The sequence below is a fragment of the Sus scrofa genome, chromosome 2 (assembly GCF_000003025.6).
Source record: "Sus scrofa isolate TJ Tabasco breed Duroc chromosome 2, Sscrofa11.1, whole genome shotgun sequence".
Classification (NCBI taxonomy): Eukaryota; Metazoa; Chordata; class Mammalia; order Artiodactyla; family Suidae; genus Sus; species Sus scrofa.
This window is the reverse complement of record NC_010444.4, coordinates 125,971,900-126,116,078: the sequence shown is the minus strand read 5'-3', so window position 1 is coordinate 126,116,078 and position 144,179 is coordinate 125,971,900. Positions and strand designations below refer to the sequence as shown.

The 144,179-nt window shown below is 40.1% G+C and overlaps 1 long non-coding RNA gene across 1 annotated transcript; it reads right to left on the bottom strand.

Moving 5' to 3' along the window:
- On the bottom strand, positions 41,370-139,750 carry LOC110259455. Its single transcript, XR_002341868.1, has 4 exons — positions 139,267-139,750; positions 134,534-134,634; positions 68,998-69,122; positions 41,370-41,555 (listed from the first exon to the last, which is right to left on the bottom strand). It is a non-coding gene; the product is annotated as an uncharacterized LOC110259455 (long non-coding RNA).

Below are 144,179 nucleotides of genomic sequence, written 5' to 3'. Positions count from 1 at the left end.
AAGTCATCTTTTCTAAGTGCTCTCATTAGCACTTAACATCTGTTACAGCAAAAGATTTTATCTTTCTATAGACTCATCACTATTCGATGACACAAATAAAGTGCAGAAGAACTGTCACTTGCCTGAGGTAATTCAGTGCTAGAGATAAATCTAAAAAGTATGTTTCAGTGTTAAAAGCAAGGCATGAATGTGGATCAAGGAAAGAATGTAAAAAGAAGACACGGTGTTATAATTCACTTCAGTTCACAATCAGTGATGTGAAAAACTGATCATTAATCTTGTGTCCAAAGTTTCAGTTTTTGACATAAACCATATATCTCCCCAAGTCACTAAGAAAACAGGATCATGTAATAATTTGTACCCAAGATATTTTTTACACAAAATTAAGAATAAGCATGTCTTAGTAAAATCGTCTGTGTTTTCCTTCCATATAAAATAGAAACCATTGGTCTAATTCTTTGTCTGCAATTAGAATTTGAATCCAGTTATTATTAACTTTCACTGGGATGGAGAGTTAGGAAGCAAATCTGGCCAGACACTTGTGACTGGACAAAATTATAGCTATTTGAATGTAAACTTAGCAGAATGGCTGTTACTATTAGGGGACTGGGACCAGTAGGGCTGAGGCTAAGGTGAAGCAAGGAAGGCACCCAGAGTACAAAGCTGAAGTGCCCTCAGTTGACCCTGATAGACCCTGTCTCCTTAAGTTTTGCAGCCCTTCCCTCAGTCCCAGCTCTGGAGAGAAAGATCAGCTCTATGAGCTAAGTGTACTCTATATTCTGAAGATTGACTGCACATCAGCGATCTGAAAACTAAGGCAATGCACAGCATTGGAAATTGTCATTAATTAGTCCACATTATCCTGTATTTTATGTTAAATTTCCCTTTCCACCATGTAAATAGGTCTCTGGTTAAATGAATTAAATTAATAAGAAAAATAAAATAGTCCTTTCTGGGGAGCATTAATGCAGAACCAATGGTAGCAACAACAAAAAACTGACTGTCTGCCATAGCTATTTAAACTTTCTCCCAGAGAAGTTTTTTGCTAGCATTTTCCTACTGGCCACATATTGTGGATAGAGAGCAAGTTGATTTCAAGTCACACTGTTGTAGGTAGAAGCCTTACCTATTTAATCTACTTTATAAATTCTCACTGTAAGAATATAAGCAAGTCAGTTGCTTAGGAAAGAATCTTTTAAGTGATTGCAAATTTCTTCTTTAAGATCATGCAGTGCTGGGAGAGGAATTGATCAAAGATCTCCTCAATATCTTTCCAATGGTCTAAGATGGAATAAGTCAGAGATGGATTATCTCAGAGTGAAAAGTTGATGGAAAACCTTTGAAGCTGTTTAGAAGGTGGAAAGATGTTTTCTTGAAAATGGCTGATTTTGCACTCACCCATAGCAGTATGCCAGAGCTACACTGGCACAAATGACTTACATCCATAAATTCTCTTTCATCAGCACAAGTGCCACAACTGTCCCTGAAGTACAGAGGTACAGACCCCAGTTTATAGATACTCTCAGCATTTTCCTTTCCTTTCTGATTCTTCTTTTTGGGGGGATATGCTTAGCCTTCAACCAAGGATTGTCTCCTTTTCTTCAGAGAAGCAAAGATGTTTGCCATGTATATATATATATTTACATGACTGTACCTGTGGCATATATAAGATCCCAGGCCAGGGAGCTGCAGCTGTGGCCTATGCCACAGCCACAGCAACATTGGATCCGAGCTGCATCATCATCAACCTATGTCTCAGCTTGTGACAATGCTGGATCCTTAACCCACTGAGTGAGGCCAGGAAACAAACCTACATCCTCACAGAGACAATGTTGGGTCCTTAACCCTCTAAGCCAGAATGGAAACTCTATCTATCTATCTATCTATCTATCTATCTATCTATCTATCTATCTATATCTGTGTATATATACTTTTGAACAAAGTAATAATATGTATATATTATATATGTATCTTATAAATAAATATAAAATAATATATAATAAAAGTATATATACTTTTGAACTAAGCCTCAGTTAAGTTAGAATAGCTCTCTCTGATCATACTTTCTTAAAATAAATAATAAATTGGTAATTGCAAACATTTAAGGCAACTTACTTGAGTATCAGTTTGCTACTTTTCTTTTCATTAAGTTGACAAAGAAAGATGTTCTGCTTCCTACAAGCCACAAATAACTATGAATCTATATGTTTCAGCAAGCCCCAGGCAAATTACAAGTGCTGTAACTACATATAAGCAAACTGTTTCAATGTCAAAGGTTCAATAGCAGGGGGAGGCAATGTGCTGATGACAGCAATGATTCAAATTTCCAAGTATGCTTGCCATCTCTTCTCTGCAGACAGATTTCTTCTGAGCCACCAGTGGAAGCTTCCTAGGGAGAAGCGGCTTTATTCCCTCATGGCAAACAGGAGGAGGACGCTGTGAGGAAGCCGATGCCACCTGGCAGCAATGGTCGCACAGACTGCTGGAGAGGCACAGATTGGAACCCAAGCTTCATCAGAGGGCAGCTGTGACAGCGGCATTTTTCAAAAATGTATTGCAAAGTTCACAGAAGGGGTCTTTCAAATAATTGGAAAATCTCCTTGGATTTCATAGACTTTTAAGAGCAAAAACATCTAATTTGGAAATCAAAGCACTACTTGCTTATTTAATGAATCTGAGGGTAGATAAGAACTTAGGGCCACAGTGTTTTAAAATATCTGCCATTGATTGTGCTGTTTTCACATTTAATATTATAATCAGTTTTCTTTAGAAAAAAACAAAGCCAAAACAAAAACTGGCATTTGGGCACTCACCACTAAAAGAAAAGAATTTAAGAATGTAAGTTTTTCTTGCCTTTTTTTTTTTTTTGCCATGCTCACATCACATGGAAGTTCCTGGGCCACGATTGAACCTGTACCACAGCAGTGACCTGAGCCACAGCAATGACAACCCTGGATCCTTAGCTGCTAGGCCACTGGGGAACTCCCCCAAGGTCAGCTTTCTTAAACTCCTTAGAATCTGAGCAGCCAATCTGAGTATTCCTCTTGTGCTTACCATGATATTAGCAAAGAAAAGGGTAGTTTTAGTGAAAGAAGTATCTCTTTGGGGATCTCACATGAAAATCTGAGAAATACCCTTCTTCCCTGTTAACTTCTTTATCTATTCTCTTCCAGAGATGATTTCTGTACCTGGGTTGATCTATAGCTGAGAAGGATCAGTGGGGATGGCTCTTCTGGCCACAGACAGAATCACAGGTGTAGCAGAAATTTTGAGAAGCATTCACTTTTGATTTCAATCCCATGTAAATTCACATTCATGATGAACGAGAACCATGGGCTCTGTGGCTTATTAGGGGTAAGAACATCTACTTCTTGGCCTCAGTGATTCTGTTCTTGCCACAGGTGGTCTAAGTTTTGTGGAACCTGAAGTTCACACAATTTGGGAGGCCTCCTTTGAACAAAATACTAAGGAATTAGAAATAAAAAAAATTAAGTCCAGGACCTTGAGATCCTAAAGCTTCAGCTTCACTAGCTGCATGGTAAGTCCCCCTCAGGGTCTCACATGAATGTCCAAGGCCCCCTTCGGATGTCAATGCAAGCGGGCTGGATTGCATTTTCATGTTATTGAGAGTGTGGACAGGGTTTTGTCTGCATGCAATTCCTAAGGGTGTCTGGAGGGCAGACTGGCTTCATCACAGGTAAGATCTAAAGCTAGTGGAGTCAACTTTTCTGGAAACGGGGGGTAGCTGGTTAAATAAGAAGAGATGAATGACCAGGCTTTTACCTCTTTCCACAGAGTTTCTGCCAAATGCATTTTCTTAAAGTTTGTGAAGATGAAGAAACAAATAGTTCTCAAATCACACTTGACTCTTTTTAAAAATCAGCTACATGACCACTTGCTTTATCTTTTTCAGTGTTCTAATGAGCCACTCCCATCCAAAGGGCAATTCCTACTTTTAGCTACAAGGCTGTGAACTGAGTTTGAGGCAGATGGTTAAACCTGATCACTACAGGTTGACAGCCTATCTATATATTACTCCAATGGCCACTGCAAAGTAGTACCATCCCCACACAAGCACTAGCAAAAGCCCAGCATCACCCAAGAGCTTCCATCTCCCCATGGATAATGACAACAAGTCCATTTAGGGACTGACATACTCAGACACTGTCTTAATCAATTCAAAAATCACTGTACTTAAGGTTTTCAGCTAGAGTTGACTCATAGTTCAAAAGTGGTAGAAGTAGTTCCCAGAACTGGTAGATACAGAGTATATTAAAATTCAGCCAGGATGGGGTCAGTACCAGGGCATTATGAAGAGGAAAAAAGAGTTCTAGTCACCAGCATTTAACTGGTTCCCTTGATAGCTCAAGGGAATCTATTGGTTCTGTGTTTTTAGTTCTTTCTCCCACATTTCCTGCCTCTGTGTCTTTCTACGGGGCTCTTTTACACAAATCTCTCTTAATCTCTTACTCTCACTTATGAAATAAATACACAATAAAATACATGAGTGAATATTCCTTTTTCTTTAACATGTTTTCCTAGAAGAATAAAAACCCCACAAGGATTGTATCACTGCTCTGAACATTACTCACCAAGTACTGTATTTTAGCACTTTACAGTAGAAATGATCAATACCAATTGGCTAGATTCAAAAATAGGCTCTGCGCCATATGGATGGGAAGGGAATATAAATTAACACTCATACTTTATAGAACACTGTCAGGAATGAGTTCTGGCTGATGTCAGATGTTGGCCAATGTTGAGATTATCCAGCAATCTGCTAATACTAACCAGCCCTGGAACAGTACAGGGAACAAAGCTGTACTTGGCCTCAATGAAAGGCCAGGAAGAGAAAAGCAGGGCAGGGTCACTCGAAACCTGTAGGATGCCTCTTACCTCACAGAACTGTTATGAGGATTAATTGAGCTTATCTACATGACTGCCTTTTATAAACTATAAACCCTTACTTAAAATTTAGACATTATAATTGTCTGAGGCTGGGACGTGTTGAAAAGCTTCCTCATGTTCTCTCATGATGGGAAGAACTGTCCTTAAACTTGAATTCCATTACGATACTGATTTCCTCAAACCCATGCTGACTTGCCTATGGACAGGATCAATGAGGAAACTTCTGCTGTGGGTGGTGGGTGACTCTGGATGATGAATAAGATGCAAGGTAGATTTAGCGGTGAGCTTTACAATGTGCTTGGATGTGGATCTCACATATGGATCACACATGACTAATTCTTTGATCCAGTTCAAGTAGATATTAAGGGCTCAGGACAGATTTTTTATTACCACAGGGCTAAGCATATGGTGGGGGTACAGTTATATCTGTTAAACAAATGACTACACATCTGTAGTCTGGCCCATCCTACTTTACAAGCAGGGAGTAGTCACAAAAAAAAGTCTAAATAATTAAAAATTAAAATAATTTCTCTAAAAGACAGATTTCTCCCCAGTGAAAGGCTGTCATAAGATCCTTAGCTTGGTTGTAGTAAAGAAGATTGAAAGAGCCTTTTTCCTGTTATCCATCCATCCATCCAATCTTCCATCCATTACTCAATAAATACTTATTGAACAACTGCTACATCCCGGACTCTCAGCTCTATTCAAGAGATACAAAGATGAATGAGATATTCCTACCCTTTGTTACTCTCACAGAGTACCTAAGGTACTATTACCACCATTATGATGAAACAGTGGAAAGAGAACACACAGGTTACTATGGAAGCACAGAGTAAGCAGGCCTTATACTGTGCCAAACTCTGTAAGTGTTGGGAGCTGAAGTCTAATGCAATACACACACCCAACAGGGCAGTTAATCAACAATGGTGTCACATATGATGGGACGTATGGCTTTGGATGTGAGCTCTATGGAAAAGAAGAAATACAATTAAGTCATACAGGTATACAGGCACACACGCTCTGTGAAAAAGGGTGGGGGCAAAATCAGAGATCGACAAGGAGAGAGTAAGCATTTCAGATTCATTCACTTCCTTTAAATCAGTGGTTGGACAGTAGAGCTAGAGAGTAATTTTCTACTCCCTTCGCACTACTATAGGATCTCCCATTAAAAGGATCTTAAATTTTACTGAATATCCTGGTCTACCTCTAAATGGGCATATAAAGTCTCTCACGTGGTAGGCATTTCAATGTTCATACCACACAGCCTTACTCAGTCCCTAGACTTAGTATCTACCAGCAGTCTCAAAAGCACTGAGCAAGTAAGGGGTGCGCATGGTGGGAGGTGGTTGGATGGATGGTTCAGGATTATTTTTTAAACCACAGGTGGTAAACTTTGGAGTCTTAAAATCAACTTAATAAAAACCAGTAACATCAAATAGAACAAAATAAAAGTGGTGTACAGTACATGTTGTAAATCTATTCTATTCTATTCTATTTTATTCTATTCTATTCTATTCTGTTCTATTCTTCTCTATTCTATTCTTCTCTATTCTATTCTATTCTATTCTATTCTATTCTATTCTATTCTATTCTATTCTATTCTTCTCTATTCTCTTCTCTTCTCTTCATTTCTATTCTGCTTTTTAGGGCTGCAGGTGTAGAATATGGAAGTTCCCAGGCTAGGAGTCGAATCAGACCTGTAGCTGCTGGCCTGCACCACAGCCACAGCAATGTAGGATCCAAGCCATGTCTGTGGCCTACACCACAGCTCACAGCAATCCCGGATCCTGAACCCGCTCACTGAGGCCAGGGATCAAACCCACATCCTCATGGATACTAGTCCGATTCGTTCCTGCTGAGCCGTGACGGGAACCCCTAAATATAATTTTATGTGTGTGAAATTTTTGTTTCGGTTTTAGGACTGTGTATATGTATGTATTGGATTGTGAGGTAAAATATTTCTTACTGAATTATTGATCAAGATAAATACAAATAGAAAGAGCCCTGTATTGATTTTCCTTGAAGCTCCCAGAGCAGTTCTGGGGCTTCATTCTGCCTGCTGTCTGGACTCCGGGTCTGACCATGCCAAAATCATGCCTCCACTGCCGCTGCAGGCTGTAGGCTGAGAATCATGACAGTAGGAAAACTGAGCTGGGTGTCATGTGACTGGGTCACTATGCAGACATGCTAATCACAATATTGTGAACCCTTGAGAATCACATTTAGAAACGGTACAATGTTGAAAGGGAATAGGGTGGTCACTGTTTGTGGAATTACATTTTAATCAGGGACTGAATTGTGTGCAGTGTCAAACACAGTAGTTTTGCTGGCTTCTCCTTTGCCATCTTGTGGTGGGACAGGATGAGTTCAAGAGCCAGGCTTCCAGCTGCACAGAAGGGCCTCCAGAGTCCTTCAGCAGCAAAGCTCCCTCAGAGCCCACTTACGCATGTGGCCCACACTCTCCATCCCAGCCACTCCCAGCTTGGGTGTCTTTAGGTTACTGCACTGGACTGCAGTGATGCTCTTAGGAGGTGAGCTGATGTGAAGCCAAACAGGGTGATGATGTGCCCACTCCTTGCTCAACACTTTAAGTTCAAAGGATTGGGTTCACCGGGAGGACCAAACCAACAAAACCTCTTTGTGTTCTAGCTCAGCTCTTACCGCTGTGTGCTTCTCAGACCGCTTTGTTGTTGTTAGAAATCATGATGAATGATCATATCCTGGTAGACAAGACATGAGGGAATGGAGAGTATAAAAGAAAGAAGATAACGTTTGTTTCTAACCTCCTGCTCCCCAAGAGTTTTTTGCTCTGGAGGTAGAAATCCTTTAGCGCAGCACCCTCCGCTCATATGTCGTAGTAACTGATATTCCACAGACTTTGAGAGGCCCTCAGACTCTCTCTCATGCTTATGCTTTTCTGTACTACATCATGCAAGCACCGCAAACCTGCTTTAATGAAATAAAACTTGACAGACCTAAATGAGGGTCCTGTCTCATCCTCTTTCTTCCACCCTCTTCCAAGGCACCCCCTCCACAGCACCCTGAACGATTACATTACTCAAAAATGCTGAGTTGAGCTGGAGTAGTTCAAATGTGAGGCCTCTGCAGAAATGATGGAAATACGAGATGCTATGAAGCAGAAATAGAACACTTTGTGAGTGCTTTGTGGGGGGGAGTTTCCTTTTATAGCTATGAATGCAGTTCATGCACTCTGGTGGGCTTCTAGACCTGGCCTGCGAGGTTCCTCCCTCAAGGCAATGCCTCTGTCCCATGTGATTTCATCTGCCTAGCACAGTGTCTGACACTTAATCACTATTTGATGAATGAATGTCTCGTCGCCTCCAATGGTAAAAAATATTTTGATTACACAAAGTCTGTTAAGGTAGACATTATTACAACCTAAATAGGCCACCATGTAATGAGAAGATTAGCAAGCTCTTGAATAGCCTCACTTTGGATTCATCTCAGGAGTAACACATATTTGAATGTGCATTGTTGGGATGTAATTTGCTCTTTTTTCCCCATTTATAAAAGAACATAGTTTTTCGAGATACAGCAAATGATATGGGACAAAGAAAACAAAGGATCTGGCCAAAGAGGTGAAGCTTTAATTTCTTAAAAATTGTGTGTGTGTGTGTGTGTGTGTGTGTGAAAGAGTGAAAAAAAAATTGCAAATGGCTGAAAGGAGAGATACATAAGGAGACAGACAATGTCTCATTTACATCAAGCTGTGAGACCAGATATTTGTTATTGAATCCAGGGAATGAGAGCGCAGCTCTTGTTTATTTACATTTTGTTCACAGTTTGAAAGACAGCCCGAGAGGTAAAATAAAATGAGAGTGCCTCAAATGCCTTCTAAATTTCCCCTTAAATTGAATTTCTTGTTTTATCAGGGAACAATACTTGCACTGATGTTAGCCAGACAGCTAAAAGGTCAACAAGTTCCCTTGGTTGCCTTTTGTCAAGGGTTTTTGACTTGTCTGTGAATAAAGATCTCCCAGGAGGAAGGCAGACCTGCATTTCCTGTCATCTGGAAGACAGCAATGAATTTGAAAATGTTACAAAAAGCATAAGGGACTACAGGCACACCTTCAGACCCACCGCGGATGCCAATCGTTGTGCGTGTAAACATGTAGACAGAAATGTTTTGGATTTGTTCTGTCAACTTTTGGTTGTGAAACAAATGTTCCACCGCAGCCCACCTTGAATACGGAATGAACCCAAGGGTTTTTTGTTGTTGTTGTTGTAACCGCCTCACATCTGATCTGAAGATAGCAGATCACTCTCTGTTCACTCACAATGCAAGAAGCTTGTTCTGTTTCAAGACGTGGAGGAGGGCATTTCAACGAGCAAAGCCCCATTTTCCTGATCACGTTTCTGTTACTCGAACCTCCTCAGATGTTCTTCATCTATTTTTTTAAGGGTCTGAAATTTCTGTATGTTTGGTAACAGCTAAATCTTAACTATTAGCAGCTAGACAAAAATAATTTCCGCTGTTAATCACTTTTTGAAAGAAATGAATTGTTTTTCTCCAAAACATCCCTAGTGGGAAATATTTTACTTCTATCTTTCTTTATGGAAGGGAAAGGGACTTTTTAAACTCCTTTTTAAGCTGGCAATTGATTGTTATCTGGAAACATCATCCAAAGGAGAAGAGGCTTGATCAGTCCTGCAATTTCCTTTAGGCTCTTGAGAAAGCACACAGTTCACTTCCTACATTAATTCCAGTGGGATCACAAATGGATTAAAGAGAATTTAAATTCCTTACTTCAAATGTTACTGATCAAAACATGATTATACATTTATTAGACAAACATTTATGGGGTGACTTCACAGGCAAGAAGTTGAACCAGCTGCTTTAGGGAATAATAGTAATTTCTCCATTTTATCGAAATTTATCACTTCTTGATATTATATTGTTTCTAATAGCCCTTTATAATTTTTCCTTAATAAAATTTTAAGTTAAAATAGCATTAGAGTTACAAAAAATTGTGAAGATAGTACATAGAATTGCCATAATATCTCATGCCCCATTTTCTCTATTACTAACATCTTACAGCATTATGGTATTTTGTAACAAGTAATGAACCAATATTGACACACTATTATTAACTAAACTCCATAGTTTATTTAGATTTCATTAGTTTGTCCCTAATGACTTTTTATCTGCTCTAGGATCTCATCCAGGTATTTCATTATCTTTAATTGTCATTTTCTCCTTTCTTAGACTTTCCCAGTTTTTGGTGACCTTGACTGTTCTGAGGAATACTGGCCAGTATCTTGTAGAATATGCTCCACTTAGAATTTTCTAATGTTTTCTTGTGGTTAAACCGGGGTTTTGTGTTTAGGGGAGGAAGATTAGAAAAGTGAAGTGCCATTCTCATCACATAATATCAGGTATATACTTATTGAAATTTTATCTTATTTTTAATTAAAGTATAGTTGGTTTACGATGTTGTGCCAATTTCTGCTGTACAACAAAGTGACCCAGTTATACTTGTATATACAGTCCCTTTCTTATATTATCTTCCTTCATGGTCCAAGAGACTGGATGTAGTATGCAACGTACTTATAATTTTAAAAATATTTTTAGGATCTGCAATAATATCTCTCTTTTCATTCTTGATATTGATTATTTCTTTAATTTTTTTCTTGCTAGCTTTGATAGGATTTTTTTCAAATTTTTTTCTTTGCTTTCGAAGGACTGGCTTTGAGGATTCCCTCTATTGTTTGTTTGTTTCCTTGTTTTGGGGTTTAATTTCCTCTTCCTTTTCTAATTTCTTGAAATGAATTCTTAGCTATTTGATTGTTACCTTTTCTTTTCTGATATTTTCAGTATTCTAAAGTAAAGGCTACAAATTTCTCTCCAAGCAATGTGTTGCTTGCATCTACATATTTTGATATGTAGTATTTTATTACCATTCATTAAAAAAATATCATCTGGAGTTCCCCTCATGGCTCAGTGATAATGAACCTGACTAGTATCCATGAGGACATGGGTTCAATCCCTGGTTTCGCTCATTGGGTCAAGGATACCCTGTTGCTGTGAGCTACAGTGTAGGTAGAAGACAGGGGTGGTGTTACTGTGGCTGTGGCATAAGCTGGCAGTTACAGTTCCGATTCCATGCCTAGCCTGGGAATTTCCATATGCTGTTGGTGCGCCCCCCCCCCCAAAAAAAGGCAAAAAAATATCTACTTTTCCTTTTTGACTCCGTGGTAATTTAGAAGTCATTTATCTTATTATTGAAAAGTATGAGGATTTCCTAGTTTGCGTGTTTTTGGCTATAAGTTTCTACCTTAATACTGCTGTATTCACTCAACATATTCTATAAGATTTAAATACTTTGAAACTATTGAGAGTTGTTTAATGGGCTAGGATGCTGTCAAAATTGGTACATGTTCCACGTACATTTGTTGAGAATGGGGAACTCTTTATCAGTTATCTGCTTTACATGGACTGTGTACCATTCCTGTTTTGCCTGCTGCTGTTGTTCAAACTGTAGCTTTGTCCCTGAGCCCACAAGCCACAGTCTCCACTAGGGTCCTCTTCCCAGCTTGTACCCTCCGTAGGCCTCCACAGTGTCAGTTAAAAATCACTGGGTTCTCTTTTCATTTCTATCACATTCGATTTCCCTTTTTTTCCAAACTCAGATGTTTATGAAAAAAATGTGGAATTTCTCTGTTCTTTTGGTGGAGAAGCTTCTTTGCTGCATTGCCACCAACTTTACCTCCTGCTCCGTCCCTAAACATATGGTCCTGTATGCAAATGTTGATTTAGGCTGAATTCTGAATTTTGGGGGTCAGCCTGAATGAGGTCTCACTATACATATAAATGGAATGATTGCCATCTCTCCTGAAATGCTTGGGTACTAGCAAATGTTAATGTCAGCATTTCAAAAATGGACTACAGACACTCATCAGAAGAAAGAAACTTCTCCTGTCAAAAAGAAAAACAGAAAAAAGAGTTTGGGACCTTTCAGGAGGCAGGTAAACATGAAATGAAGAACCACCACCTCCAATGGGAACTTGGATGGGAAGTGGGAATTTGATTCATTTCATGTCAATGAACGTGAGGGAAAATGCAAAAGGATCCTTAAAGTCAACACGTTTCTAAATTGACAGCTGACAGTTTGAAATGGAGCTGGGTCCCTTTTAAGTTGGCAAAGGTTCTTCTTTCATATATACCAGAAAGGTATACCTCCCTGAGGAAAGGGAAAATATGTAATAAAGGAAGCTGAAAAGGACAGGTGCTTAAACATTTCAAAGTAATAGTCTGCACTTCGGCAGTGATAACAGCACAATTATTCCAAAAGGACTTCATCCATAGTGTGCTAAGGGCTTTACCTGCACTATCTTACTCATTTCTCACAGTAACCCTAAGGTTCTTAGGATTTAGGATGTTAAGGAGTTCCCATCATGGTGCAGCAGAAATGAATCTGACTAGCAACCATGAGGTTGAAGGTTCAATCCCTGGCCTCGATCAGTGGGTTAAGAATCTGGCTTTGCTGTGAGCTGTGGTTTAGGTCACCGATGTGGCTCAGATCCTGTGTTGTTATTGTAGGCCAGCAGCTACAGTTCCTATTCAACCCCTAGCCTGGGAACCTCCTTATGTGGCAGGTATGGCCCTAAAAAGCAAAAAAAAAAAAAAAAAAAAAAAAAAAAAAAAAAAAGGGATGTTAAATGGGAAACATACAACTGAAACTATTGAGAGTTGTTTAATGGGCTAGGATGCTGTCAAAATTGGTACATGTTCCACATACATTTGTTGAGAATGGGGAACTCTTTATCAGTTATCTGCTTTACATAAAAAGTGCTGCCTTTCTGAGGAGGGTATAGAAGGAAAGGGAGATTGAAACTTGGGGAGAGCTGAGCTAGGACTCCTAGTTTCACTTCAAAGAGGAAGGGTGGAGATTGCCTTTCACTTCAGTCCTTGGTGGCTGAAGCCTGTGGAGAGTTCAGTGTGTCCTTAGGAGTTGGATGGGCACATTGGAGTGAGGCAGAGACACAAGTTTGAGAAATCTAAGAGCAAAACCTGTGCCTAGTGCCTGAGGGGGCAGGGAGATGGGACCTGGGCACACTCCCACCAATGGTGGGCAGCAAGAAGGCCTGAGCCCTTTTAGGCAACAGATGCATACCAGGTAGAAAGCAAGCTGGACTAAAGCTCCTTTACATCTTGTTTAAGAAGACTGCCTGGAAAAGCAATGAGATCACTAGAGTCTGACCAGGTGGGACTGAGGCCGAGCACAGATGGAGGAAAATGCACTCCCTGCCATGCAGGAGCACAGCAGGAGGCTCTCCATGGGGACCTCAGAAGAAGACATGAAAGTGCTCAAGAGAGTAAGTCATCTTTAAGTATGTGCTGGGCAGACATTCAGAACACATGAAGCTACTGCAGAACGGTACAGTCAGGAAAGAACTTTTGTCCCCCCTTTCCTATCTCTCCTTCCCCCTAACTATGTTGGAGTCAAAAAATTCAATGTACGCTAAGATGGGGACAGATCAAATAGGGTAGGTCAAACAGTAAGAAAAAGCCCGTGTCCTTCTAAGTATACTAAGGGGAATTTACAGAAGTCTAGACTCCATAACTGCATGCAAGTCACTGAGAAGGGACTGTTTCTTCATGGTGCAAACATCTACTCAAGTGTCCTACCTCCTTTCTATCCCATGCTCATCATTCCATGATAGGATTGTACAGTTAGGCTGGAATGCAAACAGTTTCTTCTGGAATCAAGGTGGAAATTCTGGTCTATGGAGCTCATTTGAACCACTCCTTCATTCCTAGGCTCCTGGAGCCCTTGGCCTGGACTCCTTGTTTACCTAGATGCACAGAATATCCAATTCAGCAAATATTTATGGTTGTCTACCATGTGTCAGACAATGGGGACCAATGGATGAATAAGGCAGTTTCTGAACTCAAGGAGCTTACAATATAACAGGAGAGGCAGATGTTCATGCAGAGCAGTGTCATAAGAGCAAACAGGGGAAGATAAAATTTGAAGGATAGGGGAGAATAAGGGTCACTCTATGAGGAAAGCTTGAGTCAATCCTCTTCTGCTGTAGCTTTAAGGATGAGAGAGAATTGCGTGATGTAGGGACTTTGGAGGAGAGCTGTGCTATGTGTGTGGTCACAGGACACAGAGCCATCAAGGCATCAAATATCTGAATCTGGCTGGAGCCCCGGGTGCTAGGGTGGAAATGGTGGGATGGCAGGAACAGATCCCACTTCAACCATGTTTTAAACTTCTCATTATAGATGCTGTAAAGCTATGATTACAAGGTTTCAAGAAGCATATATTATTTTATCAGATATTTGTTTTAAGAATGTGGCTCTGGTGGTTGTGTGCAGGAAGGAGGATGTGTGGGGACTGACCACTTCACACCAAGGTTCTTTTGATGGTGGGTTGAAGACAGATGGGAAATTCATAGGGTTCATTTTTTCCCTGCCTCCTTCCTAACAGCAGTGGAAGAGCTACAGAAATTAGCCCAGCAATTCCTGATACACTGTTGTATTTCAGGCACAGATCTCTGTATTATTTCTGGAGTTGATCCAGCTCTTCGCCTTAAATTTGGGGAATTATATGAGTGCAAATAACTCCTCATGCAGAGCGTGCTAGATCATGGCTCAAAGATCTTCTGGGAATTCTCCAACAAGATGAATCATGCCAGACACTAGAGTTCCACGGGTCTTGAAATTTTTGAGCATAGATTGATTTGAGAATCCCTTGAAAATTGCATGTGTGTGCATATACACACATAATTTTTCTTATGTTCTGAGGGTTCATAGACCCACTTAAGGCCATCTGTTGATTTCTTACAGACTACGAACCCCAAGTACAGGATACCTACTCTGAAACCGCTCAATAAACTGGAGGTTAAAATCTTGCGTTCGTGGTCAAGTTCAAAAAGGTTCAATTTCTTACTTCATCTAGGAATGTTTACAGTTCATTAGCCGTCTTCTTGTAGCCTAGAGCTGAAAACAGAGCAGGGCTTTATGTCTAGGAGATCTTTGTCAACTACCATCAACTTTAAGCGTGTAAATACTGCCAGCTTGACTGTCTTCCTGCCACCTTGAGTACAGAGCTATAGGGGCAGATGTGAGTCCAGCTGGGGGCTTCCAAGGAAAGACTGTGAACTCTCAAGTGAAGGCTTATCTTCTGTGGCTGAAGTGGCAACAGTAGTCATGATAGATTACTGACGTGCAGCTGAGGTATATATATATATATATATTTTTTCCTATTTGGCAACACCTGCGGGATATGGAAGTTCCTGGGCTAGGAGTCGACTCAGAGGTGCAGCTGAGACCTATGCCATAGCTATGGCTACACCAGATTATTAACCCACTGAGCAAGGTCAGGGATTAAACCCACATCCTCAAAGAGGCATAGTTGGGTCCTTAATCCATGGATCTACCACGGGAACTCCACGAGGGATATTTTATATTTTCTACCAAGGCTGGGCTTGTGGACCATCTTTGTGTAAGGCAAGCCAATATGGTTCCCACATACTTGACTTTCTCGTTTCATTATCACCATTTTTTTATAACCCCAAATAAAAGAGCAATATTGAGATGAAAAGTAGAAAAGAACCTATGTGTAATCTCATATTACTGCCTGCCTGTTATCTGAGACCCATGAGCCACTGGAAACTCTAAGTGTCTTGCTGAGTTACACTGCAACTTAAATTTAAGGTGTATTTTTGGCACAGTAATTGTTTTAGCAAGTATTTTTGACACCTTGGTTTTGGCACTTCAAAATACAATTTATAGACCTTTACAACTTTTCAAAGGTGGCTTTCTCACATGCTAACTCTATAATTCTGGGTGAGAAATCCATATGCAATGAGCTTCTTTAAAGCTCTGCAAAAGACTGATGGTGTGTACACGCGCTTGAGGAAATACCTAGCATTAATACACTACATATTGGTTTTCTTGAGGACAGAGCAAAACTGCATTCTTTAAGCATAAGGTACATATCTCTTCTGCCTCTAAAGATCTACAGAAAGAGAAACTTTTAAAAATAATTCTGCCATTTTGCTAAATAATAATTAAGACAACAAAAAAGAATCTTGCCAGCATGAAACCTTATCTTTGAGGGTGGCTTTATTATACTGAGACTTTAAAAAATAGTGATATTTTGTAACAGGTAGAGACTTTATTTTTATCAAGTCTGGTGCCACATAGGACCAAAGAGAATATGGCTCTCAAAAATGTGGGTTTTAAGAACTGACATGTACTAGTCCTTATCCAGACTATGAGATCCACAGACTTTATCATTTGTTTATTAGTTTATTTATTTTTTCTTCTTTTTTGGCTGCACCCATGGCATATGAAAGTTCCCATGCCAGGGATCGAATCCAAACTGCAGCTTTGATCTACACCACAGCTGCAGCAACATCGGCTCCTTAACCCACTGTGCCATAATGGGAACTCCCTGTTTGTTTTTTTAAGAATGAACTGAAGTCAACTTTCTCAGAGAATGGGAAGACCCCAGTACATAGCCATACTTACTTCCATTCAATAAATGCTGCTTCCTGAGACCCTAAGGCCACTGGTTAGCTGTGTGATGCTTGTAATTGTGATGCACCACAGCCCCATTCCTTTAAGTTTCCATTTTGTAAAGGAATGTTGTTTTGCACTAATCCTTGACATAGAAGCTTATATTTATAAGAACTTTGCCTGGCTAAATCCTAAATCTTGCTTAAAACTCAGTTTCGGCCTGGTTCCTTTGGGAAATCATCTCTGACTGTCTTTGGGACACATTTAATATTTATGTGCAATAAATAAATGTGCAATAAATTCAATGATAGTAAATTCAACAAAAAGGATGATGCAAGATTGAATAAGGTATAGTTCACACTCCAAACTATTAATCCTTTTGATATTTCATCTAGTTTTTCTACTTCTACAAAGCATTCAACACTATTTCTTAATAAAATTGCCATATAATTAGTATAAATCCTCATAATTTTTAAAGAAATTGGAGTGAGCAAGAACATAGCCTTTGAGGACAGACTGCCTGGGTGTAACCCTTGACTCTTCTTATTAAAAGTGCTGTGATCTCAGCCAAATAACTTAAAATCTCTTGTCCTTGGTTTCTTTAATGAAATAACAGCAACAGTGTTTATGTCATAGGTTTGCTGTATTTGATGCAATCATATATATCATTTTGCTTGCCACCAATTAATTTCTCTAATACTTTTGGCTATTTACCATTACTATCATTTTCAAAAGCAACAGAAATTAAAGCAAAAATAAATCAATGGAAGCTAATCAAACTGACAAGATTTTGCACAGCAAAGGAAACCATAAAAAAAAAAAAAGACACCTTAGAGAATGGGAGAAAATAGTTTCAAATGATGCAACTGACACGGGCTTAATCTAGAAAATATACAAACAACTTACACAACTCAACAGTAAAAAAGCCAACAACCCAATGGAAACATGGTCAAAAGACCTGAAAAGACATTTTTCCAAAGAAGATATACAGATGGCCAACAAGCCCATGAAAAAAATGTTCAACATCACTGATTATTAGAGAATGCAAATCAAAACTACGATGAGGTACCACCTCACACCAGTCAGAATGGCCATCATCAATAAGTCCACAAATAACAAATGCTGGAGGGGGTGTGCAGAAAAGGGAACCCTCCTGAACTGGTGGTGGGAATGTAAGTTGGTACAACCACTATGGAAAAGAGTATGGAGGTACCTTATAAAACTATATATAGAACTATCATATGACCCAGCAATCCCACTCTTGGGCATATATTCGGACAAAACTTTCCTTAAAAAAGACACATGCACCTGCATGTTCATTGCAGCACTATTCACAATAGCCAAGACATGGAAGCAACCTAAATGTCCATCTACAGATGAATGGATTAAGATGTGGTATATGTACACAATGGAATACCACTTAACCATAAGAAAGAGGACGATAATGCCATTTGCAGCAACATGGATGGAACTAGAGACTCTCATCCTGAGTGAAGTCAGTCAGAAAGAGAAAGACAAATACCATATGATATCACTTATATCTGGCATCTAATATACGGCACAAATGAACCTTTCTACAGAAAAGAAAATCATGGACTTGGAGAATAGACTTGTGGTTGTGGGGGGGAGGGGGAGTGGGGTGGTTGGGGAGCTTGGGGTTAATAGATGCAGACTATTGCCTTTGGAATGGATTAGCAATGAGATCCTGCTGTATAGCGCTGAGAACCATGTCTAGTCACTTATGATGGAGCATGATAATATGAGAAAAAAGAATGTGTACATGTATGTGTCACTGGGTCACCTTGCTGCACAGTAGAAAATTGACAGATCACTGTTAACTAACTATAATGGAAAAAATAAAAATCATTATAAAAGAGAAAAAAATACCATTAGTATCATTTTCACATTTTCACTATGCAGGCCACTGTGTCCCCTTCTTTTCTCATTGCTCTTTGTGTTTTCCCCTGAATTTAAGGGGACCATCTCATTTAGAAAAGAACTAATTTTTAGGCACAATTATTTTAGCATTTTCAATATACCCGTAGATGACACCAAACAAATGGGCTGCAGAGTGGTAAGTTCTGGTGATGAGTGTCATTGGTGCCTCACTTTGAAGAATGTGAGAACAGCATCTTTTTCTTCCTTTGTGTCCTGAGCCTCAGAGCTTAAAACGGCCTGCCTATCTGGATGTTAGAAAATGCGGGCTGTGGATTAACCACAATGTACCTTTCTTAGCAGGCATGGGGAGGGGAGGGAGAGAATGGTAAAAATGGACTTGGAAGAATTAGTTTCCTCAGTCCTCAGCTTGAAGTAGCAAAGCACTGGAATGGCAGACGTTTTTACAAATGAAAGTACATTTTCAGAAAGAGAGAGAGCTCTGTTTTCTGAAGTTTAAAACAGAGCCCAACTCATTTTACAACTGTTTTTATACCCCCAGGAAGCAGATCCGAGTGGAGACCCAATTTCTCCTGTTCCAGCCACCTATGCTGAGCCTAAGTGTTGTTTGATCTCTGTATGGAGCATAGCTGCTCTTCTGATTGGTTCAGGCAGGATACCTTATTTGCATGAAGAACAGGTTATAGGCGGGAAGTGAGGAATGGGTGACATTCCTGCCCTATCAGGCTGGGTAAGGTGGGGGAAAGGGCATTACCATGAGACATGGCCGGAGGCTTTCAGGTTTAACCTCCTTGAAGGGGACTTGAAGCCTATAACAGACTCACACCCCCAGCATCTGGCAGTACCAGAACGGAGGGAAGAAAATGGAAAGAGGTCGGTGGTAGTCTGGTTAAAGGGAGTAGTTGTGGGGATTCATCATCAGGTGCCTGCAGCCAGGCAAGGAATGTTCCAGGGTGTATATCCCTGTGCCCTTAGCCATTTCCAGGAATGTGCCTAACGAACCAGAGCTGAGAGACTAACCCGCCTTCCTCTCTGGGAACCAAGGGAGGAAAACGTCATCTATCCAGGAACCCCAAAGAATTCAGTTTCTTTGGCCATAGGTAGTAACCAAGAGCAAAACTTCTGCCTCCGGTTGCTTTCTGAGGCCAAAAATTCCACTCAAAATGGTTTGAGCTAAGACAAGAGTCAATCTAGGGGTGATAAGGTTTACACGAAAACTCATTCAGACTTGAAAATAATAGTTTTTACTCATTCTTCACAGGACAGCAAAAATACTACTTATAAAAAATTTACCTCATATTGTATCACCTCCCCACATAAAGCCCTGCAATGGCTTCTCACTGCATTAAGAGTAAAATTCAGTAAGCTCTTGACCCTGGAAAAAAAGGACCTGGGTGAAGTGTCCTTGCCTCTCTATTCAGCCTCAATGTGTACCAATTCCCACTACAGTGTGCTTTTGTTTCCTCAAAGCACCAGCTATTGCTTGCCCCAGGGCCTTGGCACGTGATGCTTCCCAAGGTCTTTGAATGCTGTGTCTGCCTTCAGATTTGTTTGAATAGAACTTTCTTGGAGAGACTTGTGTATCCCAGCTTAAATAATCTACCCTTCTTTCCCTTACTCTTCATTCTGTTCTTTGCATCCTAAAACTTGTCACGATTTATGATCATCTTCTTCTTTATTTATGTATTTTCACCTCCCCCATCCCATCATACACATTAGAATTAAGTTCCAGGAGAGCAAGGATTTTATTATCTCAGTCACTGCTGTCTTCCGTTTCTAGAACATGAATTGCACATAGTAGGTATTCAATAAATATTGGTTGAATAGATGAGTGAATGCATTGTTATGTGGTTTCAAAAAATACCAGGCTCTTAAAATAAGGCAGAGGCATAGAAAAAGCAGAGAATTGGAAGGTCATAAGACTAAAATGCAAAATATGCCATTCATTTTAAGTTTCTCTGGAGTTCCTGTTGTGGCTTAGTGGAAACGAATCTGACTACTACCCATGAGGATGAGGGTTCGATCCCTGGCCTTGCTCAGTAGGTCGGGGATCCAGTGTTGCCTTGAGTTGTGGTGTAGGTTGCAGACGTGGCTTGGATCCCACATTGTTGCTGCTGTGGCATAAGCTGGCAGCTACATCTCCAATTCGACCTCTAGCCTGGGAACCTTCATATGTCATGGGTGCGGCCCAAAAAACCAAAAACCAAACCAAACCAAAACAACAACAACAAAAAAACCCACCAAAAAACCAAACCAAACCAAAACAAAACAAATCATTTTAAGTTTTTCTTAATGCTGACCCTATATATCTTTATCAATCCATGAATGGAAGAGAACTTTTTTGACACTTTGATGAAAAACTCAGGTTCATGGCTCTCTTTTTCTAAATATAGCCTGTTTGCATGCATTATTAATAACAGCAGCACTTACTATGTGCCCAACACTAAGATAAGGGCTATATATGGATTAAATTATATACTTTCACAATAGGCCCATAAGGCAGGAAGTATTATTTTCCCCATTTTACAGATGAGAAAACTGAATTATCGAGAAGTTCAACTATTACTTAAGGTCATAAAGATTAGAAATAGCAGAGCTGAGATTTGAACCCAGAGAATGTGGCTCCAGAATCCATGCTCTTTACGTCTGTGATGTACTAATCTTTGCCACTCTGATGAGACTTCTATTTTAAGAACTCTCAGGCGATATTTATTTGCTACCATTCAGGTACATGGCATCTTCTTCCTAGCTTATTTCTGTAGTCTAATCAGCCATTTGAGCTACCAAACTACTGCTGACGTAATGACATTAAGCCTTTCTCTAATCAAGAATACAGCGTTGCCAAGAATGCTCAAGAATTTTACCAGAGTCCTGATTTTGCAGAAAAGTGTAAAAATGCCCATTTCCCCATGGGTTACAAAATAATAAGGTTTTTTCCCCCTTTGTTATCCTTTCAGTTAGTTATTTCAGCATATCACAGCATTAAAACGCTTCCACAGAAAAGGTCAGTCTTTCTCCGATCAAAACACTTCTTGGCTGTTCTGTTCCCAGAGGTGCACACGGGAACAACAATCAATAAGACAGGCGCTTTGACTTACTTTGAGAAATATCCATTAGGTCAACATATTTTGTCGTGGTTTTACAACCAGTAATTTCTCTCATGATGGCATTTCCTAATCACTGGGTGAAAATAACTACGGTTGCAATAATAGGGCTCCATGAGAATCTTTAGAACCTTTTTCAGAACTTTGACCTTAACATTTTCTTTTCATTTTGACATTTTTTTCATAACGCAACGAAAGCAATTTTCAATGTTTCAGACTAAGTGGTAAAATGTTTTCCGGTATGGTATTACTGGCAAAGTAATTAAGAATTGCCAACTGTATTTCCGGTTTTGTTTTTAAATTTTTAAATGTTTGTAGGTTTCAACTACACATATGATAAAGGGAGATATGATTATTATTATAATTCCTCATGAATTTGAATAGTGACTTTTTCCAGGGTTCAGAACCCTGACTGGATATAACCTCTACAAACTTCCCAACTCACTGAGAAATAGAGTCTAGTACCCTATTTTGAAATAGAAGAAAGTAGCAAAAAGTTTTCAAAAGAGAGCTACTGTGGGAATGTATCAGCACTTAAACTGTAGGACTGCCTTTATGGAAAACCTCCTTAGTCTGTGAGTCTGCATGCAAAGCTCTGTGAGATCCTTTAGGAAGAAAAGGAACACGCTACTGAGTTTCCAAATGGGAATACATACAATTGCATTTGATTTTTTTTTTTTTTTTTTTTTTGTCTTTTTGCCATTTCTTGGGCTGCTCCCACGGCATATGGAGGTTCCCAGGCTAGGGGTCTAATCGGAGCTGTAGCTGCCAGCCTACACCAGAGCCACAGCAACGCAGGATCCGAGCCACGTCTGCAACCTACACCCCAGATCACAGCAACGCTGGATCGTTAACCCACTGAGCAAGGGCAGGGATCGAACCCGCAACCTCATGGTTCCTAGTCGGATTCGTTAACCACTGCACCACGATGGGAACTCCTGCATTTGATATTTTATGCACGACAATTTGAGAAAGTTCCTGGAGGCTTTATCAAGTACATGTGACCCTTAGAGGTTCATTCATGAGCTATAGCTATGATAGATGTGACAAAGGCCCATAAATAACTCAGACAAATTTAAAGCAAGACATGCAGATAAACTCTGAAGCAGTATTATTGTGAATCCGAATGACATCAATTTGTGTCTCTCCATTGTCAGGTGCTCAGAAATTCTCTCTCAGGACAAAGTCTATGTTATATGTGGTTTGATCTGAAGTCCACTGAGATTCTAAGTAAGATTGTTTTTTTAAATGGGATTTTTAAAATCATGTGAATATTTCGAACACACAAAAGAATGTATGTATATGTATATATATATAAATATAAATCATGAGACGTAGTAATAAAATAATTACTAGCACACCTGCTACTCACCGAAAACCACAATTACTAATACTGTTGTTACTACTAAGGTACTCCTATGGCTACACCATCTTTGAGGTAAATACTATGTTACATTCTGGTTTTGCATGATTTTGAATTTTATACAAAATAATATCATTACACGTATATATGTGTATACATATGTATATATTATACAGTTTCCTGATTTTTTTCATACCCTGTAATGTTGTTACTATGACTATTGTGTGAAGATAGGCTTTATTCAGTTTCATTGCTTTGTGACAATACACTGCGTGAAAATAAAGCAATGTATATATTCCTTTGCCTGTTAGACACCTTGGAGAGTTTTCAGCCAGTGCTGTGAAGGGGATTTTTATACAGTTCTTAGGGGTGCACACAGGCAACAGTGTCTCCAGGGTCTCTATCTGGAGTGGACTTGGGTATAGACCTGAGTCATGCAGAGCTCAAGTGAGAAAAAAGTAATGCCAAATTACTTTATAAGAGCTTGTATCAATACGCCCTCTCCAGCTGGTGACCCATCTTGTCACCTGGGGGGTGGGGATGCTTTGTACATCCTTTGGGGCAACTTCACTTGTACACTTTATTCAGATCCTATGGCTAAAAGAAAAAGTAAAACTTCACCACGTGCTGCTTCCTTAAGTGAGTCAAGGGAGGAGGTCTTTCAGAGAAAAGATATACTGCTGACCTGAGAATAATACAGCATATTACAAAGAAGGTAAAGCGCCCATATGACCAGATGCTGGAGCACACCCTGAGATCCCTTACTTGGCACCTTGAGGTGGGAAAAACAAGCTAAAGTTTTTGAGAAACAAATGGGTGCCCAGGAGAGTGGGGGCGAGGGTGGACATCCATCTCTCACTCTCCTTTCCCAGCCAAGGCTAGGCTGTTAAAGGGGGACAAAAATCACCCTCAAAAATCATGATTGTGGGGAGTTCCCTTCATGGCTCAGCAGTTAATGAACTGCTAGGATCCATGAGGATGCGGGTTTGATCCCTGGCCTCACTCAGTGGGTTTGGGATCTGGCGTTGCCATGAACTGTGGTGTAGGCTGGCAACTGTAGCTCCAATTAGACCCCTAGCCTGGGAACTTCCATACGCCACAGGTGCAACCCTAAAAAGCAAAAACAAAACAAAACACCCCCCAAAAACCATGATTATCCAACATCCCAAGTACCCTACTCAAATAGGTCCAGAACCAAATATTAACTGTGTCTAAGTATCTAACTCATTTTTATAAAATCTTCTTTCCCTAAGCCTAATTGTAGAATTGCATCTTCTCGAGCCAAGAGGCTTATATGCTTAGTCCAGTCAAAACCTATTAGAATAAAGTTGATACCTTGATTGAAATTGAATTCATTTGTGCCCATGTGAAACATGGCAAATAGCAACCCTTAATAAATTTTCCTGTCCTTAACTGAATGAAAATAGGTTTTTATAATTGAATTTCTTTGATGTTTCTCATATTTGCATCCTTGGGAAAATGGAAAGATTTATTATAGGCATGACATGAATTGCCCATCTGTAAAAAATATTTTAATAAGAGAGGTTGCTACAATGACTGGAAAGGATGGAGAGATAAGAATGGGTCTGTCAGCTTTCCTTTATGATGAATTCAATTAAGAAAAGATACAGTGCTGCTTTTACATTAAGATGGTATTGGTGGAGGCAAAAGAAATAAAAGCAAAAATAAACAAATGGGACCTAATCAAAGTTATAAGCTTTTGCACAACAAAGTAAGCCATAATCAAAATGAAAAGACAATCTACAGAAGGGGAGAAAATATTTGCATGATATGACTAACAAGGGCCTAATTTCCAAAACATACAAATAGCTCATGCAGCTCAATATCAAAAAAATTAAACAACTCAATCAAAAAATGGGCAGAAGACCTAAAAAGGCATGCTCCCCAAAAGAAATATAGGCGGCCAACAGGCACATGGAAAGATGCTCAACATTGTTAATTATTAGAGAAGTGCAAATCAAAACTACAATGCGTGGAGATCCCCCTGTGGTGTAGTGGTTAACGAATCTGACTAGGAACCATGAGGTTTAGGGTTCGATCCCTGGCCTTGCTCAGTGGGTTAAGGATCCGGCGTTGTCATGAGCTGTGGTGTAGGTCACAGACGCCGCTCAAATACATGTTGCTGTGGCTCTGGCATAGGCCGCTGGCTACAGCTCCAATTAGACCCCTAGCCTTGGAACCTCCATATGCCGAAGGAGCTGCTCAAGAAAAGGCAAAAAGACAAAAAACAAAAACAAAAACAAAACAAACCAAACAAACAAAACAACTACAATGAGTTATCATTTCACACCAGTCAAAATGGTCATCATCAAAAAGTCTACAAATAATAAATGCTGAAGTGAGTGTAAAGAAAAGGGAACTCTCCTACACTGTTGATAGGAATGTAAAATGTTTCTATGTCAAACACTGTGGAGTTTTCTTAAAAAACTAAAAATAGAGTTACCATATGATCCAGCAATTCTACTCCTGGGCATATATCCAGAAAAGACAAAACCTCTAATTCAAAAAGATATATGCACCCTAATGCTCATACCAGCACTATTTACAAAAGCCAAGACACAGAAGCAACCTAAATAACCAATGACAGATGAATGGATAAAGATGATGTTTAATATATTATATATGTATATATGTATTATATATTATATATATGTATAAAATATGTAGTAATATATATATTACTCAGCTATACAAAGAATGAAATGCCATTTGCAGCAACATGGATGGACCTAGAGACTATGATACTATATTAAGTAAGACACAAAGACAAATACTAGTGAAACAATAGAGGATCCTCAGATAAAGAGCAACTGTGGTCTTTGTTAGGAAATGAAATTATTTCTGTATCTCTTCTGTTAACTGTTATGAATATTACTCATTATTTATTACAAAATAAACAGATATAAATGTGGATGTTTTAAGAGAAATTTAAAGTATTAAAAAAGAAAGACAAATACCATGTGTTATCACTTACATGTGGAATCTGAAAAATGATAAATGAACCTATTTACAAAACGAAAACAGATTCATAGACATAGAAAACTTATTGTTATCAAAGGGGGAAGGGGGAGGGATAAACTTGGATTTGATATTCACAGAAACACACACATAAAAAATAGAGAAACAACAAGGAACTACCATATAACACAGGGAACTATATTCAATATCTTCTAGTAACCTATAACGGAAAAGATTCTGAAAAAAGAATATCTATCTATGCATACATATATACAACCGAATCACTTTGCTGCATATTTGAAACTAACACAACATTGTATATCGATCATACTTCACTTTAAAAAAAAAGATAGTATTGGTGGAAATTTAAATAAATTTAAATAAATCTATAGAAAAGGAGTCAGGTTTTGGACCAAAACATCTGACTCATCAGATTTAGTGGATTTCCCAAGATGTACAAAATCCAGAACTTCCTCACCCCTTTGAACACTTATCAAGAGATTTTATATGCAGTTGAGGACTAAAGTTTTCAGTTGTGAAGTTCCCGTCATGGCTCAGTGGCTAATGAATCCGATTAGGAACCATGGGGTTTCGGGTTCAATCTCTGGCATTGCTCTGCGGGTTGGGGATCTGGCGCTGCCATGAGCTGTGATGTGGGTTGCAGATGTGGCTCGGATCCTGCGTTGCTGTGGCTTTGGCGTAGGCTGGTAGCTGCTGCTCCAATTGGACCCCTGGCCTGGGAACCTCCCCATGCCGAGGGTGTGGCTCTAAAATAAAAAAAATTAAAAAAAAAAAAAAAAAAGAGGACTTGGGTTTGATCTCTGGCCTCACTGAGTAGGTTCAATGATTCAGCTGTCAGCTGTGATGCAGGTCACAGATGTGGCTTGGATCTGGCGTTGCTGTGGCCATGGCATAGGCTGGTGGCTATAGCTCTGATTCGACCCCTAGTCTGGGAACTTCCATATGCCACAGGTGTGGCCCTAAAAAGACAAAAAATAAAAAAATAAAAGTTTCGGTTTTAATTCTAACCCTCATGACTATTTGCCATCTCTCATGTCATTTCTTGTAATGCTTGTACATGGTAGACAATACATATTTGTGAAAATAATAAATGAGTATAATCAACCACCCTACCCTTATTCTGCCACTACCATGATCTATGATGGGAAGTTAAAGAAAAAGACAGAGAGAAAATGTCTGCTGATATTTTACACACAGTCTATTTTGAGGTTTTATAAACCAAACTTAAATGAATCTTATAAGATTATAAGGTTGAAAACAACAAAAATAACAGGTGGCATTTATTTAGTGCCTATATATGCTCTAGTTACTGGGTTGGATACTTCATATGTAATCTTTATAACTGCTCACAATATAAACCTCATTATTTCCATTTTATAGATGAGTAAAGCGAGCCTGGAGAGGAAAATGACAGAGACAGCTATGAAATCCAGATTCACTTCAGCCGTGCTGTACTGTTGCCCATGAAGGACATTAAGAAATCCTTTCTAATATAATGTTTATAATTGAATTTTTAAGGCAGTTCTTGAAAAATTAAAGATACGCTTTTGATTCAAAGCAAACACCGTAATGCATTTCGTAGGTTACATGGAGCTTCCGAAAGTTAAGAAGGTCATCCTGAAATATACAGACATCGGAAACAAACATTGAGTTGTGTTTATTACTAGAAATACAGAGAAAAACTCAGATTACTTAGGGAACTTAGACCACGTACACTATGGCCCTGTGATGCTAAAAACTACAGGGTCTGTAATAGCCACCCCTGAAATATATTTAAATTATTTCATCCATGTCTGCACTGGAATAGAGTTATGCTATCTGGCTGACCACTCCCAGCCATCTGTATGGAGCAGAGATTTTTGTCCACTGCAAGGACAGTAAGCCAGAGAGTAGCTTTCTTTGGTGTAAGGATTCAATGTCCCTCTGCTTCATGAGGTTTTTCTTTATTGAAAATGACACAACAAAATGGCATCCCGCAGTTCTCCTTTCATTACCCACTGTTAACATTCACATCTTTTCTCTTTTTAAAACAAAGTTAATCCCTTATTGGCTTAACCAACTTTTTTTCATGTTGGCTCATCCCAAGACAAGGCTGTTAGGTGTCAGAATATAAGCAGCGAGAGGTTCTGCCACTGTTCAGCTCTCACCAAGGCAAGTTCTCCAGAGATAACTGCTTAACACTGTGATTGCTTTCAGAGATTTAACAGATATAGGCTCTTACCTTTATACAACAGGACCACATACCCCCAAATGCTGGACATGTTAGTACCCTGCTCCCTGCCCCATCCCCTCATTTGGCTCCACGTCTTATATTTGGGGCCAATAAATAGCAAAGTAAAGGACAGATACAGTGTAATTCTATACCACAGCAAAATTTAGCTTGCTCTCTTGAAAATAGTCATACTATTTTGGGATTTTACAGTAAACAAAATTCAGACAGCAGACCAGAGGGGCCATTTATGAGTTATAAAATTGCCTGGGTGAGATAAGGCAACTCATAAATGATTCAGTGAAGTGCACAGGATAAATCTTATTTCTCACACGCACGGGTCCAAGGAAGATTCTGTGATGTTCTTAGGCACCGATAATGTAAGAGAGGAACACACGTCACATTAAGAACCTGACATGGCATTAGAGTGCTATAAAGTGTTCAATTAAACATGGCAACCACAGGACAAATGGTACCCAGGATACAGTTCTTTGTTTGCCTTTAAGAACTTTAATGTGTCTTATTTATGGAGGGCAAAGAACATAAGGATAGTAAAGTGACAGACTCTAACCCATCTGAAAATATTTGTGCTAGTGTCAAGACAAATAATAAATGGGGCTGCCTCAGGATCTTAGCCTTTTCAAAAGATGGACAGAGTTGCATTTGGTGGATTGCACCTTATGGAATTAGAGCCGACTTAAGGAAAACTGCTCCAGCATCTGTCTTCCTTCAAGCAGATTGTCAAGAGAGAAAAGCACTGGGGAGGAGGGGGTCGATGGAGGAATGGAAGGGAAAGAAATGAGAATGGTGGGTGGGGGGGCAGGGAGAGAAGCGAGCAGGGACAGCTTGCATGTTTTAAACCCTCAAGATAAGCTGTCGCTTAGAACCTTGATGGCTCCAGAACTTGACACACGCGTGTGCCCTCTGGGGGCCCTTTCTTGCTGCTCTGCGGGCAGATCGTGGCCACTGAGCTGTGACGCCCAGGCACTTGCCTGACCTGATATAATGGGCAGCTATTTACTGCAAACAAGGTAGATGGAAGAACATAGGCTTAAATGATGCTCTGGTGTAAGCAGGAATCCACTGGGATCCCTTGCAAACCAGTCAATCTTCTGTTGTTTTTTTTTTTTTTTTCCTTTCTCCTCCCCGCACCCCCTTCTAGGTTGGGACTATTTATTTCTTTCCCTCAGGACCAAACCACAGATGCCTGACTCTGAGCAATGCTTGTCTTCCATCCAACCCCCTCAGCCTCCCGCTCAAGATCAATAGAGTGGGTTAAAGAAGCAATTGCATGACAATAAATAAAGAAAACTAAGTTTGGATACTACCACTTTCAACTGACTGTTTTCTTGGCTTATTTTTTACCTGTTACTAAGAAAAAAAAAAAAGAAAAAAAAAAAAGAACAGCCCCAGGAGGCCTCTTGGTTAGGCTGTCAGATCGCTTCAATGAGAAACCCAATCAAACTTGATTTGTGAAGAGTGTCAGAAGCTGTAGTGAATCATGCAAGCTGAAGCCTCCTCATGCGTGTTTCTGAAACTGGTGGATGTTTATTTCTGCAGTGTCTAAGAACACACATTTGCACTCTACATTTTCTGATCAAGGGGAACAGTCAAAACGGGAAGCCTCAGGAAGTGAATGGGAGTTAACGCACCACCTGGGGGACTGGCACAGTTTGCTTCCATCTCCCAGATCTAAGCCCATGGCAGTAGAAGAAATTATCTGAAAAGTCTCTCTTCCATGGCATCTTGCTATTCAAAGAGCCAAAGGGATGTTATTTCTCTTATTGAATTTATTTCCTGTTAAGTGAGGTCAGACAGGCATGTATACACAAAGAAATCTGAGGCTCAGCAATGCTGGGCTAACCTATCGGTCATGAGGTCCACATTTTCGAGCTTCCAAAATTGGTCCATTTCTCACGTGAATTTAAAAAAAGACAAGGCAAATCTTTTCCTTGAACCTTATCAAGATTTAAGGGGCACAAGTAGGCTGAAAACCTGTTAGTTTGGTCTGAGCCCTCTCTCCACCCCAACATGCCTGCCCTTCTGTCTGAATTTCTTTATAAAGTAAGAAGCTCAAACCGAGGGGCTCTGTTCCACACATCTTTGCCAGGAACGGAAGCCAGGTTCCTAGTGGAAACTGATTCTGGTTTTTTTTTTTTTTTTTTTTTCTTAAAGTAAAGCCTACATGAGCTATAGAAGAGATGTTCTTTAGTTTTATTATCGGATTGCAATAGCTGTGCTGAAACTTTACACTATGGGAAGCAGAAGGCCATATGTAGTTTTCAAAAAATTTCACAAAGTAAGAAAAGTCATAACTCTGCCAACTCTCCTATTCATTCTTTTAGATACTTTTTCAAGACTTTCTTGTCACTTGATAATTATTGACGATAAAGTGGAACAAGAGAGAAAACCAACAGATGCTGGAAATCCACAGATAACCTCTACCTTCAATTTTGTTGATCCTTTTTTTTCTTTTTTCTTTTCCTGCTTTTTCAGGCCACACCCATGCACATTGAAATTCCCAGGCTAGGGGTCGAATCCAAGCTGTAGCTGCCAGCCTACACCACAGCCACAGCAACTCAGGATCCAAGCCATGTCTGCAAGATACACCACAGCTCACGGCAACACCAGATCCTTAACTTACTGAGCAAGGCCAGGGATTGAACCCATGTCCTCATGGATACCAGTAAGGTTCGCTACCACTGAGCCACTACGGGAACTTCCTATTGATCTTTTCCAACTCATCTTTCCGCAAAACTATTTAGCAGCAGGGAAATTACTTTGCCTCAGTAGAACCCACCATTCCTTCTCCTGTGGGCATCAGTGCAGTCCAGGGGTAGGGGATTGAATAGGTTTTTCTTTTTTTTCCTTTTGAAAATTTCTCTGTATCTGATTCCTTCCTGTGACCTTCAGCTGAGCTCTTGGAAGGCTGATCATGGCTTTGCACACCATGAGCACAATAGACAATTCTGTTTCTTTTTTCAGGCTGCCAAGAGTGAGCTCATGCTCTGAGCTACGTTCACATTTTCCAATAAATTATTTCCAAGACTCTTCTTCCCATATCTGCTCTGAGAAACTCCACTCTTGGCCGTGAGTGTGTTCTGTCAGTGGACTGGTCAGAGGACATTTTCATAGCTATGGTCCCCCTCTGGAGAAACGGGATAAAGGAGCCGTGTTGGGGCTCCTTTATAGGAAAGGAAGTTGGGGTTTGGTTATCCTCAGCCGGAAGTCAAACATGTGAAACAATAATGTTTTAAATGAGCACTGCATCTCAGTGAGGAACAGTGTATGTGTGGCTTAGAAATGTACAGTGTGGGGCCGTTTTCTTCTCTTCTGACAAAAAAAAAGATCGCCGCATCATTCTTCAACCGTGCCATCCATGAGAATAATATTTGGGACTTATGTACCAACAGTGGGTAGAGTGTGTGTGTACGTGGTGTGGGTGTTTACGGCATTGTGTCTTCACACTGTCTTTGTAATATGTGTGTGTGATTGATTTCATAGACTATACACACGGAAGAGGAAATGAGCAAGGGTTGGCAGGTAGAGTTTGGGGTTTATGGTGCTCTCTGGACGTGCCGTGACATGCAGCATGTATACGAGCTGCTCCCTGCTCACCGCCTTGCATTCTTTTACAAATAGTGTTGATATTTTTTCAACTTGCTGTAAAGTAGGTTTCCTATCTCAGGTGTTACTGACATTTTAAACCAGATAATTCTTCACTGTGGAGGCCTGTCCTGTGTATTGGGGGGCGGGTATTTTAGCAGCACACGTGGCTTGTGCTCACGAGATGCCCTTCCCTTCCCTCCCAAAATGTGACTGTCAGAAGTATCTCCAGACATTGCCAAATATCCCCCAGGGGAGCAAAATCACCCTCACTTGGGAAAACACTGAGATAACGTAATATATGACCTGTATTCAGCAGTCCCTCTTCCCAAGAGATGGGCAAACTGAGTCAGTTTTACAAAGAAGTTCTGAAGCTACCATTTAAGCCAAGGAAGAGCGCTACTCAGATCTCCCTTCCAGAGGGAATGAAAGACAGGCTGAGGCCAGGCTCTCCCCATGCTGCTCTCAGCTAATGACTTACACAGCAGAGGCACTGGAGCTGGGCCATTTCTGCCCAACACGGAATCCCTCAAATGAGCAATATTTATTTGAGCTCCCCATGGCCTGGCTGAGACTTGCTCAGAGTTCCATTGCAATCCGAGGCTGTTTCCACCTAATCCTCCTTCCTTCTGCCTCTTCTTTCCCAGTGTCATGACCTAGAGATCTCACAGTCCAGACCTACTTCTTCTTCCCTCTGTATTTCACAGGCATTTTCCCCAAAAACTTTCTACTTTGGTATTGGATCTACTTCCTGGATTGGCTGACCTGACCAGCTGCCATCATCAAGGTGAAATCTTAGCTTTCTTGCTGTTCCCCAAACATTTCTGCCTTTGCAAAAGCAGTTTCTTCTCACTGAAATAGGCTTTTCACTGTTCTTTGCATAGCGGGTTTCACCGTTCAGGTCTCAAACTAAATGTTACATTCTTACTTTTCTGACATACAACCTGGAACCACCTCCAGGCAATGTCCATCACATCACCCACTTTGATGTCCTTCATAGACTTTTTGGTTGACTTTTTTGGTGTGTATCTGTTTCCTTCCTTTAGAATAAGCTCATCACTGACAGGCACCACGTGTGTTGCTCAACAGTGCATTTCTGGTGCCTACAACAGTACCTGAAAATCAGGAGGAAACCAGACTCCCAAGCTCTGGATCTCAGCCCCCTTCACCTACAAAATTTGTTATGAAATAGTGATTTCAGACTAGTTGGTTCTTCCTGGCTTAGAAGAGATGCCTACCTTGTTTCTTTGCCAAAGATTTAGATTTGGTTGTAAATTAATCATAAACTTACTGAAAATGCAAATTGTTTCACAAGCACTAGGCTAAAGGGATTTATAAAACACAATTCCTGCCAGAACATTCACAGGAATTAAGAATTTATCCAGCAAAACCCCAATGAAACAACAAAAGGCAACCTCAGTTGTGGGCTAGAAAGGGAGTAAGTGGAGAAGGGTATTTGAAGGACAGAGGATGCATCAAGTAAAGAACTGATGGGTAGTTTGGGATTAACATATATGCACTAATGTATGTAAAACGATAACCAACAAGGGTCTACTGTATATCACAGGGAGATATATTCAACACATATATATATGAATACATATATATGTAATTGAGTCACTTTTCTGTACCCTTAAAACTAATACAAGATTGCAAATCAGCTGTACTTCAATAAAAAAAATAAATAAAGGGGGAAAGAAACACTTTGTTCTCTAAAGGTATTAAGAACACAATCCAAGATGGCTCCATGTTACTGCAGTATAATCCCACAACACTGGCAAATTTCCTCATTGTCAAATCATCTGAACCTTTTTCCAAGCTGGAGTTGATGCCGAGTTGGTGCTGTCCAATAACAAGGATTCATTTCACTCGAGACATAAGCAGGGACAGCCGATACGTGGCTATCCAGGCTTCCCGTAGCCACAGAGAGCCCATCCAGCTCCATTCCCCCCGGTTTCTTGCTCTGCTCTAACCACAGCTGGAGTTTTTTAGGAATCTATGCAAGAGGCAGCACCAGCCTTGTGCCATTATTTTGATAGCCTATTACTACTAGCGTGAGCTCTCAAAAATAAAAATAGCAGGTTAGTAAGGAGCAGAGTTTGATGGAGGACAATACACTGAAGAGGTATCTGGATTTTAAAGCTGTTTGTCCCAGGTTGGTGTAGACCCGTCCATGCCACCTGAAGCTCACCTCCTGCCATACTCTGCATGGCTGTGTTTGTCACTTTGGCTGATTGGAGTTCCTAGGACTGTACTGGTCTCTCTTGCCATGTGCAGATGCGTGACTGACTCGTTCCCCTTTCCTCTCTGCCCTCTCTTCCCTTCATGTCAGCAGCTCAGTTTTTTTAGATCTCAACTCAGTCATTACTTACTTCGTGAAGTCTTCCCTGAACTTTCAGATTTATAAACTCTCGTAGTCCCATTTACCTCTCATTCAGAGCGCCTAATATTTCACACTTATTTGGATTTATCATCTGATTAATGCCTGTCTCATATTATTCTCTCATGAATAATCCAGGAAGGCAGAGATGCCATTTTTTTCTCATTGTTACAGCTCCAGTGCAGGTGCTCAATAAATATGTATTGAATGAAGAAGGAAGAGAGGATTTTCTTTGAGAAAGAGCAGGAATTGTCCAGTAACTAGATCTGCTGGAGTTTCTCCTGTATACTTGCCATGACTATCTACTGATGCCTGAAAAATAGGTGAATTTGTTATGGAAAATTGAGTTTCACTCTTTGCTCAGGATGTATTGTGGAAATTCTTCTGTGATGAGGTTAATAAAATGCTTTCTCGAAACACTTGTGGAGCGAAATCAAGTTTGGGCTTTCACCTTCCTTGAACTGTGTGTTGAGCTACTGATTTTTCCTTGGAGTATTTGGGTAATGGACATTTTCCTTCAATCCTTACAGTAGTCCTGCTCTAAATTTCACAGTATTGAATGATGCAATTCAAAATTTAAATGCTTAACAATGGAAACTGTGGACAGTAAGTACTTGATGAACGAACTTCACAAACTAATGAAATTACATGTTTGAGTTCAAGTTTTCCTAGTGTGACTGAAAACACATTTGCCCTGTGAATTTAGGATCAGTACAAAGAATTCAAAGTGATTTACACATTCGATTTGATCCAGAGACTCAAGATGTTATCATACAGTTTCTGGTACCTCAAGTGAACCAGAGACTATATTCGGGCAAGCTTCAGGAGACTTCTGTAGACAAAAAAAAAAAAAAAAAAGGAATCCCTTCCTCTGTACCCTCCCCTTTTGAGAATTCAAGGTCTTCTTTGAATAGCTCCATCCATGAGTAGTCAAAGTCATTTCAGCCCTGGCACTGTCTTGCTAGGCCATGTGGCTTTCTCTAACGCATCATTGCCGCTGTCACTGACTCTGAGAAATGAGCATCCCCAAACCTCCAGCTCCCCTAGCCCGCATCATTTGGCAGCACTGATCCCAGGGTGCCCCAGTGCCGGTGAGCTTCCCTCAGTGTTTTGTCCTGGCACTTGAGCACAGAAGACTTTAAGAAAACTCTTAGAATCATTTGCAGCTCTGAGCAAAAGATTAAAAAACTGGGGGCAGAACCTCCCCCAAGACCACAGGTCGAGGGGAGAAGATGTAAAGTTCAAAGTTGAGAGCTTGTCTTTGAGCAAACACCCATCTCCAGCATGGCCTTGGTACCCTTACAGAGCCCACTAATGCCCTCCCCTGTTAGAGGGCTGCCTTGTTTTGTTCTTCACTCCTTGTACAAACAAGTGCTTATTCTAATAGCAAGATAGAGGCCAACCTTAAAAAAGGGTGTAGTGATCAGTATCCATCATCTTCCAAGTGCCTTGTCACTACATCAATTAATACAATTGAGCAAAAAATGTCATGGGCCCGGTGGAAAAACCTTTTCGCAGCCTTTCAGGGGGAAGTTTACTTGCAGCTTTTTTCCCTTGTATTAGCTCCTGTCATCTACAAAACAACAGAACCCAGTGGTGTCAATTATATTTGATTGACTGAGTAAAGCACACACACAAATAAGCGAAAACAATGGACACAAAAATCTATATATGACTCCCCTTGTCAGAGAGAATGCTTGTCTTCTCCATTTTCATGCGCACGGTGTCCTGCTGCTCCTGGCTTAAATGTTGCCTTCAGCCCCCAAACTATCACCAATTAAGTTAGCAGGGTCTTCAAAGGTGTCAAACGACTCCCTAGGCAATCGGCTCTAACTGCTGTTCAATAAATGAGGTCTAATTTATCAGTTTAACTTCACTTCTAAAAACCTAATGCTTCAGAGTGCTGGGCGCTATTTACCTAGATGGAGGCTTGGCCAGAGCCAGCAGCGTGGGTGAAAGTTATAGCCTGGCTTCTAATGACTGCCCATTTTGTTGGGTGCATATTTTTTTTCCCTGGTCCTAATTTCAACATGCATTTTCCAACTCTGGACTTTCCGGCACTGATCACCTTACGCACACGCACAGGCGAAATCCCTGGGGGCCAACATCAAACCAAGTCTGGACTCTCTTTGGTGCCGACAGTTAATAACGGGGGAGGAGAAGCAGAACCTTTCTCTCTCTTTTCTGTTCTGCCTTTGTGTTGTCATTATGTAGAGACTCACATTTTTAAAAACTCCAGGAGGTTAACTTTGGCAGCCGAACAGGAAATGAACGTATGGGCTCTTGTTCCTAAGTACATTAAACAGGTACAGATTTGGCAAAAGGATTGTTTAAGGAGAAAGTCTTCCGAATAAATGGGCCAGAAATTTTAATTAACAGCTCATGAGTGAAAGTCATTCAAATCCATTGATGAGACAAAGAGAGTGATAATTTAAAGCTCAAACACACTAACTGCACACTAACTACATTAGAATCACTCATATTGAATTATCTTAATATCAAATAAAGACAATGAGCAAGAGAGAGAAAAATATTTCTTGATTGACTTGGACATAGACTTGGAGACTTAATGGGTATATATGTGTATATACATAGTCTTATAATATGGGTTTATTTGCAGAAGAAGGATATAGATAAAATTTGGGCTGAGGTGAATGGGCAATACCAAGTATATATTAAGAAAGTGTTCCTGAGTATATGATGTTTTCATTTTAATGTGAAGACATGGCACTGGGAAGTGTGGGTGAAAGTTATGGCCTAGCTCCTAATAGCAAATAGTCCTAAATTTGCAGCTCTATCTCAGTCAAGGGGGTATCTGGAATTTGGATAAAAATCACATTTGTAAGTAAATCTACATAGTTCTGGAGACTCAACATTTTCCCAGGATCCTAAAATATTTCCGAAAGACACTGCACATGATATGACACTGGGGGCAATATTTTATTATTAATATGTTTTCTCTGGTGCCTCTGTAAGTACATTAACTTTGCCCTGAGGAATCCATTAGCCTGGAGGAAAATTAAAATTTGGTTACAGAAAGAAAGCCTGAAGAAATAACATATGCTTTAGCTCCTGACATGCACAATAGAATTTTATAGTAGGAAGAATAACAATATAAATCAGGCCTAGGAGGGATGATATTTTTCAGATTCCTTTGTTTCCCCTTTAGCATATCAAACCCCCAGAGAACCCAGCTCACAGAGCTCTCTGAGGGGTATAGACACCCCAGGATCTTATGGTAGTACACATAGGAAATGAGGAGATGTTTTCTTCACATCTGTGTGTATGTGTATGTGTATGTGTCTGTCTGTCTGTCTCTCATTAGAGAAAATGTGGGAGAAAAAGAGAATTTGAAAAGAGAAGAGTCTGAGTTCCCTTCCCATGCTTCGGCCAGGCGATGGGAAATTATATGAGATAAAAAGTGTTTACAGGGAGTTCCCATTGTGGCTCAGTGGTAATGAACCCAACTAGTAACCATGAGGACGTGGGTTCGATCCCTGGCCTTGCTCAGTGGGTTAAGGCTCTGGTGTTGCTGTGAGCTGTGGTGTAGGTCGCAGATGCGGCTCGGATTCTGTGTTGCTGTGGCTGTGGTGTAGGCAGGCAGCTGTAGCTCAGATTCAGCCCCTAGCCTGGGAATTTCTATATGCTGCTGGTGAAGCCCTAAAAAAAAGTTAAAATTAAAATTAAAAATTAAAAAAAAAGAGTAAAAAAGTGAGGGAAAGGGGAGAAAATACACAAATTAAACTGGGTGGGGAGGCATGGTCAGCTGAGGATTGAGTCATCTTGAGATTTTTCCTCCAGCTGCCTCATTTTCCAACTTGGGTCTCAAGTTATGTAGACCTATCTGTTCCAACTGCAAAGACTCTCACCACCACGTGCCACCTCCAGTTTCTCTTGCTTTCACTGTCATATTCATGTAGTGTGAGGCCTGGTTACTTTCCATTTAACTTTATGTATGGGAGTCCTTGAGCTTGTTAATTTATTGATATCAGGGATACTTTATTTTACATAAAAGCACAGGCGATGGCATCAAACAGATCTGTGTTTGAAGCTGTACTCTTCTAGGTATTACCTGTGAAACACTGAACCTATTGGTTCACCTGAAAATGGGCATAATATGTAGCCCATAGCGTTGTTTTGAGGAGAGAATTAACTTAGATAATGCATTTAACCCAGGAATGGATACTGTTCCCTGTTCAAAAATATAGGATGGGGAGTTCCCTGGTGGTCTAGTGGTTAGAACTTGGCTCTTTGATTGCTGCAGCTTGGGGTTTGATCCCTGGTTTGCAAACTGAGATCCCACATTAAGCTGCTTCATGCCACAACCAAAAAAAAAAAAAAAGGATTTCTTAAAAAAACAAAACAAACAAACAAACAAAAAACCCGTGATGGCTTCTCCTTCACCCACAGGAAAGAAGTCCCAAAACATTAACCCACGTGGGCTAGGCCCTGCCTACAGCTCCAGCGCCATCTGCCTGCATCTCCTAACAAAACTAAACTCCAAGCTAGACCTTAACATTTCGTAATCAACATCTTTCATAAAACATAAGTAAAAGCAAAGCAAAAAGATTTATGGAGAGGTTAGTTTGACTAAAATCTGGTATTCTGCCTATGAAAGTAGTCACTATCATTATCTTTCCCAGTAAAGCCTTAGGTTGTGTGTCTGTGTGCCTGTCTATACAAAGGTCTAACTTTTAAAGGAGCAAGGAGGGAGAAGGATAAATTAGGAGTCTGGGATTAATGGATACGCACTACCATATATAAAACAGATAACAAAACCAACTGTCTGGTACAGGGAACTATACTCAATATCCTGTAATCACCTATAATGGAAAAGAATCTGAAAAACAGTATATACATAACTGAATCCCTTTGCTGTACAGCCGAAACACAACACTGTAAATCAACTATACTGCAATAAAAAGTTGGGGAGTTCCTGTCGTGGCGCAGTGGTTAACGAATCCGACTAGGAACCATGAGGTTGCGGGTTCGGTCCCTGCCCTTGCTCAGTGGGTTGCCGTGAGCTGTGGTGTAGGTTACAGACGCGGCTCGGATCCTGCATTGCTGTGGCTCTGGTGTAGGCTGGTGGCTACAGCTCCGATTTGACCCCTAGCCTGGGAACCTCCATATGCCTCGGGAGCGGCCCAAGAAATAGCAAAAAAAAAAAAAAAAAAGAAAAAAGACAAAAAAAAGAAAAAAGTTGTTTTAAAAAAAAAAGGATGAGTCAAGTATTTTCTTTCTTAAAAAAAGGAAGGGTGATCTAAGGAAGGGTTAGCAAAGTATGAAATCTATTATATTTGTATGTTTCATCCAGTGGACAATAACATTATTTTTGTAAAGTAACGCTAGCACATAAGATGACTTCCTATTTTATGACGAATTTCTGAAATGTTTTACGTTATCATTTTGAAAAAACTACTTAATTCCAAGCATACTGAACCTGCCATAGGACTCTGAGTATGATATGCTGTCATGCTTTCATCCTTTGCTGTTCTAATCCCTCCAACTCCTCTCCTTTAAGTACCGCTTTTGTGTAATTGCCTCCTCAGGACACAACTGATTCTCCTCCTTGAGAGCGTTCCTGTAGCTCCTAAGTGCTCCATAGACCTCTATCATGTTCCCTTTGTTTACGTGCCTTGCTCTTGAGGTTGTTAAATTCTCTGAGGGCAGAAACAGTGTCTCACTCATCTATATATCTTGAGGACACAGCATCTGGCACAGAGTAGGTTTTTAAAAATGCTGAGTGGGAAATGGACATTTCCCATAGACCAAACAGAACATAGTAAGTTCTCAGTGAATATTTGATTAATAGGCAGATAAACCCTTTCATTAAACTTGAAACTGAGTCGACTATGACTATAAAGTTGTAATCAGACACATTTTCACACCTCTAATTTCAATTTCTTAGTATTTACCCACTATCAGTACTTCGGATGTTTCAAGGATAAGTACTTCACTCCTCCATAGATTAATAGTACTATTTGAGTAAATTCTTAAAGGAAACTTAAATATGGTATTCATTTGGAATTTTGACTTCGTGTCAACATTAATAATTTTTGGTGTTAGAGTTCTCTGTATCCCATATAAAAGTACAATATGACTATTGGTTAGCACTGGACTATGAGCTACAAAGCATGATGACAGAGCTATTATGAAGTTTCATGCCTTTCTTGAATAACTTGAGATGGTATCTTCTATTTCATTAAAGGGAGGGCAGCTCACAGAAAAATCTGAAATAAATGGCTGTCCTCAGAATGTTTTGCACATTTAACAGCATGTTCCTGCTGCAAGGCCAGTGAGGCCCAACTATAAATGATCCTGGTAGAGACAGTCTGGAGGGGTCCCTGTTGGCATATGGAATTTTTGCAGGAAGGCAGCAGGACCCAAAGCAACAGCTCAGCTATAAGGTCAAGCCTCCATCTTTCTTGGTAGAAGAATTGGCCAGGACCGGATGCTAGAGGGACCCAGAACTGGACAGATTTTCAGACAAAGACAGTAGCCCCTGAAGAACATGGCTAGGACTGACTTCTAAAAATCAACTTGGAGGCTATCAAAGATGGAGAAAGAAGGCAGGGCTTCCCAAACTTGAATGTACATATAAATACTGGGGGCATCTTGTTAAAATGCAGATTCTGATTCAGTAATGGGTGGGCCCTGAGATGCTACAATAACCCAGGTGACACCAACACTCCTTTGAGGAGCATCTTGCATGGATTCTGCAGGTTTGGAAAACCTGATTTACTCACTTGCCTTAATTCATAAGGCAAATCAGAAAGTCAGAGAGGGACCGAGAATCCTCAGTAAAACATTCCGTCAGTTCCAGTGCTGCTCGGGGTCCTGGAATCTTTTGCTTGATGGCAAGAGTAGGTGTTGGTGGAAGAATTTGCTGCAGGTTTTTTTCTGTATTTATTTATTTGTTTATTTATTTAATTTATTTATTTTTGCTAGTAGGTTTCTCTCTAGGTGAAGCTTTTTAAACATAGAGATCCTCCTAGATCAGGAATCAGAGATGTAGGGGAGAATAATCACATTTATAGAGTTCCATACACAACTCAGATCATCAACTGGATCGTGCCAGCGAAGCCTGGTCTGAGTGAAGAAGGATGGAGCTGATGCTTTGGCCACTGTGCTGAGAAAGAAAGGTGGGGACAAGAGAGCAAAGGGGAGCTTGCTGCTGTAGCTTTTATCTTGTAATTTTACTTTATGCATGCTGCCCTTTAATGCCTGCAGAAACATTATTAACACTCGGATTTAATTTTGGTTTTAAGATTAATATTTCCTGTTTTAGTTTGCTTAAACCCTATTTGGAGTGAATGTGTGTGTGTGTGTGTGTGTGTGCACGTGGGTGCACACATGGGTGCTACAACCTCACCTGTGCTTGACTTCAGGTCCTTGCAAAAAAGATACCAGAAATTTCTGACTTAGAGCGTAAGTGGGCATTCTGAAAACTTAGAACATACCTCACCAGAACTCCGAAAGAAGAAACCGCTGATCCGAAGAAGTCCAAGCAAAAGCATGATGTGTCTTGTTTGTTTGCTACCTGCTGTTTACTCCCATTTAGTCCAGAGACTGATTTCCTGGGTCATAATTGAGGCCTAATTGAGTGAAGAAAAAAAAAAAAAAGCCCATTACTCTGAGGGAGCAGGTAATGTGAATTGAGGATAAGTCAGGATCCAGGAGGCATTTTCTCCGGACTTCTTCTTATGAAGCTATTACTCAATTTTTCACATTCAAAGACATCCCCTAGACAGAATCAGCAGAGACAGGATACGACGAAGAAAAATGACACTGCAGTTCTCGAAGCAAACAAAACCCAATTCCAAATGCTGCCCATCAGCGCAAGCCATTCATCTTCTCTGTAGTTTCATGTCATCTTATTTTATTTCAATCGAAAATCCACCAGGCAGGGATATACCTTTTGAATGATCTGGATAGCACCGTAGATCCAATTGCTGTTCAGTGCCTCTGAGCTTGGAGACTCTAAATAAAACTGAAGGAAAAGGAAGTTCCAGAAGGGGCTGGTGAATTAGGAGAAATGTCACCAGATGCTTATTGAAGCCAATAGAAATAGTAGAAAAAGAAGGAGAGAAGTTGAATTACTGGAAGATCAAGATATTCAGATTGTTCTTCAAAGATGTGATCTGTTTCAGACATTACATGTTAGTGCTGCAGGTGGAATTCAGTTGAAAACTATTAATAACAAACAGGATATGTAAAATCCATATTTATCAATCAAAGAAACTGAAGAGAACCTCTATTCTGTTTTCTCATCTTTAAGATGATAGCTCTAAGGGTAGTTTCAAGAATTAAGCTAGAGGAGTTCCCATTGTGGTGCAGTGAAAATGAATCTGACCAGTGTCCATGAGGATGCGGGTTTGATCCCCAGCCTTGCTCAGGGGGTGGGCAATCTGGTGTTGGCGTGAGCTGTGGTGTAGGTCACAGACTTGGCTTGGATCCTGTGTTGCTGTGGCTGTGGTGAAGGCTGGCAGCTGTAGCTCCAATTTGACTCCTAGCCTGGGAATGTTCATATGCTGTAGGTGCAGCCCTAAAAAGAAAAAAAAAAAAGAAAAAAGAAAAAAAATGAATTAAGTTAGATATATACAGCATATAGCCTGGTGCCTGGTTCAGAATAGGTGCTTAGTAACTGTTAGCCATTATCAAAGCTATTTAAAAGGATTGACGCCAGAGTTTCTGCCTTTGTGCAGTGGGTTAAGAATCTGACTGTCGTGGCTTAGGTTGCCTTGGAGGTGTGGGTTCGATCCAGGCCTTGCACAGTGGGTTAAAGTATCTAGTATTGCTGCAGCTTAGATTCAATCCCTGACCTAGGAAATTTCATATGCCATGAATGCAGTCATAAAATAAAATAGAAATAAAAGAATTGCCTCAGTGCACAAAAATAATTAACAGAAGATTAGACTATGAACTGGCTCAGTATTACAATGTCTATGCAAAAATTAGATACATTCTTATGTTCCTGGAGGGAGGTAAGCTGTAAATTTGTAGACAGTTAGTTATTCATTCTTAACTCATACTTTGAGCACATGTTATCTCATGAAGTTGCCACTCAAAATTCATTGTCTCCCTAATATAATGCCATGTGAGTGAAATTAGTAAACTAAGACTAAATGAATAGTGAGACAAAAGCAAGGAAAGAAGTAGGTTAAGAGAAGCATTCAGAAAGAGCATCTTACTCAAATATTTCTTAGAGGAGAGAAAGCGTAGACCAGTAAAGTCCTGATAGGAAGAAAGCCTACAGGCGGAGGAATCAGCATGTGGAAAAGGCAGAAGCATGAAATGCACCATGCATTCCAGGAAGCAAAGCAACTGAGCATGGCGAAGGGAAGGCTGCAGTGGGGTAACCCTGCAGAAGTAGGGGCCACGGGATTTCTCAACCAAGTCCAGGCACTCCACACATTTAAATCACAAAATGACAACTTCAGATTTCTATTTTAGTAAGATCACCTGGTGGCTGTACTGAGGATGGATTGGTGGTGTCAGTCTCTGGTACAAGGACCTAACAATTACATATCTGGGGGAGTTCCTGTTGTGGCTCAGGGGAAAGGAATCTAACTAGTATCCATGAGGATGCAGGTTTGACCCCTGGCCTCACTTAGTGGGTTAAGAACATGGCTCAGACCCTGAGCTACTGTGGCTGTGGTATAAGCTGGCAGCTGGAGCTCTGATTCAACCCCTATCCTGGAACATCCAGAAGCCAAAGGTGTGGCCCTGAAAAGATAGACAAACAAACAAACAAAAAACAAAAACATATCTGGGAACTGCTGTGCGTTTTTCTTGTGGCTCAACACAATACAATCAGAATAAAGGTTTCCAGCTTGATTCTTTAGCAATGGATTCTTGATGCTTTATATGGATTCTTTAGCATCCATATAACTGATGTAACTTTAGCTATAGACAACTGCATGATGTCTGGGTGGGAGTTTGGGGAAATTCTTACCCAGCAGCCTCTATTCGTTGAGCAGTAGGCATGAAGGTCATTCACGAAGAGTGAAGCAGGGAGAGTTTGGGTTCTTGTGTCACCGAATTAATCACAGGAGGAAAGTGTGCTATTATCTGTGGTAACATAAAATTACAATTACAGGAGTTCCTGTCGCGGTGCAGGGGAAACGAATCCGACTAGGAACCATCAGGTTGAGGTTGCGGGTTTGACGATCCCTGGCCTCGCTCAGTAGGTTAAGGCTCCAGCGTTGCCATAAGCTGTGGTGTAGATCAAAGACACGGTTCGGATCTGGTGTTGCTATGGCTGTGGCTGTGGCGTAGGCCGGCGGCTACAGCTCCGATTAAACCCTTAGCCTGGGAACCTCCATATGTCGTGGGTGCAGCGCTAAAAAGACAAAAAACCAAAAAACAGGACAAAAAATTATGATTACGGAAGATTTCAGGGACCATGGCGTCAGTGTTATTCTTGGGTCCTCGAACCTTAAGGCTTTTAGGAGCACCGTGGGGGTCTCCCAACTCTGCAGTCTTTACTGCACGACACTGAAAATGCCAAGTGCCCAAGGAACCTGGTCTTTACTTCAGGTTTGAATCATATGAAATTACATATGAAATTACCCTCTTTGACAGATTTTTAACTTTGATGTGGTTCAACTGAATAACATTTTTTATCTATTGACAGAGCTTCAAGTATTTTGAAAACTGAATTTAGAGAAAATTCATACCAGGACAGATAGCTGCAATCTCCTCAGCCAGAAAAGGTGGCGGTTTCTGCGTTTCTAGTGCCCCCCCCCCTTATTCTGAGAGCGCTGAAGCCGTGTCTAACTGACAAACATCCTCTTCCTGACCAAACTCTCATCAGGCTCCTCTGAGCTCTTTTTCAGCTGGGCCTCAATTTTGGACTTCCATGTTCATCTCTGCCTTGTCTACTTTAAAATAATTTTTTTAAATTAAATCATAGTTGATTTACAATGTTGTACCAATTTCTGCTACACAGCAAGGTGACCCAGTCATATATATACACACATGCACATTCTTTTTTCGTATCTTCTGATTGTCCACTTTTAGCAAAAATCCTAAGGTAGTTTAACCAGTCTCACTCTTCAATATCTGATCACCCTGATTCCTGACAGGCCCCCCACCCCACCTGGCTCCCCCTGGGTTGATGTCTGCTATCCCTGGTCTACCTTTAGCAAGAATCCCACTAGGTCAGTTTAGCCAGAATCCCTCCTTGCCTCTGAGTAACTGACCATCTGCTGACTCCCAGCACACCCCTTGACTAGAAATCCACACTTTTCCTTGTATCCAGAGTGGAGCCCAAGCTCTCTGTCCTCCTGCAAGACTCCATTGCAGAAGTCCCTACCCCTATCACGATAGTGCCTCTGAATAAAGCCAGCCTTGCTGTTCTTTAACAAGTATCACGAATAATTTCTCTTTGACAGATGGCTGCAAGGAAAAAGCAACGACCTAGCCTGGCCCGAGACTGTGGCCCTCAGTGAAAATCCTGTGATCCTGGTTAACTGTCCCCTGCCGTTGGCTGTTACTAACGCTTCTCAATTAGCCACGGACTCAAAACCAGCCTCCTGCCTGCCCTTGGCTGGACCCTCTCAGGCCTGTGTGTGAAGCTGTACTTTTTGTCAGAGTCAAGGCCATCCATTCTGCCTCTGATCGCTGTTGCCACAGTTGACCACAAGCCATTCAGGTCATCTGTCGGTTGCCAAGCTCTTGACCTCTCACATGTCTGCCCTTCCTCCCCATGGACCCACATCTCCTCCTCTCCCTCCTAAACCTTCCGAGATGCTCTTGGGGACAACCTCTCAGATCACCCCCTTTCAAGTGGATGGGAAAGCCAGTCAATCAGGATGTACACTGTTTTAAGCAACCACATAGTGGCTATAGTTCCAAGTTGTGTTTCCCATTCCAGCTTTATCCAAAATTATTACAGAATTTCCAGAATTCTAGAATGTTCTAGAATTTCAATTTCAACAATAGAGCAAGGTCTATTTCTGGGTCTGAATCCTCCTCTTGGGGCGGGGTTAAGACTAGCACATCAGTGACTCCAACAAAAACGGCCAGCGTTTTAACATCCCCTTACCTCCTGCCATGTTCTGTCCTAAACCCCCTCAGACTTCATTCCCCATCTTCTTCTACTTAAGTCCATGGTACATCGTTACATTATTAATTCTCTCAAAAACACTCTTGTCCCTTGCATTAAAATATAACTTGATTGAAATAATAAATCTGTTATTATCCAGCGAAGGAAATATTAAATCTAAGAATCCAATTTATCCCTCATTTGAGGGGAAAGATGAAAACTAGGCAATCAGAGACATAAATGGTAGCTGAAAAGTAACTTTTTCTGCCAGAGCCTTGTATTTTTAGATAATATTCTCCATCTTCACACCATCTACTTAGCGACGGGTGGTTTCACAATTTCCTGAGGTATTGCCTTTCACTTAAACACCAAGCCCCACAGCCAAGTCTTACTTTCTTCTTTCCCAGTGGTTTCTCCACTTTCAAAGTAGTCTGTGGCAAAGTCAGGGATCACCTTCCAGAATGATGAGAAAAGTAGGAGCACTACTTAAATTGGTTTGGGGCCCTAAGGTCTCAACGTCTAGAGTTCCTAAAACTCTCTGTGGTTGAAAATTATACACATTGCAAATCATTGCCAAGGTGTCAAATGAAAAATTCTAGGAAATGCAACGATTTCAGGGTACTGTGTAGGTTGTGGGGAAGGGATCTGCTCATATTCTGGCCAAGGACTTTTCTCTAATGCCATCACAAGGCTAGTATGCCTTAAACTGATCCCTTTGAACTATTAGTAAAATACTGGAGTAAAGAATTTGACACAGGGCAGTAACTCTCTGCCCCGCGTTCATACTCTGCCAGCTTTGTATGGAACTGGGCACTCTGGGGCACAATGTAGGACAGGCAAAGCTGAAAGTGGAAGGAGGGTCATCTTTTAGCTTATTCCCCTTCTTGGTCTTACTTCCACTCCACTGTCGGTCCCGGCACAGAGTTTATGTACCTAGAAATCATCTATAGCAGAGAACACTAGCTGTTTATCAAAATTCATGCTCTTCTTTCTCTCCCAACTAGAATCTGCTTCCCACACTATTTTGGAGTTGGGTGTGGCTGTGAGCTCAAGCTCTGCATAATCAGATCAGAGGATACACTCATGCTGTGTCTGGGCCATAGCTTTCTAAGAACTTGTGTTTCCTCTAGACTTTTTCCCTTTCCACTGGCTGGATGGGCTGGATGCCACTGATGGTGAGGCCCTGGAGGAGGGACAGAGCCACAGAAGGGAGTCTGTAAACGACTGTGCACAGAACCCCCATCAACCAGGAGCACGTGGTTGGATTCTTCCATGAACAAGAGATAAACTTTTATCATAATTGTCCTTCCCCATTTTTGTCTCTGTGGCCTAGTTTTACCTGAACTCATTCAGTATATTCACCAGATTCACTTTACTCCTTATGAAGTTTTAACAGATCTCTTATATTTATTCAGGAATATTTTGTCCAGCTTGAAAACAAAAGCACTGGCTTATCTATGTAGGAGAACTTCTCCAGATTCCACTTGCCATTTTAGTGTAGCCATTCACAGTACTCAAGCCGAATTATTTATTCTGTATAACCATGAACATTTTAAAAGCTCAGATTTCACTTTCAGCTTTATATTCCTTGTTTCAAATGTGTTTAGTTGTTTCAGAACAACTATTGCTGAACCTGTTTAGGTTTGTAGTAACCCAATCCTAGAAGGAAAGACATTTGTGTAACCGTGGTACATATTATCTTTTATAGATAGGGTCTCCTCAGCCCAAACCACAGTGTGTGTAAAGCTCTATTTTTTGACAGTTGCCTAATTACCACATTTTGTTTGTATTTGATTCGGTGAGTTTTGAGGGACGAGAGAAGGGAGAAACACAAGAAGTATAAAACCCAAATCATGATCCCTTTTATTCAACTCCAAAGGGCATGGAAACTTATGGCTATAACTTCATGGTAACATTAGATCTTTTTGCTTAGAACATGGGCTAAGCCAATGAATGTGTTACCAACAGCTACATCTGCAAAGCCCTTTAGAGCTTACATGATTTATGGAAACTTCACAATAATGCTGGGATATAGCTGGGAGGGTATTTTGATTCTGGGATTCCATTTGAAGGAACTAAGATACAGAGAAAATAAGTGATGAACCTGAGGAACTCTGACTATAACACAGGTGGCCTGTATCAATATCCTTTGTTTCTTGAGTTATATGATACAGTGATTCTCAGCCTCCAAGTGTGCTGTTCACATTTATGTCCTGGGGCATCATTTTTCCTTACGATGGGGGATCTGTAAGAGTTGATTTCCAAGGTTCCTTCGGTTTATGTGTTTTATGACTACATTCTGCTATCTACTTTCATATAAAAAAGTTTCTAGGCTTCCCTTATGCTGAAGGCAAAGGGTTTTCTCTTCTGCTAATTCTGTCTTCACAATGTTGAACGGGGTTCAAGTTTTATTTACTGAAGAGCCCCTTCTTCATTTCTCTTCACTCAACATTGATTTCATGCCTTTAAATTTTGTTTCAAGCTGTGATTTTCCCCTGGAATCAAGCCAGGAACGAAGTTAATCTCAGCCCATTACGCTACTAATGCTTAGCTTCACCTCAGGATGTTTTCCAAAGTACTTAGAAGTCATTATCCCTTAGAGGACCTAGCAGTTTACTGAGTTTCTACTTTGTTTAAAATTAATGTGACCATATAATTTATTATTTTCACCAGGATACTTTTAGTGGGAAAGGAGTCTCTATTACTAATTATGTTGGGACAACTGGAGTTAACTGGGACCATCCCAATCGAATGGACACATATGTTCACCCAGTTAAAAGGCATCTCTTAGGGGGTCAGGGGGGTGTGCTCTGGCTCTAAAATCTAAGACCGTTTTCTCCCTTGTTATTTTCCACTGTAGCAACCAATTATTTTTTCTCATGTCTTTTATCACAATTTTAAGAACACATTTATCCATGTACTTCAAAATATCGGTATTCCTCACTAGAGTTTTTGTTCCTTAAGGCAGGAACTAATACCAGGCACGGCATTTAACACATAGAAGGTGCTCAACAAATTTTTTTTTTTTTGGTCTTTTTGCCATTTCTTGGGCCGCTCCCTCAGCATATGGAGGTTCCTAGGCTAGGGGTCTAATCAGAGCTGTAGCCGCCAGCCTATGTCAGAGCCACAGCAACTCGGGATCCGAGCCGCATCTGTGACCTACACCACAACTCACGGCAACGCCGGATCCTTAACCCACTGAGCGAGGCCAGGGATCGAACCTGCAACCTCATGGTTCCTAGTCGGATTCGTTAACCACTGCACCACGATGGGAACTCCGGTGCTCAATAAATTTTTGTTAGATGAAGGAATAAACAGATAAGCTTCCTACTCAAGGGCATAATTATTCAAGATCTCAAAGTAAATAAGTTTTTTTTGCAAAGGAGAGAAAATGCTGGAGGTTGGACTCCTTTGGTAGAATTCAGACCTCAACACAGCTGCTTTGTATTTTTGGTGTCTGGAGGAAGTCTCACCATCTTCCTCACCTATGGCACAGGTTTTGTGTTGAGAAAGATTCAAGTTCAGTGGGCTCTCAAAATGAGTTAACAGCAACTGTAAAGCTGTAATGAAAAACATTTTTTTTTTCTCTTCAAGTAGAATAGAGCTAAAGAGCTAAAGAGTAGTTTTCTGGCTGCTCTGGGAGCCCAGGCAGGGGCAGGGCTCTGGGTGCTGAACAAAGGCTTCTGGGAGCATTCATTCCCTCCATATGATCAGTAAAAAAATTCTACCAGATCTATAACCTGGGAAGGTTTTAGAGGATTGATGCATGTGACTCAAACTCAGAAGAGCCCAATTAATGGACTGGACTGCAACTTTAAAACTTACAAAGAAAATGAGGTCAGAAATACCAGAATGCTCATGTGTACTAATCAGCACAATCTCTCCTATGGAGAAATGTGAATTAGTGCCTGGAGATTGCCTAGGAATATAGACTCCAGGTAGGTAGTTGTATGATCTTAAAGTCACTGGAATCCGGCTTGGAGGGCATTGTGTGCTCAGGTCCTCAGGGATGTAAATAACTTCAGGTACTCTAAGGAGCCAGCTTGCAGAAATAGGCTTGCTCCTTCCTGTAAGAGAGTGCAAGTGTTCATCATTTTAATATGTGTGTTTCAACTATTTGTAATAATACACACAATAAACTATTAAGAGTTTTAATATTTAAAATAAGACAGTGGGATCCAAGAAGGAAAAAAAGGGGGGTTCGTGGGAAATAATTAGATGTTTGCATGGAAAATACAGGTCTGTGAAATCCTGTTTGCTCGACAGAGGTGGGTTGTAAATTTAAGCTCCTTCCAGTAGCTAGGATGGAGAAAAAAACAGCGATTCTTTTTCTCCATTTCCTATTTATCATCTCTTCATGCCTGACATATTACCAAATAATGGACTAGTTAAGTAATATCCTGGTTTCAGAGAGTGGATTAGATTGGAAGACTACCTAGTTATTCCAGATACAAATTTACATATCATCTCCCAAGGAAGGTACTTCTACATATGGATGACTTAATTCTTACTTCAATTCAGAGAGTGTTTGTTTCTTAAGATTATTTCTAAACTCTGTAAGATGTGTCCAACTTGGAAGCAGAGCCCTACATACTGAATCTAATAACTCACTTAAAAATAAAAATAATTATGAAGACATAGTGTATTCTTAGGTGGAGTATGATTAACTAAGAGTTCTGATATGTAAACCACAGATTTTTTTTTTTTTTTGGGAAGAAGCAGTTCTGTTCCTCGTCACATATATATCATGGCTTGCTATAGTTAAGGCAATACCCTCATTCATTTCTCTTTTTTTTGCTTTTTAGGGCCGCACCTGTAGCATATGGAGGTTCCCAGGATAGGGGTCATATGGGAGCTGCAGCTACCGGCCTACTCTACAGCCATAGCAACACCAGATCTGAACCACATCTGCAACCTATAGCATAGCTCACGGAAATGACAGATCTTTAATCCACTGAGCAAGGCCAAGGATCAAACCCTCACGGATACCAGTTGGACTCATTTCCACTGAGCGACAAGGGAGCTCCCCTGATTCATTTCTTTTTTGACATGGTGAGAGAGCAAAATTCCTTCCATGATTAGCAAATACCTTATGTTCCTTCTTAAAGTATGATATAGACCAGGAGAAAATATCATTTTACTACGGAGTAGTGGTTCTCAACTGTGGCCCTCCTCCTCTATTCTCTCCCATCTTTCAGCCAGATGAGATGCACTGCTGTGATTTAGGTAGGTGCCATGTTCCACAGATGTACTGGGGTTGTAATTGGGTTGAAAATCACTGTCATGGGGAACACTATTTGGGTAAAGACTGACTGTTTTTTATAATAAAGTCATCTTAGCTTGGCCACTAACTGAGACTTGGTAATGTTTTTGCTCTAGTGAGTTTGCTCTTAGAATCATATTGTGATCTGAACTACGTTTGCAAAGAGAATTGCCAAACATTCACATTTGTCCAAACTTGGATACTGAATTTTAAAACCATATATGTACAGATATAGATAAAGAACCAAAAAAAAAGTCCAGCAGCAAAATGAACTCTATGGCATAAATCTTTGAAAAACATAATAATATGTCATGTAGAAGCTGACATATTGCTGAGTTCCCCAGCCAAGGATGGATAACAATTTTCATAATGTTCAAGGATTGCATTCAATTAGGCATCTGATGTTTCCTTCCCTCATTAGAGATAATCAGTGTCTACAGACTAGATTGATAGATGTTTCTACAGTTTTGGCTTGATGTAGAAAAAACTGGATAAGAATTACAGAAAAATCATGAACAAATTATTTAGCAAAATATTCACAACGAGATTATACTTAAAAATACTTCTTTCTTCCTACTTCACTCCAGGATCTGGTCTTTTTTATGAGAATTTTTGGACTCTAAAACATGCTCATACTGGGGGCAAAATGTAATGCAAAAGATCTTATGTATAAAAAATTTAGCCAATGCACAGGCCTGTACAGATTTTTAAAAGTTGAATGTCCCAATTTAGCAAATGATGACATTACAGCTTGTGAAGGATTCAGCATGAACTTCAAATCTCCAAAACCTAAACTCTAAACTATTCTGTTACTTGGCTACAATAAATGCAGAACATTGTGTGTGTGTGTGTGTGTGTGTGTGTGTATTATCCTAGGATTATGGTTATGGTTTTTGGCTTTTATCAGATTCTCACAGGGTTTGTAACTTTCAGGAGGGTAAGTTTTACTGTTTTTTTTCTGGCCAAATTGGAAATGTGTATATAGCCACAGGGTTAGTACGGTAAGATTAGGACAAATATAATTAAAATTCAGAGGCTTGGCTTACTGGTAATAGAGGAAGATGTTTGTTATGTAAAAAAGGAAAGCATAGCACCAACTTAGAAAATAAAACTTAATGAGAAGTCCTTGGTAACAATTTTATTAAGCCAAATAAGACATTAATGAGTGAGAATTCGTGGCAGAATTTCCAAGACTCAGACTAAAGAATTGTAGGGATTAGTGGGGACTACATATTGGTCAGATATTACAGCATCTCCTGGTTTGGAAAGTTTAAGTTCATGACAATATTTAGCATTATTTTTGTTTTGATTGGGATTTGCATGCACCCTTACTGGCATCTGGATAGATATTAGGAAATTCGGGACCTCAGAAACCTATCAAATTATTTATCTGTTTCAGTCTCATTTGAAATTATTTGAAGCTCCAAAATCTGAAAATATTTATTGGTGTCTAAATTATGTACCACATACAAGGACTAACATTTTCAGAACCATTTCCATAAGCGAAGAGTACTAAGTTTATACTGGTTCCACACATGTAGCATTTGACCTTGCTGATGGAATAACCAGTAAGAATTTGGTGGCAGAGGAACTAGGCCTAGAATATGGAATAACTGTCTTTGGTCATAGACTCGTACTCTCCACCTGTGTTAATTTTAGATGTAAGCAGGATTAATGAGATAGGAGCTAAATGTGATTTGGGTAATAAGTACCAGTGAGATGCTCACATGCTGAGACAGGGAGTGAGTTGAAACTAGAATTCCTAACCTTGGCCCTTGTACTGGTTATCCATCCTCAAGGTAGCCTTGTTCTTGCTCATAGATAAGAAAGGGTTCCGAAGAGAATGATGTGTTATAGTTCAAAACAAAGAACGGCATCATGAAGGGGTCAGCTGATGGCTGATGTCGGGGTACAAACTCCCCTACAGCGATTTGTGGGGAATTTTGATGCTGTATTAATTCATCAGCAAATTCATTTTCTTGCTTTTTCAGTGCTGCACCCATGGAATATCTAAGTTCCCAGGCTAGGGGTCAAATCAGAGCTGTTTTGTTGGCCGACGTCACAGCCACAGCCACACTAGATCCGAGCCACATCTGCAACCTACACCACAGCTCACAGCAATGCCAGATAATTAACCCACTGAGCAAGGCCAGGGATCAAACCTGTGTCCTCATGGATCCCAGTCAGGTTTGTTCGCACCGAGCCATAATGGGAACTCCCAGCAAATCTGTTCTCTTAGCTGGGAACTTCTCTTTTTAGCTCATAAGAATCTGATGTGTTACGTTCTCCTCCCTTACAGGACTTCCCTCTTTAGGGAGGGAAAAGTAGACTTTCAAGGACAGTTTTTTCTAAAAAGGCTAAGAACTGCCATGGAAAATGTGACTCAAGCAAAGGGGGGGAATATATAGATCTGTATAGATCTTGTATAGATCTGTATGTATGTATAACCTGTGTGTGAACTATATGCCTATAAAAATAAGTATAATATTTAAACATATAACTTTTTTCTTTTTAATGATTTTTTCCCATTACATCTGATTTTATCACTGTTCTGTCAATTTTCTACTGTACAACAAGGTGACCCAGTCACACATACACATATACATTCTTTTTTCTCACATTATTATGCCCCATCATAAGTAACTAGATATAGTTCCCAGTGCTACACAGCAGGATCTCATTGCTTATCCATTCCAAAGGCAATAGTTTGCATCTATTAACCCCATATTCCCAGTCCACCCCACTTCCTCCCCCTCCTTTTTGTTAACCACAAGTCTTTTCTCCATGCCCATGATTTTCTTTTCTGTGGAAAGGATCATTTGTGCTGTATATTAGATTCCACATATAAGAGGTACCATATGGTATTTGTCTTTCTCTTTCTGACTGACTTCACTCACGATGAGAGTCTCTAGTTCCATCCATGTTGCTGCAAATGGCATTATTTTGTTGTCTTTTTATGTCTGAGTAGTATTCCATTGTGTATATATACCACATCTTCTTAAATCAATCATCTGTAGATGGACACTTAGGTTGTTTCCATGTCTTGGCTATTGTGAATAGAGCTGCAATGAACATACGGGTGCATGTGTCTTTTTCAAGGAAAGTTTTGTCTGGATTAAATACATAACTTTTAAAATTATATTTTTCATCAAAATAGAAATCAGCTTTTGTTTTCTTTTGTTTTGCTGCCCAGGCAGAAGTTCCAAGGCCAAGGACTGAACCCACGCCACAGCAGTGACAATGACAGATGCTAAACCTGCTGAACCACCAGGGAACTCCTCAAGTCAACTTTTTATTTTTTTTATTTTTTTTAATTTGTTACTGCATTTTGCATCTCTGCTTGCTTAATCCTTAAATCTTTTATTTCTTTGCTCAGTCTTTGCCTCCAGTTTATTTCCAAGATCTGAAATCATGTTTGTTTGTTTGTTTTTAATTTTCTTTTTTGTCTTTTTGTCTTTTCTAGGACTGCACCCGCGACATATGGAGGTTCCCAGGCTAGGGGTCCAATCGGAGCTGTAGCTGCTGGCCCACGCCAGAGCCACAGTAACACAGGATCCAAGCCGTGTCTGCGACCTACACCACAGCTCACGGCAACACCAGATCCTTAACCCAGTGAACGAGGCCATGGATCGAACCTGCACCCTCATCGTTCCTAGTCAGATTTGTTAACCACTGAGCCACAACGGGAACTCCCTCAACTTTTAATTCTAATCTTTTTGAAGGCTTTTTCATTTTACAGGTTTGATTTCAGCATTTCTGAAGGATTTCTTTGTTCCTTATTTACCAAAAAGGTAAGGTTGAAAAAGATATTTAGCCAAATGTCTGCTTTATCAAACTTATTAAAAAATATCTGGATTATTTTTAATAAGCATATTCAAGAGCTACAGATACACAGAGCAATAAACAAACTGAAGGTCTTATCTCCACAATTTTAAGCACACATCCCCTTTTTCTTTGATTCTGGCTGGGGTCACTCCTGCCCCACATTGGTCATTCTGCCTTTTCTCTCTCCCAGCCACAGAGTAGGCTATCAATATGATTTACATGTGAATAAAGAAGCAGGAGCTAAGTATTGTTAAAGAGAAGGCTTTGTATTTTTTAAATACATTGAGTCATGAATCACAAAATTTTGTGTGATTTTTAGAGGATCTATTAAAAAAACGGTACAATGAGTTTGTGTCACTTACACTAGTAAATTTATAGAGTAAAATTAGTGATGATGCAGTAAAATAATCATCACTGTGCTGGAGAGTCTATTAAAGCTAAAATCGCTAAACAGAATTTCCTACTAGAAGCCTGAAAATAAATACAATTTCCTACAAAAACGTGTAGTGCGTTAATATAATTCCATGCCTGAAAGGATAACATAAGATCTGAGTTTAAGGTTACTTTCCATAGTAGATAAAAATTAACTCTTTCTGTTTAAAAAAGGTGGAAAACCCAGAAAGGCTTGTCTTCCTTCTCAGAAAACTAAAAACCAAATTTGTAGTCTCTTTGGTGGCAAAATCTAGAATCTGTTTAGAAATAATTTAAACAGGACCTTCTTCCCACCTGGCTAATGATCGTTAATCTTCACGCTTTTATGGTATTTATTTATAAATAGTTCCAACTTTTGGTCTCACATTCACAAAATAGTTTTTAATGACTAAGCCAATGCTTTCCATTGTTAGAAAATGTCATCCAAAGCTATTCATTAAGTACCATGGTGGCTTGGGAAGTATGGTTTTACATACAGTTTTAACCCAAGCAGAATAACGTACTTGGGGCTTATGCTACCTGTAGTATAGTAACCCTCAATACTGGGAATAAAAACCTCAGACTGGCATTTGTAATACAAAGTCTGCTGTCATACCCACCTGAACTATTGGAAGTTCAGAAGCAACTCAGCAATTAAGAAGGGCTTATGCTTGTTTCCCATGGCTGCTGTAACAAATTACCACAAATCTGATGGCTTAAAATGACACATGTTTACAATTTACAATCTTAGAAGGCAGAAGTCTGAAAGGGGTTTCACTTGCCTAAGATCAAGCCTATAACCCACACTGCCATTCCTTGTGAAGGCTCTGGGGGGAAAATCTGTTCCCTTAACCATTCAGTCTTCCAGAAGCTTCCTGATTCCTTGGCCCATGGCCCTCTTTATCTTCAAAGCCCAGTCTAGCTCCTTCTGACTCAGACTTCCCTGCCTCCGTCTTTCAATCTTAAAGACCCATGAGATTACAGTGAATAATACCTCCATCTCAAAGCCCTTAATTTAATCACACCTACAAAATCCCTTTTGCCAGGTTAGGCAACATTCACAGGTTCCAGGGAGCAGGACATGCACTTTTTTTTTTCTTTTTTCCTTTTCTTTTTTGTCTTTTTAGGGCTGCACCCATAGCATATGGAAATTCCCAGGCTACAGGACAAATCAGAGCTGCAGTTGCCAGCCTACACTACAGGATCTGAGCTGTGTCTGGGACCTACACCACAGGTCATGGCAATGCTGAGCAAGGCCAGGAATTGAACCCACATCCCCATGGAACTCTATTTTTTTTTTTTTTTAAGAGGTGTGGTCATCATTCTGCCTAGCACAGGAGTGTTAACAATATTTTGTTACTTTAACTTTAATTATTGTAATAATATAGAAATACATTTACTTACATAATAGATAAATCTAAATTTCTTCACATTCTCTTCCCATCCAGTCATCTCAGAAGTAACACTGTTGTTCATTTAGTTTATGACCTTTACTATTATTTTTTGTTTTTGCTGTGCCCACATATATTTATATGTAGTTAAAGTATAGTTTGGTTTGTGGTTTTCTTCTTTTTTCTTTTTTTGTCTTTTTGCCATTTCTTGGGCCGCTCCCGTGGCACATGGAGATTCCCAGGCTAGGGGTCCAATCAGAGCCATAGCCGCCAGCATACGCTGCAGCCACAGCAACACAGGATCCAAGCCACATCTGCAACCGACACCACAGCTCACGACAACGCCAGATCCTTAACCCACTGAGCAAGGACAGGGACCGAACCCACAACCTCAGAGTTCCTAGTCGGATTCGTTAACCACTGCACCACGACAGGAACTCCTTTTTCTCTCTTTTTTAACAAAGCCTTTGGGGTTTTAATGTAATTACCTTGGGATTAGAAATGAGTTCCCTTAGTAATATTAATATCTTTACAATATTTAGTATTTCCATCCTAGAACATGGTTTATTGTTTCATTTTTTTCAGGTCTTACTTTAAGGACCTCAGTAAAATTCTACAATTTTTTTTTTTTTTGAGGTCTTTATGGTTTGCTCTATTTTGTATTTTTTGTTGTTGCTGTCATGGTGAATGTAATTATATTTTCCATTGCATTTGGGAGGGGGCACCCTGAGGCATATGGAGTTCCTGGGCCAGGGATCAGATCTGAGCTGCAGTTGAGACCTATGCCACAGCTGTGACAAGTGACCCTTAAGCCACTGTTTTGGACTACAGATCGAACCTGTGTCTCAGTGCCCAGAGGCACCGCCCATCCCATTGTGCCACAGCGGGAACTCCTCTATTGCATTTTTCTAATGAATTATTACTGAATTATAGGAAAGCTATTTTTTTGTTGCATGCATTATTCTAATACCTAGCCACCTTGATGAATTCTGTAGGTTCTAAATGTTATAGATTCATTTTCTTAGTTGTTTTACAGAGTCAATGAATGTATCTAAAAAATGATGAGAATTTCACCATTACCATCCTTTGTGAGAACTGCAGTCTTACACCAATGCATTTAAGGCTATAAATTTACCCTTGGGTTCCATATTGGCTGCATCTAACACGTTTTGATTGTTGTTCAATTCTAAATACTTCAATTCACTTTTTTTAAATTGTGCTAAGAACAAATACCATGAGATCTACCCACAATAATTTTTAAAGTGTACAGTGCAGTACTGTTAACTGTTGTTAACAGAAGATGTTGTACAACAGATTTCTACAACTTATCTTGTATAATGGAAACTTCATACATGTTGAACAGCTACTCCCCAATTCCTCCTTCCTGCAGAACCTGTAAACCACCAATCCACTTTATATTTTGTTAGTTTGACTATTTTAGATCCCCCATATAAATGGAGTCTTGCAGTATTTGTCCTTCTATGAGTGGCTTATTTCACTTAGCATAATATTCTCAAGGTTCATCCATGTCATCATATAAGTTAGGATTTCTTTTCTTGATGGCTGAATGATATTCCATTGTATGTATATATCACACTGTCTTTATACATTAATTTTTTTTCCATTAAAGCTGGTTTACAATTGTCCATTAATTGGTCAATAGACATTTAGATGGTTTCCACATCTTGGCTACTGTGAATAACACTGCAATGAACATGGGAGTGAATACAACTTTTTTGAGATTCTGATTTCAATTTTTGGGGGATAAATACTCCAAAACGGGATTGTTAGATCATATAGTAATTCTATTTTTCATTTTTTGAGGAGCCCTCTGTACTGTTTGCCACAGCAGCTGCCTCATTTTACATTCCCATCAATGATGTACAGATTCCAATTTCTCCACATTCTTGTCAACATTTAACTTTCTTGTGTGTGATAATGGACATCCTACAGGTATGAGATGATTTCTCACTGTGGTTTTGATTTGCATTTCACTGATGATTAGTGACAGTGAGCATTTTTTCACATACCTGTTGGCCATCTGGATGTCTTCTTTCAAGAAATGTCTAAGTTCTTTGCCCATTTTTAATTGGGTTATTTGGTTTGTTTTTCTTTTCTTTTCTTTCTTTTTTTTTTTTTTGCTATTGTGATTTAGGAGTTCCTTATATATTTTGGTTATTAAAATACCCTTATCAAATTAAATCCCCTTATCAAATGCATGTTATAATTATCTCCCACTGCATTGGTTGCCTTTTCACTCTGTTGAAAGCAGAAGCTTTTTAGTTTGCTATACACCTGCTTGTCTATTTTTGCTTTCGTTGCATTCCGTTTTGAATGAGTATCTCTTCCTGTTAAATATTTTACCTTATCTCCATTAGATTTATAATTAATACTTCTAGTGCCTCTGGCGTTCTTAGTCTAGGAACAGGTTGTTTTTTTTTAGGGGTCCTTTTCTGCAGTGACATTGAAACTATCAAAGATGCTGTCACCCGACCATTAATTCCTGTCTCTTGGACCAGGTCATTGTCCTCCACCACTTAGCAGCTACTCCAGACAGGGCATATCTGTAGCATTTTTTCAGCTTTTTTTGCCTCTTCTGGTGAGCCCCATCACAGCCCCTGATTTTAAGGAATAAGCCTAATTTTGAATACACAAAAAACTTTTGGTTGCCAATACCTCATAAGCACTGAACTTCTACCACCTGCTGATTTTGGATTTGAACATGAGCAGACTTGTGCCATCAGCCCAGCTCAGTGCTGTTTCTGGTGTTGGTATTGCTTTTTTTTTTAATTTTTTTTTATTTTCCCACTGTACAGCAAGGGGGTCAGGTTATCCTTACATGTATACATTACAATTACAGTTTTTCCCCCACCCTTTCTTCTGTTGCAACATGAGTATCTAGACATAGTTCTCAATGCCATTCAGCAGGATCTCCTTGTAAATCTATTCTAAGTTGTGTCTGATAAGCCCAAGCTCCCGATCCCTCCCACTCCCTCCCCCTCCCATCAGGCAGCCACAAGTCTCTTCTCCAAGTCCATGATTTTCTTTTCTAAGGAGATGTTCATTTGTGCTGGTGGTATTGCTTTTGAATCTAGCTGGTTTTGTTATTTTTTCTGTTTTATCTATCACTGGGGCAGAGAGATTATATGAAGTTATGGCCTTCTCTCTGCTTCCCTTGGTCAGAGGCTGCTTCTCCTGTGTACCCTAATGGCCTCCCTGCTCACTGTGTCATTGTTATCCTGTATCTTCAGAGGTCCTTGTTTCTTATTGTCAGAAAAAGACCTGCTCCTGGGAGTTCCCATTCTGGCTCAGTGGTAACAAACCTGACTAGTATCCATGAAGATGCAGGTTCAATCCATGGCCCTGCTCAGTGGGTTAAGGATCTGGTGTTGCCATGAACTGTGGTGTAGGTTGCAGACATGGCTCAGATCCTGAATTGCTATGGCTGTGGCTGTGGCTGGCAGCTGCAGCTCTGATTCGACCCCTAGCCTGGGAACTTCCATATGCGGCACGTGCAGCCCTAAAAAGAAAAAAAGAAAAGAAAAAGACCTGCTCCTGCTCTGAAAGGTAGAAGGCTACCTCACCACATCCACCTAAACCTAGCTCTTTATGGTGTTGCAGCATCTTGCTCTTTCTTTTGTTGTTTTGTTTTTGTCTTTTTAGGGCTACACCCATGGAATATGGAAGTTTCCAGGCTAAGGGTCGAAACCGAGCTGCAGCTGCCCACCTACTCCACAGCTCACCGCAAATCCTTAACCCACTGATAAGTCCAGGGATCAAACCCACAACCTCATTGATACTAGTCAGGCTCTTAACTCACTGAGCCACAATGGGAACTCCCTGGGACCTTGCTCTTTCAATTACCCTCTGGTCTTTGAGCTCTCTTTCTCTGCTACTTTCCTTTCTGAATGAAAACGTGCTAAGACCTCCTTTTGACAAGAGAAAACAAACAAACAAAAATGGGGAACAAACAACTCTGCTACTCCCTTGAAGAATAATGGCTCAATATTTCTCATTATGAGAAATATATTACACTCTATCTAATTTTTTTCCTCCCATCTCATTATGCTGCTTGCCATTCGGCTTCCACTTAAAGCTAACTTCCCTCGCAAAAATCATTAATAAATCCTTATAGACCAAACACATGTCCGTTTCTTAGTTTTCATCTTTCTTAACCCCTCTGTAGCATACCAAGGTGCTGCCACCCCTTTCTGCTTATAACCCATCCCTACTTCTGTATGTCTTTCCCCAGCGTTCTTGGCTCCCCCCTTACTCATTCTCTATCTACATTTTCCCCTTGGAATCTTCAGTTTCTGCCATTTTTACCTTTTTCACAGATGACCTGAAAAATGTGCTTGTAAGTAAACATGTCACATCTTTTCAGAGGCAGCAAGTTGTGTGAGAAAAATAACTTGGAACCAGGTAGAGCTTACTTCTGCCACTGAGTAATATTCTCACTGAAAATGTGGCTAACAGTACATGTTGGCTTATTGCCACAATTAAATGAGATAACATGTACAGAGTAAAGGCACTGAACTGGAGCTCACAATATTAATTCCTTTTTCTCTTCTTCCTTATAGAAAGAGGCATTTATTTACCTTAAATGAATTCAATAAGCACAAAAATATCCAGTTCTATATTTCATATACACTATCTCTATCTAGCACTTCTTTTGTTTTTGTTGTTTTTCCTTTTTATGGCTGCACCTGCGGCATATGGAAGTGCCCAGGCTAGGGGTTGAATTGGAGCTGTAGCTGAGGCTTATGTTACAACCACAGCAACACCAGATCTGAGCTGCATCTGTGACCTACGTGCAGCTTGTGGTAACGCCAGACCCTTAACCCATGAGCAAGGCTAGGGATCAAACCTGCATCCTCACAAAAACAGTGTCGGGTCCTTAAGCCACTGAGCCACAACAGGAACTCCTAGAAGTACTTTTTACTCTCTGGTGAGACATCTCTAACTAGGCGCCCTAAAAGTACCTCAAGTTCAATGTCCCAAAAATTTACCTTGTGTGTATGTTTTGCTTTGGTTTTAAGCAGTGTAATCACTTTTTCCAAGCTAAATCTCATGCTTCACCCTCTCCTTATGAACTGGTTGGACTAGGGTAGGAATTCTCATCCAGTTTCAACAAGTCTTACTCTCATGCTCTTGGTTGCTCTCAGGAGTGGCAAATGCTTTGAGTTCTGGCATAGTCAATGTTCCCCTTTGTTCGCCTATGCCATTACACCTGCTATTGCTTTTTGCCTTGAAAGAGCTGCTAAAATCATACCCAACCTGCAAGACCCACCTCAGCTGATACCCCTTGGATTGAACTTCCCCCAGTGACTGCAGTCATGTGGGCTCTCCAGCCATGCCTCCAGCAGCCTGTTAATATACAGCCTAAGGGCACTGGAGACTCTGCTTTGTACTATGGTCATTAGTGTTTACATCTCATTTTCTATCCTATGTAATTTCCCTGAAGACAAAAAGTTTTAAAGTTTAAAACTCATTGGACTCTTCTCATGCAAAGCATTTGACAGAGAGGATGCTCAAGAAAACATTTGTATAATAAGTTTATATACATTGCTGATAGCTTTGAAATTCCTTAAAATCCTCAAGGCAATTGTGAGCATCATACTTGTAATAACAGTCTTAACTTCCTACTTATTATAGCTGGAAGTAGACATGTATGTAAATATATACATGTATGTATATAAATATACATACATATGTGCAGTTGATGCTTGAACAACACAGGTTTGAACCGCATGGGTCCACTAATACAGGGATATTTTTCCAAGAGCAAATAGTAAGTACTACATGATACCCTGATGGTAGAATGTGTGGACACAGAAGGCTGACTGCCAAGCTTTATGCAGGTTTTCAACTGCATGACGTGTGAGTGTTTCTAACCCCTGCATTGTTCAAGGGTCGGCTATCTAAGTACATATACAGATATATGAAAACATCTGAAAAATATCAGAAAATACACACATTTCAGAATTATTTATCTATAACAAGTTCACAATTAGAATTATCTTTAAAAGAGAAATGTCAACCTAAAAATTGGGGGTAAAAAAACCCCAAAACAATATCCTACCATCACAGGATAATCAACAAATGTCCCCATTCTTGTTTAGGTAGCCAGTTGGATCATATGTTCAAGGGTCTGTTGATGGTGTTTTTGTTTTGGTGAATCGCCAGTGCCAGATCCTATATTCAGAAGCATAGTTACAGTCCTAATTACCAAGAGTGTTACTAATTCTTTCATAAGAACTCCTAGTTTATGGTATTCTGACTCTGTGTTCCCAGAGCTTTCTTCAGAGAAAAAGCTTAGTGGCTTATTAACTACTTACCTATTTGAGAAAATCACTTTCAGCAATATATTTGATTACACCTCTTACCTTAAGAATCATTTTGCTTTTTTAAAAATACAATCAATGTTGAGCTGCTTTTAATGCACAACCCATCCTTATTTTAGCATAATGTAATGAAAATAACTTAACTTGCCACCAAAAAATACTGTTTTAGGGAAAGTGAGGTGTTCATTTTTGATTCTCTTATTCCCTCTCCTCCCCCAATATATACATGAAAATAAGTTCCAAGTGGTTGCCTGAATCCCCAAAGTCTCCCAGAAAAAAAAAAAAAAATGAAATCTTCTTTTCCCAGACCACAGTGTAGTGAAATAAATTAGTATAATGATTTATGTTTACTGTTTTAGTCAATTCTGATAGAGATTATACAGACAAAATGACAAACTGCCTTAGTGGTAAACTTAAATCATGTCAGCCAATCTTTAGTTTTTCCTTACCCTAATTGCTCCTCCTGTTCATTTATCTTCCCAAGCAATCTCAGGAAGAAATACTAGTTCAATCAGTGCATGTGCAAACCACCCGAGATAAAAAAGTTTAGTCTAATTTGTCTCGCTAAATTGTAATGCCTCTAGCAAACAAATCTTGCTTTGAAACGAGACTAAAGAAATCTGAATAATTATGGTGCAAAATGCTCTCTTTTTGCATTTTGAAAGATATCATTTATATACAGGTTGCTGTCTCTCCACTCCTACCTCTATACTTCTTTCCTTATTGTCTTTGAAAGCATGCCTTATTTCCAGATTAGAACCAAGGATTGTATGCAAGAGCTTTGCTCAACCAGTTCAGGACTTGCTCAATATAAAAATAAAATATAGACTTAAAAAAAAATCTGGTAGTGTTCTAAACTGAAAAAGGCTAGGTTGAAAAGTCATTTTTATAAGGATAATAAAGAGATACCAGTTTAAAGTGGAGATAAAAACCTCTGGTCACAGGAAGAAGACTTTAAAGCATGGAAGCTTTTAGGAGATGAGAACAGGGTTATGAATGTGTGTTCTGTGTTTCAAGAGCAAAACTATATATTGGGCTTATTAGGTGCCAACAAATGGGCTACATCACTCTTCATTCGAGGGGACTAGGGAATCCAGGGAAACTGACTTCGTCTCTTTCTGTTTTTATTGAAGAGTCAAAAAATATCTTCTCCATGTGGGAAAACACATCCAACCAGGGTTTTGCTCCACTCACAGAATAAGCCTGACTTCTCCAAGTTCTCTCTGGATCTCTCAGTGAGAAGACTGAATCAGAGCTGTTAAGTGCTGCCAAAGACAAGCTGGGTGGCCTTGCTAACAATAGTGGGGTCGAAATTGATAGCCTACAGTGGCCTGCACACACAAAATGAGGAAGAAGTCTCTAAAGCCCTGGAGGGCGTGTGGAAGTCACAGCATCAACTTGCTATCCCCACCCCCGCCCACTTGCCAAGTTCCAGGTGTGCCTCCTTAGGAGCTTCAGGTGAGAGTCACTCTTCCGGCCAAGCTCTGCAGCATACCCAACTCAGCAAGATGGGTTTCCATGCTTGTCATAAACTGTTAGGACAAAGGATCTTAGACGCCATCTATACTTTTATTTTGGCCACACCCATGACATGAGGAAGTTCCCACGCCCCATCGGTAAACAGAGCCACAGCAGTGACAACTCCAGATCCTTAACCCCCTGAGCCACCAGGGAACTCCTTAGATGCCATCTATAAAATGAAGGCATTGGATGTAATGAGACTCTGGCCTAGAAAAGATTGGGGACTTTCTTAAGGTCATATGGGAAATAAGGTAGAGAGTTGGGACTGAAATTGGGGTACTGCCAAACCAGGAGGACTGACCCTAGACTCTCTAAACCTACCCTAAGGAGAGAACAAGAACAAAGTAAGCCTGTGAAGCACATTTAAAGAAAGAAAAGGCTTGAAATATTACAGCAAACGTGACTCTTTCCTTTAGAAGAGTCACATCCATATCAACATACTTGGACTTGAAGGACTAATGCCCTTGCTTTGAGTCTTTTCTTTCAAAGGACTGATAAAGTGATTAATTAACCACTGGATACACATCATTCTGCTAGGAGCTTTGGGGGAAAACAGAGCGGACCATGGCATGACCTCAGGAAGCACATATCTAGTGGACGAGATGGACTAGATGGGTTAATAACTGGCCACAGCACCAAGTCAAAGAAATCAAGGGGATAACTGAAAGTTATTTGAAGAACTATCATGAGAGTATGGATTATGTGGACATTTCTTTTTCTTAGTGGATCTTCGCTGTGCAGGAAGGAAAATGAATAACATACCCAGGGTAAGGGGGAGCAATTTAAATGACAGTCAGTGAAGTCACTCGAGTGCATGCCCATCTACGTTTTTCTAGCTCAAAAGATAAAAGAATGTGCAATTAGTACAGACAAGAAACAAACAGACCCATGGCTTTCTTACACTGTACAATTTAAGTGCTCAATTTAATATACGTGTAATAGCGTCATCATATTTCTCCTTTGCAGGCCTTTATTACAGAGAGATGCATGGCCCTGCAATGTAGTGTTTATGGGGAGCTACCATCGATCAAATACTGCAATGTGCCAGGCATTGTCATGGGCACTTTGATGTATTTTATCTCATGTACTCATCAGAGCAGTCCTATAAATAATTGTTACTATCTCCATTTTACAGATGAGAAAATTGGATTTTCGAGAGGGTAAGTAATGTGGCCAAGATCACATGGCGAATAAACAGCAGAGCAGGAATTTTTAACCAGACCTGAGGACCCCAGTCTCCATGCTCTTCTCCCTCATTCCATTGCTAAAGCATGATGCTTTGGAGACCAGAGAAGGAAATCAATCATCTCAACCAGCAAAGAAGGATAGACCTTTCACAGGAGAGTGAAGAGGAGAGAGTCTGACTTTGACAGTCAGCAGACAGAAGGAAGCAGGGATGAGGAAAGAGGGTGTGGCACACAGAGGTGCGGACACTGAATAACCATGCACTTGCCTTCTGTCTTATTCTACCAAGACTTCTGGGCCAGAGCAGTGTTTACTACCTGAGAATAATGACTAATACAGGGGGACTCGAACCCTTTTATTCCGGAGACTCAAACCAAAAAGGGGAAGCCTGAAGGAGGAGGGTTTGAGTTGGAACCCACATTTGTGTACATACTGAGGACTTGGGCAATGAGGCCAGAGACAATGAACACACTATGCAACCAGGCAGGGCTGAAGGAAGAAAGGAAGGGGCCAGCCTGGAACCTTTACAGATGCAACGTGTGTCCTGATGCGCAGGTGAGATGGCAAGGTTTGCTTGTTTGCTATTTCCATAACAAAGTATTTCTATTAAAGGAAAACAACTTCAATATTTAATAGGGAATGTTATCTTTTATTAAAGACCCCATCAACAACAAGGAAATGAACAATGACAGCAACAATTTGAACAAGGAAAGGATCTCAGAGTATTTTGGTATTAGACAACAGTCGCAAAATGTTTTGCGAACTCTGTGTGCAGGTAGGAATTTTTTTGTAATTAAGAACGAGGAAAGATAAGAGAATCTTCACTTCTGTATGAATGAGGACATAATTCACGTCAAACCTCTGAATTCTTATCACTTTCCCAGCATACCCATTTATCATGGTCATCCATCTGCTTATCAGGCAGGCAAAAGGAAAACATCAAAAAGCATGAGCAATCTTGAGCCCTTGAAGAAACCCCAGTATTGGGCATAACCCTTCAAAAGGCATCATCATCAAACAGAAGCTATGTCAACTCCCTCACACAGCAAAAGGTTGTAATGCTAAAGATTAAAGACTTGATGGTACAGGAAAAACAGGAGAAACAGTTGAAAAAAAAAGATAAATGTCCTCTTCTGAGCTCTTTTCATGATTGTTCTCTGCAACTTACTTTATACAGGATTGTTGGGCAGCAGTTTTCTGAAGGAAAAAGCTTAAGGAAAATATATGTTTTCAAAAACTGAAAAAATTATTATTATTTTTTTAATGACCACACCTGCAGCATATGGAAATTCCTGCACTAGGGGTTGAATCGGAGCTGCGGCTGAGACCTACACCACAGCCATGATGACAGTGGATCTGAACCCCATCTGTAACCTACCTCGCAGCTTACAGCAATGCCAGATCCTTAACCCACTGAGCAAAGCCAGGGGTTGAACCCGGATCCTCACAGAGACAACGTTAGTTCCTTAACCTACTGACCCACAACAGGAACTCCAGGAAGAATTATTTATTTATGTTATTTTATCCAGGAACTCAAAGCCTATCTTCCTACCTGCAATGCTAAAAGTCAAAGATGCCAGAATGTGAAAGAACTGAAGAAATGGTTGGTAGAAAAGGTGTGGACATAGGATTCAACATGATATTATTGGATGTACCATCATAAAATTTCAAAGCCATAAACCACTCCTAGTGGCAGTGCATTTTACAGAAACTGATGGGCAAAGTAGTAACTGGGATTCTCAGCTTTTATTGCAGGGAGCACCTATCCATGGATGTGGAGAGAGTAATTCAGCAACCACATTTGAGCTCTTGCTACCAAAGGAATATTCTGCAGCATTATCCAGGAAGCCCAGTGGTGTCCAACGATCTACCCCTGGCAGAGACTATAAAATCTTCTCTGTACACTGGCCTTTGGAGGAACAATTATCCTATAGTGAGAGATCATGGGCACAGCCTTGCAGGTTAAAGGGCTGGAGCTTTGCTGTGCACATTGCAAAGAAGCATAGCCTTCGGCATATAAGCCATGGAGGAACTAAGACTCCATTTTGACTAAGTGCACAAAAGGACAAATAGTATGAAATAGAAGGTAGGGAGACTAAACCTTGGAGGACACAGAGGAGGATCCTGGTTTAATCAGACTAACCCTAAACTATCCACTTAGTCACATTAGGTAAAAGTTTATTTATAGGTTCTTTAAAATTCCATATTTAGGAATATGGCATCAGAACCTCAGTATCTTTTTTAGAGCATGAAGTCTATACCTGAGACATGTGAACCCTGAGGTTTCTCAGGTGGCCTCCGGGGAGCCAGGAAACTTTAAAGGTGTTGGAAAATTTTAGGGTGTTATTATGTAAATGTTCTTTTCTGAGGAAATAATTTTCCAATATGCCTAGAACCAAAAAGAGTTGACCACTGTTTTTGTTTTTGCTTTTGTTTTCTTCTTTTTATGGCTGCACCTACAACATATGGAAGTTCCCAGGCTGAGGGTCAAATTGGAGCTGCAGCTACTGGCCTATACCACAGCCACAGCAATGCAGGATCCGAGCTGCATCTGCAGCCTATGCCACAGCTTGTGGCAAGGCCATATCCTTAACCCACTGAGCAAGGCTAAGAAGTGAACCTGCATTCTCATGGGTCAGGTTCTTAACCTGCTGAGCCACAATAGGAACTCCTAACCAGTGGTTTAATACTTACCATATATATAGATGAGCACATGGCTCTTATGCAGGGTGGGTTAGCCATAACTTAATAATCATTGTCAACATATCTTTCATTGCTTAATTGTCACAGTCTTGAATTCAAAGACTCTTCTAGATTTTTCTTCATTGTTAAAATGAAATAGGAAAAACTGCCTTGTTAGGGACAACAATAGGTTGATTCTCGGTGTGGACAAAGCCAGATAAACAATTTCCCCTATTGAAGTGACCTAATGAAGTTTGACTACATCTGGATATGCAATAATTACAGTCAAATCTTGCAAAGTCAGGTGCCTACAGGCAGCTCAACAAAGGTCAAGCCATAAGGTGATAAAAGGCAGTGAAAACTCACCTTTCTCTTAGGAGGCCATAAGGAACTATGGAGCACAGCCCAGGCGCAACTACAACTCAGCTCCAGAAGTTACCATGATGGAATGCATGTCCAGTGTTGCCAGATCTTCTGATTTCCAAGAAGACCTAGAGATGCAGATTTTTTAACAAAAATGTCTGTTATATTAGGAATGCCCAGAAAGAGCATTGTTGAGATTATGGATCTTTATCTGATGCATGACTGAGCCATAAATCTTAGTTTGGGGTTTCATGGATTAAACACTTTCAAAAGCCTTCTAAAATTTATCTTTAAGACTTATAAAACTCTAAAAATATTTTAACTTAAAAATGATAAAATGTAAGAATAGACAGTTAGAAGCTCATTCCTCTTTGAAAATGTATTGATGATATTGTCTGCATGACAATAGAATGTTACTAGGAAGACACTCAAGAAGAGCATTCCATCTGGTGCTTGGGGGAGATGTGAACTTGATCCATGTTGTCTGTAGTAGATAGATAGAGAATCTGTGATGCTATTCATTCTGAAGAGCAGCTGATATTATTTTAGAAGGAGAGTTTTACCTTATATGGCTAGAGAAAAGAGGCAGCAAAGAAGAGACAAAAAGGGAACTGAAACTGTATAAAGCCCTTGCTTCAGGTCTTTCCCTTCCCTCTTGAGATGGGAAGAGCTGGGCTTGCAAAGTCAGGGAAGCCACAGCCAGGCATAGAGGGCTTGTGATCTGGTGAATAGGAAAGCCTGGGTGCTCATTTTGGCAATAGCGATCCCTCTACTAAACATAAAAGGGGAGTTTCTAGTTTGCCCTGGGATACACACCCAAGCCCAAAGACTCAGATCTACCAAACCTGACTCAGCCACACCCTGGAGACATTTATTCTCCCAGGCCCAGTATTTAATTGGTAACGTTGGAGGAGACCCTTAGGAATCATATGAGGTTTGCATTTAGTTCTCGAAGAAATTCAGTGCTTACACAAAGGGCTATTTCACAAATGGCTAACTTGTAATCCTTTTGCTTTAACTCCAGCCAGCAGAGTCAATGTATGTTTAGTATATTCTAAAAGTCTTCCCTTTATGGAGAGGAATATAGCATTATTTTACATGCACTGGGACTCTATTCTTAGGACACTCATAGGTGTCCATTGTGAGGGCCATACCTATGATAAGGACACTGCATATCTTCTTCAGTGAACTGGCTGTTCAAATATTTTGTCCATTTTTTATTCCAATAGTGGCATTAATTCTTCTTCCCTCACCCTGGCCTGCAGAAAGAGTGGTCACCCTGCACTGGCAGAGCAGTATCAAGAGAGATGGTAAACATAAAATGTTCACAGAGTGGCTCAGAGTTGCCCTGGAGCCAGCCACTAACAGCAGCAATGTGCAAGATAAGGAGATGCTGGTAAATCAAATCTTTGTTCTTTTAGTGCAATTGACTTGACACCCAAGGAGCTCTGAGCAGAATCTGGTTATGGTGCTGGTATCTAAACACAAGAATAATATCCAATTCAGGAGCTAAAGCAAGAGACGCGGCTTCCAGCATCACAGACAAGACACCCATTTTCACCTCAAAAAGTGTCAGATCTTAGTCATTCTGATGGTCTTTTGGTCTTTTGGCTAAGCTACAGGCTCCAGTTATTCAATCAAACACTAAGCTAGGAGTTGCTCAGAAGGTATTTTGAAGATGTGATTAAAGTCCATAATCAGTTGGACTCTGAAAGAGAGTATCCTAGTTAATGTGAGTGGACCTGATGCAATCAATCGAAAGGTCTCAAAAATCAGAGCTGAGGATTTCCTGAGGTAGAAGAAATTCCCCCTTTGGACAGCCCATGCCCAGGACTTGCCCTTCTGAGATGACCTGTCATATGGATTTTGGACTTGCCTAGCCAACTCCTTGCAATAAACCTCTTACTATTTATCTTCTACTGCTTCTGCTTTTCTAGTTAAACTTTCACTGACAGAGTCATCTTCTGACTAACATTCTCTTGGACTATATAGCCTTAGCTTCATTCTTCATAAACATGTCTTAGCCCATAAAACTTTTAAAAAACAAATTAGTTTCAAATTGTTTCTTTTAAGCAGATATAGTTGCTCTAAAAAAAAAAACTTTAATAAGTTTTCTTTTAATAGAGTCAATGACCTTCTTGAATAATTCTTGTAACTAGTGATCTGTTTGTATACCATTTAATTTTGTGTTTATTTAAATATTATTCCCCCTTCCCCTCTTTTTTTCCTGCATTTTATTGGATTGTTTAAAAATTTCAAAATTTCTCCTACTGTTTTCTTTTGCTGGCTTGAGACCTATACAATGCATCTCCTTTTTTTTAGTGGTCATTATTATATCTATAGTTCTTTATATTTTTAGTGATAAACATAGTCATTTGGTATTTATAGCCAGTTTCCAAGCATGCTTTGAAACTTATTAGGTTTTATGGCGTTCGCATCATGGCGCAGTGGTTAACAAATCCGACTGGGAACCATGAGGTTGTGGGTTTGGTCTGTGGCCTCTCTCAGTGGGTTAACCATCTGGCGATGCCGTGAGCTGTGGTGTAGGTTGCAGAAGCGGATCTGGCATTGCTGTGGCTCTGGCGTAGGCCGGCGGCTACAGCTCTGATTGGACCCCTAGCCTGGGAACTTACATATGCTGTGGGAGCAGGCCTAGAAAAGGCAAAAAAAAAATAGAAAAGAAACTTACTAGGTTTTAAATACGATCAAACAACCCCCCCAACATTGTTTTTTCTCCTAGAGCTTCAGTTTTATTATTTTTATATATATTCACATTTGTTTTGATTAATTCTCATAATAAAACTGTTAATTGTTCCCTCTATCATTTCTATATGTCAGGACCAAGAAAGTGTGTGAATGAAGGAGCCATCGTGGCTTTGAATTTAACTTTATATTATAGATTTTTCAATATTTGACATGATCTCAACCAGTAAAATTCTCAAGATGTATCTTAAAAAATGTAAGCCAGAAATGCTCTAAAATTTCACAAAACACAAACAAAAGATGAGGAAACTAGAATTATAAGTTTAATTCATTACTTTTCCCCAAGAGGCATTCTGTCCCTTTTCATGAATTTTTAGAATCTTGTACCACAGCATCAGAAAAGAATAATAAGGCATCCACAAATGCCTTCAAAATATCTGGAAGCCAAAGGTTAACCTTCAGTGGTGCTAAATAAAAAAAAAAAATGAATATAACTTAGATACAGAGTTACAGATTATACAGTATAAAACAGGATTTAATATGCAAAAAAGTTCCTTTTCATTAAATTTTTCTTTCAGAGACATAAAATTGTTCCTTAATTAAGAGTCAAATTTTTAAACCACTACTAATTAAACCAATGTTGTTATTGAGAGAGATTGCAGATCGCAATCCATCGATTCACACAAAGTAATAGCCATTATTACAATGAATTCAAACCTTCTGGGAAAGCAGAACACAAACCCTGATCTTAAATAAGATTCAGAGTTGTTCTAAAAATGGTGTGAGTCAATATTTAATCAATCAGAACAAATCTGTTTTTGTATAAAAATTTAAACACACAAAATGAACACCTTGAGACACTTTTGGAATATATGAAAGCAAACAGTTTCCAAATAAACACAGTCTTGGCTTATGAGTAAAGCCCTCCGTTGTTGTGGGCTGCACAAGTGCAGCGCAGTGTAGACAAAGCATGATAGGGCCATAGATCACAGTAATAACATTTGCAATAAACAATAACAGAACAAAGCAGACATCTATAAGAATCCCACAAGGAATTTACGTTATCCATAATTTTTCTTTACATTTGAGAAACTATGGCAGTAAAGGCCATTACATTCAATGGCACCAATTAATTTCTGCAACTTTTAATGACATCTTTCTGAGTAAAAACCTCACATAATGCCCTGAGCACATGATTGATGGCAGCTTATGTTTGATTTGTACTGGATTCCAGATTTTTTTTTAGTATTTTTAAAGAGTCCCTCTGCAGCCAATCAAGCAATCAACATGAAATACTCAGATTCTCTCTCGAAAAGTACAAGAAAAAAGAAAAGACAATGTGGCTCCTTTCCTGGGCCAATAGATGACAAGTGATGTGATTTAAGTAGTTTTCTGGATGATGGATTACAGAGATTTTTATTTCAAGAGAAAGTGATAGTCAAAGAAAACCATTTAATTCTTGTTCTATTCAAGATATCAGAGTATAATACTACCCTTAAATATGGGTTTGTAATATACAATTTCCCTTTACTGACTTGACTAGACTTTAGCAAAAAATGTCTTCATAATCCTAGAATATACTCCAAGTTTTGTAATATCAATGAAAGGATTTAAACTGAACAAATGGGACCACACAAGAACTTACATAGGTTTTAATGGGCAGGATCAGGGTAAATGAATCCTTGATTAGCATGGGGTTTGGAGAGAATGTCTCTCCTTTAACCATAAAAACTCCAGTCCAAATTTGTTTGAGTAGTTTAGAAAATAAGTCTGCAACCTAAGACAGTAAATACATACTACTGGTGTGCTAGTAAGCCCAAGGATCCTATCCTCAAGGTATGTACTCTTTAGAAGGGACTTCTGGATGGAAAACAGAGAAGTCTAGAAAGAGGTTATAAACATGTGTGCAAGAGACATCCTGCAAAGCAAAAATGGTCTAGTGAAGACCAAATAGTGGTGAGAACCATTTATCAGCAATGACCAAGAAAAGAATACGGAGTGTCTAGGAGGAACAAAACATGCATTTATTCCATACGTGTTTACTGTCTATTTTAGTCTAGATACTGAGATAAGTTTAGAAAGGCTAAATGGCTTGCCCACGTGCACAGACAGATAGTGTAAAGTTGGGGGTCATCCAATTTACTCCAAAATCATAGTTTGTAAACAATATGTTTTAATGCATCATGAAACTAAAACAAAAGGACATTGGATTTCACAATTTAGTGAATTAAAATGAAAAGTAGTGTAAATTTCTCCTATTAATTGGTGGTTTAGATATTTATGAACTACTTTAACCATAGATTTTATTTTTATTTTATTTTATTTTATTTTATTTTATTTTATTTTATTTTATTTTATTTTATTTTTTTGTCTTTTTGCCATTTCTTGGGCCCATCCTTCGGCATATGGAGGTTCCCAGGCCAGGGTTGAATCGGAGCTGTAGCAACTGGCCTACACCAGAGCCACAGCAACGTGGGATCCAAGCTGTGTCTGCAACCTACACCACAGTTCACGGCAATGCTGGATCCTTAACCCACTGAGCAAGGCCAGGGATCGAACCTGCAATCTCATGGTCCCTAGTCGGATTCATTAACCATTGCGCCACGACGGGAACTCCTAACCATATACTTTAATCACATAGATCATAATTCTTGTCCAAGTGATTTTATTTATTTATTTATTTCAGCTGCACTTGCAGCACATGGAAGTTCCCAGGCTAGTGGTCGAATGGGAGCTGCAGCTGCCAGCCTACGCCAGAGCCACAGCAACGTGGGATCCAAGCTGCGTCTGCAACCTACACCACAGTTCACGGCAATGCTGGATCCTTAACTCATTGAGCAAGACCAGGGATCAAACCTGCATTATCATGGATCCTAGTTGGGTTCATTATCACTGAACCACAACAGGAACTCCCAAGTGCTCTATTTAACTGCTAGTAGTTTTGTGTTCATGGATAAGGAATAAGTCACACTTAGATACTTGAGGAATTAATGTACCCATGCCTTTAAATTTCTATAACCTTCCCATAATTATCCAAGGTTCCTGGTATGTTCATTAACCACGAATTCCAGATAACCCAGCAATCACTCAAATTCCACAAGCTCTGCTGACAAATAGGGTTTTGGATGACAGAGCTAGATAAGAGAGGATAAAATTCAGATTTTTCCATGATTGTCAATATTACCATGAAAAAGTTCTGTGCTTTTATACCAAGACAAGCCATGGACTATGTTCTGATACATGTTTTATGTACTCTTTCTTTCAACAAACAGAAAATTACATAAAATGATATTTTTTTCTAATGAATAGACTCATCCAGCTTTACTTTTTACATTGCTTTTACTTACAAGATTACTGCTTAACTCTTTATTTTTACAATGTTATCTCTGTAGCTAACTTCTGAGGGTTATTGCATATTAAAGGGGATCACAGAACTGGAAGTAACCTCAGAGGCAATAAACTCTAATATCATTTTTCAAATCCAGAAATAGAAGCTTTGAAAGTACTTGCCCGAGACCACTGAGAAAATCTGTGGCAAAGCCAGGGTTAGACCTCTAGTACCCAGAAGCCTAATAAGATACAGTGATGCTTGCTGATTATTCCTTTTGTGACATCAAAATCAGAGTAACAAGAAAGAAAGCATTGTACTGTGTTCCCCAAAACATTTTAAGAGACTCGAGTATTCTTTTGTTTTCCCTTCTTAAGGAAATACAAACTAAACCTTGCCCAGAAAGATCAGGATGAAACTTAAAGTTATTCCCCCAAATCTATGTGTTAGTATTTTCAACAGTCAATATTGGTCATTGTTATTCCTTTTAGCAGAGGCTGAGACTCTTAATTGCCATGCACCTCTTTTTTTTTTTCCTGTAAAACAAAATTTATTCCTTGTATATGAAAAGCTTATTTCCTACTCAAATAAAGAAACCAAGAGTTGGAATTCTCATTGTGGCTCAGTGGTTAATGAACTCAACTAGTATCCATGAGGACACAGGTTCGATCCTTGGCCTTTCTCAGTGGGTTAAGGATCCAGCATTGCTGTGAGTTGTGGTGTGGGTGCCAGAAATGGCTCAGATTCTGAGTTGCTGTGGCTGTGGCATAGTCTGGCAGCTGCAGCTCTGATTTGACCCCTAGCCTGGGAACTTCCATATGCTGTGGCTGTGGCTCTAAAAAGACAAAAGACAAAAAAACAAAACAAAACAAAACAAAAAAAAAAAGAAAAGAAAGAAAGAAAATAAAAGAAAAGAAAGAAAGCTAAATGGGAAAGAAAGGTTGGGAAAACTAAATGTGAGGGAAAAAAGGTAAAATGAAGAAAGAGGCCTGAAGAGAGGGAAATATTTAACTTACGGAGTACTGGGGACCATATCACATTCATTGGGATAGCTACTGAAAAACACAAACAGGAAAAAAAAAAAAAGAAAAAAACAAGCATTGGCCAGGATGTGGAGAAATTGGAAAACTTGTATGCTGTTCGTGGGAATATAAAATGGTGTTGCGATGGTATACGGCAAAATTTTTGAAAAACGAAACATATAATTACTGTATGACTGGCAATTCCATTTCTGGGTAAATACCCAAAGAAGTGAAAGCAGAGACTTGGACAGATCTGTGTGGTTCACAAGAGCCAAAACATGAAGGTAATTCAAGTGTCCACTGATGAATGAATGGGTAAAAACAAATGTAGTATATACATAAAATGGAATATTATTCAGCCTTAAAAAGGAAGGAAATTCTGACACATGCTAAAATACGGATGAACCTTGAAGATATTATGCTAAATGAAATAAGCCAGTCACAAAAAAATATGTGATTTCATTAATATGTGGTACTTAGACAGTCAAATTCATAGAGACAGAAAGTAGCGTAGTGGATGCCAGGGCCTGAGGGCAGCAGAAGGGAGAATGGGGGAGTTGTTGTTTAATGGACATGGAGTTTAAACTAGGAAAGATGAAAAAGTTCTGATGATGGCTGCACAACAGTGTGAATGTATTTAATTGCATGGAACTATACACTATTAAATGGTTAAAATGGTAAATTTTATGTTATGTGTATTTCCCCACAATTCAAAAAAGAGAGTTTGGGGAAATTTTTATGAAATGCAAAACACAAATGAGCCTTATCCTTCAGTATGCACTAAAAAAACAAACAAACAAAAAAAGTCCGAAGTAATATTCACTTCTTAGCAAACAAATTCCTTTTGTTTCCAGAACAAGCAATTGTTTTTCAAAGACAGGGGTCTGGGGGCAATTCCACTTTCTTTCCCTATAGCCAATATTTAAAGGCAGGTGCACTCTTTCCACCTTAGAAAAGAGTCACAGATTTCAGAAGTATATACTCTAGAGAGCCAAAATATTTTTTCCCTTGTGCAGTACAATATTTGTTTTGATTACTTCCATTTGAAAATAAATAGCCGAGTCTTTACTTTTGCAATATTCTTCCTGATCGATCCAAAGGCAGCAGAAATGAAATGTTTGTTCTTTCAGCTCCTTTACAGTTAGTTTTTCTTTAATTACAGGAAATTCTCATTATAAATATGCTCTGTGTTATCAGGCAGCATTGGCTATTGGATACTTAGCCTGGCTGCCAAGTTTATTTTAATCTTTATAGCTCCCACCTTGCAAGGACATTTCAACTTCTTCCATATCCTTTTAGAGATTGGGTAATGGCCAAACTGAAAAGGATCACTATTTATTAAATAACAGAATAGCTTCCCAGGAGCATAGATGATATTAAGCAATTCACTAAAGATATTTAAAGAAGTGTTCATTTTCATTGGCAAAATATATAGTATCTTGAGATGAATGTTTGCTTAATAACTACTGCAAGAATATTATATTATTATTACTCTTAGATATTTTAGGAAGCTGCTACTGTGGACTAGATTGATTACAAGGCTGCCATGACACAAAGGATGAACAGATATGGTTCTTGCCTCAGAGGAACTTATTATTTATTAGAGGCATCACATGGATAGATTTTGGTTAACTTTATATAATTTTTTGGTTGAAATGGTTCAGGAGCAGTTCTGTCCCCAATACTGCCAGAAAATGCATTCTTTTCATATATTTCCATCTCTTGTGGTACAAGAACCATATCACATACCTTCCTGTCTACATTAAAATGAATTTTCAGGGAATTCCTGTCATGGCTCAGTGGAAGCAAATCTGACTAGTATCCATGAGGATGCAGGTTCAATCCCGGGCCTTGCCTAATGGGTCAAGGATCTGGTGTTGCAGTAAGCTGTAGTGTAGATCACAGATGTGGCTTGGATCTGGTGTTACTGTGGCTGTGGTGTAGGCCAGCAGCTGTAGCTCTGATTCAACCCCTAGCCTGGGAACCTCCATATGCTGCAGGTGTGGCCTGAAAAAGACAAAAAAAAAAAGTTTATGATTTCATTGTCATCAACAGCATAACTTCACCATTTCAAGAGCCTCTTGCCCAAAAAATACCAGGATTGTTTATTACAGAGATTTCCATAAATTCTTCAGTTGAAAGCATTAATGGGTAGTTCACATCCCCAAACTCTTTGAATCTTTGCTCAAAGATACTTGCTTATACAAAATCAATATATAGAAATCTGTTGTATTTCTATACATTAACAATGAAATATCAGAAAGAGAAATTAAGGAAACCATCCCATTTACCACTGCATCAAAAATAATAAAATACCTAGGAATAAACCTACATAAGGAGACAAAAGACCTGTACTCCAAAAACTGTAATACACAGATGAAACAAACTGAAGATGACACAAACATATGGAAAGGTTATACCATGTTCTTGGATTGGAAGAATCAATATTGTTAAAATGATCATATTACCCAAGGAAATCTATAGACTCCATGAAATCCATGTAAATTACCAATGGCATTTTTCACAGAACTGGAACAAAAAATATTAGGAGGCACAAATTTTCTGAAAGCCAAAGTGATCTTGAGAAAGAAGAACAGAGCTAGAGGAATCATGCTCCCTAACTTTAGACTAAACTACAGAGCTACAATGACAAAAATAGTATGATACTGACACAAAACAAATAAATAGGTCAATGGAATAGGATAGAAAGCCCCAAAATAAACCCAAGCACTAGGGTCAATTAATCTATGAATAAAGAAGCTAGAATGTAGAATGGAGAAAAGATATTTTCATTAATAAGTGGTACTGGGAAAACTAGACGGCTACACAAAAAAGAATGAAATCAGAGAATCCTCTAACAATACATACAAAAATAAACTCAAAATGGTTTAAAGACCTAAATGTAAGACCAGATACTATAAAACTCCTAAAGGAAAATACAGGCGGGACACTTTTTGACATAAATTGAAGCAATATTTTGTTTAATCCACCTCCTAGAGTAATGTAAACAAAAGCAAAAAATAAATTGGATCTAATTAAACTTAAAAGCTTTTGCATAGCAAAGAAAACCATAAACAAAACAAAAAGACAACTTAATGGTCTGAGAGAAAATATTTGCCAACAATGCAACAAAGGATTAATTTCCAAAATATACAAACAGCTCATGTAGCTCAATATCAAAAACCAAACAACCCAATCAAAAATGAGTAGAAAACCAAATAGATATTTCTCTAAAGATTATATAGATGTCCAAGAGGCACATGAAAAAATGTTCAACATCACTAATTATTAGATAAATACAAATCCAAACTACAATGAGATATCACCTCGCACTGGTCAAGATAGCCATTATCAAAAAATATATAAATAATGAATGCTGGAGAGGGCATGGAGAAAAGGGAATCCTCCTATACTGTTGGTGAGTATGTAAATTGGTACAACCACAATGAAAAACGGTGTGGAGATTCTTTAAAAAAACTAAAAATAGAGTTACCATATAATTCAGAAATCCCACTCCTGGAAATTTATCTGGAAAAGACAAAAATTTTAATTAAAAAATATATACATATGTGATAGAATATGAGAAAAAGAATGTAAACATATGGATAACTGGGTCACTCTGCTGTAAAGTAGAAATTGACAGAACATTATGAATCAACTACAATAAAAAACTTTTTTAAAAATCCCCCCCCCAAAAAAATACATGTACCTCAATGTTCTTTGCAGCACTATTTACAATAGCCAAGACATGGATGCAACTTCAATGTCTATCAACAGAAGAATGGATAAAGAAGAAGTGACAATAGAATATTAGTCACAGAAAAGAATGAAATAATGTCATTTGCAGCAACATGGAAGGATCTAGAGATTATCTCATTAAGTGAAGTAAGTCAGACAGGGAATGACAAATATCAAATGATATCACTTATATGTGGAATCTGAAAAAATATACAAATCAACTTATTTACAAAACAGATATAGACTCACAGACATAAAAAATAAACTATGATAACCAAAAGGAATGGGGGGAGGGATAAATTTGGAATTTGGGATTAACAATATACACTAGTACATATAAAAGAGATAAACAATAAGGAGCTATTATATAGCATAGGGAACAATAGTCACTACCTTTTACTAACCTATAACGGAAAAGAATCTGAAAAAGATTATATATAGATAGCTTAGAAAAAGATACAGATGTGTTTATAATCTATATTGACGTAGATGTGTATATAGACACACATCTACATCTATCTGTATATAACTGAAATGCTTTTCTGTACACCTGGAACAACATAAATCAACTATACTTCAATAAAAAAATCTAAAAAAAGATGCTTGACATTTCTACCAATCCTAAACTATTATATAATGACCCTTAACTAGTCATATTCAAGTTCAAGCTTTAAAATATCATCCTGGAACACAGACTTTAAAATTCTAATAAATCAGAACTTGTCCTTCTCTCAAGTCTATAGTATTCACAATAGCCAAAAGATGAAAAAATTAACAACAAAATCCCAAAAATGTTCATCAACGGAAGGGATAGATAAAGTGTGGTATATCCATACAGTGAAATACAATTCAGTCATAAAAAAGATCAAATACATGCTTCAAAGTGGATGAAATTTAAAAACATTATGCTATGTGGGAGAAGTCAGACACAAAAGGTCACAAACATGGTTCCATTTATATGAAACACCCAGAATGGGTGAACACAGTTACAGAAAGCAGATTAAGCGGTACCTAGGGATTTGGAGCGCTGGAAGGGGGATGGGGAGTGACTGCTTAGTAGTTATGAGCTTTCCCTTGGTGGGTGATAAAAATGCTTTGGGATTAGGTAAAGGTGATGGTGGTTGCACAACAGTGTGAATTTACCAAATGCTACTGAATGGTCCACTTTGAAAGGGTAGATTTTATGTTATGTGAATTTCTCCTTAATTTAAAAAATACCTTTAAGTCTGTGGAGTTGATGTTTTCTCTTACCTTCATAAAAAATAAAGTCTTTTGTATTACTAACAGCTTGTTCTAATGATATTTGGGGAGCCAGCATTCGATAGCTGTAATTTAAACCAGAGACCATAATCCTGTTTGGGTTTTGAAAATAGATCACACCCCCCTTGTTTGCGACCCGTGATGACTTCAAAAGCTGAGTTTCAATTTCTCCTTAGCTTTCTTACCCCATGAGTAAACGGTCCCCTTTTGGCCACCATGTTTATATCCTCCTAAGTCTTATCTTTCTATGCTTCAGTAATCTTTAAGACATTATTGATTTTGAGGCACTCCTATTTGCAAATTCTAACCCCTGTTTGGTTAGCTCTGAATTCCTACACACAGTCTGTTTTTCATTATGATGACTTAATCCTTAAAAAAAATGGTAGCATTTATACATATCCAACTTTGGGTTGTCTTTGCTTATTTATAATCTTTTAAAAATTATTATTTTTTAAAGGTTTTTTTTTGTTGGTTTGTTTTTCACTTTTGTTTACACCACAGCTCATGGCAATGCTGGATCCTTAACCTAATGAGCAAGGCCAGGGATCAAACCTGCAGCCTCATGGATACTAGTTAGGTTCATTAACCACTGAGCCATGATGGGAACTCCTTAAAGTTAAGTTCTAATGTGGAAACCATGGAGACTCTCTAAAGACATCTTGAACAAGGAGATCTATGGTGAGGACCCTGCATTCGCTGCTACTGGAACAGGTGTGGAAGGGCAGCAGCTGGGCCTCAGCTAGCCTCCAACTGTCTCCCTCAACACAAAGAGGAGAGGTATAATCCTACAGGAGATATTCCCCATTCCTGTCTCATTTGTCCAGGCCTTTTGTTTCTACTCGGAGATGCTTATCCTAACTGACTGTTAGTCCAAGTTTTTCTTTATGGCTTTTCAACTTAAAGCGTAACACGGCCAGAATGAGCTCTCAGAACAAGTGTAGTGGGAGGATGCATATGCCTCAAGCTTTGCATTTTCCATTCTGGCCCACACTGCAAAATGTACTCGGATCTAAACACGTCTAAGTCATGGATTATTTGTATAAGTATGTGCCTGCTTTATTCAAACAACTGTTTCATCCTAAAGTCCAATTCAGTAGATTTATCTTCAACAATTACTGGGCTTTGATCGCCCTAGAATAGGCGGTGCCGTGTGGTATGTAGCTGTCCTTTTCCAGGGCACTTCCCTTATCAGGATACATGTCTGTTGATTTGTGGGAAGCTGGCTGTTTTTCGTTCCTGACAAACTCCAGTGATTAAAATGTAGTGGCTTGCTCTTGTTCCCCTGATAAAGGTGACAGCTGCAGACTTTCCAGTAGTGGTGGATATCGTCCATGCAGATTGCTTTTTAATGAAAGCAATATATTATCTTACCTAGAGACCCTGAAGCCTTACCTTGTTAATGTATTCTAGCCTGGCACCACATTTATCTATAAATTAGTTGTATTAAACACACTCCTTACTATTTATCCAGCCTTTAAAGAGTTTTTCTAGGGAGAGGATTTAGCCCTCTTTCTTCACCTTAAGTATCGTTAAACCCAGTGACAACCCCACCAATATTTTTAAGTATAGTTTTGTAAACAAAAACAAAAAACCTCCCCAGGCTGGAAAGGTATTATAACTCTACTTACTAACTTGATAATCTTTCACCACATTTAGCCATTTAAATAAGAGACAAAAGATAGAATCGATTAGAGCTCCAGCCTTTCAGTTGAGTCTCCTGAAAATGTGCAGTAATTCTGAAAGCAAAGTCCATGAAGAAGCATGATTAAATAAATTGAGGAGAAGAAATCAACTCTAAAATTTCTCAAAGGTAAAGGTTTAAGATTTGAGGTTCTAGAAAACCTCTTATTCATATGAATATAAACAAAAAGGCTGTCATAGTTTAAACTCAAATAATCCCTCAACTCTTTTATTATAGTAATCTTTTAACATAATAACTCCTGTGTTAGAATAATCATGCAACTCTTTTGTTATCCCCGTATGTCACATAAGGGTGCAGGTAACAGTACCATGTCTCCTGTAAGAATGGCATCTATTGTCTTCTTGTAGGAAGATGCCACAATGAGGTGCAAACTTCATGCTGTCGATCTGGAAATAGTTACAATACCAAGGCCTTGTAATGACCCATGAACCAAAATTGGAAACAAACAACTATTTTGCTGAATGTGTCCTCTCTGACCTAAACCCAATATTAAACTTTTTACAGAACAATAAATCAAATCCATTAAAAACAAAAAACCCAGTGAACCAGTCTGAACTAAATCCAAACCTACATATTTTCTAAAACAACTGAACTGTAACAAAACTCAAACATCAAAATATTCTCCAACCTGAATCGATATTTCATTTGGTTCAAGTCTCTGAACCATATTTTCTATTTCAAGACAGGATTATTGTTGCTAACCATCCCTTTTAAGGAGGAAATACAGATGGGAAATTCATGCCATAGTTAGGACTGAGTGTAGATAAGAAAAAGATGCTATAAAATGTGTGAAAAAATATCCATTTTATAAATAATTTAAGTAAACGTGCCATCATTCAAAAGAAAGCCAGAAAAACACTGCCAGAGAGAAGAAAATACAATAATCAAATTTGCAAACACTCGAGAAAATATAGGGGAAACAAAGCAGATCCCACTTAAGAAGCGTTAAATTCCATGTTGCGTGAAGAGATTTAATTGTATGGCAGAGGGAGCAAGCAAGCAAAGATACATTAAGCACTGCTAACATCTATTTATATTTTGGATTTCAGGGAATTATATTTACTCTCATTAGAATTTTCCTTATTGGTTATTTTTGTTGATTATGAATGGTAGAGAAATAAGTAGTAAATAGAGAAAAATCGGAAAGTAACTTTTGATCTCTGTGGATAAGAAACTACAAAATTCAAAAGTATATTTGAACTTTTAAGTTACTGTAGACAGAATAAATATTTGGATGATTTTCAGAGACGTTTATTCTGATTTTCAGAGAAGTTCAGTGATTCTCTAGCACCCAAAGTTTTCTAAGTTGGTTTTTATGGTGTAGGAAACATGAATGTGTCTCTAAAATAACCAAAACATATTTACACATTATATTTAACTATGCTCTGGCATACACACACACACACGTGTGTGTGTATACATACATATATATGTATAGATACATGAGTATGCAAATGCACATTCGTCTGAAGAAGTCTAGGTTTTTTAAAAAAATTATTGAAGTAGAGTTGATTTACATGGTTGTGTTAATTTCTCCTGTCTGGCAGTGATTCAGCTATATATATATATATATGTATTTTTTTTTAAGAAGTCTAGCTTTTTATGAATGGCATATCATTAGGGAAATGATCACAGGGCAGAGAATCTACAGATTCATGATTTTTTCTAATGAGTTCAAGTAAACCAATGTTCCTGATAGGAATACTAACATATTCAATCTTTGTATCTCTTAGGGCTATGGTAAAGAGTTAGAAGGTTGACACGTGCTCTCTCTCTCTATATATATAGGGGTCAAATTGGAGCTGCATCCACCAGCCTACGCCACAGCCAAATCAACATGGGATCCGAGCCATATCTGCAACCTACACCATAGCTCAGGGCAACACCCGATCCCTGACCCACTGAGCGAGGCCAGAGATTGAACCCACACCCTCATGGATACTAGTCTGATTTGTTTCCACTCTGCCACAACAGAAACTCCTCAAAATACTTATTAAGAAAAGTAGAATATTCCCTCCTCCTGGAAATTTTTCTTAAAGAGATAATCATGAATGTGAAAAGATTTACTCATAAGAATTATCTACAATTACTACATCACAAGAACTATTAATTAATTACCAAACTCCTTTTCTCATCTTCCAGGGCACTCAGCTAATACATATGTCCCAGCTTCTTTTGGAGTTAAAGGTGGATGCTTGATTAAGTTCTATCTAATGGGATGTAAGCAGAAATGTGTGATGTGTGTCACTTCCAGTCTCACTGGTAATTGTTTATGCTCTTTTCCTTTCCATGGTGACCTTGGAAGACACATGTTAAAGATGACGGATCCATATCCAAAATATGACCCAAATGAACTTATCTATCAAACAGAAACAGACACACAGACATAGAGAGCAGCTTTGCGATTGCCAAGGGAGAGGAGGGGAGTGGGGAAGGGATAGAGTGGGAGGGTGGGACTAGCACATGCAAACTATTATATATACAGTGGATAAACAACAGGGTCCTACTATATAGCACAGGGAATTATATTCAATATCTTGTGAAAAACCAAGAATGTAAAAAAGAATGTATGTACATATAACATATATAAATGAATCACTTTGCTATAAGCAGAAATTAACACAACATTGTAAATCAATTATATTCCAAAAAAATAAAAATAAAAAGGTCCATAATATGAAAGGGTATGTCATCCCTGACTCACCATTTGAAGGAACGCTACCTAGTGAGCAGAAAAACTGGTTTGCGCTGTACATGAGCAATAAACAAGTATTAGATTTTGAAATCTGTTGAGACCTAAGGGATTCATCTGTTGTATTATTACCTTAATATGAAAATTTATAATAACAGCAAATAATCTGGGAGGCATCACATCAAGACTTGACCAAGCAAATGACTGTGGAATGGCTGGATTTTTAACACTCCCCAAAATTATACTCTATGGCTGCCTAACTGCCCCAGAAAATATAAAGAATCATCTATTATCAGGTGACTAATATCAATCTAAGGATAGAAGAGCATAACCAGTTTTCTTTTATATTCACTAACTTTTGCTTTACTGATTATGTAGATGCTTCCCCTTTTCATTAACTATATTATATAACCAACTTTTAATAATTTACCTTTATTTACATGACAGGAGCTGTCTTATCTGACTTGTACATAACCAGCTTAACCAGAAAAACCTTGATCTTTCCACTGAAGAACCAATGTTCTGATTGATATCCGTTGCACTTTGAATGTGTGTCATTAACATATCATGTTCCAATATCTTTGTGTAGTTCCAGAACTACCAGTTGAACTGTAATCTTACTGAGGGTTGTTGAGTTTGATTTTTACTCTACTTAGAAGCTATAGATTAGCCTGTTACTATTTCATGGATGCTGGCAGAGGACCCAAGACTCTTGGGTCAGAGACAAAGCACTCTATCACTCATTGCATGGCAAGCAATGGGAACTTCACCATGTTTGTTTTAGTTCTCCTTGTTTCTAAGTCTCAGGAGTGCAGTGTGAAAGGCCCAGATGGATGCTACACATGCAGCTGGTTTGTTTTGCAGCTGAGAAACACTGGAGCTGGGGAATCTACCTCTTTTATAGGAAGTGGTAACCGAGCCTACTCTTTTGCCAGGGAGAGATGTTATCTCCCATAAACACACAACCCTGAGCAGGGATCTGAATGAAAGAGTAGTCAAAGTCTTGTCTCGGTACACAAAGTTGTCTTGAAAAATTGCCCTCAAATATACTATAGACAAGATAATTATGAAACATTGACAAGTATTTCCTAAAAAGGTAGATAGGTCTGACACTGGACTGTATCACAAATTCTTAAAGCTCTCACTGCATTTGAAAGAAACTGGAAATAGAAGTCACAGATCATGCATGCAGGTCTGCAAAATAAAGTCAACAAAGAATTGCAATTAGTACTTACACACTCAAAGGAAGGCTATTAAATGACAAAACTGGCCAAAGAATGTGCATTTCTAGGTCTTAAGTTAAATACATATGGAAAAGATGTATAAGTGTTTCTGACTCAGGGCTTTAACCCACTTTTTCATGTAACTAGTTCTAAGTAGTCTACTTTTTTCTTTCTTTTTCAAGAGCTGTTTATCATCATATGGTACCTAATAATAGCCTTCCAGTGGTCTAGAACTGGGATCTCCTTCTGTTTTCCAAAGAGTGTGTCTCATCCAAGAGGATAAGAGCAATGGGAAGTCCAGAGGCACACTGCCCAATTTTCTCAGGGATTTCCCTTCAGAAATGATTTTCCTCTCTCAGGAAAAAAAAAAAAAAATCAACACCTTTCAGGTTGCTACAGGTATGACAAACCTAGCTACCACAAGAGCTAGTTTCCAGTTTACGAATCACTCACGAGAAAACATTTGCGGACAATGTGACATTTTCTAGATAGAAAGGCCACCACAAATTAAGAAGGAAGCTATGGTAAATAATCCAATTATCTATGAGATGTTTTTCCAGAGTCTTTCATGAAGTACCAGTTGCCTTTGACTAAGCTGCTGCTACTTCTTCAGATGGTGGATACTGAGGTTCACACCGATCTTGCATGTGGCTCGAAGCCTGGAATTGAGAAAAGGTGACGTGGAAAGCCTTGTGCGAAAAGTGCCAGGCCATGGCCGTCAGTATTATTGCATTTTATGAGCATCTTAACTATGGTGAAGGTACTTTTATTTCATAAGCCCAGAGGACTCCTAACAGGGCAGTGGGCCCATAAACACAGTGGCACATTCACACTCATCAAGTTCAAAGCTTTTTAAACTTATCTAGTGTACTGCAGAGAAGTGACTTGGAAATAGCTTACTCTCAATTCTTATTGAAAACAAATCATGTTGAGAAGGCCACAACCCAGGCTCAGTTTGGAAAATTAGTGTTTCAACCTGAATTTATATTATATTAAGAAATAGAAGGGTTTTATGAGAAAGAAAAAAAAAAAATGGCCATGACTTTTTCCTTCAACCAGAGAGTTCCACAGAATATATATATGCAACCAAACCTGTGAAAGCTCTGACTAGCCCAATTACTCTGCACCCAGAATACCAGTTCCTGCTTTGTAAACTGTTAAACTACTGGGGCCCCCCTTTCTTCACCTCCTTTTTTTAAAGGCTCAGTTCCTGTTGCATCCTGATAATTTGATTAACAAAAATCACCTCCTAATACAGAAAAAAAAAAAAAAAGTGGAACTTCAGATTTAGATTACTAGGGAAAAGAAAGAGATTATCAAAGATCTAAATAATGCAACCAATAGCAAAACATCCTAGTAAATCATACCAACCCAGCTAAATTAGATAGCACTGTCCATATACAATTACTCTGTTGGGCTCCCATGACAGCCTTTAAATGTGACATGTTATTTGACATGCTTGCAATTAGGGCTTAGAAAAAAAAATCAATTTTTTTCTATTCCGCTTAAAATAAAAAATGTACTGTTTTCCAATGAAATGCACCTTTTAAAAAAATTTGAGACAGACAAAAAAGTAATACCAGAACAAACATATCACAGCTGCATTATGAAGATAAACATTTAAAGTCCAATTTTATTAGATTTTATGAAAGGGCAGCACCGAGAAGTAATTACCGGTGTGTTGTATTTACTTTCACATCATTATCCTTACTCTGCCCTGGACAGTGAACAGGCAGTGAGGTTGACAGTCACTGGCAGTGCTGGGTGAGCTTCTAAGAGGCTCTGGGACAACTGTATGTCCCTCTACCTTCTGTTACCTTCAGTGTTGGTCCCCAGCTGCTCTGAACAATCCCTATACATCAGATATGGATAAATATTCAAGGATAAGATTCCAAATAAAATGTTTCCAACATTGTCATTCTTCCCTTTTCATAGTCCCTTGTTGTTTCTAGCATCTTCTGATTTGAAAATCTATAATACATATCTGACATTTCTTGTTTTCTTTCTTTCTTTCTTTTTTTTTTGCTCCCTAGGGCCATACTGGAGGCATATGGAGGTTCCCAGATTAGGGTTCGAACTGGAGCAACCACTGCTGGCCTACACCACAGCCACAGCAATGCAGGATCGGAGCCACATCTGTGACCTACACCTTAGCTCATGGCAACGTCGGATCCTTAACCCACTGAGCAAGACCAGGGATTGAACCCACATCTTCATGGATACTAGTCGGGTTCGTTACCGCTGAGCCACAAAGGGAACTCCACATCCGACATTACTTCTCTTTCAGCAAGATGTTTTAACCTTTACTACAGTTTGCCCATCATTGCATATCAGATACATACGTAATAGGAATAATAACAATAATAGCAACGAGAGTAACAATGAATAACATTGCCTGCATAGTTTCTATGCACTGGGCACTGTTTTAAGCGTTTTGGTTTTTTTTTTGTTTTGTTTTTTGTCTTTTTTAGCTATTTCTTGGGCCGCTCCCACGGCATATGGAGGTTCCCAGGCTAGGGATCCAATCGGAGCTGTAGCCCTCGGCCTACGCCAGAGCCACAGCAACGCGGGATCCAAGCTGCGTCTGCAACCTACACCACAGCCACGGCAATGCCGGATCCTTAACCCACTGAGCAAGGGCAGGGACCGAACCCGCAACCTCATGGTTCCTAGTCGGATTTGTTAACCACTGCGCCACGACGGGAACTCCTGTTTTAAGAGGTTTCTATGAATTGTTTCAGCTGATCTTCACAGTGACCCTACAGGTGTTATTATCACCAATACATACATCTGCCATCATCAATAGAGTAAGAGAGCCCAGCTGTAAGTCTGAAGGATATCATTGTAATTCTTGCATTAATACCAAAAATCCATACAAATAGGGGGCTTATACTTAAATAAACTGATGAATTTTGGTGAAATCAAGTATTGCTGTAGGCAGAATAATGCCCTCCAAAGATACACACATTCCAATTGTCCAAACCTATGAACAGTTATCTTACATGGCAAAAGGGACATCACAGATGTGATCTAAGTTCAGGGTCTTGACATAGGAAGATTACTGTGGACCATCTGTACAGGTTCCCCCAAACCACAAGGGAAGGGTGGCAGGACAGTCAGAATAGGAAGGAAACAGGAAGGTAGATGCTGCTGGCTTTGAAGATGAAGGAGGGGCTGCAAGCTAAGGATTGTAGGTAACCTCCAGATGCTGGAAAAGACAAAAGAACACACTCTCCTCAATAGTCTCCACAGGAAACAAAGCCCCTCTGACACTTTGATTTTAGCCTGATGAAACCCATTGTGGAATTGTGACCTCCAGAAGTGTAAAACAATAGACATGGTACTTTAGGATACGAAATTTGTAGTAATTTGTTACAGCAGCGAAGCAAAAGTCATACAAGCATAAATGCCGATTTAATGTGTTAAATGTTATTCTGTGGTGTGAAAAAAATACAGAGCCTGTGAGGAGGGTCAGGGAGCGCTCTGTGGGAGCTAGTCAGCTGTGAAGTTGGAGGCAGAACCATCCACACAAGACCTCACTTCTGACACAACTGGAAGTTCAGGGAGTTCCCCACACCACCCTTGGTTTTGATGATTCTCTAGGAGGACAAACAGAACTACTGAGATCTACTGTACTCAATACTTTATTACAGGGAAAAGGCACAGATTAAAATCAGCCAAGAGATATATGGAGGGGGTAGACATGATCAGTTAAGCCAGATTAAAAACGAAAAAATAAAAAAATAAAAAATAATAAAATAAAATCAGCCAAGGGAAGAAGATAATAGGCAGAGCTTGGAGAAGTGCCAGATGTGACATTCCATTGTTCTCTCCTTGTTGAACTGAGGACACCTTAATTTCTTGGCACTGATATGTGACTATATATATATATATATATATATATATATATATATATATATTTGTCTTTTCGTCTTTTCTAGGGCATGCCCATGGCACATGGAGGTTCCCAGGCTAGGGGTTGAATTGGAGCTGTAGCCGTCAGCCTACACAAGAGCCACAGCAACGCCAGATCCGAGCCATGTCTATGACCTACACCACAGCTCATGGCAACACTGGATCCTTAACCCACTTAGGAAGGCCAGGGACTGAACCGGCAACCTCATGGTTCCTAGTCAGATTCGTTAACCACTACACCATGATGGGAACTACCCATTCTTAACACTATCTAGTGTGATTACTCCGCACCCTAAATCACAATCTTAGACTATGATCTAAGATTCTCCCACCAGGCATGACACTTACAAGGGCCCAGAGATTTCCTCTCAGAAGCTGAGGTTTTCAGACACACTTTGCTCGTTCCCTTTCTTTCTTTCTTTCTTTCTTTCTTCCTTCCTTCCTTCCTTCCTTCCTTTTCTTCCTTTTCTTCCTTTCCTTCCAGGGCCCAACCCACGGCAAATACAAGTTCCCAGGCTAGGGGTTGAATGGGAGCTACAGCTGCTGGCCTACGCCACAGACACAGCAAAGCAGAATCTGAGCCACACCTGCAACCTACACCACAGCTCACAGCAAGACCAGATCCTTGAGTGAGGCCAGGGATTGAACCAACATCCTCATGGAAAATAGTCGGGTTTGTTACTGCTGAGCTACCATGGGAACTTTGCAGATTAACCTTGGACAAAACTAAATTTTTTACTACACACACATTAAGCTGCATTTAAAAAGTGAGTAGGATTGTTCCCATTGGAGAAAATAAAATGGGAGAAGACATAAGAAAGCAGCATGAATAAAGGCAAAAATGTTTGTGGTATTTCTAAAAAAAATAATAATACAAAAAACTAGTAATCGTCTGCAATTTGAATACAGGGTACTGGGCACTGGGAGATGGGTGTCCTGAAGAAAACGCTGATTGCAAAAGTCCTAACGCCAGATAAAGGAGTTTTGTATCAAGAGAAAGGGGTATTTGGAAGGCTTTTTGGAAGGGAGTGACCTTAACAAAGAATCCTTTTGTAATGTGAATAGTCATCTCCCACTTTGTGTTTTATGAGTTCATGTCTTAGTCATTGGAGTTATTTTTTAAGAAGGGAAAGTGGTACTTATAATGAAGGGGGAAATTCTCTTTTTCTGCTGTAATGCTGACAACAGTTAGTCTGCATAGACTAGACCAGGCCAAGTTCTGGGTGAAAAGCAGAGACTCTGGCAGAAATGCTTCCCCTGACTTCTCATCATCATCTAGAAAATGTAGTATAACTGGGAGAAATCCCAGGAATGCTGGGACAGAACTGAAATGCAAGTGGACTTCTTGCCAACAGCCCCATCTACACATGGCTCAACTGCAAGGAATCTTATCCTACACTTAATTACTTAATCTTTATTTTATTCCCCACAGAGGTCTCATGCCACAATGCAGTGATGGTCAAGACCCAGAGGCAGTCAGAAACTCACTGCCTTAGTCAGCTGAAGCTGCTGCAACAAAATACCACAGACAGGGAGGTTTGAATAACAAATAGTTTTTGCTCACAGTTCTGGAACCTGAGACGTTCATGATCAAGGTGTGGGCAGATTCAGTTCTTGGCGGAGACCCCTTTCCTGGCTTGCAGAGAGCTACCTTCTCACCCTATCCTCATACAGTTGAGAGAAAGTGCTCTGGTCTCTTTTCCTTTTCTTCTTCTTCTTTTTTTTTTTTTTTTTGGTCTTTTCTTAGGGCCACACCCATGGGATATGGAAGTTCCCAGGCTAGGGGTCAAATTGGAGCTGTAGCTGCCAGCTTATGCCACAGTCACAGCAATGCCAGATCTGAGCTATATCTGTGACCTATACCACAGCTCTTGGCAATCCTGGATCCTTAACCCATTCAGTGAGGCTGGGAATCAAACCCACATCCTCATGGATACTAGTTGGGTTCATTAATGCTGAGCCATGATGGGAACTCCTCTCTTCCTCTTCTTATAAGAGCACTAATCCCATCATGGGGCCTCATCCAAAACCCATTCAAAACTAATTACCTCCCAAGGGCCCACTTCCTACTATCACCACTACAGGGGTTTAGGGCTTCAACATATGAGTTGAAGGGACACCATCAGTCCATAACACACACCATTTTTCTCCATTCAGTTTAGAAGTGTCTATGGGGGCTTCCCACACAAAGCAACATTGAGTCTGCCATTTCTTTTCACAAAAAGCTTGTTTCTACACAAAAGCTAAACTTCCAGGTGTCTTTCAGGTATGTTATGTGCTTCCTGTAGAAAGGACTGCAAGATTTCAGTGCCTAAGAATATGGCTTTCATACTGGGTTCATCTTTTGTATGACTTTATGCATCTCTTCTTTTTTTTTTTTTTTTTGTCTTTTGTCTTTTTGTTGTTGTTGTTGTTGCTATTTCTTGGGCCGCTCCCGCAGCATATGGAGGTTCCCAGGCTAGGGGTCCAATCGGAGCTGTAGCCACCGGCCTACGCCAGAGCCACAGCAACGCGGGATCTGAGCCGCGTCTGCAACCTACACCACAGCTCACGGCAACGCCGGATCGTTAACCCACTGAGCAAGGGCAGGGATCAAACCCTCAACCTCATTGTTCCTAGTCGGATTCGTTAACCACTGTGCCACGACGGGAACTCCTATGCATCTCTTCTATTGAATCTTACCCGTAAAATGAGAAGAGCAGTAACTTTTTTTGTGAGGAGGCTTCACCATTTTGTGGGGACCAAGGAATATTGAGATAGTCATAAACAAATGCCACACAAACATCGTTTTCATTTTCTGGGAGGTTTGTGGGCCTGTTGGAACTGTTCAAGGACCCCTCAGTTAGAAAGCACTGCTCCATGAAGACCCTCTGGGGAAACAAAGAATTCTGAGACTTGGGATCCGTAGTCTCAAGAATCTTACATCTTCTACTTGATGAGACAATTTACAAAGGCAGAAAGTGGACTCCAGAAGGAATTTTCTAGATTTAGCAAATTAAAAAACAAAACAAAACAGATTTTTAGTTAAATGCGAATTTCAGATAAACAGGAAATAATTTCCATTCGTATAAGTATGTTCTCGATTTTGAATGGGACATACTTAGACTTTAAAAGTTCTGTGGTTTTTTTTAATCTGAAATTTAAATTTAACTGGCTGCCCTGTATTTTAATTAGCAATCCTACTCATGAGCCAAGTGAGAAATAAACTTTCTTGGAACTCAAAAGGGGAATGTCTCAGTGGGTTCTCAAGGGAGCAGATGCTGAGGCAGAGTTAAGAGGGCAAAAGCTTTCTTACACAGTAAGACCTGAGAAAGGGAAAGGGAGAAGGCAGGGTTAAATGTGGAGCCACCAGACCTGACAAAGTTTCTGCAAGCACAGCCAGGAGTTCTGACAAAGGACCGCCCACTAGGGGAATCCATGTGGGGTAGAAATGACCAGACTTCTGTCCCCCTAAGCTGCTCAGTCTCCTCCCAGCTCCACCAAAAATAGCCTTCTGGGCTAGTCGATGATGCTCAAAATCCTACCATAAAATGCCATTAGGAGTCTGGGATAAACAGACACCCACTACTATATATAAAATAGGTAAACAACAAGGACCTACCATATAGCATAGGGAATTATATTCAATATCTTGTAATAACCTATAGTAGAAAAGAATCTGAAAAATAATATATATATTACACATATATGTTACATATTATATATATTATATATGTAACATATATATATATTTATAACTAAATCACTTTGCTGTACACCTGAAATGAACACAGCATTATAAATCAACTATACTTCAGTTTTTAAAAAAATGCCATTTCTGGGCAACAAGAGAGAAGTGGCTAGATTCTCTACCTTTTCACACTGAAGAACTATGCTTCCACTAAATATAATTATAGAAAACTGTTTACCAAAAATAGGCTAAAACTCAGATTATAAAATAATATATAGGGAATGGTCGTATTTTGTTAACAGACTGTGTCCAAGTTTATACACATCTCTGCACACACACACACACTACACACAAACTAGGGGGCTAGATAGAAGGGGAGAGAGAGTGAGAAACTTACAGCTAACAGGATATGCACTAAAATGTTAAGGATCATTATCTCTGAGTGGTGGGATTTTCAGAGATTTTTGTTGTTTGTTGTCATTAATATTTTTCTAAAATTTCAACAAGGTAGTGTTATTTTTGTATTGCAAGGCTAAGTTATTATAATTTTGTAAAAGCCATTTACGCTTCTTGGCCTGTCCTTCCCTTCTCACAAGAATTAACTACTTTTCTACACAATATTTAAAACATAGTTGGAACTCAGCCTGGGAAAAGATGCCACCCCTTCTTTTGTCCCACTGGAGAAAGTGGTCCAAGCGGTTTCCTAGAATTCTTTTTGGACCCTATACATCACTATAGTGACAGCATGCAAACCTGATGCATGCTGGGGGTCACGACAGAGCCCATCTCTGCTTTCTTTTTTTTTTTTTCCCCTATAGAAGAGGAAAAGAACCAGCAGCTTCCTTCCCACCACCTTCTCCCTTCTATTTTGAACATTTAGTTTCCTCTTCATTCTGGGAAGTAAAAACCATCGCTTCACTATTAAAAACACCTTGATTTTGTCAAGAACACTTTGAGATTAAAGAGCTAGATGTGGAATTTAAAAGCTTATGAAAGTTTTATCAGAGATGTAGATGGCTGGTTCATAAAATATGAAAACATTTACATTTACCTTGAAGAAATACTGTGATTTTCTTGGACCATATAAAAGACCTGCCTCAGTGACATTATAAGAAGAAATTCAATACTCTTGAGGAGAGAAAATAAGATCTTCTTTGGTTTGGATGTTTAAAGTTGATACAGTGAAACCTGTGATTATTTTTTTTTTATTTTCTCATTTTAGGAAGAAGACATAAAATAAGACAAAACTGGAAAGAAGGAAGAAAGAAAAAGCCTACATCAATCACGAATTATGTTTCTATTGGAGAAATAAGTAAGGGAAAACTGAAGATCTGTTAAAAGCCAAAAAATCTGCTTCTCCTTTATCGCTGGTAGGGAGGGGTGTCTTCCCAGGGGTCCAAAGACAAAGTTCTCAACCTACGTCTCAACTCCAACCTGGCTGACAACAGGTATGGTTTAAAACCATAACATCCAAATACAGCTGTACAAAGTTCAGACATATATTTAATTCAATAGCATTCTGAACACCTACCACATACCATGCCCTGAGATGCTAAAGATAAAGACTATGAGATGCTCACTTTAGAGGAGGTGTAAGGAGAAAGGAAGGCACATTTCATGACTGCGGAGATTCCTTCCAGCTTTAACGTTCTATAGAACAGTTTTCTCAGAGCAATCAGAATTGGAAGGTGGCCAAAATCAAAGCAAACCAGTGGTTTGGCCAAATATAGAGAAAAAGGGAGCCCAAACCCCAAAAAAGGTTTCCTACTCAGCCTGGGGGAAGAGACAGTGGGAAGACTTCCTGGGGAGGGATTTACTTAGCTGAGTCTTGTATGACAAGGAGCAGGTAGGCAGACAGAGCAGAGCAAACAGAGCACAGCACAAAAGGGCCCTGCAGCAGTGGAAGAGTCTGCAGAGAGTCTGGGGAACTGAAAATGGGTTGATGGAGTTGGACAGTAAAGATGGGTCTGCCAGAGCGATCAGCGTGGGAGCAGAAGTGGACAAGGAGCCAATGTGGAGGGAGTGACACAGCAGATTAGGGAATCTGGGGGCACCGGTGAAGGGTTTTCAGGAAAAGGGTATCTTGATCAGATCCGAATTTTAGAAAAAGACCCTGACAGCAGCTCAGGGCATGGGCTTGAGGCTGGAGGTCGGTGGAGAAGGGAAAGCCAAACAAGGATCGATGGGGGCCAAATGTGAGGTCCCGAACTGATGCTATGGGGATAAAAGGAGATGGGTTCCCGATGTATTTAGAAGGCAGAAGTGGAAGAATCAGGTCAGAAATGAAGTGGGCTCAGAAAAGAGTTTCGTACGATGCGCAAGGGAAGATTCTAGATTGACTCCCAAGTTTCTGGCTCCAGCAACTGAGGCAGAGGAGTATTAGCCACTAAGGTAAAGAATAAAGAAAAGGCAGATTTGGAGAGCAGGAAAGATGGTGATTTTGGTTTTGAACATCCTGAGTTATTGATGTGTGGGAGATCACATTTCCAGGGACGGTCTCAACCTTATCTCACACTCTCATTACATTGTGACTCTGATATGTTCACCACTGAGATATGAGGGCCTGTCCCTTCCCTCTAAATCTGGGTGGCTCCATGTGACCGCTGTGACCAACAGAATCTGCTGGAATGGATGCCACGTGACTTCTAAGGCTACATCATAAACATTTCATGCACTTTTACCTTGCTCTCTTGGGATGCTTACTCTCAGAACCTGGCTGCCATATTTATTGTAAGGAAGCCCACACTAGCACCAGCTAGAGAGACCACGTGAAGAGCCACCTAGGCCGGTTGCCTAGGCAACAGCCCAGCTGAGGTCCAGCCAACAGGAACATTAACCATCAGACATCCAGATGACTCCAGGTCCAAACTGTCACTGTCCCAACCTTGAATCTCCCCACTTGAGGCCCCCGACACAATAAATTACAGATCTGCCATCCATGTGGTGTCCTCTTTTAAATCCTGACCCACAAAATCTGTGAGCATAATAAAATGACTATTTTACACCCCTACATTTTAGGCTGGTTTGCTGTACAGCAATAGTGCCTGGAACTGGATATGTGTGGGATATTCATGTGAACATGTCCAGTGCAGATATGGCTGTGCGTCCTGGAGCTCACAGTTCAGGTCAGGCTGGAAACTAATAGCATCAAGCGTATAGATTATAACTGAAGCAGTAGATCTAGGTCCTCTTTTGGGAAGTGTCTTAAGTAAGAAGACAAAAAGGGCAGATCTGGAATCTAAGAGTATACTTATATTTAGGGAGCATTTAGAAGAAAAGAAGTATGTAGAAGAAGCTAAGACTAATACTGGTCAGGATTCAGACTGGAAATGAGAAATAAGTTTAAGTATTTCAAGCCAAGATCTAGGTTCTTATAAAATGATTAGAAAGACTTGGCATCTGCTCCTAGCTTCCAGGGTCACTGCCTTGGCTGTGGTGCACCACCCAGAGGACAGGGCTCGGCAGAGAACTCTTTGCAACCTCACAGATCCACTTCAGCATTGACTGGGTAGGGGGGCATGGAGGCTGCTGCAAAACCTTTTCTCTGGGCAGCCCATGCCTCTTTTGCCACTAATGGTGGAGAAGAATTATATCCACTTTCCAAATGAATGCATCTTAGTGCATCCAGAGTACAAATGGTATCCAGGACTCTCAAGCATGAGAATCAAAGAAATATATCCCAGGTTTCTCCTAGTAGAAAGCATAAAGGGGGTTGAGAATGTATACTGACTACAAAAATCAAAACACAACAAACCAAAATAAAACCCAATGACTATCCAAAGGAATGGGGTTACTGGAGGTGCAGAATAAATTCCACCTCCAGAGTCAAGCCAGGAAGTCAATGTGAGGGGTGAAAGGGCAATGGATTATGGGGCCCATCAACCTTGGGTTCAAATCTTCAGTTCAGTCCCTTATAGGGCTCACAACTTTTCTCAGCTTCTGTTTCCTCAAATGTCTAACAGGGGTGAAAATGCAAACATTGCAGGGTTGGTTGTTGGGAGAATTGAAAACAATACGTGTTAGTAGATGCAAACTATTGCATTTGGAGTGGATAAGCAAGGAGATCCTGCTGTACAGCACAGGGAACCATACCCAGCCTTACTTGTGATGGAACATGATGGAGAATAATGTGAAAAAAAGAATATATATGTGTGTGTGTGTGTGTGTGACTGGGTCACTGCTATACAGCAGAAATCAACAGAAGACTGTCATAAAATAATAATAATCAACTATAATAAAAAATTTTTTTAAAAGAAGACAGTATGTGTTGGGTGCTGGGCACAGAGGTAAAACAGCAGGAGCCGTAAATGGTGGCCTTTATTGTCCCTGAGTCATGACTCCATCCAACCATGGAGAGACCCTGACCTTGTGGAGGGTTCCATCCTTCGCAGTGAGTGAAGAGCAAGTTGCAGGTGCATTGGTGGAGCAGAAACTTTCTGAATGACATTTTGTCAGACTTCATCCAATAGCCCTCAGTTTAACACAGCTCCTTTAGAGAGCTTTATTTTTTTATCTTTTAAAATTATTATTTTTGTCTTTGTCTTTTTAGGGCTGTACCCATGGCATATGGAGGTTCCCAGGCTAGGGGTTGAATCGGAGCTGTAGCCACTGGCCTATGCCACAATCACACCACCACCACCAGATCCGAGCCTCATTAGAGACCTACACCACAGCTCACAGCAATGCTGGATCCTTAGCCCACTGAGCAAGGTGAGGGCAGGGATCGAACCTGCGTCCTCATGGATGCCACTCAGATTTGTTTCTGCTGAGCCACAACAGGAACTCCCTCTTTTTTAGAGATCTTTAGATAAAAGATGGCTTTGTATCTTCTTTGAGGGTTAGTTTCAACACAGAAGAATGAAAGAAGAGTTAAAGAAAGTGGGTCAAGACAAGAAAAAGCCGCTACGAGCTTGGTTTACAACAGCTGGTACCAAACTTCAGGTTTCAACGTTGATGCTGATCTTCACACCATGAGCTTGTCTCACCCTAAGGAGGGCTTACTTAGCTTTGGACATCTTGTGAATGCCAGTCTGTCTCTGCTTTCACCTGGGTTATTTCCATTGTTGAATTATACTCTGAAAGATGGAACAGTGAAATACAGCATATAATATCTAAGGTGATGCTACTTTTGAGTTGGGTCAACAAAGCTACATTCTGAACTCTGAGCCTCAGTTTCCCTACTTATATGTTGGGGGAAAAAGTACTTAACTACCTTGCAGGACTGCTGTGAAGATGAAATGAAATTAGTGAATCATGACAGCTGCCATTTACTGACACATATGTGCCAGATTCTGTGCTAAAAACTTTATATACATTTGCTTAATTTAATCCTCAGAGTGAACCTATGAGGATTTGTTATCCCTAAGGTGTAAGTAAGGAAACTTAGGTTTCAAGAGATTAACTTGTCCCAAATCACCCAAATACCAAATGTGTGGCTGAGGCAGGATCTGAGCTCTTGCTCGTGGAAAGGCCTAGCAGGGGTCTGGCATAGAGAAAGTACTCAGAAATGGAAAACGCTGATTTGATAGACCCCCCAAACAGATTCACAGAGAGCAACTTGCCAAGGGACAGGGCTGGGGTTGAAACTTAAATCTCCTGCTTCTGAGTCTAGTGCTTTTGCCTTTAATCTGAACTGTCTTCCCCCTATCAACTCTTTTTCTAGGAAGACTATAAACTTGAAGCTTAGAGAGGTTGGACCTTAACCACATGTGCATGACACCAGCTCCCTCTGCTGGCCGCTACGAGAACTGAAGGCGGCCACCGGGCAGTTGTTCGAGGTTTCTATCTCTGGGCGCTTGACGACCCACCTCCACTTCCTGTATTAAAAAAAAATGAGCATCCTGTGTCCTTGTGTCTTTCATTTATATATTACTACAAAATTATTCTTGATCTTTGAAAACCTTGTGACCCTACCCAGACGAGGGTGGACCCAGACATAATGGGTTCCTCCAATTCTCCAGGAGCCCTGCCCTAAGAATCTAGCATGTTCTCCCCCAGGACCCCATTATGAAGAATCACTACTTCGCTGAGTACTGTAGCCTGGGCCAAACACTTCTGAGGTACTAGTTAATGAGAGGATGAAAGCAGAGTGAGCATACAAAGAGATCTTTCCGGTGTGAGTCCCTCCCATCAATGCTCTGCTGACGTCAATCTGAGGACTTGACACCACACTGGACTCCACCTAGGCTTCGTGCTGCTTCTACATACACCATGGTAGTCAGATGCAGAAGCTCTTGGCATCTAACTCCAGAGATGAAATAGATGGTGTTCAGTAACTACTACCTATTCAGTGGCGAATATCATGAGCAAATGTTGGTGTTTCTACATGATGAACACACCATAGTTGTCTTCTCTCGAAACCCTCTTTTCACTGAGGGTTTAAGGAGACCTTGCATGTAACATGCAATGCATGGTACCTGCCACTCAGAGAGCAAGTAATAAAGATCTGCTAGGACAAAAACCAAAACTAAGCCATTATGTCCTCAGGACCTCTTCAAGCTCTCTAATCTAATGTGCTTCCACAGACTGTGCAGTGGTAGGCTTTTGGAATGAGAATCTGATTGCCAGGCATTTCCTACCCAGTGCCAATCCCTGCCTTTGGTAATTCTGGAATCATCAGCCTTCTCCTGGCATCAGAAACAAACTTGTCATTTGAAATATTTTTCTCATCAATCCTGCAATTACCAAGAGAGTTTTCTGCCCTTTATTTTCAAATTAGAGAAAATTCACCCCAAATTTTCCTTGATAGCTCTTTTCCTGAAAAGGAGGAAAGATGGGGCTCTGGGGAGGGAATGAACTCAATTACAGTACTGACAGAATCTGCCAGTACTGGCCTGGATGTGGTTTTCTATCTTATTTAGGTCGCATTTTTACCAATGGGGACCAGGCAAAGTCCTACTGATGTATATACTTGCACAGAAGTTTCTGTAACTACCTCAAGGCTGACTGTATTTGTATAATCATTTCATTCAAAGAGGGCAATTGGCTAAGGGCACAGCCTGACACAGTCCTGGGCTCATAGCCCCAGCCCCATCACTCACCGACTTGTTAGGCAGTCTTAGATAATTTATTAACTTCTTTGAGTTCTTCAACCCTAAAATAGGGATAATGATAACAAGATGTCTCCTGACAACTCTTGTGGGGGCTAGAGAAAATATTGTAGGAAAACTGCTGGTCACCATGTCTGGCACAGAATAAACAATTAAACAGTCATTTATTTCAAAAAAAGAAGAAGAAGACTGAGCGCCTACTATGTGTCAGGCACTGATCCATGGTCTGGGAATTCAGCAGTGAATGAACGGAGCTCCCTGGTCTCAGAGAGCCCATGGTCCAGCTGGGAGAGACAGATGCTAAACGCGTGAGATACAATATATCTGGAGCGGAGCGCTATTAAGACAAAGCCGAATAAGGGCTCTGCGTCAGTAACAGGAAATCTTCTCCGAGAAAGTGGCACTTAGAAGGAGTCCTCAGTGAAGTACAGGAGAGGAGCCCTGGGGATACCACAGGAAGAGTGGGCTAAACAGGATCATCAGCGAGCACCAGGCTCTCAGAAGGCGTGTGGGCACTTGGACCTTGGAGCAGCAGCAGCACCCTGTGAGGTCTGGGGTGGGAGGGAGGTGCGGAGTCAGAGGCAGCTGGGAGCTTGTGCGCATGCGGGGACCTGTTAGGCATCTGAAGGACCAGGAAGTGGCAAAAGTGTGCAGCCCAATGAGCCAGTATCCTTCCTCCTCGGCTCCTTCTCATTGGCCCTTTGCACCAATCTTAAAAATCATCTTGTTTCATGATTGTTGTTTGCTCTCTGCTTGATTCTGGAGAACTTAAGACTAAAGGGAACTGCAACTTGGGTTATCCCTTTAAGAGAAAGGATTTGAATAAATTCCAATCCAGAGCTCATTCTGCCTTCTATGTTCAGTACTGTTATTAACATTATTGTTATGAATATTAAGTACTTCCTAAAAGCAGCTTATTCTATTTACCACCCAGGAAGGTTTTTATAATTATTCTATTGGAAAACTCACTCATTTGACTTCAAAAAAAAAAAAAAAAAATTAACCCAGAAGGTTTGGTTTATCTAAGAACAAACATGAACGTCACATTTACATTTCCCAAGAAGAAAAAAAAATTGATTGCATGTTTCCTTCAATGCACAGAAGTAAATATTTTATTTTCAAATTTGAGAAATATCTCAAGGCAGTGGATCTCCTAAAAACATAAACCTGTCTATCAAAAATGTGTTTGATGAGGAGTTCCCATTGTTGCTCAGCAGTAATGAACTCAGCTAGTATCCATGAGAATGCAAGTTGATCCTTGGCATTACTCAGTAGGTTAAGGATCTGGTGTTGCCATGAGCTGTGGTGTAGGTCGCAGATGTGGCTTGGATCCCGCATTGTTATGGCTGTGGCCTAGGCTGGCAGGTGTAGCTCTAATTGGACCCCTAGCATGGGAACCTCCATATGCTACAGGTGTGGCTCTCAAAAAAAAAAAAATGTGTTTGATGCCATATAATGGATAGATGAAGCTTCAGGAAGCATCCTATGGTATTAGAGTTGGAATCTTGTTTTGAAGGATATTGAAATTTCACCCCTTTGTGTGTATGTGTGTTTAGGCATATGTATGTATATGCAAAGATGTGTGTATGTATATGTGTATGGGTGTATATATACACATATGCATAATGTATATACACACATACACATACATATATATATAATTTGCTTACACACACATATATCAAACCTGTAGTAGGCAGCCTTATGATGGGCTCCAGATGAACCCCCCAGCCCTGAATTCTTGCCCTTGTGTAAATTCTCTCTTCTCCAGGGGGGGCTGGATCTAGTGACCTGATTCTAACAAACAGAAAAGTGAGATGTTACTTTGGAGACTGGGTTCTGTCTTGTGCACTTTCTCACTCTCTTTCTTCCTCCCTCTGAGGTAAGCCGGCTGCCATGTTGGGAACAGCCCTATGGAGAGGCCCACGTGGTCAGAAACTGATGTCTTCAACCAACAGTCAGCCTGGAACTGAGGTGCCCTGAGTGCGCTTGGAAGCTCACCCTCATCACTTAAGCCTTGAAATGGCTAAAGCCTCAGATCACAGCTTGATCCAGTGAAGGACCATGCGCTAGAGGCAATCACGTTGGGCTATGCCTATATTTCTGAATCTGTGAAATTATATATGTATAATTTTAAAAGCAATATACATATATATGCACACACATACCCACAGCACATGGAGGTTCCCAGGATAGGGGTCTAATCAGAGCTACAGCTGACAGCCTCTGCCACAGCCACAGCAATGCAGGATCAGAGCCATGTCTGCGACCAACACCACAGCTTATGGCAACGCTGGATCCTTAACCCACTGAGCGAGGCCTGGGATCGAACCTGCATCTTCATGGATACTAGTCAGATTTGCTTCTGTTGCACCACAATGGGAACTCCCTCCAGTATTTGTTGTTTTAAGTCACTGAGTTTTCCACTAATAGAGAACTAATCAACAGCTCATAGATGAACCTTTTTCTTTTAGCTTTTCCTTGATATTTTGGTTCAAAGAAATTCCTTAGGAATATAATTCTTACTAAAAGCACTAGGTTTACATTATGATTCCATAAACATAAGCTCCAGACAAAAGGCCCAGGTTTTCTTACTACAGAAACTGTAAAGCAAGTAAATAGGCAAAGCATTTTGAACTGAAATAACAAAACAAATGCTTTAAAATTCTCTCCACTATTATTCATTCCTCTGAAATATATTAAAATGCAATAAAAGAATACAATCAGTTCGGCACACAGTGGCATTTGTAGCACATGCCAGACTCGGGGCCAAGGTGCAGAGGGTACAAGATGGTAGCATATGTCTCTGCCTGAAGTAGCTTGCCATCAAATTCATAGTCATCACTACCTGATATTGCCATAGAGCTCACACCAGCATCCCAGGCCTGGAGAAAGTTCCTGATTCCCACTAAGAAAACTTTCTTAAGTTTTTTTTTTTTTTTTTTTTTGAGCAATAGATTTTATTTTATTTTTTCAAATTAAATTTTTAATTGAAAATTTTACTGACATAACTGTAGATTCACATGCAGTTGTAATAAAATAATACAGAAAGAGTCCATGTACCTTTTGCTCAGTTCCCCCAATGGTAATGTTTGCAAAACTACAGAACAATATCACAACCATACCCACTTTCCTCCTCCACCCCACACCCCATCCCTAACCCCTGGCAGGCTTTCTTCAGTTTGGATTAAAACTTTCTAAGAGCACTGGTATTTATTTGCTCTTAGAAAAAGTCAGATAAGCAGGATGATAAGCTATGAATTGGGTCAAGGGGATGGATCTGAAGAAAATAAGGACAGAGAAAGAATCCCTTTCACTTACCTGAAAAATTCCACCAAGTGCAAAGGACTTATAAATGTTGTTTAAGATTCCAGAACTAAGTAGTTACATGGGATTAAAGGCTTACTCCTGTGCAGGAATGGGCCTACTGATGAAAAACTGGAGGTAAAACAAAAAATATCTCCAGAAGCATTAAAATGGCAACAAAGCAAATAGCTCTAATTATGGAGAGAACAGGGCCTCAGACAAACACATAACTAACCCCAAATAAGAAACACTGACATAATCATGAGGACTTCTCGCATAAAGAGACCTGGATTGATGCAAATGATACCGAGTTAGCTAAATGTGAATGCAATATTGCTAAGGTCTGTCTGAAGAGTGAGCACATAAATGAGACCCGAATTAAACAAGACATGCTGGCTAGAAGTCCTTTAAAACTTATTTTCAGAGTCATAAAAATTGTTTGGAAAAGCCAATGATCTAATAATTCTGGAAAACAAAAACTCATCATAAATATTTGTTTCTCTCTAGCAGTAGCTCTTAGTCTGTGATAAATGTACTCATGAGTCATCTCAGCACTGAGAATTTATTCCTGACGAGGCAGACCCGTATAACTTCCCTGGAGCATTTACTGCTAGATATGTGTTCCTCCTGTCTAAACTGCGAACCCTCGGAGAGCAGTCCAAATTATTTTTTAATCCTCAATGAGCCTAATTCCTGGCATGTAGTAGATGATCAAAATCAGCTAGTGGAGCAAATAAGTGATAAAGTGAAGATGTGAAAGGAGAACTTGTGTGAAGACTTAATGCCATAATCCCTCATCAGAGGAGGGCCTCGCTAGACCTCCGCTTCCTCCCCAGGAACCACTAGGTTGTGACCACCCCCCTTGGATGGGAGCCCTACTCTAAAGTGCTACCCTCACCTTGAATCTAGGACTCCTGTTTCCATTCCACTTTATTCATCCACCCCTTCTCTGCTGGGGTTGGGTTTCCAACATGACATTTTCATGACAGGGTGAGCAAAGAGAGAAGAGATAGTCTGCCCATCCATCCACCCAACTGTTACCCAGAGTTATTTTTATCTTTCATTAGGGTTTGAGAAAAATTAATCAGAGCCCAATAAACTCAACAAGAAACAAACATTTATCTAACTTATCCTATTTAACCTAATGTGCTCAGGAAGTCTTCCTTGTTAAAGAACATTTGTAATATTGTCATGAGCAGGATGTCCTGACTGAGGAGAAAAAGATTTACTATGGGATCGTTTTAAAAGGATGGCCTATAAAAATCCATGGTGCTATTGACACATGAGCGCTTTCCCAACTTTGGCTCAAAGCACAATGCCATGGTCATGGCTACCATTCCATTAAAAGTCTGAAAGCATATCTGTTGATTCTCATGTGACTTCTGAAAGAGAAAGCCACCTCTTTATAAAATGGGAAACTGAAACTGTTAGACATGTTTTCTTAACCTGGGACAGAGAAGGCAAATAAATGACTCCTTCATGGCACGTAGTTATTAGTCCATCATGGAGCCTGGGAATGACCCAACATCCTTTTCAATACAGCAAAATGTGGCTACACCATTTGGTGGCATGAGAAGAAACAGACTTGCCATTCCTCAGGAAACAGGGGCAAAAGGTAGCTGTGGCCATGGAGAGATTGTTCTATAGATATCTCAGTAACTGAGGCATGAAAAATGTTCAGATGAGTGCCCTGAATCTCAGGGAGTCTGTTACTGGACTAAGATCACACAGCAAGGGGAAGGCAGAACACAGTTTGAATATGGAATGTCTGGCCCAAAACTCCTTGATGGTACTGGGTGGCTTTTCTTTTTCATGCCCATATTGGATTCCATAGTCCTAACAGAGAGCATAGGAGGGAATAAGTAGACCCACAACCTTAATATCTGTCCTGACTATAAATCACCCCTTCTCCAACCCTCTGCCAAATTATAGCTAGTAGCCATCACTCTTTGTTTAAATTCAAGCTCTTGCCATCTAGAGCTCAAAGTTCATACTCTAATATACACCATTCCCCACCATTGGAATGTGGCTTTTCTACTTTCTGAACTATGAATCTGCAAAAGTATTTCCATCACAAAGCCTTTTATAATAAGCTCTAGCCTCTTGACTTAGAGAACACACCTGAGAAATACAAAAGATTAAAATTAAGAAGCATGTGACTCAACAAATAATTTGGGAAATTAATTTGAGACAAATAATTTGGGAAACAACCACAAGATGAAAGCACACCAAGGAGCTCCTATGACTTGCCTCTGGTCCCCTTCCTCAACACAATGTGGTTTAATGCTTCTGAGCTTAGGGTGGCCACAGATCTCACTGGTGGAATGAGCCCACTTTGAGCTTAGGTGTTCACTTGGTGGGCCATAGTGATGAAAGGGAAGGGGATCAGAGCTCAGTAGGCATCTCTGACCGTCTGAAAAAATTAGTTATTATTCTAATATTGTTTTAGTCATCTCTGCTAGAAAAATAATTCAACTACTGATAGGCCACCTCTTTCCAACAAGAATTAGCTCAAGAGACCAAGTAAGTGGTTTCTATGTAGCAAGATTTGCACTTATTTACACCAGGAATCTTCAGGTTAGGAGGGCCTTGTCATTTTAGCAAGTTGACAACCAGAAGGTCACATTAGATATGTGGAGTAGTAATAAGAGTACTAAACCTGGAGGAGTCAGAAAGCCCAGTCAGAGTCCTAACTATTTTTCTTTTTATCTTTCAGAGCCTTGCAAAGTCATTTAACGTCTGGGATCCTATCTCTTTAACTGTAAACAGGAAATAAGGTTACTTAAGGCTAACCTTATGGAATGCTGAGAATGAAACAGAATAGGAAAGGACTTCAGGATTGTAATAGGACATTGAGCAAGACTGTTCGAGGAAAGGAAGCTTTAAAAGCTACCGTCTAATACCTTTACTTATTAAACCATTGACTAGCCTGTAACCTTGGACATGTTTCTTAACTTCTGTGGGTCTCGGTTTCCTCATCTGCTAAATAAGGATAAATAGTACTACCTACCTAATGAGGCTTCTGCACATATCATTATTGTTTTTTAAATGTTTAGGCAGAGAAATATTAAATAAAATAAAAATTATTGAGGTGTCTCAAGAGTTGTTTCTCATAACATTTTGCCTTACAGGGTGATAAATAAAGCAACAAGAAGACAAGATTTTATGCAAATTATAGCTCATGATTTTTGATGATTGTGAGCTATTTTGCTAGAGGCATTTGAGTCTTGTGACAGTACCTTATCCTTGGGTTGGGTGATGAAGGACTTGCAAAATCCTGTCTTGAGACACCATTCAAACAGAAAAGTGGCCGTAGATGACATACCACTGGTATAAAGTCTGGGCTATAAGATGGACTACAGAAATCTGGTTTTTATTTTATTCTTTTTTTTTTCCATTGAGTGTGGTTTACTTATTCAATTTTTTATTTCCCCAATATATATTTTTTTCTACTGTACAGCATGGTGACCCAGTTATACATATATGTATACATTCTTTTTTCTCACATTATCATGCTCCATCATAAATGACTAGACATAGTTCCCAGTGCTACACAGCAGGATCTCATTGCTTATCCATTCCACAGGCAATACTCTGCATCTGTGAACCCCAAGTTCCCGGAATATTCACCTGGGTCAAATTTTTTTTTTTTTCAGTGATCTAGGTTATTGTCACTGGATTCATCAACTTGAGTAACAGTGCTTCAGGACTCCTAGGTGCTTTAGTTCTTTGGGGCTCATTGTGACATTTGTGCATAACCACATAGAGGAGGTTTAAAGCACAGAACCCCTTCAGCGTTCACTAAATGTATGCCGTCCCCTTGGACATGGATCTCCCTCAGCCGCTACCAAAGATGTTTTGTTTGGCTTTAACCACGCCTTTGTTTCACATATTTTACAACAGGTGCTTTCTTACTCAAGACTCCCCCTCATTCTTTGCCCAGAAGAAAAGCACACCTCTGAAATGGTAATTTTGTGATCACACATTCTGAATGCTACAGAAATGAAACACACACATGAAATATACAGTCACAGGCAACTTGAAACATGCCTCCAGATGTTGCCAGATATGTTCATGTGCAATTCAGGGTAATCCTACAAAACTAGCATCAAACCAACCCATCTGTTTGTGGGAAAGAATTTATGAGCCAACACTGTTGTTTTATATACAGGAGCTTCAGTGGAGACACTTCCAATCATTGAATCCTTTTCCTCAGTGTTTTAATACCATTCCATCAAGGTTGACTAGGCTGGAAGGAAGTGTCCCCTTTAGCTAGTCCATGGACCAGCAGCATCTCCCCATGAGAGGCGCATGGACATGGTGGGCTGTCCTTAGGTGGGTGGGGTGGTGCCCACTGAATGAGTTGAAGGGGAAGCAGTCTCACTCCTGCAGCCACATCTGTTTAGATCAAAGTTTAGCCCTTGATCCAACCTGGGCCAGATTCTCTGTTTGGGCAAACCGGGCAGGGACTGTCAGGACCGTGAGTTCAGGGAACAGGTAGGATTGTTTAATGAGGTTGTTTTTCTACACATAGAGTGAAGTCCATAAAGCATCACTTTAGCAAAGTAAAGGGAAGAAGAGACAAAAAGAGAGAAGGAGATGTGTAGTGAGAAGATGACAGATGATTTGGCAGGAGGGTAGGAAGCAGGGCTCAGGTGGAGATTGGTTTGGTTCCTGACTGCTTTGCTATTCCTCTTTCCCCACCCATGAGTTCGGTGAAGAGTCCTTGAGTCTTTCCAATACAATATCCTTCCTCTCCCTTAGCCTAGGTTGCGCGGCTTTTGCTACTTTTAACCAGGGATCCCCTGGCTGGAACAAATGGGTGGGCAGATATAGTGAGAGGAAAAACTACTGCTCCAACACTGGCTCGTTCTCTACTGTCACCTCTGAGTCCTGCTCTTGCAACCCTATCTTCTCAGATGGGCTACCTGGTGGTGTGTGGGGGGGTCAGCCTTTCTTTATTAGATCTTCTGTCTGTGCAGAAGAAACCAGGTAATGCTAAATCTTTGCTTCATTAATCAATTTGGTAAATATTTTCAGAGCACCTTTCTCATGCTCACACACTTAGAGACCCACTGCAGATGGTCTATGATAAAACTAAGTCTCTCCTCTCTAGGGGCTTAGTGTCAATAGGCTAAATACCTTCTTTAATTAGATCTGTGAATCAAGAGAAAATTTTATTTTAATCCTAGCAATTAAAAAAAATTCCTGGGATTTCTTTGGGGGCCTAGTGGTTAGGATTCGGCACTTTCCCCACCAAGGCCTGGGTCCAATTTCTGGTCTGGGAACTGAAATCTCACATCAAACCACTCATGCTGCAGCCAAATAAAAAAAAAAAAACTAAAAAAATAAAAGGAGTTTAAAAAAATTCCTTTCCTTCTCATTGTATGGCAAATATTCTAACGACAAGCCTTGAGTAAATTTAAAATCTAGAAATGAGTTGATCAGAACTTTAAAAAGAAAACTTTTATGAGTATATTTTCACCTATCTGTTATTTATACAGAATGTTTAGGTATTTAAAAATTCAACTTAAAGTTTTATGGCAAGAAAATCCTACAGATTAATTCCACATCAAACTCTCTGCCTTGGCAGTATTCAATTTCTTTTCTCAAAAAAAAAAATTTTTTTTTAATCTAGTGTTGCTTCTGTGTTTCTGTGAAGAACCTCAGGATCTGACACAGGAGCTATAGAAACTCTGTCAGTGCCTTTTAACTCAGAAAAGCAGTGTTTTCTCAGATCTCAGGTGATGTGGCTCTGGGCAGAGGGAGGCGATTGACTTCCTTGGATTGTACACTCTGCTAAAGCTGCTCTTTACAACTTAGAAACAGGCAAGGAAGAGGAGGAGGGAGGGGTGAAAGCAGAGAAGGAGAAACTAAACCCAGACAAAGGCTTCTATCAGCAGCTGTTTTCCTCCAGGTTCTGCACATTGCCAAGTTCTGCACTGATGCTGAAATAGAAGAGCCTGTGATGTCTCAAGCTCTGTCTCCCTCTGGTGACCACTTGTACTATCTCCGGATTCCTGCAAAGCCTGTGGCCATCCCTATTTTTCTGAGAAGCTGAACGGCCATTGATTAAAAAAAAAAAAATTCCCACTCTTTCCCTCTGAAGAGTCTAATGGGCACCTCAGCTGGGGCGGCCGTGGAACACCAGCAATGAATGACACACGCCTGGGGTTCAATGTCAGCTCCATGGTCTACTATGAAGCATCCTGTGCATCTTTGAAACTCTCTGTGTCTGCATTCTCCTCTGTAACAAGAGGGTGAGAGGTGCATGAACCAGAGGGCCTTAGAGCAAAGGATGAGATACTCTCCCTCAGCACTTGCACGGAGACCATGTGCTACTGGTCAGAGGGCACTGGACTGGGAATGATGAGAGAGACAGCTTTCCCCACAAGCCAAAGGCATCTGCAAAAGATGTATTAGCTATGAAATGGTGAGGATATGTCTATTAGGTGTCAGTTACCTTGTCTGGATCCACAGCTTATACCTTGTTTTATTTTATGTTTGTCTTTTTTTAGGGCCATACCCATGGCACATGGAAGTTTCCAGACTAGGGGTCGAATTGGAGCTGTAGCTGCTGGCCTACCCCACAGCCACAGTAATGCCAGATCCAAGTCCCCTGTGTGATCCATGCCACAGCTCACATCAATGCCAGATCCTTAACACACTGAGCGAGGCCAGGGATAGAACCCGCATCCTCATGGATGCTAGTTGGGTTCATTACTGCTGAGCTGCAGAGGGAATTCTCCACAGCTCATACTTTAAAATCAGATCCTAGGTGGTACGAAACATGAAAAACATATTAAGAATTCCCCAGATCTTGGTCACTAGAAGAATTTAGACATTTCCTTCTCAGGGAGATTCTGAAGTCTGACTTTTTCAGTCAAATCCTGATTCCAGCACCTTTCTGTTGTTTGACTTTGGGCAAATTATTTGACTTTTCTGAGCCTGGTCGCCTCCTCTGTAAAACAGGAGTAAGAACATTCCCCCATCCTCACAGTGTTCTTGGGACTACTAAGTACATCCATACTTGTGCAATGGAAACCCTCAATCTATATTACATACGTATCAGCAATTCCGGTGCAAGATAAGCTTTTTGCTCTGAGAGGAGAACTGAGCTCTGCATCAAGGGAGAAAGCTTGCTAACTCTAGAATACTTTTTATTTTTTATTTTTTGGTCTTTTTAGGGCTGCACCTGCTGCACACAGACATTCCCAGGCTAGGGGTCAAATTGGAGCCGTAGCTGATAGCCTACACCACAGCCACAGCAATGTGGAATCCGAGCCGCATCTGTGACCTATACCGCAGTTCGTGGCAATGCTGGATGCTTAAGCCACGGAGACAGGTGAGGCCAGGGATCAAACCTGTGTCCTTATGGATACTAGTCAGGTTCATTACTGCTGAGCCACAACGGGAGCTCCTAAAGTAATTTCAGAAGAAATGGGGTTTAGCAAAAAGGAAGCTTGCTTTCCTTATAAAAGTGGGGTTTTCAGAATTAGTTGTATATTAGAATTTCTTGGGGAGCTCTAAGAAATGTCAAAACCTGGCTCCAACTTCTGGGGTTCTGATGTAACTGACCTGGGGTGTGGACTGACATTGAGGTTTATAAAAGCTCCCCAGCTGCCAGCAATGTGCAGCCAAGGCTGAGAGTCACTGCCTTAGGAGGATTTCTACATACCTGCATGAAGCTGGATTTTCCTTTCCTTTTCTTTCTTTCTTTTTTTTTTTTTTTTTTTTTTTTTTTTTTTGCACCTTCATGCAAAATTTGGTAAGGTATACTGGCTAAAAAGCATTTTACAGAGTTCCTGTCTTGGCTCAGGGAAAACAAATCTGACTAGTATCCATGAGGTTGCAAGTTCAATCCCTGGCCTCCTGAGTAGGTTAAGGATCCAGCATTGCCATGAGCTGTGGTGTAGGTCACAGACATGGCTCAGATCTGGAGTTGCTGTGGCTGTGGTTTAGGCCAGTGGCTCCAGCTCCAATTCAACCCATTGCCTGGGAACTTCCATATGCCGCGACTGCAGCCCTAAAAGGACAAAAAGACCAAAAAAAAAGGCAGTTTAAGAACTGAGAATTTTTAAAACTAGAGCAGCCTGACTGACTTTCGAGACTCAAGACAACAAAAGGGGAAAGGACTTCTAAGTCCCACCAAGTGTTTTCATGAATTGCAATGCTCCCCAGGATATCAAACCTGCCTTCTCTTCAAAATCTCCTTCACTTACCCTTGCCATGCCCCGGAGATCCAAAACCAGCGCACAGGTGTGCACATACGGACACATGTGAACCCAAGCCAACATCAAAGGAAGTTTTACAAGGGGTCGGTCTCTGTGACATATATGAAGGGACTCTCTTCAGGAAGGGAAGGAGGGGGCCACCAGGAGACACCTGCCTCTTTATTTGTGGTGTTCTATTTGTCTGAGGCTCAGAGCCCATCTGGAAATAATAGGGTCAGGCAGTGGCCATGAGCCAGACCTTGAGGATACACATCTCTAGTGAGTAGGGGTGTGGGGATGGTGAGGGGAGTACAGCAGGCAACTGAGGAGGTGCAGGCATGGATGGCATATCTAGAAGGCAGGGAAGACGTATCTAGTGGGGACAGCAAATAGCAATGAGGTGGAGGGGAGCTTTCCAGTATAACCTGAAGTGTTACTTGTCCCATTTTTCAATCAAGAGCATAGACTCTGGAGCCAGTTGATCTGAGTTTGAATCCCAGATTTGTGACTCACTCTGTGACTTGAGCATGCCATTCAACCTGCCAATGCCTCAGTTTTCCCACCTGTAAAGTGGCAATGATAACAGCACTAGGAAGAGTTGTCGAGAGGCTTACAAAAAGTATTCAATGTCAAGTGCTTTGATAGCTGGGAACATATGCAGTGTTAAGATTTTTATGATTTCTGAATAAAGGTTTTTAAGTCTTAATGAGGGAAAATTTGATTAAAACGAAAGTGACTACAATCAAAAGAGTTGTACAAGAAAATGAAAAGAGAGCTCTTTGATTTGGGAGACTTCTTATACCCCCGCAATGTGGACCCTTCCTTTAACTTCTGCAGGAGAAGTGCTAGAAGGATGCAGCAGCTGAGATGCAGCTAGAAAAGAATGCCACGTCAGGCCAAAGCCAGCTGGTGTCCTCCGAAGGGACAGCAGGGGATGCTACAGGCAAAATGCAGGCAGAACTGGAATCTTTTCACCTCAGAGGAGAACTTCACGTGCTGTAAGGAGAATGCCTCATCCCTTCTGGGTTCTAGGGATAAAAATTTCTAGTAATTTTGTTGTAGGGGTGACTACAAATAACTATCTCCATTGTTCGGTCTTACAACTCCCTTTTCCACTTAGATGGACCTAACTTACTGACCAAGCTGGTTTCCAGATGGTCCCTGTAGCATGAGGCATGTTAAACCTGCAGGCAGAATGATTATTCTCATTATATTATCTTTGGGGGCAATTCTGCTGCACAAATTCTCAAGGGCAACTCCAGGAAGCTTTTGGAACATAAGATGAAGTTCCTAAGGAGAGACACTGCCCCTCCTTCACGACTGTGACAAACCCACAGACTTTACAGCTTTTCTCACATTATCTTGGGGGTGAGGGTGGGGCTAGGGGTGGGGGTGGGGAAGATCCCCAATGATCACCAGAGTCAGATAGGGTCAAAGGGGTTAGAATAACCAATTCTGGGTCCACTTAAGCACTGATTTAAGAGTTCATAAATTCCCCAAAGAGCTTCAGTCCAGAGAAGAGTCCCGAAAGTGTAAGACTCAAAGAGCAGCATGATCAAAGGAAAAGCTCTTTCAGGGTCTGTGTTAATGAGGGCATCACTCGAAGTTTTCTCAGGAAAGGTTTTTCAAGAGGCTTCATCGTTTTTTTTTAAAAATTAATTAACATTTTACATTCAGCATCCCACAGATTTCACATCTGCCACTGATTTCCTTACTAATTAGAAAAGCTGTTGGTGGAAGAATTGTTAGATGTTTGCATAGTCCAAATTAGGGCGTAATTAGAAGGCAGGGTGTGCACTAAAGAACAGCAGGGCTGATAAACCAGTGTTTACAGAAACAGGAGAAACTTCTTGATCATAGATGCTCGAGCTCATTTCTACTAGAATCCTATGTGAGTGCAGGTACAAATCTCTTTTGACATTTGGCTGGGAATTATCTGAAACTCTACAATCTTCAGAGAGAAGACTCACCTGAGAAGCCTCTTAGCCTCAAATATTAGAGCCATTCAATACCTGTGCTCAGGTGTAATCAGGATTAGACCGGGCACCAGTTTCATTACTACCTAACAATTTTTGGAATGCTTCTAGATAGGCATCTAAAAGGATTTCTTCTCTCTGTGGACTCTCCAGCCTGGCAGGGGTCAAACAGGTCTGGGCTATCCTGGAGAGCAAGACACGGTCCAAGCTGACTGTTATATGACCCCCATGCAGATCCTGCCATTTTGTCTTTCTGATCTTCCTTAGGTACTGACAATAGCCTGCTGATTCAATTTAGAACAAATAAGGAGTATGGGCTGTTTGGCTAACACATAGTGGTTTGCCATAGAAAGTAACAAGAGAGATGTAAAGCATTTCCCTGGCGACAGAAAGTAACTACCCTTGTAAAGAAATAAAACACCTACTGAAAGCCAACACAGGATAGGATATGAGTAACTGGTGAAAATGAGGCTGCTTCCAGAGCCCTTGCTCTTGCCTTGGAAGATGGCAGTGACATTGACAAGAACTGGTAGCCCTTGAAGAAAGGTATAACTCCCGTGGGACTCCTGCTTCCTTTTGTAGAAGGAAAGCACTGTGGTATAGACTGTCATGGATGTGACATGTGGGCTCCAGATGACACCAGCATGTTGTAAAGTCCAACAACTGCCTTCTCCACTCTTGCGGAATCATTATCCACCGTCAACCATATCATCCTACTGCCCCCTGCAACCTTCATGCCCTGATCTTCTAGGTCTGTGGACCTTCCCTTCAGCTTCATGGCTTTGACCACACTCACAACTAGGTTCTTTGATCCAACATGACAGGGAGCCATCTCTGCCTGCTTTCCCACATTGAGTGGGTTTGTACAATGTTCCATACACCTGGCCCATGCTTAAGCATGGGGTGGCACATTCAAAGTCCACCAGGACCAGAGAGGTAGCACAAATAATTGTGGAGACACTAGCCAATTGTGGAGACACTAGCCAACTAGCACAGGCTCCTTCTAGAGAAAGCAGACGCCACTTGGCTCCAGCCATGTGGGAATGTGGACTGAGCATTTCCCGATATTTCTCATTTCTCAAGAGAAACTGGAACACTGGATTTGTAGAGGAAATTTGCCCATTTTGGAAATGTTAATGACAAATTCAAAACTTTAAAAAACTACAAGTCAAACAAAAGGACACACACACACACCACTTGTACTGTATTCATTCTATATGTGGTCCAGATGGATTCTGCCTTAGGCTGAGGATCCCAGTCTCAAAAGATATAAACAAAAAGTGCCAAAGGAATTTAGAGATGGGTGATTTTAACGTGAGCTGGACGAATAATGGAAGACTATTAGAAGGACCATGACAACTCTTACTGCTTTGTACCAAAGATATAATCTCTAGTGTTCTGCTTATTGTTTATCTTTTCCATTCTTAAATTGGGGATTTTTTTTAATTATGAAATATTTGCAATTTGGGAAGTATTCTGTTCATATAGTACCCTACTAAGTCTCTATGTCCCTAGGAAGCTATTCCTGGCAGTTTATGCATGTTATTTTATGATGTAATATGTTAGGATAGAGGTAAATAAATCCCTGAAGCAAAACATAATTTTTACAACTCAGGAATTTTAGCACAGATCATTTAAAAAATCCAGCAGAGTGACATCTGCTAAAAGAACATTTACTCTCTGAAGACGTATCTATAGCTGAATGTTGCCTTCAGAAACTAGAAATATCTCGTTTTTACCAAGGGCTTGTCTATGAAATAAGGTCACAATCCAAAGATGGTTATGAAAGGTTCTTTTAGAGTGAACATGGTGAAGTGATGCATCTGCAATAACACACTTTTTTTTGTATAATATTTTTAAGGGAGAAAACTGACTTTTAAATTTTTATAATGGTCATAATCACATATTTAAGAAAAGGGATTTATTTCTTGTGGTACATTTAAAATTTTCTTTTTTATTAAGAACTTAACTTATGTGGAATAAAATTCATCCTGTTGTGTATCCAGCTCTATGAGTTCTGAGAAACACATACAGTTATGTAACCTCGGGTGCCATTTGGATGTCGGAAGTCAAATATAAAGAGAGTCTCAAACCTTGATTCATTCACTGCTTCAATTAATTATTTCCACTCATTCAACCATTTAACTCCGAAAATGGACCACCTATGGGGAATACAAAGAAGCGCAGACATGGTCCCAGCCTTCCTGGAGCTTTTTGATTGTAGATGAGCCAGACATCCAAAAGTCATAATGCAGTCAATAGAAGAAACTGCTCTGAAGGATATCTGTACATAAGCATCCCATTCATTCATTTAACTAATAGAATCTGATCCATCCATTGGTACCAGGTCCACTGATAAGCATTGAGAATGCAGCCATGGGCAGGAGAGCCCTCACAAGCTCAGACACCAGCTGCCCTGGGGGAGGATGGAGATCTGGGGGAAGAGCTCGGGGCCTGGACAGAACTGCCTCTGACACTAGGAGCAGAGGGGAAGGTGTGCTGGAGATGGCATAAAGGGTCTTACTGAATTGCCTGTGCAATGTGTCTGGCACAGCCCAGGTCTGGAGGGGTTGAGGAAATCTTCACTGCGAAGGTACAGACATTGCTCAGTAGATTGATTTATGACAGGATAATGATGGAGAAAATATGTGAGAGAGCATTTTCACTCAACTATAATCCAAGAAAGCTTCTGCTTTTCATGCTGCAATCAGGCATAGAAAAATGGCTGTCTGGCTTACAGGGAGTCTATGATCCATGCACTGGCAGAGCCAGGAAAGCCATTTATTACTAATGGGAGGACAGAGAACAGGCCTGGGTGTCTGGTACCAGTCACCCTGCCTAGGGCCCCTGCTGGCCCAGCGCCAGGTGCTGACAGCCGGAGGCTGGGCCCGTAATGAAGGAGACATTGCTGGGGCTCACGCCCAGCCAGCCATGGGTGCTGCGATAAGAGGGCCTAATGGGCTGCCTTGGTTACTCTGACAATCTCAAGGCAGGCAGACGATAGTCAGAGGGAGACAGAGTTAAAGGTTCCTTGGACTGGAATGCTTGGTTTTGTTCAGAGCCATTGGCAGCATCTTCAGGATCTTCCACCATGCCGGGCAGTGTTCATCAGATGACAAACGGGACAGTTAATTTGAATGATGACATGTTTATGGGCTTGAATTCTGTTGCCTGCTCACACTCCACCTCTCCCTTACAAATGAATGGAAATCTCCACTCCAAGCCAAAGACTTGCCTTCATCCTCTTTTGCCTCCAGCCACACCTTTGCAATCTCATCCGCATTTCCCTGTATATCTAGATGCTGGATGCTTTGCAACGCACAAAATCAACTTTAGAGTCAAGTCAGATAGATGGGGAGGTGGGGATTCTCAGCCTTGTCACTATGGACATTTGGGACTGGGCAATTCTGTGTGGCGGGGGCAGTCTTGTGCTTTGCAGGAGGTGTAGCTGTATACCCAACTTCTACCTGCTAGATGACAATAGCACTCCCTCTAGTTAGAGTAACTCCAAATGACTCTAGACATTATTATCAAATGTTTCCTAGGTGGAAAAAACTGCCCCTCATTGAGAAACTCTCAGATAGACCTGGGTTCTAATCCCTAACCACTTATTAGGTTATTCAGCATCTCTTAACCCAATATTCTTGTCCATAAAATATTTTCTCTGGTTGTTGTAATAGTTGACAAACTATAAAGTTGATTAATTCCTGACACGTGGAATATATTTAAAAGGCAGTTATTATTACCATTTCAGAAAATTCATTTCTATGAATTTTCCTAATTTTCTTTTCGTTGTTGTAATAACAGATTTCTGGTGACCAAAAAAGTTCAATAAGAACTGACAGAAATTTTCTTGGCTCTGTCCCTAGCCACGTAAAGATGCTTGGCTTGGATCGCATCACCTAAAAGTAGGTCTCTCTCTGGGAAAGCTGATGTTTTCAACATTCCTATAGGATGGGATCAGTATCCCAGGGAGCATAAAGAGACTTAGGCCTTGTTTTTGCCGGCTCTGGGGTTTGAACTGCATCCTTCACCTCCCATTATGAGCCCACAGGTCACTTGTGGTTTCTGAAGCCAAGATTTGAATCCCCAGACTTTGGGATTCAGGGCTTAGGACAGATACAAACTGATTTAGCAGCAGAGTTTTTAAATGGCTTGTGAAGTAGGAACCATTTCTTGGAATAAGTTATATTTTTGAGAAAATGGCCTTGTAGGGTTGCTGATCAGGGCTTAAGGAATGTTCCCCATCTCCCTCCACCATCTCACCCCACATTCCCTTCTCTTTCTCTCTCATTCTGAGAATATGAACATTTTAATATAATTACATTGAAAAGCATGCTTCAAGAAATTAATATTCTTCTCTTGGCTGATTTAGAAGAAAAGGAAAGGGGAAGAGGCATAGAAACAGGAGACATATTTTGTGGTTTTTCAAAAATATGAGGTAACATATGGGTCATTTTCCTCCCTCTTCTCTTTCTCCCCCTACCCTTTTCCTTTCTATAAAAACCTTTCCTTTTGCTCTACGATCTGCCATGCATAATGATACTTACAAAACTAGGACATAAATTGAATTGAATAAGAATGCCAAAATCAATTGTTTAATTACATTGGAGTAAGCTACATTAGTGTATTCTTTAGTTGTACAGGGATTTTGGTTAAAATTTTACTTTTTCGGAAGAATAGGACCCAAAGAGGAATAAGATAATCTGGGTATCCAAGAAGGAGAAAAACTAATTAGGAAAGAATATATAATAGAGTTATTATGAATATTAAATTAGAAACTGAAAAGAGATTATACAGTGCTCACACAGAGTAAATGGTTAATAGATTTTGGGAGACGAAGCAGAAGGAAAGACAGGGGGAGGGAGGGAGGGAAGAAGGAAATAGCTTGTAAAATAGCATGCAGTAAATGACAAATGAGGGCGAAGATGATTCTTAAGGAATTTAGAAAAGATTCTAGGGCATGGGGTGTTCAGAGAAAACTCGAGGTAAACATGGAGAGACATATGAACTGTTAGACAGTGAATAGAAACGGAAGCCTCAATTTAACCAATAACTTAAGTATTTCTAAGAGATAAACACGCATCAGGAAACATTCTACTAAACATGAATTCTTTTGAATTGCCACAATTCTCCTGTGAGCTCCTTGAAATATGAAGCTAATGTAGGACAAGAAAAATGATTGCTTCTTATATACAAAAGCTCATAACACTACAACCAGGTGGAATTCATCCAAAGTTCACAAGGCTGGCTCAACGTGTGCAAATCAATTAACATCATACATCACACTAACAAAAGAAAAGTCAAAAACCACATGATCATCTGAATAGATGCAGAAAAAGCATTTGACAAAATTCAACATTCACTCATCATAAAAACTCTTACCAAAGTGGGTACAGAGGGACCATATCTCAACATAATAAATGCCATTTATGATAAACCCACAGCCAATATAATACTCAACAAAGAAAAGCTGAAAGCCTTCCCACTAAAATTTTTAATAAGGATGCTCACTCTCACCACTTGTATTCAACATAGATTGGAACTCCTAGCCACAGCAATCAGATAAGAAAAAGAAATAAAAGGTATCAAAATTGGAAGGGAAGAGGTCAAATTGTCACTACATGCAGATGACATGATGCTATATATAGAAAACCCTAAGGACTCCACACAAAAACTATTCAAACTAATCAACCAATTCAGCAAAGTAGCAGCATACAAGATTAACATTCAGAAATCAGTTTCATTTCTATATACCAACAATGAACAATCAGAAAGGGAATACAAAAAAAAAAAAAAACAATACCTTGGAAGTTCCTGACATGGCACAGTGGATTAAGTCTGACTGCAGTGACTCAGGTCCCTGCGGAGGTGCAGGTTCAATCCCCAGCCCAGGGCAGTGGGTTAAAGGATCTGGCATTGCTTCAGCTGGCACTTGGATTCGATCCCTGGCCAAGGAACTTACATATCCCACTGGTGAAGCCATAAAAACAAACAAACAAAAATAATACCATTTAAAATCACACAAAAGAAACTAACCTAGGAATAATCTGACCAAGGATATGAAAGACTTATATGCTGAGAATTATAAAACATTAATAAATGAAATTAAAGATGATTCAAAGAAATGGAAAGAAATGCATCCCATGCTCTTGAATTAGAAGAATTAATATTGTTAAAATGGCCATACTACTTAAAGCAATCTACATATTTAATGTGATCCTTATCAAATTACTCATGATATTTTTCACAGAACTAGAACAAATAATCCAAAAATTTGTATGGAACCATAAAAGGCCCAGAATTGCCAAGGCAATCCTGGTGGGGGGGGGGAGAGGAAGCAGGAGGAATAACTTTCTAAGACTTACAAAGCTACAGTAATCAAAAGAGTGTGGTATTGGCATAAAAAGAGACACACGAATCAATAGAACAGAATAGAGGGCCCAGAAATAAACCCAGACACCTATGGTCAATTAGCCTTTGACAGAGGAGGCAAGACTACAAAATGGATAAAAACAGTCTCTTCAGCAAGAGGTGGTGGGAAAACTGGACATCTGCATGTAAATTAATGAAATTAGAACACGTCCTCACACCATGCACAAAAATAAACTTAAAATGGCTTACAGACTTAAACATAAAACTAGAAGAGAAAATAGACAAAACATTCTCTGACATCAACTGTACAAGTGTTTTCTTAGGTCAGTCTCCCTAGCAACAGAAATAAAAACAGAAATAAACAAATGGAGCCTAATTAAACTTATGAGCTTTTGCACAACCAAAGAAACCATAAAAACAAACAAACAAAAAGACAGCCTACAGAACGGGATAAAACATTTGCAAACAATGTAACTGACTAGGGCTTAATCTCCACTATATATACAACTCACACAACTCAACAACAAAAAACACCCAAACAGCCCAATTGAAAAATGGGTGGAAGACCTACATAGACATTTCTCCAAAGAAGATATACAGCTGGCTTACAAGCACATGAAAATGCTCAACATCACTAATTATGAGAGAAATGCAAATCTAAACTAAAATGAGGTACCACCTCACACCAGTCAGAATGGCCATCATTAACAAGTCTACAAATAAAATATGTTGGACATGGTATGGAGAAAAGGGAATTCTCCTATACTGTTGGTGTTTATGTAAATTGGTACGACCACTATGGAAAGCAGTATGGAGGTACCTCAGATACCTCAAGTACTAAATATAGAACTACCATATGATCCAGCAACGCCACTCCTGGGCATATATCTGGACAAAACATTCATTCAGAAAGATACATGCACCCCTATGTTCACTGCAGCACTATTCACAATAGCCAAGACATGGAAACAACCTAAATATCAAACAAGAGATCAATGGATTAAGAAGATGTGGTATATATACACAGTGGAATACTATTCGGCTATAAAAAAGAACAAAATAATGCCATTTGCAGCAACATGGATGGAACTAGAGACTCACATGCTCAGTGAAGTAAGTCAGAAAGAGAAAGACAAATACCATATGATATCACTTATATCTGGAACCTAATATATAGCACAAATGAACCTATCTACAGAAAAGAAACAAACCCATGGACATGGAGAACAGACTTGTGGCTGCCAAAGGGGGTGGGGGAGGGAGTGGGATGGACTGGCAGTTTGGGGCCAGGGGTTGAATCAGAATTGCAGCTGCTGGTCTACACTACAACCACAGCAACACCAGATCTGAGCTGCATCTGAGACCTAGGCCTAGGTCGCAGCTTGCAGCAACACTAGATCCTTAACCCACTGATGGAGGCCACGGATCATTCCCATATCCTCTCAGAGATGTCAGGTCCTTAACCTGATGAGCCACAATGGGAATTCTGATATTGATATTTTATTAATTTTATTAATCAGTTGTATACTTCATTTTTAATGCTCAAAATTGACTTGATTACATGTGAAGTACGTAAAAATAGTTTTAACTTTGTTTTTTAAATTTTTTTATTATAGTTGATTTACAATGTTCTGTCAATTTCTGCTATACGGTAAAGTGACCCAGTCATGAATGTGTATATATATATATTTATTCTTTTATATATATATTTTTCCATATCATCCTTCATTGTGTTCCATCATAAATAGCTAGCTAGCTATAGCTCCCTGTGCTATATAGCAGGATCTCATTGCTTATCCACTCCAAATGCAATAGTTTGCATCAACTAACCCCAAACTTCCAGTCCACACCCTCTCCAGCATATGCTATTTGTAGACTTGTTAATGATAGGTGTGAGGTGGTACCTCATTGTAGTTTTGATTTGCATTTCTCTAATAATTAGCGATGTTGAGCATCTTTTTCATGCGCCTGTTGAGCATCTTTATATCTTCTTTGGAGAAATGTCTACGAAGGTCTTCTGCCCATTTTTCAATTGGGTTGTTTGTTTTTTTGCTATTGAGTTGTATGAGTTGTTAACATAGTATTGGAAGTTCTAGCCACGGCAATCAGACAAACAAACGAAATAAAAGGAAGATAAGAAATAACTGGAAAATAAGAGGTAAAACTGTTACTCTATGCAGATGATACGATACTATATATACAAAACCCTAAGGACTCCACACAAAAACTACTTGAACTGAACAACTAATTCAGCAAAGTAGCAGGATACAAAATCAACATTCAGAAAATGGTTGCATTTCTTTTAAATTTTTTTTTTTTTTTGCCTTTTTATGGTTGTACCCTCAGCATATGGAGGTTCCCAGGCTAGGGGATGAATCAGAGCTGTAGCCACTGGCCTACGCCACAGTCAAAGCTACACCAGCTCTGAACCGCATCTGAGACCTGACAGATCACAGCAACGCAGGATCCTGAGCGAAGCCAGGGATGGAACATGCGTCCTCATGGATGCTAGTCAGATTCGTTTCTGCTGAGCCATGATGGGAACTCCCCTTTTAAATTATTTGTAATTGCCTTGGAATTTCCCCTTTCTGGACCAATTCTTTGTGAGACATGTTATCTAAACCTCAGAGAGTAAACTAACCACTTATTCTCAGTAAGTAGCTCTCTGGAGCAATTGTGCCAATCAGACAGACCTTTGAAAGGAGTGGCATTTATAGTCCCACTTAAGAAGCTGTGTAGTTTGTGGAAAGCACGATCTGTTTGTGTTTCACCAATGTGATCTGTGATCTGGATGGTGACCCAAGTTAATAGGTGCCGTGTTTTCTATGTATTCTACCCTCTTGGCCTGTCATTGGACTCAGCTCTGCGTTACCAACTGGGCATGGCCTCCCAGTGCCAGTTACTCCAGGCTCTTCTCTGGCCATTCCTTGAAGGCTTACTATTTGGCAATTGCTCATAAGGGATTGCCTTTTTTTTTTTTTTTTTTTTTTTTTTTTACAGATCTATAAAAATAAGATTGACCATAGCTTTACCAGAAAAGCATATTTAGAAAAGGATGGATAATTCCATTGTGACTCAATCATGTCTTCCATGATTTTAAAAATTAGAGTTACATCTCATTGTGTACTTTCCCCTTCAGATTGTATCAGTCATTCTATGAGTCATGGAGATTAGTTATCTTGCTCTCAATCTGCTTGTATGCTGGTGGTCTAGTTTATACTGTTTGCTACTGGGACAATGTGATATCATAAAGATAGTCTTTGACTTCAGAAACTTAGGGTGATTCTAATTACCTTCAAAGGCTTCCATGGAGTGGGGGGGGGGCAGGACAAGTTACCCCTCTGCCTTTGTAAAATCACTTAAATTGTTCCTACGTTCCCTTTAAGGCTCTATAACTACATGATTTGTCCCATTAACTCACCCTCTTCTCCTATCACTGCCTCAGTCACTCTGTATACACCACCAGGGGCTCTTCTTCCATTTCTTAAAGATGGCAAGCTCATTTCCAACACAGCATTTTTGGTTTGGAACATTGTTCCCAGATTTCTACCCGGTTAATTCTCTACTTCATTTGGATGTCTATTCAGCTATCACCATCTCAAAGAAGCCTTTCCTAACCACTCTTGAGAAACATGTCACCAGCCTCCTAATCAATCTCTATCATTCTATTTAATTATTTCTTCTTTGACTTTCAATATCTGATGTTTTGTGTACATTTATTTATTTTCATTGATTATGTTTTCTCCTCTAGAATATAAGCTCACCTGGAACAGGATTTTCATGTTTTACCTTACCACTATGTCTCTAGTATTATATGTCTAGAGTCCAAAAGAGATAGATGTAGAAATAATTTAAGGAATTAATGTAAGAAATATGGTAGCTAGTTACTAAAGATCTTACAACACAGAATGAGAAAAATTTACAACCACCAACATAGAGTAGGTAAGCAAAGGAGACTGTGGTATTCCATGTCAAGTTTCCGTCTCTCTCTTTGCTTTGCTTTTTTTTTTTTTTTTTTTTTTTTTTTTTTTGCTTTTTAGGGCTGCACCCACAGAATATGGAAGTTCCCAGGCTAAAAGTCAAATCAGAACTCTAGCTGCCAGCCCACACCACAGCCACAGCAACACAGCAAAGCAGGATCTGAGCCAAGCCTGCAAACCACACCACAGCTCATGGCAATGCCGGATCCTTAACCCACTGAATGAGGCCAGGGATTGAACCCACATCCTCATGGATCCTAGTCGGGTTCGTTACTGCTGAGCCATGATGGAAACTCCAAGTTTCTGTCTCTTTCTGATTCCTGGCTTATAGTGGGGGCTTAACAGTATCTATTTTTCTGTGGGGTGGGAGGGCTGCACCCAGAGCATATGGAAGTTCCTAGGCTAGGGGCTGAATTGGAGCTGTAGCTGCCAGCCTACACCACAGCCACAGCAACGCTGGATCCGAGCCACATCTGTGACCTAAACCACAGTTCAGGGCAATGACAGATCCTTAACCCACTGAGCAAGGCCAGTGATTGAACCCACATCCTCATGGATACTAGTTGGGTTCTTTAACCACTGAGCTATGACCAGGAATTCCAACAATACCTATTTTTGCATGAATGATTAAATGCCTCAAATTAAGATTTGGGACTAGACAATTTCCAATGGTTTCTCTAGTTCTAAAATTTTACAAGTCTTTAAAATCTTAAGGGCCATCAATGTTGTGAAATAAGATGTTGCTGGAATTCTCTGAGATCCTAGACTAGGGGAATTCTCTCAATATCATACTGACGAGAGGGAATGTTTAGGGAAGTAATAAGCTTGTGTCTTTTTTTTTTTTTCTCTTTTCCACTGGAAAAAGCCAGGGAAGATATAAAAAAGAATCAGAGTGTTTTCATAGTGGAAACTGGGCTAAACCAGGGAAGGTGTGCTCCCTATTTTTCAAAGTGCCCTTGTTGGCAAACAGGTAGAGAAGTTTTAGAGTTAACAGCTGTCACAGTTGCAGAGAAGGTCAGGCTTGCGTTTTGCATTCCAACACACCTCTTTCTTCCTGAGTCCACTTTTCACCCCATTTATTGCAGTCTAGCTATTGAATTTCCTCGTGCTGCTGCTTGCCTTTTAAATCTTTCCCCTCCCTGACTATTCTACTGCTCTGCAGAGAGATTTATCTTGTTGCTTTCTCACCCAGCTGGAGTTCCAATACCCTCATTCTCATGGTAGCCCAACCAGTTAAAAGCATTCATATTAAAGGGTTAATGGGACCTAAAGAAATTTTGCATTTTGTAAAAATGGTCCAATGTCTTTCCTAGTCTTCTAGGAGCTGACATTCATGGAATTAAGGTTGTAGTCTCTCTTTCTCACACACATCCACAGACACACAAAGCCTACTGCCCTGAAAAGTTACCCTGCAAGCTTGGATGCAATAAACAAAAGCATGCCTTGGTAGGAATCCTAAGTGAGCAATCATGGCTGTCTACATGCTAAGAGCCTCATGTATCTCCTGATATTCATAGGTTTGGAGGTACAATCTTTGACGTTTTTCTAATCAGATCAAACTAGCAAATAAGGTTTTCAGAAAATGGTATTTCCTAAACATTGCAATTTTTATGGTCTTAAGGAACAGGGTGCAGAAATATGTACTCTGACTTAATAAAGTAACTAAGTAGTAAGCATCTCTTAGAAATTATCTTGACATGCAGCCAGAGCAGAGACCCTCATTCTCACTTTGCCATTAAAGGATTTTATCCCTAATCCTGGATTTCAAAGACAAGTGGTGATGAGGAGTAGGATGGATTTCAGCATCTATGTAACTTTCCTGGAGAGTTTTGAGATTACCAAGGGGAGAGGGCCTACAAAAAGACAAGGTTGTTAATTTGTATCAGGGCCCTCATAATTTGGTGTAAAAATGATAAAGTGACATCATTGTATAACTCAAGATGCTTACACTGGAAAAAGGCACTTATTAAAAAAGTGAGGCCAGTGTCCAATGGTAGCCCTGGACTTGAGGGGGAACTGAGTTTTAGCAGAGAGCCTTGCAACAGTGACTTGATATCGAGTTCCTTTGGGGTGTGAGCAGTGAACCTAGGACAGAGCATATGCCTTGGAGTTAAAGCAGACCTTGAAGATCAGAATTTCCAGGGAAAGGGTCCAGGAGTCTGGATTTTTAATGCACACCTCAGGTGACTATGATGCATCACCAGATCTAAGATCACTTCCTGGAAGCACCTCATCTAGTGGAGCAGAAAAAGGCTGGGGGAGTGTAGACTGATTTCTAGAATCTGAAAGAATATGATCCCTAGAAAATAGGGAAAGGCTGTGCTGGTTTGCAGTCGGGGATGAGAATATGTGAGAGGACTTGCACAGCTGTGGGGCAGGAGTAAGACAGTCTTTAGAAAAAAATTCTTTCTTTTTTTTGTCTTTTTTATTTGCCTTTTCTAGGGCTGTACCCATGGCATATGGAGGTTCCCAAGCCAGGGGTCTAATCGGAGCTGTAGCCACCAGCCTATGCCAGAGCCACAGCAACGCCAGATCCGAGCTGTGTCTGCGACCTACACCACAGCTCATGGCAACGTCAGATCCGTAACCCACTGACTGAGGCCAAGGATCGAACCTACAACCCCATGGTTCATAGTCAGATTCATTAAACACTGAGCCACGACAGGAAATTCCAGAAAATATGTTTTAAAGATCTGACTTCATTGCATTTATTGAGATGTAATTTACATGCAATAAAATACATAAATTCTACTGTAGAGTTTGGTGAGTTTTGAAAAAAATATATTCTCCTATGTAACAACAACCCTAATCATGCTGTAGAACATTTGCAACCCATGGAAAATCTCCTACATGCTACTATGTACTCAATCTCCTGATCAGCTGGATCCATACTCTTGGCGACCACTATTCTTTCCATCATTTTACATTGGTTTTGTCTGTTCTTGAAATGTGTATAAAGGAATCACACTGTACATATTTTCTTTTGTGTCAGAATATTTTTGCTCAGCATAATGTTTTTGAGACTAAATTATGTTGCATATTTTAGTATTCCATTGTATGAATGTGGGATGCTTTCACTTTTGTGCTACTATGATTAAAGTTTATATAAATATCTTATATGCCTGGAAGTTCCTAGGGTTGGGATTGAACCAGTACTGACAATGCTGAATCCTTAATTGCTAGGCCATGAGCAAATGCCCTCTTATGGGCTTGTAAGATTTTTGTGCATACATGTTTTCACTTCTCTTGAGTAAATCTGGATCATGCAGTTGGTACATGTTTAACATTGTAAGAAATTGCTGATTTTCTGTACATTTTTGCATTCCCACTAGCAGTATAAGAATTTCAGATGCTTGACATCCTTGACAATATTTGGCGTAGTATTAAGTCTTTAATTTCAGCCTTTCTAGGGACTACATGGTGTCTCATTTTGTTGTAATTTGGATTTCCCTAATGACTAATGGTATTGAACATTTTTTTTTCAAGTGTGTGTTTGCCATGTGTGTATTTTCTTTTGCAAAGTACTGGTTCAAAATTTTGCCTATTTATTTTGGAGGTTGTTCGGTTTCTTATAACTGAATAGAATTCTTCATATATGCAGGATATTAATTCCTTGTCAGAAATACCTACTGTGAATATTTTATGCTGTCTGTAGCTTACCTTTTCTTTTCTTAATGGTATCTTTTTAAAAGCAAAAGATCGTTACTTTGCTTAAATCCAAGTTATCATTTTATTCATTTTATATCATTTTATTTTGTGTCCTAAGTACAACAATCTTTGCTTGCACTCCAAGGACCCAAATATTTTTATCGTAAGCTTTATTCTAGAAGTTTCATATTTCAGACTTTTATATATAGGTCTCAGCTCCATCTTCAGTTAACTTTTCTTATGACCTAGCATTCAAATTTCTTTTATCTACTGTTTTAGTTAGGGTTCGCCAGAGAATGAACAGAACACACATCTAAAGTTTATCTATCTCTATCTATATGTCTATCTCTACCTCCAGTGTTAGATTTCTTTTAGGAAGTGGCTAATGAGATTGCAGAGGCAAGGTCAAAATCTTGTGAGCGCTTGTTTGGAGCTTCTACCAGGGGAGTGCAGGTAGTCATATACCTTTGACCAAAGAACAGTCCTCCTCTATCAGGGATGGTTGTCCTTTTCAACCAAGCATGCTGCCTTGGGAGGGACGGACATGGAGCAGTGAGGAAAGAAGGGGACCCGCCTCACCAGCCAGACCAGCCGAATCAACCCTGGTGATCAATGGGGTGACAGATGTTGCAGCCAGATTTTTGTGGTTGCCGGGGGGCGGGGGGAGTGGGGTGGATTGGGAGCTTAGGGTTAATGGATGCAAACTATTGCCTTTGGAATGGATTAGCAATGAGATCCTACTGTGTAGCACTGGGAACTATGTCTAGTCACTTATGATGGAGCATGATAATGTGAGAAAATAGAATGTATACATGTATATGTAGCTGGTTTACCATGCTGTACAGTAGAAAAAAAAAATGTATTGGGGAAATAACAAATTAAAAAAATTTAAAAAAAGAGAAAGGAACAGTGTGCCCATGCCACATGGCAATTCTGGGTTCCAATTTAGGGTAGAGCTCGTATTTTCTGACCCAGAACTAGACAGTGCTGTCAGAATTTTCAGTTTTGACTGACATTTGAAAAGCTTTGTAATTTTTTAAAAAACAGAAGAAAATAAATGCTCATTTCTGCATTAAAAAAAAAATCTAGTGGGGGAGGCGGACTGGCTGCTGACTCAGAAGGAGTTGCAGTTCAAGTTCAAAGGCTGCTGGCAGAATTCATTCTTGCTCAGGGGAGGTCAGTCTTAATTCTCTTCAGGTCTTCAGCTGACTGCATGAGGCCCATTCACATTACGGAGGGCAAATGGCTTTACTCAAAGTCCATAAATTTCAATGTTATTCTCATCCAAAAAACACCCTCACAGAACCATCTAGAATAATGTTTGACCAAATATCTGGATACCATGGTCCAGCCAAGTTGACACATGAAAATAACCATCACATCCACACAGATATCCAATTGTACCAGGGCCTCCTGTTGAAAATACTATCCTTTTCCCTCTGAATTATTTTGGGAAATTTTTTTTAAAAGTTGATTAACTATATATATATATATATATGGGTCTATTTTTGGACTCTTTATTTTGCTCCATTGATCTATAAATCTATCCTTAAACCAAAACAATTGTTTTGATTTCTATAGTTTTGCAGCAAATCATGAACTCAAGGAATGTAAATCCCCTAATTTCTGCTTTTCCAAAATTATTTTGGCTTTTTTAGCTCCTTTGCATTTCTATATACTTTTTTTTGGCTATTTTAGGGCCACACTGACAGCATATGGAGGTTCCCAGGTTAGGGGTCTAATCAGAGCTGCAGATGATGGCCTACACCACAGCTCATGGCAACGTTGGATCCTTAATCCACTGAGTGAGGCCAGGGATAGAACTTGCATCCTCATGGACACCAGTCAGGTTCATTAACCACTGAGCCACGAAGGGAACTCCTCTGCATACGTTTTAAAATAAACATGATAATATCTTTAAAAAATAAAATATTGTCAGGAATTTGATTCAAATTGTATTGAAGCTACAGGTAAATTTAGGACAACTGACATCCCAGCAATATTCAGTTTTTCAATTCATAAAAACAGCTTGTTTCTCAGCAATATAAACATATATGAAAACATATATGAAAAAAAGGAATTATACTTTATTTGTATATGTTACCTGCTTTTTACCTAACAGTATAATCAAGAACATTTTTCTATTAAATAATTATCTGCAGTGTTATTTTTAATATGTATGGTTTTGCACATTAGTGAAGCTTCTATTATTGGATAACTTAGCTGTTTCAAACTTTTCACAGTTACATTGTTGTGATAAATATCCTCATATATCAATCTTTGTGCACCTAAGAATGTTTTCTTTGTATAATTTTCCATAAGGAATTTCTGAGTAAGGACATCTTCTTTTAAGGTAATTTCTTCTTTTCATAATGACTCTTTCCTGGGCTTAAGTCTACAGTTTTTACATGGTTGAATTAATGTATTTGGCAAAAACAGCACTTGTTTGATTTCCTCTAAATGCTTTTATTTGCTGGTGGATGGTTTTTGCAGAAAATTCTACTGAATTCATATTAAATCAGGTAAAGATGTGAAATGATATATTTGTTGGTATATTTGTTACTTCTTAATTTTTTCTCATAGTTGATGTGGATTGTGGGTTACATTAGTCCATATATGTGGCTATTTGGCATTCATAGTGATGAAAGATATTAAACCTCCAGCATTGAAATCATAAGGCGGGGTACCACACATAGCATAGTGATTTTCAGACTCTCTTAGAAAAGTGGGAGTCTGGGGACACTGGACCAGCATTCCCACATGATACAAAATAATGGAAAGGAAGTTATTTATTTATTTATCTATTTATTTTTGCTGTTTAGGGCCGCCCCTGCAGCATATGGAGGTTCCCAGGCTGGGGGCTGAATTGGAATTATAGCCGCTGGCTTATACCATGGCCACAACAATGCAGGATCTAAGCCATGTCTTGCAACCTACACCATAGCTCACGGCAACACCAGATCAAGGCCAGGGATTAAACCTGCATCCTCATGGATACTAGTCAGATTTATTTCTGCTGAGCCATGACAGGAACTCCAGGAAGTACTTACTTTAGATCGAGCATGCCCTTTCCTCTTTGTCATAGTTCCCACTTAGCCAGTGTCATTGATTAGGACACAGCTTGACTCTTAAAGGTATTTGGGTTCATACTCTCTGAATTTTTCGAAGAGAACTTTCAAGAAAACTAATGCCAGCCATGTATGGGCAAACCCTGATTTGCTACTTTAAACCACTGTCACATGGTCTCTGCAGGCAGACATGAAAATTTCCTGGTGTGTCCATGATTGATCCTGTCTCCTGCATCCTTCTCCAAGAAATTCTAGACCTCTATCTGGTAATCTATCAGCTCCATACTTTCAACAGAAAACTTCACTCTTCTGAGATACAGAACAGAGATCTTCTCTGTGCCTTAATGAACGGAAGTTTTTCTAGGTTTTTCTAGTTTCTTCAGAACTGTGCAAACATAATGTACCTACACAGCGCCTCTCAGATTGTTAGGCTCTCTGTTTTAAGGATCTAGGGAAGATACAGCTCCCACTTTTCAGTAGTTTTTAATTCATGATACACTTATGCTGGGACCAAATGCGGGATGTTCACTATTTTCCTACCCTACCCAGCCAAAGAGAATTCTCCAATTACCAGATGAATTTCCTGATTCTTTTCTTTCTACAAATAGGTATTCTCTTCTCCTAGGAGAGAGGTAAGGTCAATCTGCATAATCAAGCAATGCAGAAAAGAGAAGGTGAGGAAAGGCAGAAAAAGGAGAAGGATGTGTTGAGAGAAGTTATGGGGAATTGTGAATTGAAATGATCTGGACCGGCAGCAAGGGGGAGGGAGAGGGGTAGAAGACGAAAGGGGGTTTTAATAAATATTGTTCCAGCCTTTGAATTTGGATACCCTTGATGGTTTTTAAGAAACAGAAGGGTTTGAGTCCTTTTGAAATTACTTTTGGCTGTAGGAATCGGTTTCTTGATTGCAACCCTGCTCTGAGACCAAACTGTGTCTGCCCCAGGTTTATAAAGGTTACGCAGACTTAGGAATAGGTTTTCCTCCTTCATACCCTTTTGAAATTGTGCTCTGATTGTATTAATTTGCTGTTCATGGGACGGTAAGTACCGGACACCTGTTTAAACAGATGGAAGATTGTTCCTTCTGGCCAAGAGTTTTGTTGTGTAGCCTTGTGAAAAAAAAAAAAAAATCCAAAACCAAGACAATTGAGACATGAATTTCTGTTTTCCTTTTCTGTTTATATTTCTCATTCTATGGTTTTTCTGAGGTAGGGAGTCCACATTAAAGGTCATAATGCTTCTGGCTCTAGGGTTTAATTTCTTAAACATAGCCCAGGTCAACTGGAGTGCTCGAGTTTATTACTTTTTAAAAACCAAACCCTTGCCAAGCGAAAGGAGAGAAGGGCATGTTTAGATGAAAGTGCTTGATGTTCAAATTCTGCAGTTTGTTGACATTTTATTGCTCAATGCAATTTTTCCTACCCTGCAGGGCATTTTGCTTAATGGTTTCACAAGAACAGTACAATGAGGCTTCAAAGCAAGCCCCAGGTTTCAGCAACGATGGTCTTATTCCAGTTTATATGAGTCACATGTCCAAAACCTTGTATAAATCTGAAGTTTTTCTTATAAATGCTCGAGCCCAGAAAAATATGGTAAGCTACGTTAGCAAGCCATACACTAAGGTGGAAATAAACTAGGTAAGATAACAGATTTTTGCACAGGCTGGAGGGGACAAGACCTGTACCTAAACCTGATCTTAAAAGTACAGTAATCAATTCATTCTGGGATATCTGTCACCAGTGGTCTGATAGTGCTGGCTGTTGAGTATGAATTGATCATAAAAATTGGCATGATGCCATAAGCACTGAATTATTACAAATGCACCAACAAGATGAGGTACAACCCCAAGAAGTCTGTCCTTCACGAGTATTTATTCCACAGGTCAAGGGGAATATGAGCCATTTATTAACTTAAAGTGGTTCTCATCTCTCAACCACATACAACCAGTAAAACATGCCTTTATGAGGGGATATATACTTTCACAGTTAAAGAAGGAAGTGCCAGTTCTTACACTTGGCACTGGAAACACTCTCTCCTCCCTCTCTTATCATTATCTGATTTGAGATCTGACTCTTCTTCTTTCTTCTCATGTTTGCACTGGACTGGGTACTTGTTACAGTCAACACGGTCTTTGCATTTTTTTCTTTTTTGTCTTTTTAGGGATGCACCTGCGGCATATGGAATTTCCCAGGTCGGGGTCAAAACTGAGCTGTAAATGCCAACCTACCCCACAGCCACAGCAACGTTAGATCTGAGCCATGTCTGTGACCCACACCGCAGCTCCCGACAACACTGGATCCTTTAACCCACTGAGCGAGGCCAGGGATGGAACCCACATCCTCATGAATACTAGTCAGGTTCATTATTGCTGCACCAGGAGGGGAACTCCCAACAGGGTCATTGTTAAAAGGTGCAATGCTAAGAAAGCAGGCCCAGCAGAAATGAGTAGGCCTGGAGGAAGACCTGGCATTAATGGTTTTAACAACCCAAAAAATGTTGAGGGGGACTGTGGAATCGCAGTCTCCGGAGGTTAGGTGAAGAAAATTAGGCGCGTTCCCCTGTCTGGAATGGAGTGCCTACACTGCTTCTAGCAAACACGTGAAGGCTGTGGATCGTTCAGGTCTCTGCCCAGCATACCATGCTTTTCTTTTCAAGCAAAGGGCTCTCTTACCTTTCAATAAGAAGTTCTCACAGCAGGCAGAGTGGGCAGAGGCATTTCCTTGCTGATGGTTTCCAACAGGCTAATCCTTCAGGAACTAACAGCAGCCAAACCTGCAACGTTTAGGAGACGGTGGGGTCTGAACTCGGGCAGAGGAAAATGTTAACACGTACGTGAAACTCCATCCGACAGCCCTACTGCAATACTCATTGCACAACAAAGGAAATTTTCAGCCCTGGTTTTAAATTTTCTTCTCATTTGCGGGCTTCGGGACAGACCTCAATGTTATTTTAACTCCGTTTTCTCCAGGCCAGGAGATTTACTTAATTAGGTAGCCAATCAAGAAACCCTGTGACCGAGCACTTTGCAGAGCACAGGGTGGAGGGCTCCTTGAGGTTTGTGGTGTGTCTGGGAAACAAAGGGGCCTCTGGAGAGGTAGTGCAACCATTTAAACACATCTGGGAAGAGGCGGAAGGATATTCAAATAAAGTGACAATTTTATGTGTCCGTTGTGCCAAGATTAATTCTGGTAAAATGTTCCTAAAATCGAGGTGTGATTTTGCTCCACTGTCAGAATTTAAATCCGGGAAGAAACGATAGCTAGAAATTCACTTGGAATGCTGCTCTTGTACGTACAGACAGAAAGCAGTACTTTCCAATCCCTTCTGATCACTCTGAAGCTTAAGGATAAATTGCTTCCTCCTGGAGAGACATCATTACAACCCAGCAATTGTTCCGAATGTGACATCATAGAATTTTTCTTACAGATGTATATACAGATCCAGACAAACAGAGAGGTTTACAGCCATGATGTCAGGAATCCATTCAGACAAGTTACAATAGAATGGTTTCTTTCTCCTTCAAGTCTTTACACATTTTAGAAATTGCCTGAGACAATAAATCTTGCACGAAAAGGCAGGCCCCCAAAGGCAGCCACCATCAATAACAACATGACGGGTAACTTTCAATCTAACTTGTTAATTATTCCCTGTACCTGCTATTCACTGCTTGTAACAAATTTATGACAATTTAAAACGTGTTTATAATTGAAAGTTGATCTCTTTCAACCGAGATGAATTGCAGGCAAATAAATGCCACAAATAACAACATGTAAGTCATTCGTTAACGTATTCTCTGTGCTAAATTAATTCACAAAAGGAAAAGTGAAGGAGGAACCTGGGGTGAGAGAAGGGAAGTGTGAATGACTCACCTATGAGCAGTACAATTTTTGCAAGAGACAAGAGATGCAAAAAAAGGAGGGAAGCTCAAGGTAGAATGAAAGCTCTTTTTCACCTTTTACCGACCATCCTTTGAAACTCAAGTCATAAGTTTTACCTGTGTTAGGGTGTGTTTTCCTCAGTCACGTGCTGTCTCTCCCTGCCCCACCAGTTAAGAGAACAGAATATGGGTTTTTGTGGCAAAACTCAAGTGGGGGCAGAAATAGACTCTTTTGGCATAAATTACGGGAGACATACTTACCAGCACCAAGTTCATTTTTGCCAAGAGAAGACCTGCACCCCTACCCACCTCTACCCACGGGCTGCTAAGAACCATCCTTGCCTCACCCCCTCCACCCTCCCTAGGCTGGGAGAGGAGAGAAAAGTAGAGAGAAAAGGATAACCCATGCTGAATGCTTACCCCAAAGAAGGCTGAACCTTGAAGAGGGTGAAAGACTAAAAGGAGGCAGGCCCAAGGATGGAGATTCAGTGGGGTGCCAGTTTAAGGTCATTTGCGAAGCAGCGGTCAGAATGGGATTAGTTGTGCATGAGAGTGACTGGGCACAGGCCTGGGGAGGCTGAAGGGAGAGGGAGCAGGAATAGACAGCCTTCATAGGGGCTGCAGGGCTGACACCTGTGCAAAGAGAGGGGGTGGAAGAACCTCAGACCACAGTCTATTTTGGGGGAGATTGGCTAGATTAGGGGAGTCCTAGGCCACAGCGGGGCCCAAAGAGACTGGAAGATATGCTTTGACTTTAATGCCTTGGCTGTGCATGATCACTGGCTAAGAAAACACAGAGACGTGTAGCCACAGCAGAACTGAAGGGCTCCCCACAGCAGGGCTTCTTGGAGGGAGGTGGGCAGGGTTAAGGCATTGCCAGCACCATGGCAAGTCCCTGGTGCTGACACAGGAGTGCTGGCAGAAAAGACTCTTAGGGGCCAGCACTAAGGCCCTGCATCTAGGGTAGAGTAAGAAGACAGGTGAGTCAAATAGAGAACCCATCGGAATCTCTTCCCAGCTGTCTCTGTGTTAGAAAACAGGCATTGCTTGATCAATTCAAGGGCTGGCCGAAAATTTGCCAAGATTCTCTGACTTGGACAAGATACCAGGGAAGCCACTTGGCTGTGGACATGCAGTGCTGTGTTCGGATCTCTCTCATTTTGACAATTGATTACACTGATTGGGGCAGCGTTTGCCAATCGCAGTATCTGAGGATTCTTGTCTGCCCCTGTTAAAGGGCAAACACGGAGCCCATGCCTGGCTTCCACCCAACCCAGGAATAGACAGCCTTCATAGGGGCTGCAGGAATAGACAGCCTTCATAGGGGCTGCAGGAATAGTCAGCCTTCATAGGGGCTGCAGGGCTGATACCTGTGCAAAGAGAGGGGGTGGAAGAACCTCAGACCACAGTCTAAAAAGGAAAACACAAGTTATATAAGGTTCTCAACAACACTGGCGCTGCAGCCTCCACCACACACATCCTTGTTCCCTATCGTGCATTTTACACATGTGTGCATGTGATCTGTCTCTTCCTGAGTAGACAATAAGCACCTAGAGGTAACAGTTCTTTTACACATGGAATTAGCATCACCTTGCACGCACAGTGTGGGTTTCAATATCAGGTAAATAAAATGAATGGGAAGGATCAGGGAGGCAGGGGCAAGGTGAGAAAAAAATAACAGGAACATTTTAATTGATTTCAACTTAGTTATTTTCAGAAGGTCTAAGGGTGGCTTATAATAGATGTGTGGCACAGCTATTAAAAAAGGATGAAGAAGTAAGAACAAAGAGAGGGAGTAGAGGTGGAAAGACTGGTACACAGCCAGCCCTCCATATCCACCAACCACACATCATGTACTATATCACCTGCCGCGGTTGAATGAATCCACAAATGCATGACTGGGAATATAGAGGACCAACTATGGACTTAAGTATTTGCAGACTTTGGTATCCGTGGCGGGTCCAGTAATCAATCCTATGTGATACCTAGTGAAGAATGTACTAGAACAAACTAAGCTAAGGATTGCTACTGAGATGGAATGCAAGCTTTACTTTTGGCCTTTTCCTGGCAGGCAAGACAAAAAGGAAAACACAAGTTATATAAGGTTCTTATTAGCTAATAAAAAGAAGTATGCTAGTTTTTCTATAGAAGCAGATTTTTTCCTAGCACTAACTCTAAGAAGAATTTATTTTATGGCCCCTAATAGAGCCATTGGCTTTTAAAACATATGATGGTTTCAATAACAGTCTTATAAAAAATATAGACTTTTTTCTTTATGGTTATTTCTTATATTGATTTTTGATAAATGCCATAGTTCAGAGATGACATTTCTTTGGGAAATTAGAACGCAGTTCAGCCATCGGCAGGGAAATAAGGTTGATGGATTACATCTGGGTCCATACCTGAAGGAAGGACCCTGAGAAAGGTAATAATAATAATGCCCACAGGCTGCTATGTTAAGTATCAATTTGACATTATTAGCAAACAAAGCTATATTCAAATAGAATATAACTTCAGCTGCGTTTCTTTGAAATTTGGCTAAGCGGGTCTGTTGTGGCACATGCAATTTGATTTGACATGGGGCCTTTTCTAGAATAGTCTAAATTCCATATATATACAATGATTTAAAATTGATTCCAGTAGTTCCCAAACTCGGGGGGATGTGAAAAGTATTCTAAAAGTCCTCTGGGAATAAAAGAATGGTTTTATATATATATATATGGATGGATGGATGGGTAACTGACCACTAATACAACATCGTAAGTCAACTATTCCCCAGTAAATTTTTTAAAACAGTCCTTTGGTTTACAAATAAGGTGAAGCTCCAAACACAATTAGACAAGTTGCTTTGGTACACTGAAATTCTTTAAGACGTGAGCAGGCTAATATGCTGTCATAGTTTGAATTCACTGGAAAGTGGACTCTGACTTTGAGATTAGAATGGAGGAAATTTATTAGAAATGGCTCCTCCATCAACAGGGGAGGGGGCAGGATAAGGCAGAGGAAGAAGTTGGACTAAGCCCACAGGGAGCTCTGAAACCAGGATGGCGTTTTGGAATTGTCTGGAGTTAGGTGAGGAGCTGACTCTGTCTACCCACACCCTCACTGGTCACTGATACAGGCTGCTCTGGGAAGAAGGGTTCTCGTGGACAAGGTGACTCTCTTCCACCAAGGGCAGTTCCCAGAGAAGAAGGCTAACGCCCAAGGGCTCTGGGCCAGTTGCCCTGCCAGCAGCTGGGAGAATAAGCCCTTTGAAGGTGGTAGATCACAGTGCGTTACCGGATTTTGTGTGAACTGTTTAGCAAACTAGCAAAACCTACTTCATCCTGCAGCAGAACCGAACATCTCAGAGACCTAGTGGTGGACAGAACACAATTTGTGAAATGTTCCTTTATGCCAGTGAATTGAATATATACTACCTCTCCCGTATGATAAGCACATCAGTTAGGTTTTACATTTGGCTACTCCTACGAGAAGCCAGGTATCAGTAACTGAATCAGTAAAAAGACCTTATTTTACTCACTTACATAACAGACAGGACAGCCCAGGGCTCGTAGGGCTGTTCATGGGCCAAGTTCCTTCTCTTTCCTTCTCTTCCTTTCTTGGCACATGACTTTGTTCTCCTGGCTGCAAGAGGTGCTGCTCGACCCCGGAGGGGAAAGAACAGATGCAAAGACAAGTGCCCGGGAAGCTTCTTCCTCCACAAAGTTTTCTAAAGCACCACCTTATGATTTCTGCTGTTTCATTAGCCAGAACGGAGTCACATGGCCATTCCTAATTTCAAGGGCAGCTGGGAAAGTAATTTTACCTGAGAACATTTAACTGACTTCTCTTAATTAGGAAGAAAGGGAGAAAGGATATTGAGAAGGGAACTAACACTGCCTACCACGAATAACAGCATTCAACCCCTTCCTTCCTTGTTACTGTCCTTCCTTCTTTGTTCCTAACTGGCTGAACAATGGCAAGAACTCATTCTATAGAAACACAGATGAAAAATGTTTATAAGATACAAATGTACTAAGACCACAATGTCACAACAGATTGCTACCCTTTTCAAATTGATGCTGTTCAACTCAGACTTTCCACATATCCTCAAAGACGCTATGCCTTTATTACCGTAAATTTATGGTTACATTTCCACCACTTGGGACAGAGTTGTGCACATGGTAGGCAGTCATTCTGTGTGTGTGTGTGTGTGTGTGTTGTGTAAACAAAGGAACACCTCTGGCACAGAGTATAAGCACTGTGCTGTGAAATGAGGTCATAAAATACATCATGCATCTTGCTGGCATCTTATGGGGAGCCCCTACAGTGGTGGTTTTAGGCTTTGCTTTGGTGTGCTTTTGATTTGGTTATGCCACTGCCAAGTAGGGATATTTCTGATAAGATGACTTCTATAAACATGGGTTTTCAGAAACTTAGGGAAATAACAATTGAAAAACTAGACCCTGGAGTTCCTAAGATGGCTCATTGGGTTAAGGATTGGGCATTGAAGAATTTATTTAAAAATTATTGTCTTCTTCCTGTTCCGTACAGAAGAGAAGCCTCACTTTCTATAATAAGATGATTCCTAAATGTCCTACATATGAAATCATAGTATTGAATATGATTTTCTGTCTATAGACACATTAAACAAAAGACTGCAACGACCTCAATGACACGTCCTTAGGACACGTAGTTATCTTTTCTCCATACCCCATCCCAGGTTTAAGGGGCACATCATTGTTCTCGTCTCCTTCAGGAAGGGTTTTTTGGCAGTCTCTTGACTACTGTCTCAACAAATAGTTCATAGCATCACAAAACTGAACATAGGCACCGTAGTAAATGCCAGAAGATTCTGTATTTCTAATATGCTCCTAGCCGAGGCCAGAGGTGAGAGTGCCTGAACACACTTTGAGTAGCAAGGAACTGGTTTTAAAATGTGACTGCACATTGCAGTCTGGGGGCAGTTTTTATAAGTGCTGATGCCACTTCTACTTCCAGAGAGTTGAATTTGTTAGGGGGTTCAGGTTGGGCATCATATTTTTAAAAGCTCACCCAGGTGATTTTCTTGTGCAGCAAAGTTTGAGAACCACTGCTATAAACCACTTAGAATATCTTTTTTCCACAAGTCCCTCCAAATGAACAACTTGATGGTTGAAATCAACTTCTGAGTTGCTTTTATTCAAGGAGAGTGCCTAGCACAGAGCCTGATTCCTGCCATGTCTCAATCACAATGTGTTGACTACATCAGTGTATAGAAAGATGAGTGTTCTACTGACATGTTCTGGCAAGGATGAGAGGTGATTTACTTTTCATTGAAGACATGGGTCTAATACATTTCTTTTTTTTTTTTTTTTTTTTTGGTCTTTTGTCTTTTTGTTGTTGTTGTTGTTGTTGCTATTTCTTGGGCCGCTCCCACGGCATATGGAGGTTCCCAGGCTAGGGGTTGAATCGGAGCTGTAGCCGCCGGCCTACACCAGAGCCACAGCAACGCGGGATCTGAGCCGCGTCTGCAACCTACACCACAGCTCATGGCAACGCAGGATCGTTAACCCACTGAGCAAGGGCAGGAACCGAACCCGCAACCTCATGGTTCCTAGTCGGATTCGTTAACCACTGCACCACAACGGGAACTCCTACATTTCTATTTACTGCAATTCCTTTGCTAGGTTTCTTCCAAGGAAGGTCTTATATAAAGGGCCTGGAAATCTTGGGAATGAGGGTAGAGGAAAGGGACAATAAGGGAGGAAAGATGAAAGCAAACAGGAAAGAGAACAAGGGAGAGAAACATACAGAAAGAGAGGAGGCGGAAGGGGTGGAAGAAGATGAATGGGGAAGAAAATGAGATGGATATAAAAATATTGAGGGAGTTCCTGCTGTGCTGTGGGTTAAGGACCTGTGTTGCTCCTGTGGCCACTTGGGTCACTGCTGAGGCATGGGTTTGATCCCCAGCCCCGTGCAGTGGGTTAAGGATTAGGTGTTGCTGCAGCTGTGGCATAGGTTGCATCCAAAGCTCAGATTCTATCCCTGGCCCGGGGAACTCCATATGCCTTGTGACCAAAAAACCAACCAACCAACCAAACAAGAACATTGACAAAATGACTAGTAGATATTCACTAACCACCACCTATTAAGATCAACAAACTTATCATCTCATTAAGAGGCAGGAATCAAATGCTTGGAAAGGTTCTATAAAACTATGCAACAGTTAAAGAATCATGGGAAATAACACAAGTAATGACACAGAACATATAGACAGATCAACAAGAGAGAGTTACAGGCAACAGACAACGCAAACTCCATTTTTATGTGGGAAAATGGTATCAACTCTCTTGTAATGAGTTCCTAATTCTTAATTTATCAACTTAACATTAAGCATTTAGGAGTGACAAAATAACACTGAACCCATTTAGTATCAGCGAGTCTCTCAGGGAGTTATTTAAATATTTATTTTATAGTTATTTCCTCCAGCTTGTACCATCCAGTAGGTTGGCTATGAATATTAACTTTGAGAAAAAAATTTCTCCAAACTTACTTCTTGAAGATATGCTTTCAGAGTCTCAGCCACATGCCCAACCCATGATACCCATCTAAAACTTTCATACTGGGGTTGAGGTCTTGATTCTAATGTTTTTATGAGAATAAATACTGGGAATTCAATCCATTCAAAGTGGTGAAAGCTTGGTATCTTGTTATCTTTTCTAAGAAACATTCTTAATTTGAAATGTTGAACTTAGACAATACAAGTCCCTTTAGTGACATAAAAGCAGCCAGTTTTTAAAAGATGCTGACAGATGTTGTGATAGTTTTTTTTTACAGCAGAGCAGAGTTCTCTGCTCTGCTGGATGTAATTAGGCATGCAGATAGAGCATCACTCTTTTTACTGGCCCAATGGGAGGGAGGTGGGGCCAGGGCCCCAAAGCTGTTCTTACTAAAAGGAAACACACTCTTTCTTTCATATGTAAATGTGTCTCGATTTCCCTAAAGAAATAGGAGTTGGTGTTTTCATTTTTAAAATTCTGCACAATGCTAAGTTTGTGGTAAGGAAAACATCATTTCTATTAATTTCAAGCACACATAATTTATCCATGTCATAAGGAACTTGGATGGTAAAGATGGCATACATGTGTGATTTAAGAACAGCATTTTTCGTGTCCTAGCAACATCATTAAATAGAGAATACATTGTCTTGTGGTCTGAATCATTTGAATCTGCTCAGCTTCCCTATTTTACCTTTTTTGATCTTCCATGCTTAGTACTGTGGTATCTAAAGTGATAGTGTCATAAACAATCAAATTGGTTTCTAGGTCAAGGTAGCATCTCTTTCTTTCAAATTCTTCAAATTTCTTTGCTATGTTTTAATGAGGAACTCTCTGTCTGGCTCATACAATTCCTGCAGGATATCCAGCCATCTTCAGCTTTCAGGTTTAAAAACACACTGTGTCTAGGAACAAAAGTGGGGTCCCTAGGGGACAGAGAGCACTCTCTGGTCTCCTTCCTCTGCAGGCTCCATTCTGGGGCTAAGTCCCAAAGCTTGGCTCACATGTGACTCCAGGGTCACCTCTCCTATACCAGGCAGAAAACACAGGAATCCGCATTTTACATACGCTTGCCATGTATTCTTGATTTGAATCTCAAACACCAAGTACAGAGCAGTGAAATATGAGGAAGCAATCAAAGAGGGCACATGAGCCCAAGGGGCCAAAATCAGAATAGGGCATCTTATTTGAGAAAAAGACTACGTGAGAAATGCAGAAACAGGAGTTCCCATTGTGGTTCAGTGGGTTAAGAACCTGACTAGCATCCATAAGGATGCGGGTTCTATCCCTGGCCTTGCTCAGTGGGTTAAAGATATGGAATTGCCAAAAGCTGTGGTTTAGGTCTCGGTTGCAGCTCGGATCCAGTGTTGCTTTGGCTGTGGTGTAGGTGGGCAGCTGTAGCGCTGACTCAACCCCTAGCGTGGGAACTCCCATATGCCACAGGTGTGGCCCTAAAAAGAAAAAAAAAAAAAAAAAAAAAGACATGCAGAACCACACACAGTGCCAGGCTCTGACCACAGGAACTCATAGGAACCGAACAAGGACAGAGTTAACTAGCTCGTAAATACATAGACATGTTGCTCTAAAAGCTGGAAGGAACCTACCTCCCCCACCTCCTAGATATGTAGGGAAGCCAGTCTTTCCCTTTCCCAGATTTATCAAAGAGGCAGTATCCACTGCCCAAGACCAGAGTTGTCTAGGAGTAGAGCCAACGGCACATAGCTCATGCTTCCTGTGTGCTAGGCAGGTGGTCAGTGCCCCATAGAGACAGTGTAGTACAGGACAGATGATGGATAATTTAGTGGGGATAATGAGGAAACGTGTACCAAAGGCAGTCCTGCTATTTGCCAGTAGTGTTACCTTGGACACAGGACATACATTTTCTGAAGTTTAATTTTCTAATCTAGAAAATGCAAGTA